At 38.2% G+C, this 124363-nt stretch overlaps 9 protein-coding genes across 17 annotated transcripts; 6 read left to right on the top strand and 3 right to left on the bottom strand.

Annotated features, from left to right (window-relative positions):
* Nucleotides 1-26669: 26669 nt before the first annotated feature.
* Nucleotides 26670-31472, top strand: nalf2 (NALCN channel auxiliary factor 2). Of its 2 annotated transcripts, none has more exons than XM_079475455.1 (3): nt 26670-28516; nt 28771-28942; nt 29333-31472. In XM_079475455.1, the coding sequence occupies exons 1-3, from the start codon at nt 27791-27793 to the stop codon at nt 29638-29640; spliced, it is 1206 nt and encodes a 401-aa protein (XP_079331581.1). In that variant the 5' UTR covers nt 26670-27790; the 3' UTR covers nt 29641-31472. The 2 variants fall into 2 exon arrangements, with proteins under 2 accessions (XP_079331581.1, XP_079331582.1); XM_079475456.1 differs by having other exon boundaries at nt 28771-28962; nt 29333-30583.
* Nucleotides 31473-34258: 2786 nt separating this feature from the next.
* eda (ectodysplasin A) lies at nt 34259-72453 on the top strand. 4 transcript variants are annotated; one of them, XM_079473578.1, is made up of 8 exons: nt 34259-34743; nt 60978-61038; nt 68625-68660; nt 68866-69051; nt 69209-69243; nt 69884-69935; nt 70250-70380; nt 70523-72453. In XM_079473578.1, exons 1-8 carry the CDS (start codon nt 34426-34428, stop codon nt 70781-70783), a joined length of 1080 nt encoding a protein of 359 aa, XP_079329704.1. In that variant the 5' UTR covers nt 34259-34425; the 3' UTR covers nt 70784-72453. The 4 variants fall into 4 exon arrangements, with proteins under 4 accessions (XP_079329704.1, XP_079329706.1, XP_079329705.1 ...); XM_079473580.1 differs by having other exon boundaries at nt 34275-34743; nt 70259-70374; nt 70523-72447; XM_079473579.1 differs by having other exon boundaries at nt 34307-34743; nt 70259-70380.
* Nucleotides 72454-74943: 2490 nt separating this feature from the next.
* Nucleotides 74944-77300, top strand: wnt11f2 (wnt 11, family member 2; the record flags this gene model as incomplete). The annotated part of the gene is made up of 5 exons (XM_079476084.1): nt 74944-75023; nt 75736-75971; nt 76146-76423; nt 76528-76820; nt 77126-77300. 5 exons carry the CDS (start codon nt 74944-74946, stop codon nt 77298-77300), a joined length of 1062 nt encoding a protein of 353 aa, XP_079332210.1.
* A 5097-nt stretch (nt 77301-82397) lies between these two features.
* On the top strand, nt 82398-86309 carry igbp1 (immunoglobulin (CD79A) binding protein 1). Of its 2 annotated transcripts, none has more exons than XM_079448508.1 (6): nt 82398-82743; nt 83917-84228; nt 84371-84566; nt 84645-84721; nt 84851-84960; nt 85068-86309. In XM_079448508.1, exons 1-6 carry the CDS (start codon nt 82529-82531, stop codon nt 85214-85216), a joined length of 1059 nt encoding a protein of 352 aa, XP_079304634.1. In that variant the 5' UTR covers nt 82398-82528; the 3' UTR covers nt 85217-86309. The 2 variants fall into 2 exon arrangements, with proteins under 2 accessions (XP_079304634.1, XP_079304635.1); XM_079448509.1 differs by having other exon boundaries at nt 82486-83751; nt 83803-84228; nt 85068-86035.
* Nucleotides 86145-89316, top strand: LOC306889490 (uncharacterized protein). 2 transcript variants are annotated; one of them, XM_079448485.1, is made up of 4 exons: nt 86145-86432; nt 86531-88037; nt 88130-88249; nt 88613-89316. In XM_079448485.1, exons 1-4 carry the CDS (start codon nt 86404-86406, stop codon nt 88808-88810), a joined length of 1854 nt encoding a protein of 617 aa, XP_079304611.1. In that variant the 5' UTR covers nt 86145-86403; the 3' UTR covers nt 88811-89316. The 2 variants fall into 2 exon arrangements, with proteins under 2 accessions (XP_079304611.1, XP_079304610.1); XM_079448484.1 differs by having other exon boundaries at nt 86145-88037.
* Nucleotides 89317-90891: 1575 nt separating this feature from the next.
* On the bottom strand, nt 90892-93284 carry LOC306902568 (uncharacterized protein; the record flags this gene model as incomplete). Its single annotated transcript, XM_079471224.1, has 9 exons — nt 90892-91224; nt 91435-91579; nt 91693-91752; nt 91833-91886; nt 92021-92097; nt 92301-92376; nt 92522-92686; nt 92962-93064; nt 93215-93284. 9 exons carry the CDS (start codon nt 93282-93284, stop codon nt 91132-91134), a joined length of 843 nt encoding a protein of 280 aa, XP_079327350.1. The 3' UTR covers nt 90892-91131.
* Nucleotides 93285-94242: 958 nt separating this feature from the next.
* Nucleotides 94243-108379, bottom strand: taf1 (TAF1 RNA polymerase II, TATA box binding protein (TBP)-associated factor). 2 transcript variants are annotated; one of them, XM_079488011.1, is made up of 40 exons: nt 108264-108379; nt 107414-107528; nt 107205-107328; nt 106992-107108; nt 106782-106907; nt 106386-106624; nt 106038-106259; nt 105664-105948; nt 105293-105479; nt 105005-105112; nt 104724-104891; nt 104316-104443; nt 104119-104226; nt 103846-104019; nt 103555-103728; nt 103074-103178; nt 102744-102944; nt 102433-102574; nt 101841-101971; nt 101670-101750; nt 101256-101405; nt 101055-101174; nt 100796-100971; nt 100482-100708; nt 100184-100391; nt 99927-100092; nt 99595-99806; nt 98663-98771; nt 98455-98553; nt 98192-98369; nt 98038-98105; nt 97843-97965; nt 97635-97727; nt 97458-97542; nt 97307-97374; nt 97109-97225; nt 95648-95746; nt 95366-95570; nt 95128-95278; nt 94243-94986 (listed from the first exon to the last, which is right to left on the bottom strand). In XM_079488011.1, exons 2-40 carry the CDS (start codon nt 107525-107527, stop codon nt 94749-94751), a joined length of 5826 nt encoding a protein of 1941 aa, XP_079344137.1. In that variant the 5' UTR covers nt 107528; nt 108264-108379; the 3' UTR covers nt 94243-94748. The 2 variants fall into 2 exon arrangements, with proteins under 2 accessions (XP_079344137.1, XP_079344136.1); XM_079488010.1 differs by having other exon boundaries at nt 108031-108325.
* A 593-nt stretch (nt 108380-108972) lies between these two features.
* On the bottom strand, nt 108973-111402 carry rhogc (ras homolog gene family, member Gc). Its single transcript, XM_079474747.1, has 2 exons — nt 111065-111402; nt 108973-110729 (listed from the first exon to the last, which is right to left on the bottom strand). Exon 2 carries the CDS (start codon nt 110704-110706, stop codon nt 110131-110133), a length of 576 nt encoding a protein of 191 aa, XP_079330873.1. The 5' UTR covers nt 110707-110729; nt 111065-111402; the 3' UTR covers nt 108973-110130.
* Nucleotides 111403-112358: 956 nt separating this feature from the next.
* Nucleotides 112359-121004, top strand: micu2 (mitochondrial calcium uptake 2). Of its 2 annotated transcripts, none has more exons than XM_079487109.1 (12): nt 112359-112667; nt 113483-113624; nt 113777-113808; nt 114017-114092; nt 114256-114303; nt 115076-115158; nt 115849-115902; nt 116097-116191; nt 116620-116791; nt 118999-119107; nt 119619-119776; nt 120027-121004. In XM_079487109.1, exons 1-12 carry the CDS (start codon nt 112473-112475, stop codon nt 120126-120128), a joined length of 1266 nt encoding a protein of 421 aa, XP_079343235.1. In that variant the 5' UTR covers nt 112359-112472; the 3' UTR covers nt 120129-121004. The 2 variants fall into 2 exon arrangements, with proteins under 2 accessions (XP_079343235.1, XP_079343234.1); XM_079487108.1 differs by having other exon boundaries at nt 112409-112667; nt 113453-113624; nt 120027-120946.
* Nucleotides 121005-124363: the final 3359 nt, after the last annotated feature.

Raw genomic sequence — 124363 nt, 5'->3', positions numbered from 1 at the left:
TGTAGGAACATTTTCTATATAAATGTCTTTGTTCTGTCGAACACAAAAGAAGAAATTTTGAGGAATGTAGGAAAGCAAACAGTTGGTGCACTTTTGAATACCATTGTAATTTTTTACTATAGTAGTCTATGTTAGCCAAGAACCAGAACAACTAGAGTATGTTGATAGAATTTGTATTTTTTATTTCTTAAAGTGATTTTTGTGTCTTTACAATGGCCATGCGTCTACACAAATGCCAAATATGTTTCGCAGAAGAACGTCATACGTGTTTGGAAAAACACGAGAGTTGTCATTTTTAGTGAAATAGTTGAAAGTTTAACAGAAGTAACAGTGAAAATGTCCAATCTTTTTACCAACAGTTGTTATGCTAACCATTTTGTATATAAATGTTCCATTCAAGTGTGACTTGTCAACAACATCTAGTGCGCAGCAAAAAAAGTTTCATGCAACTAACATTTTCAAAATAAATGTTACAATGTAGTAAATATTTATCCAGAATTCAGTGTCTGATTAAAACAGATATGTTGTTACTTTTTAAATGTATGTTATCATTTAGTTGGTCTGATTGGAATGTGTAAATGTGTTTTATTGTTTTCTTAGGCTGTCTCTGTAGATATCTTCTTTCCAGTAGAGAAATAACAGAATAGATGAATGTGTGTTTCATGCTTAATGAGAGTACATGATGAAATGCTCTTCATTGATCATTATAAATCTATTAGTTCTGCCTTCTAAAAGCTCTCTGAAGCGCAGACTGACTGCTCTGAGCATGAATAAACAAATGAGTGCATATAAGAGCGCACACACGCTATACAGAACGGGAAACTGCTATCAACACACAATTATCCAGAATTCCTTTGTAATTTAATATACAGTATGTCTTCCTTTCTCCGTTCATCTCTCTCCAACAGCCAATCAAGTAAATCCTTTTCAAACCAATCTCTATGTGTATTTGTGTAATTTTGGTTGCTGCTCACAGACATTAGGGTTGAACTGACGTAACTGTGTCTGTTTGATAACATCCCAATACACTGGCAGCGAGATGTCCGATCATCAGTCCCAATTGTCTCCCATTTTTCTCTCGCACTGTTCTGCATGTGTCTGTGGTTTTGCCTGCAGCTCTAATCTGTGATAGATAAGATATTATCATGAAAGAATCTGATGTTAGGAATGGGTGTTTGTGTTTGAGAGATACGGAAAGAGCCATCTGAATGACATCATCCTCTCTTTCCACAACTGTGATGTTTTATGCGTGTGCTGCGCAACGGTTTAAGTTCACACTAGAGGGCTTTCACTGTGTAAAATAATATATTTCGGTGTGTATTTTCGTGTTTGTGTGAATGTTTTAATGAGTATGTCTGTGAGTGTGTGTGCACATGAGTACATGTGTGAGTCTTCTGTAACTTGAGCTCCAACGACTGTCCTGTTTCTTTAGCACCTGTCATTCATTTCTGACCTCACCATACCGGCCGTGAACTCTTCAAATGGTTTTTGTGAGTGTGTTGCGTGAGTGTGTGCGTGCGTGCACATTCGAGCGATGCGAGATGACAGTGGCCAAATCTCCCATATCCATAAAAACGTTAACATCACTCACTCAACATGTACCCTCACATATACAGTCATGTTTTGAAAACATTGCTCATCAAAAGATTTGGTGATGTTAAAAATATGCCCTTTCAGCAAAACAATATTTTTAATGTCCGTAATAATATTGAGAATTTAAACATTTAAATACAAAAATAGTTAATGGCATATTTAGGAATGTCCAGACTTTTTGACCACGCAGACATTGGCAGCACTGAATATCTAAACAGTGAACTTTAAAATTTGGATAATGCATTTCTATTTAATAGACCTGCCAAGATTTTTTGGAGTGCTTTAAATGGTATTGTGTCTGAGATTTCGGCTCTAACAAGACTGAAATACAATACAAGCCAATTATGTTCACAAGCTTAAAGGTGCCAAGCAAGCAAAGGACCCTGTCGTTCATTAACCCCACTGTGTTCATAGTGTGTGTGTGTGTGTGTGTGCGCGCACGCCTGTATGTATTCATTAGTGTGTGCAGTTAAGCGTATCTAAGTGGCACAGTGTGTAAGTAAATGAAGTCTAACAGCCCCTCAGCTGAGGATTTACGGGTGTTTGTGTGACCATATATTTTTTTGGAGAAAGGTTGGATAAAGTTGTTCACCTTTATCTCCTCCTCTTTTGTCGTTGTTATTTTGCCTATGAGATGCACATGAACCCTGCAACCAAGGTCAAACGCTGCAACACTTTTAAGTCATATATAAGGTTTTTAAATGTGAATTCAAATACAAGAAACTTGTGCCTGTGTCTATTTCTCTTGTTCTTCAGAAATGAAGGGACAGATGTCAGTGATTGATCCCGCCCCCTCCCACTGCCCCGCCTCTTCCCCTCCCTATCAAAGGCCTGGGAGTGCCAGAGTACACATCAATCATTCTGAGTGACAGGTAGGAGTGTGTGTGACATTGTGGGAACATGTATCGTGTGTGTTAGTGTGTGTTCAAACACAAGAATTCCTCTGTCCAGATAAAGACACTTTATCTACTGCTGTCTGCCTGGTCAGACATTATTTACTACTGCCCATCCCAGGACACACTCCCTCCTTTTTAAGAGGACAAAATGGCTGTTCTCTTTCTTTTTTAAGTACTGTCCATTTCTCTTTCTTTATCACCTGTGTATCTATCAATCTTGCTATTTCATGTCGCTAAAGACTACATTTAAATGTACGTTTGTAATGGATTAATACTTTATGTAATAAAACTGATCACACTTATATTTGTCATTTGTGACAAACATATTGAAATCAGGAGTACTTTTACTACTGGCAAAATAAAGTAAAAAAGAAGCGCTCCTGAAAGTTTCATAAATGTTAATAGTCTGATGTATGCTTTGATTTACTTTCATGTGAACCTTGGTCAAAAATTTGATATAGAAGTTCTTAAAGAAATGACTATAACAACTGTACCAGTCAAATATTTTACACTAAAGAAATTGACTAATTCCAAATTTAACCTTTTAAACATGTCAATCACTTACCGAATTGGAAATGTCAAATGTATATATAAAAATATAAATGTATAATGTAATTGTTTATGTTATTAAGTTTGTCACCAAATAAAAATGCTAAAAAGTAGGATTTCTTATTTATACTGGAAATTTTGGCAACTTTAATGATAAAAAAGTTTAGAGCTGTTATAATCTGTTATTTAAAACTAGAATATTTCTATATTATTTAAAAGTTCCTCTAACAGAAGAATGGCTCATAAACATCTAATGAGTAAGAATCACTTTGAAGTCTTTGAATTAAGTGCCCAGCAACCGCTGGAAGAGGTTAACAAACTTGCTTCAGGCAACCGCTGCTGTTAACACTCAACTTTAATCCATGCCAGTTAGCAAAGCGGCGGTATGAAAATGCCATTTCTCATAGATGTGCTTAAAATGCTTTGTTGTCAATTTCGGCTTTATAGCTTTCATCTTCCCACTTGTGATATGCTGGTTTCTGTGCTTGACCCTGTGAGGGCGAAGCTGAGGTCATAAGGTGGGTATTTATATCCATCCAATCAATGGTAACGGAAGGTTAAAAGAAAGCAGCAATCTGATTGGTTTCCTTCCTGTGAACGAGCCAAATTTATATCAGAATGATTCATTATAATGCGTTCAGCACAGAATGAAGAGTCACAAGTGTTATATAGGTTCATGTGATATTTTCAGACTATTGTATTATTTGTAAAGTAGATATTTGTTCCACAAAGGGAGGGTTTCAAGTACACGCACATGTAGAGTTTTATTCTTGTTGTAGCTTCGATGGTTAACATAGTGCTGTCTAAACCTTCCCTGGCTCACGTGTTTCTTCTCATCCTTCCTCAAGGAGTTTATTATCCTTTCCTTTGTGATTTTGTAACATAATTATTAAATCAGCATAATGAATGCGGGGCGGCGCATGTGGGAGGATGAAGTTATTAAATTATTAAACTCATAATATACTTCTGTTGAGGTCAAACACACAGTGTCATGCCTCACCAGTCACCAAGGACAGAGACGGGGGGAGGAGGGAGGATGTGGAAAGGTGGATCGCTGAAATAGAAGGAGGACACCAGAGAAAAGGGAGTGAGAGGGAATGTTATGGAACCGGTCATGACCTTCGATATCTCACTGAACATCACTATGACAACTACAGTTTGATACGGCCTGTTTAATTAATCACAGTCTCTCTCTCTCTTTTTTTCGTCCTCTGTCTGGACAGATGTGTTCCTATTGTGTGCAGTAACTCATCTGATTTCTGTACACGTTAATTTAACCATTAGTCAAAGTACATTGAAAGGGTATTTTAAAGGTGTCTGGATGGCACAACATTTGCAGTTATTTTTAGCAAATGCATCCTTGTGTGGGGGTAATATTTCAGAATTCAGAATTTTTGTTTTACTTTTTGTAATGCTTAAAATGATAGTTCACCCAAAACCGAATATTCGGTCATGAATTACTCACCCTCAAGTTTTTCGTTGAACACAGAGAAATATATGTGGAAGAATATTAACAACGGAGATTTCTGGGGCACCATTGACTACCATAGTAGAAATTATTATTGTAATGTCTGTTGAAAACAAAATGAGATATTTTGAAGAATTTAAGAAACCGAACTGTTCTGGGGCACCTTTGACAACCATTTTAATGCTAGTTAATGGTGCCCCAGAAATCTCAGTTTCTTACATTCTTTCAAATATCTTTCTTTGTGTTCAGCAGAACAGAGGAATTTATACAGGTTTGGAACCACTTGAGGTTGCGTTATTTATGATGGAATTATCTCTTTTAACCAAAATGCTAATTAATATGGAATAGGTGGTTGAAATGTAATCAAATAAAAGTCTAAAACTGACATTTCACTGGACATTTACACCCTTAAACATTCTGTGGTGGGTTGTTTCAGCCCGAAATGCTGGGATCTTTTAAACCAACATTGAGTCAAATATAACCCATTTATGACCTTTTTTGACCCAACAAATAACCCAGAATTTTTAATAGTGTAACAAGTTGGTCTGTGGTACCACTTCTTTAGTATTCTTACATACTCGTAACAAGTATGTGTTTATCACCATAAAGTATGCAATTTGATGCTAGGTTGATTAGAATTCAACCTCTGACTGGCTCACTGTGTGTATGAGAAAGAAGACAGAGTGACACGAACAGAGATAGTAAGCCTAATGATGTGGCAGCACTAAGCTGTTTCTCTCATTACACTGACTGACATTTGAATGCTAATCTGGAATTAGCTGTTATAGAGTGTATATAGAGTGAGTGATGACTTGATCAAAACTTCATCTGTGTGCGCCTGACAAAGAAAAATAAGAAGGTATTGTTGTGTTCTTTTAATTGAAGACAATTGTTTTCTTTTGTTCATTTAGTCATCAAAAGTTTGGTTTTACGTTATTTGTTTATGTATTTATTAGTATGCTTTTTATTTAATTTTAAAATGCTTTTTTTCAAATGTCACACGGTCTATGAAAACCAGGCTAAAGTATAACGAGCATCAAAGTTTGAATCACAAAAATGACTTAAGCTGTGTTTTCACAGGCAGGGTCACAAATACATGGAGATCTGGAGTGAATAGCCCACACACAACAGAAAAAATGCACAATATTACTAAAACCAACAAACCAAAAGAGGAAAAGTAAAACATCTTGACGACATTATTCTGACTTCTTAAGTGTGTGTGGGTGTTTAATTGTGTCTGTAAAGTATGTGGGTTTCTATAAGGGCCGGTTTGGGTTGGTGTTATTAAGGTCTCGCAGAGGAAGGACAATGTCCAGACATCCAAATATAGCCTTGAAGGTCATCGAAAAGGTCAGCATGCCTGAAACAAGACAAGGAAAAAAACTCTTGTGTATGTTTGTTCAGATGTGGACATTTGTGTGTGGTTGAGTGTGTATATATTTGAGCATACAGTTACAGTAGTCTCATATGATGGGGTTTAATCATACCCACTCTTGAGTGTTTACCACTAATTGAGTGCAGCAGCTTCTGGCTCCTCAGATTCTCCGCTGTGCTGAGCTGTCACTTGGTCGCTCAGTGGAAACGTATGACCCCCATTATCCCATTATGTCATTATATCATTATGAACTGATTTGATATCAGAACACAAATGCACGTTGAGAAAAAACATACCGAGGTCATCTCGCAGCTGAACTTCAAAAATATCTCGTAACTTCAATCTGCTTCTTGCTCCGACCCGGCTGAGTGTGTGTGTGTATGTTTGCACGTGTGGGAATAATTAAGTTAATTTCAAGTGTCTGAAAATATATTAGTCGAATGTGTAATTTTAGTTTTCCTTGTAATGTCATTTACGTGGTTAACTCCAAATATTCCAGATGTGTGTGTGTAGACAGGCAAGTGACAGGTTTACTCTGTTTACAGCTATCTTTATCAAAACACATTCCTCTTTTTCAAGCACACACACATACCCTGCTGTGTCAAAGACAACAGCTCTATACAAACTGCACCTGTCTGACTCATCTTACTCAGAGTAGGGTCTCACCTGTCCATGACCTGACCACTAAATCAGCCACACACACACACTTATCGCACTAAATCAACATACCTTCATGTAACACACACACAACTTCATGTATATTATCCCGAAAAGAAACTGACCCGTAATATGAGTTTAAACGCCGCAGACCTTCTTGCCTCACCTCGAGTTCCCACACAAACACGCACACGTGGTACTTTGGAATGAGCGCATTCTGACAGGTGTCCATAAACATGGACTATTTGTGGCTTTGTAGCATATGAGAAATGTTTCTTCTGTACTCTCAGGGAGTTTTGCCACTGTTGGCTGTTACTAAGGATGAAGGACTTTGTGAGATGATTTTAGACTATTGCTACACTCTATGTATAATGTAATAATGCTGGGTTATTTGGGTCAAAAAGGACTTATCCAACAGTTGGGTTGGAAACTAACCTATGCTGGGTTGTTTTAACTCATTGTTGGGTCAAATAGAAACCATTTTAAATTAACCTCAATTTAATCTGTCCTTCTGAGATCATGTATAACCATATTTAATTACTTATTCATTCAACTTTGACGACATATTATGCAAATTTGGACATACACGGTTTCAGAAGGACAGCGATGATATGTACATTTCTTGACACATTTAAAATACGAAATTTCCATGATTTAAAATGGATTGTTGTGATTGAATGTTGTAAAAACATCCTTTCTCCATTTTTGGGGTATTATTGGTTCTGGTTTGCACATTTTAATTCACAGAAATTCTACAAAGCATGTTGTCTCTCAAAACCATGTTTTTTATCAAATCTATAACGCATGTTTATTTACTTCTTTAAAAAATTCTGATGTCTATCAAAAGGAGTTAAGTAAACACTTCATACCTTATAATGTCCCAAACAAACTTCACATACTTGAAAAACAACTCCAGGTTAACAATCAAACAAATAGTCATTTTAAATAGCCCAACAATGACATCAAGATACTTATTCTGACAACCAAACAACTTTATTGAACTATTCTGTCAATACACCTTCTTAAAAAAAGGCCTCGACATGACGTTTTCTGACAACTGACTTTATTATCACGCACAAACCCCCGACAAAGCATCCATCAATTAAACAGGCACAACCCCCCCACCCGTCCTCTGGTCCCACCCCCCCACTGAGATATCCCAGCGTGCTCTCTGAGAAACATTCTTTCTTTTCTTTCCTTATGTTATCAATGTTCTCTTCTTCTATTTGTTCCTTAAGCTTTTGCAAACGCCGGGTTCCCTTTTTCAGAAGGGGCGGCACGCTAACTTGCCGTTACACGCTTTATGAGAGGCTTCTGATTCAACACAGAGAGCTCAATCCCAGTGAGACAGACTGACTCTGTCTTCGGTTTATTGAGACATCGAGGAAGCAGTGACAGCGATTAGAACGCGTGTTATGGGACGGTATTTCATAACCCCCACACTGAACAGAGACGGTTTGTTCTCCTTTCCGGCTCCTCTCAGCTCTCGAGCACATATTCAGCTGTCATTCGTAAGCGGTGCTCTCTCATCTCTTTATTTATCTACATCAGTGTCTGTCGTGAGACATTATTTTCAGATTATTATCATAACAGTCGCATTACTCGTATGATTTATATGTGCATTATTTAATACATTAAACGTTTCTCTCAAGAAACTTTAATGATCTTATCTCAGTCTTTTTTCTTCGGGGAGTTAATTTAATGTTGCCAAGTCACACGTAACTACACACTCGCATGCACACACAAAGAGGAACGCACGGAGATGACTCTCTTCCAAATCTTTGACTAGTAGGATTATAATATAAACCTGGCAGCAGATGAGAGAACGATCCGTTTGTATGTGTATGTGTGTGTGTTTAGGGGTGAGGATGGGGTGGAGGAGCGATATCAGTAAGGAGGAGACCCAACATCTCTCAGAATAATTCTCGTCTCGAGAGGAGAGGAGAAACAGAGTGATATACACTTCGCAGGTCTGGGGTCAGTGTGTGAGTTTAGACTCACTCTCATCACTGGAATGATAAACCAGCTGCAATATTCAATTTGTTCTGGAGGAGGAGGAGAGGGAGGGGTAAAGCAAGAGATGAGAGTAGAACTTTGATGATCTATTTGCAGTAAATCAATGTGGGAAGCATTTCATTATTATGCATTTCATCTGTTGCATGAACACACACAAACACATTGGTGTGCATTTTTAAATAATGATCTTAATCTTAGTTATGCAGTACACTACAGGCAGAAACTGTCATGATTCTGCTGCATCATGTCATGTTTCTCTTGGTTTAGTGGCAGGATCATGACATAACCTCATGTTAAATGTGGAGAGAGACAATTATTGTTCTTATGGCCTTCCATACTCTCTCCGGTCTCGTCATTGTTCCCATCCTCTTGTTACCTCGTTATTGATTAATGCCTACACCTGTTTCCCTCTTGATTTGCTCCCTTATTTAATGCCCTTGTGTCTTCTGTCTTGTGCTGGCTCATTGTGGTTTGTGTGGTGAGTTCCTGTGTTGTGTTAGTTTAGTTATTTGTAGTTTATTCAAGTCTTGTTTATGTATAGTTAGTTTTAGTCCAGTTCTGTCTTGTCATAATATTCCCATTTTATGTTACCCCCACGTGGGTCTTTGTTTTATTATTTATTAAATATATACTAACCCCTTACCCGCTGTCTGCACCTGGGTCCTCTCTCCGTGTCTCACCACTCGAGAATCATGACAGAAACATACACCATTCAAAATAAAATGATAAATCACAAACCTGAACTATTTCTTAGGAATGCACCAATATCAGTATCGGGCCTGATACTAAGCTCATGTACTCATACTTGTAAAAATGCACCGATACCAAAGACGATACCTCATGTGACTCAACTGACTGAAATTGTGCTTTGAAAGTTTGTGACAAGCACATATTTATTTTTTCATAATGGTGGAATTTTTTATAATGATGAAGCTATTCTATTTGTATTAGTCTCACTGTGTTGTGATTGGAAAATGTTCACCTCACCAAGAAATAAATACAGGTTCATGCATCAGTATCTGTGAGCACAAGAAGAAATATCAATACTCGAACTCTGTATTTAATAAATGGTATCGGTGCATCCCTACTATTTCTAAACACTTAATTTCTAATAACCAAAACACTCATAAGTGACAGAAGTTTATATTTATGCATTTGGCAGACACTTTTAATTAAAGCAACGTTAATACACTTTTTTTATTTGTGTATGTTCCATGGTATTCAAACACACATGTTGGTATAACACAATGTCAGTTGAGCTTCAGAAATATTGAGCTTTCTTATTTATCAAAGCATAAAGAAATACTATCTAACCATCACCACATGTACATCTATTACATGTAACGTAATGTGCTGTTTAATTTAATTCAGACCAGTATCAGTTCAAATGAGCTTTGATTTATAACTCCGCATGAGAGGGAGAGACGGAGAGAGACAGAAGGAGAAAGAGATAAAAAAGATCATTTTTACTTCTAAATCTTTAATCATGTAATTAAACAATCTCTCTCACACGGACATTTAAGAACATTTGCGAGGATGAGCTCATGATGTAAAACAACAATAACGGTCCAAGTTCTGCTGTTTTTTTGCTTCTCTCTCTCTCTCACACACACCTCCTCTCTGGCTCTTTGTTATTTAGGTTGGACGTTTTCTATATTTCAGAATCTCTGATGTAATGTAGGAACCTAAATAACACAATGCGATAGCTAAGATCTTATGCGATGTGTGTGTAACTGTCCCCTGTGTAAAAGTGCGCTAAAGTTTATTAGTACAGATCCCAAGAGCGAAAGCCTGTCTGTGTGTGAAGCGTTTCTGATGAACTAACCCCACACACATACATAAAAGCACGCAATTATGATGCCTAAAAACAAACAAACATGCGCATGCACGAAACTGCATTGCTGTGGTTCTGTGTGCTGTTTGTCTTTTGTGATGATGAGAGAGTTTAACATCTAAGATAAAAAATCTGAAAAAACAAGCAATGGAAAACATGTCTCACGACGGTAATCAGTGAACTGTTTTCCAGATCCTGGAATAAACCTGAACTCTCGAGCTTTTCCATAACAGACATAGGGGAAAAACGTTTTTAGTTTTCCACCTTTATTGTCATTTCTTTACATCATTCTTCTTTCTGTGCCGGAGTTAGCACATATGCTTACTATTGAGTGGCACATTGGTTGCATATGGGGTTTTCATTTTCACACAGGTTTTTGATCCCTCTCTTTTCCTCCACTTTCTCTCTTCTTTTGCGTCTATTATTGTCTTATTATTAAAGGCTTATGTTCAGTAGGATCCCAGCAGCAGTGCATCCCATCAGTCATCTATGATGTAGCACTGGGCAGACAGTAGTGGTTCTGCACAGCAAGTGGATTAGCGGTTGGTCTTGGTGATGCAATCTCCTTTATGTTCAATTGCAGGAACTGGAGTTTTCAGATTTGAAAAAGTATGCAAATAAAATGTATCATAAAAAAAGTTAATGCACAACAAATGGATTTTACATATCTGACTTCCAATTCACACGACCTCAGTTTGTGGTCACTGCGGTTACCATGCAGTAAATGAAGACTTACATTTCAGTCCTTTCCTGATCTTATAAACTCAGAAGGCTGAAATACAGCATATGAGTCTCTCATGTTCCTGTGTATTAAAAATGGCCAGTGTGTTCGAACATTTCATTTATTTCACATAAGAAATAACGTAATTGTATTGTTGGTTGGATGTCATTTTTAAATGATGAATACTGTGATGTCAAAGTTGAAAAGCTGTTTTTAGACTTTGTATTGTATAACCTAGTGACAAAAGGGTGAATAGTAATTTCACTATTGATTTATGACAAAAAATAAAAACCACCAAAGACTGCAGTGATATGTAGATGTATAAATAACTGAATGTGTAAATTAAGCCCATCATATTTATATATCTTAATATAATGTATTTAATATTACTATTCACTCTCAAAAAAAAGCTGCTTCAAAAAATTATTTGATGCCATAGAACAGTGGTTCTCAAACTTTTTTTGTCATTCCCCACTTTAGACAAGGGGGAATTTTCAAGCCCCACCTGCCCCCATCGCCCCAACACAATGTTAATGAAATGCGCAACAAGCTTAACATGTTCCAATTTATTGAACTAAAAAGTAGTATCAGAGTAACAAGTTGTATCTAAAATACAAATATACATAAAATAACAGAAAGTTCTAAAATAAAGAAAATAAAAGTGAAGCTGTGTCATAATAACTTTCATGAAATAAAAAAAATAGAGAAAATAAAAGTGCTAATTTCAAAAATAGAAAAGATATAAAAGTGCCATTTTGAAATCTGTAAAAAACCATTTAAATATGGCCACGAAAGTTTGTTCCGTTACAATTAATATGCCGATGTCATGTTATTTTGGCACTTCGGTTCCAGGTTATATTTTTCTCGGGGTCTCATATCTAATGTTCTTTTAATATAGACTCCATGTAGACTAGTAATGATTACCCCTTAATGTTTCCATGGCGACGCGTCATATTTGTCACGTGACACACCGCAGCCACACCTTATGACAGATCGCCTTAATTTCCTTTTTTATTTCAAAATATTCACAAACTTGCTTACGACGTCATCAACTATATTATATTCCGATTCTCAAAAATGTGTAAGTGAGTGTGTTTGGTCATTTATAAATAATCTTGATCTATACGTGAGACGGGTGCCACCATGTTTCTTTACGACGCAGTTCAGAGAGTTTTGTCTGTCATCAGTTTCTCCCGAAATACATGCAAGAAAGTGGCCGGTGAACTCTGAGAACTTTAACTCTTGTAAACTTTATAGTTACTTCCACTATGTTTGTCCGATGTGAATAACACACGTTGTCAAATTATATTTGAATAGATTGTTATTGCTGCTTCCACAGACGTGAGTGTGTATCTTACAAACTCCAAATGTATTGTTCTACTTGTGCTTATGTGTATTTAAATGGCTGAAACCTAAAATAAACATTATTAGGTTGAAAACACTGCATAGTTGTGATATATATGACAGCGCTGAGCTCGTCCGTCTCTGGCTCAGCGCAAACCAACGCGCGAAAGCACAATTTGAATCTGGCAGTCACTGAACATTCTAAATCTCATATCAGGGACCGTATTCTCAGGGGCACGGAAATAATATCCCATATATGGGACCAAACCGGATACCGCTCAAAAAGTTAATTTTCTGTAGTGAGGTAGGCGGGACGAGAGCCGGGATTCGAGGCCGGTGCGTGAATGATAACGAGCGTCAGCTGTACGTGCACCGTACTATTGGTACTAAAGTTCCATGAAGGGAAGGAAGGAAGGAAGGAAGGAAGGAAGGAAGGAAGGAAGGAAGGAAGGAAGGAAGGAAGGAAGGAAGGAAGGAAGGAAGGAAGGAAGGAAGGAAGGAAGGAAGGAAGGAAGGAAGGAAGGAAGGAAGGAAGGAAGGAAGGAACCGGCGAACAGGCGAACATTTAACATCTTTAATCTAATCAAATCAAATCAAATCAAATAAACAAGGCCGTAAAAGACAAAACACAACCTCCGGGCCCGGTCCTCTCTCACTGACGGTCCGGTCGCTCGTCCACTTATGCTTCACAATCTCCTCCGTGATACCAGACCGGTGCGCGTACAGCTGACGCTCGTAATCATTCACGCACCGGCCTCGAATCCCGGCTCTCGCCCCGCCTACCTCACTACAATTTCATTTGTAACCATGAATACAAAATTCCGAAAGATTTGATCTCACGTTTCCATTTAAGGCATAAAAAGGGACATTTCCTCCCGTTTGGCGCACCCCACAGTTTGAGAAACGCTGATCTAAGGGCATCTCTCCAAATCGTACAGTTAAAGAGCAGAAATTATAAGACAGGCTAAGTCATCCAACAGTAACTACTCAAAGAATTTCCTTATAAGCTAACAGGACTCATCGGCCTGCGAAGTGAAACTCGCACACATCTGGAGTCGAAATGCGTTTTAATCCAAATAGATCATATTTAGCTGAAAAACAGACATGTTTTTCTGTCTGAACCATGACTGTTGTTGGCAGACTGATTAAATTCTCATGCAGTTCAGGTTCCCCTTCTGTTTACTTTAAAAACATATTTATATATATACATAATTCATGGAACTCCAAATCTGTTGGCTAAAGAGAGCTTTCAGTATCCAGTATATGCAATATACACTTAAACTAACTTGATCAGTGATAGCTTCTCATTCAATTTCCAGAATCCCTTTCATTTCAGTTATGATATTACTAGGCAGCAAGACAGAGAAGTTAAGTAAGAAGAATAAAGCAAGACAAAATATTTCTTTTTCAATTATTCCTCTTGAAGAAAGGTATTATATTGTTTATATTTTAGATTTTGTTACAAAGCTGGTAAATATAAAGCTGCTCTGTTAAATTGTGACAGCTGAAAGCTTACAAATGAGAATTGTCTATTATTTTTGAATGCCTTTACCTGCAAGCTGAAGATGACCTATGGCAACCCTCTTTAACATATGTATGTGCAGCATTACCAGTATATGATTTCATTTGATCATTTGTTTGACATCTGTTTATGAATTTCAGGCCACGTTCACACAGGCAGACTGATGTTTATTTCTAGAGGCAGTTCATTGCATGTGATTTTTAATTGCCCTTGTAGTGGTTTAGATTAAACAGTCTTAAGACAAAACAAACCCTCGTGATCTGTCAGAGATAAGACGTTCAATGGAATTTGCTGTGTTACTAAACGTTGACTATCACATGTCTACTGCAATTGACTTAAACAGACGAGGGATGGGGCAGAGATAAGACACTGATGAGATAATGCAAGGACGTGATGAGGCAGCTTTTCTACCACACTCTACTTTACTGAAATTTAGCATTGTGTTGTTGTGCAGTTGTTTTGCATCATTGTTTAATTCTACTGCAGCAACATTTAATTTCAGTTGCTGTGAAGTGGTGTAAGGTAGAGTGCTTTATACTTGAATCATAGTCTGACTGAAATTCTTTAGACATTTAACATAAATGCTGCAAGTTCTCTTTTGTCTTGTTGATAACAAACTTGTTTTTTACAAAATTTTATAAGGTTTTCTCAATTGTGTATATAGATTTGTATGTGTACATGTCTGGTTGTCTTTAATTTCTCTCTTTCGTATTACTTTCAGGCCTGTTTTCACAAATAAGGCTTAACTTGAGCCAGGACTATGCCATAGTTGAATTAGGATATTTAAGTCTCTTATATGAAAAGATAAAACATTACCCAACATTACCCATGAATGAAATACTGCCCTGCATTTCTTGTTCTCACTCATTATTGTGCTTCCCTCAGAAATTAGTTGCGGATGCTGTTTCATGATGTCGTTCATATCAAAAACACAATTCCTAAAAACTTTTCTGCACTCAAATTGCACTGGTATACCAGTTTGAGTATGTCAAATTTTTTTTGCTAAAACATTAAAGAGCAAATAATGTGATACATTTGTGTAATTAAACAGTTAAACTGTTTTCTGATTACTCTCTTCTCATCTTTCAGCCTTACTGAAAACCGTGTCACCAAATGTCTGTTCGTGTGCAGTGTATCAATATGAGATTTGTTTTATATTGGTATGGTATGACCACTAGGTCATGCTTTCTGAGGAATTGTTTAGCAAAGGTAACATCAGCAAGGCAAATACATTTAAATTTCTGATTGCACAAACGATTGATTTCAGGGTTGCAGGAGAAGAAAGGAATGGATAGATTTTTAAGACTTACGTGGCAGTGATACAAGAGTAGCGTGCAATCTGAACGTCTCATATAGCTACACACACAAACACATGGATTTCTAAAGGCACTCTCTTTATTGTTGCTCTCAGAACCTGCTGATGAAATTATATTTCAGATTATATTTTATGAAATAGATCATTTGGAAAGAAAACACATTTCTGGACTTTTCATTTATCTGGTGGTTTTGGTTGGTTCTTTCATCAAAAGCGCAACATACTGCACACACTTCAATTCTTCATTAACCAGAAAGCATCTATGTTTGTGTGTAAGCATGTGTGTGTGTAAATTTCTTCCTCTGTTCAAATTAAGAGGATACAGCTGCTCCTTTAGATTTCGCAAACATCCCAAAACCAATCTTTCTATTGCGCCTTCTGCTGAAGAGTGTGAATTACAAACAGCTGCATGCGGAACGGCAAGATATTTTGTGTGTGTGTTGCCTGACCCCTTCATTTCCTGTGTCTGTATAAAAGTTCCTGCCGATTGTTCCTTGGGGTTGGAATCAGAGACACAACCAGCGGCCAACCACTTCCGGCAAAGACTCGCACACCCATCTCCTGTCTCTTTACAGCAGCTTCAAATGAGAGAGAGAGATTGTTTGTTTGTGTGTTGGTCTTGTTAAAAATAACTGATAAGAACAAGATGTCATCTGTTTATTTCAATATGTTGCACAGTTGAGTAAACAGTGAACAGAACGAAACACATAAAAGGTCTTCAATCAGCTAACTACATTATATCCCAGACAATATTGCTTTTGTAGCCACAGATTGTTCTCCTTCATTGTGCTTTGTGTATGCATGTGGGTGTCGCCCAGTCGTTCTTGAACTTGATGACTGTTTGCTTTGGAAATTGAATGATATTTCTCACAGCATACCCGTTCTCACTTGCATACATGAGCTGCTGTCTTGCTGTCACCAACTGTCTTTCTCCCCTGGCTCTTTTCCATCTAGCAGGGACTTGACAGCGCTGGGAATCGAGGGCCAGTTCTTGGAGTGTGGGTTTGTAACAGGGCTCAGCCCAGACTAGTTTTGGCTCCCGATGCTTTTGGCTTTGGTTTTCTGGCTGATCCGTCCTAACAAGTTTGGCTGTATTCTCTGCTGAGATGCTTGGCTGTTGCATTAGTGCTGAATTAAGTCAAGACTAGTGCATTGCTGTACCTATACATTGAAACCTTCGGGATGTTTTAAACTTCTTGCCAGGACTTAACTTACTGTAACAGTCATTTTTATTTCAACTTGTGCTAGCTCCTTTAAGCCGTAACACAAGAAATTACTTGGATCTTATTTACTTTTAATGTAATTCGTTTTCTCCCAGCCAGTTTAATGACTGGTTGCGATGTGTTATAGGGAGAAAATAAAGCAAAATGACTGACTGTCGCTGTAAGTCTGTTCATAACTTGCAGACTTCACATGTGGTGATGTTGTACATTAAATACACCAATATTAACTTCCAAAGTAATCGTCTTCTGTAAAATGTTATGAAAGTAAATAGCAAAAAAAATCCTTTTCTGGATAAACAAAACTAGACATAAGTAGCACGGTATATTTCTAGCAATTGCCAACAATACATTGTGTAGGTCATAATCATCGATTTTACTTTTATGCCAAAGATCATTAGGATATTTACTTACATGAAGATATTTTCTAAACGTCCTACGGTATATCAAAAGTTTTTTTTTTGTGAGTGGATGCAGTTAACAAAAATGGCCAGAAACACGCTTTCGAACTACGCTGCCCACTCAAGTTTGGTATCTATGTAAAGCTTAGATTTTCCACTGTCCGGTTCAATTACTCTCCACAATGTAATTCCAGTGGTTAAAACAAACCTGTTTCTTCTTAGCAATGGCCTGCTACAGCCCCTCTGATTAACAACTCTAAAGACGATTTTCTCAATATTTTGATCTTTATGCACCCTCAGATTACAGATTTTCAAATAGTTGCATCTCAGACAAATATTCTCCTATCTTAATAAACCATACATTAATGGAAAGCTTATTTAATTCAGCTTTATAATAATGTATACATCTAAATTAAATAAAATTGACGCCTTATGACTGGTTTTGTGGTCCAGGGTAAAGTTCAATGTTTTTCCTGTATTTCTTGCAAATTTGCAGTCTCTTAATGTAATTTAACGGTTTTTGACTGTATTTCAAAAATACATGAATTTATATAAAATATATAATAACCTAGAATTTTTTGGAGTGTACTATCAAACAATCCAATATTTACACTTTCTGCGGTTTTTTCTATTGGTTTAAAGATTAATAGACTAACCTGTAGTACTTAACAATATATTACAATTCCTTAAAGGAGGCTGCATGACTAAAACCCAGTATGAATGCCTAGAAAACTAATGCAACCCCCTTCAACAACGTTTTGTCATGCTAAATAAACGGTTAAAGAAGGGTAAGAAAGGGCTTTCGGAGGTCTTTTATGTCAGTGGGGTTGCTACTGGTAATGCTCCACCCTCTAATGCTCCACTATAGGCCAAATCTTTAATAGCACAGTAAGGGCTGATTCTGTACATGCTGAGAACACGAGATGAATCAGCATTGCTTGCAACGTCTAAGGACTAATAAATACTGACAAAGATGAAGAGAAGATTTGAGAGGGAGGAATAAGTGTCCTCCACAGGCAGGATGTTTGTTTTCCAAGTGTGTGCTTTTATATGTGGCCTTCCTCTCTTGTTGTCCGTGGTTGATTAAGAGAAGAAGAGATTTTATGACAGAAAGCGTTCTGTTTTGCAGGAAGAGGCTTCGTTTTCACAAACCGCACAGAGACCACTGAAGTTCAGTTCTATAAACATGCCTAAAATCAGCCGAGAATTAGGATCGCTGTTTGTTCTGGATCGCGAATACACAGTGCCGGCAATGAGAACGAGAAAATGAGTTCCCTTTTGTAATCTACATTTTACCGTAAAAGTACGAGATTGCTTCTGCTGTGATTTATCATGAAAACATCCGCATGCGTCAACAACCTCAAAATAGGGAAAACGCGCCTGTGAAAATATCAAGGACATGACAGTGTAATATATCAATCATCTCACAGCGCTTTGTAGCTCTGTATAATTTGGAAGGTCTACATTTTTAAAACAAGCTCATTCTGGAGGATTTATGCCCCGATGAACAGGTCAGAGGGCTTTATTTAACTGTATGAAACACCATCTGCTTTGAGCATTCTGGTTTCATTGCGTCACATCACGTTGCAGTGCAGACAAAAGTGTGTGTTGCTGTTATTAGAGATCTGCTGTGGGCCCGACTTAACTTCAACCAAAAAGCCTCACCCTTCTCTGAAGAACACTGTCATCTTCTCTTGCCTTGTCACAGCCATCAGCGGCAGCAGAAGCCAAAACACTTTGATGAATAAATTGGATGTTTTGACCAGAATATGGGATTTTGGCTGCACTGCTACCCAAGTAAGCGACTGCTTCCTGAATTCTCCTCTAATTCCATCTTTGACTTTTCAGTTATAGCTACACAATTTGAAGATGTGTGTATTAAGGAGAGAGAGAGTTAACAGAGCAGAGGTCTGACAGAATGAGATGTGCTCTCACATGCTCAAACCTTAAAGGGAGACAGAGAGATGCAAAAGAATGCGTGTCAGATATATGTCAGAATATGTCAGAAATAGACGGAAAGATTTCCTGAGCTAACACTCACGGCTGGTGTGAAGTGCTTTAATATTGGATTTGTCACAATGTACATACACTGTACTGTGTGTGTGTGTGTGTGTGTGTGTGCGTGCGTGCGTGCGCGCATGCGTGTGTGTGAAAAATCAACAGAAAGAGTCTTGAATGTATGGAATGATTTGCATGCGGATTCAGGTTGTAATGTTTATCTAAACATGCTTTTTCCAGGGTAGGAAAACCTCAGAATTTAACAATTGGCCCAGTATCAGTTCATAAACTGGAATTTAGTTGGTATTGAATTTAAATCACAAGCAGAGGAATTTACTGAATTACAATTTAAAAGTCAGTGGGGAGACATTTCTCTAAAATATGACTATTGGATTTTACAACAGTTTTCAGATATTAAAATAAATAAATATTCATATAAGTATGGGTACCAAATAAGTGTATAATATAAAATGTAGCATTCTGAAAGATAAATTATATTTGAAATACATAAATGTATAGGAGTGGATTTCAAATGAGATTATTAATATTATCATATGTTCTTAAACCCCCCTTATAATAACATGTTTCTAGGTTCACTGTAAAACTTAACTGTAATTTTGCAGCAGGTTTGCAAGTTACTTACTGTAGATTTAATTTAAAATGTAGTTCTAAACATAAACTTATCCAGTTCTTAAATGTTTTTCATAAAACAAGACAAAATATCTTAGGTGTTATGTAAATTTAGCGTAATTTAAGAAGTTTTAAATATTTTTACCAGAAAACAAAACAAAAATGCTTCAGTAGAAAGTCATTTTTGCATTTGTCTCTTCTTGTTCATTTTGAATCTGAACAGATTGTATTCAGTTCAAGTGTTTAAACTTCGATTAAAGTTTAACTCAAATTAAAAACAGTAGTAATAGGAAAATATTAAGGAGTAATCAAATCTGCAGTTACTGGAAAGCCTGCTGCAAAATTACAGCAAAGTTTTACAGTACTGAAAAAAATTATTATTACAGACAAACTGAATAATTTACTCCCTTAAATTATAAATATTTTCCTAAAAAATACAGTTCTTCTTTCAACCTGAATTTAAACTAAATTAAAATATTTCAATTATTTTGGTGTTTTAAATTGACTAGAATAAGAACATTATAGACAGGCTCCCTGTCTTTAAGACACAACCTTTTTTTACAAACCGTTGTCATGTTGTTATGGTGAGGCATCATGTGGTTTACAATCTTTCTTAGATTTTCACAATGTTGTGTCTCTTAGCTTGGTCCTGCCATTAAATTCTGTAGACCAAACTGTTGTCTTACTAACCCACTCTTTTACCGACACGTTTCATAGAACAATGTCTTTTTGTATTCCCAATCCGCTCCCACTTTTGATATATTTTCTCTCTCTCTGACTCAACGGAAAATATTATTGTAAGAATCACAACCTAGAGTTTTAAAAACAACAAAATTTTCCATTGAACAAAATTGCTGCATACTCCAGTGCGGTTTTACTCAAACGTTTAAATGAGGACATACAGACTTTGTTTTCCTATTAAACAAACTATTCTAATTACTATTGACTGACATTAACCCCGTAACATGCGTTTTTAAAGTGAAAAAAACAAAAACAACAAATTGCATCGTAGGATGTGCTCGAGACGAGGCATCTGTCATGGCATATCCCTCTATAGTTTGTTGCTGATGGGACTTTTTTCTGAAGGAAAATAAACTGACAGTTTATCACCATAGATTATGGTTAATGATAATAGACAAGTAAATGATGACTTAAATGTGTTTTTGTGGCAAACTCGCGTTTGGTTTACATAAAGTTAGTGTAATTGGACAAACAGCAAAAGTCACAATCAAGCTTCGTGCACACTGACACATTTTGAGAATCCTTAAATATTCGTTTTAATCTTGATGGTACTTAGAACAGTGTGGAACATTACGTATAAATAACAATAAAAGACGACAAATGTATAAATACAACATAGTTATTCCATAATTAAAGGAGAATTTTGGGATTTTTAGATGGATCTACAGAAATGCAATATACAAAATATAATGTCTTTGTACACCGCTTGCTGTGCGGACACGCATCTACTTTATACAATGTGGGCTCCGTGGATTGGTTGCAATGCTGAGACTCACCACTAATGGCCGCAAAAAATCCCACATTACGACTTTAATACAAAATGTTGCAAAATTGCTGATATATCAAAAGTGTGAGTTTTATAAATCCCTAAATTTCTTGCAAGAATCTTTCTGTTTAATCTTTCTTGCCCGGTACCGGAACATTTTATTAGCATTAGTGATTAAATGTCGTTAGAAGACAAAGTGGTGTAAAACTAGACTGAACATGTCATGAACAAAGCTGAGCATTATGACTTATTGTCTTTATGAAGTAATATCAGTATACCCTATAAAAAAAGGTGCACAAGCCAGATTTCATTTGTTATTTGCCTTCAGTTGAGTTGTGTAATTGTTTATGATTAGCTCAACTGTGAAACCATCAATAAAAGAGTCAAATACAAATTGAACTTTAATATTTATTGACCAATGGGCAATTCCGAAGCATTTTACAACCTAGTGCTTCACGGGTAAACTGGGTGAAAGCCTGCACCTGCCTCCCCAAGACTGCACTATAAGACCCTAAAATTAAGGTCATGGGAACCGGTTACAACTGCCTCCATGATCCACATTTCAAGGCATTATTCCAGCAGCCTGAGAGCAGGAAGCCCTCCTGAAATCAGCTGAACGTCCAATTGTTCACAAAATAAATAAGTACAGGTGGTAGAGGTGCGTTGAATGTTCACAACAATGGAAACAATCAAAGATGAAGAAGAGGGGATGGCCGAACAGGAAGGGCCAGTGGAAGACTATGAAGAACAGGTGATTTATGTTTAAGAAAGGTCTAATGTATTTTTGAACTTAAAGCTTAAAGACTGCAATATATGAGACAATCATGTGTTAGAGACCATTCTTTCACATTAACTTATTTTGTATTAATCCCAATGCATTTACCATTAGAACCACTAAGTCCATTAGAATTTCTGTGATTGCACTTTTATTGTTTTTAGGTACCTTGTAAGTTAATATATATAAGTGTTAAGGTATGGATAATGCCTCCATCAGCTTTGTGTCCTGTTAAGCCACGACACAAATATTAAAGACAAATTAGCTGTGAGTGTTAAAGAGTGAGTGTGTGTCTACATCTGTACAAATAGAAGGTGTTAAAAGTTGTCTTAGCAGGACAGCAACCGCTTACGATGAATCAGTCAACACTGAGGGGTCAAAGGATAAAGGGGTGAGTGCATTTGTGCTCTCCCTGGCTTGCACTGAGAGGACCTTAGGTTGAGACAGAGCTGTGATTTCTTTAAAAAAAACATATATACACATTCATTTATTCACGTATTCAGACCATTGTCAGACCATGGCATGTCATGACGGCACTATTTTGTATTATTCATTAAATGCATTCAATCCGAAAACCAAATATATTACTAATATGAAATTATTTCACATTATAGTTCAAAATAGTCACCAGTCAGGGGCTTGTGTGCTCATGTGATCAGCACAATCATTAACACAGTTATCAAGGGATGAGTCACATGACATTTACCTCTCAGATGTCATAAAAAACTTTCCTGTCCTCACGACAGCATTCAGGTTGTATACTCGAGATCAAAGAAAATTTTATTTTTCTAGGTGTTTTGCAGAGAGACTCAAATTGTAATATTCTTGGAGCTGTTTCATAAAGTTTTGGTTAAATACAGTGCACATAATTCACCTCATTGACACTAATGTGACTTGGCAGAGAAGACAATGTTTCTGTCACCAGGGAAGGTGTACAAGGCCGTGGACCACACATTCAGATACACGGTCATACGCACAGAATGAAATATACTTGTGAGTCAGTGTTTGTATAGCTGAGCGGATACTGGCAAACATCAGCTCATAGCAGCACTCCTTGAGAGAATGTTTGTGAGGAGAGGGAACCACAGTAACCGCTGTTGTTCATTCATACACACACACACACACATGTTGGGGCGACTTTTTTATAGTTTGTGGTCAAAATTGTCCCCTGTGGTTGGATAAATTTGATAGAAACTTACTTTGCTTTTCTTGCTTTCGGGACCTACTACTTTCTGAAATTATTCAAGTTACACAAAGAAATAATGCAGGCATAAGTGTCAAAAATCCACAGATTTGTGTCAGGGTTTAATTTGTGTTGGTGTAGTAATCGAAATTTTGTTGTATTTAGAAATAATAGAAGAAACACTTTTCTAAGTACAAAAATGTGAGGCTAAATCCTCTAATACATGTATGGTTAATTTAAGACAAAAGAAATGAAGATGACTGGTATCAGACTCGAGGGAGAACAGTGACAGCCCATCATTCAACTCCATCTGTGATTCATTGTGTGGGGTCTTATGGTTTGAGCGTGTGGGGCTGCTACTGGTCCTGCTGACTTGTCTTCTTGGATAATATAACTCTCTGTGACAACAGATGGTCGAATTCTTATCAATTAAAACATTGTGGCCAAGTCAGAAAGACTACAATAGACGTCTGTCTGTCGTAAAAGTCATTAAGATTAAATTAACACAATAAAAACATAATTGCACATAAAGTGAATGCATTATGTTTATAACAGTTCAATACATAAAAAGTGCCTTCTGTCACATTTATTGTTCCATGCTAGACATTTTTTAATGGGGCAGGTTAAACAGAGGTCTGGTTTCATTAAAGCTAAACTTGTATCAACATTTAGACTCACCAAAGTGACTATATATATATTCACTTCAATAAAGTCTTGAACGCAATTTCAAATATTTTGTTCTGGTAAATCTATTTCTGTATATGTGATGAAACTCGTATCTTACCAAAATGTGCCACATCCAAAAACAGCGAGGACCCCAGCATACAACCAGACATGTAAAAATAATACATTTATAACATTGTACAAATGCCTTCCTAATATTACAAATTTTCATTAAAACTGTCAAGAAAATGGTTGCAGTACAATGACTGCAAAAGGATCAGGAACTAAAATATAAGCAGCTCAAGATTCTTCCTTTTTAGTATATTTAAAAATATGGACCTCTTCGAATGACGTAAATAAGGCTTCCTGTTTCAGTTTCTTTAGTATTACATAGAATTTTGAACAACATACAACCAACCTATTCATAACCGATTTAAAGCGTTAAACACATATCTTTAAGATAAAAAAATACTAATAATAAATTAATTTTTAAACAAGACGTGCTTTTGGACGAGTGGACCAGTGCTTCTTCTAAAGTGGTCTGTATTGCCTTCATTTCACAACAGATATTCAAGCAAACAGACTTTTGCCTGGGAAATAAATCTAACACAAATTGTTTTGCATTCAACAAAGAGACAAACACACATTGATCTTGGTAATTATTGAATGTTAAATCAGAAAAGAAAGTCACAGTAAATACAAAAAGTCTGTTTAACTGGAACAAATAACAGAAAGATTTGCCTTCAGCAATGTTGAAAATGTACTTTTATTTTACCCCAAAATTCTACATATTCTTCAATAAAAAATAAGTTTAAAATACTTCTTAACATTACTTGCTAACACAGATTTTCCAGTTTATAGATTAAATAATAAAAATCAGATGTTTTACATTTATTAAATGTAGTAGAGTATGCAGTAGGTGTTAATCATGGCCCTCACTAAATTCACAGGACCCTGGACAATTTTTTTATTGGGGGCCTACTCTCCCCTGGGCCCAATGTGTAGGCTAACTATAAAGGACCTTAGTGGGCCCCCTCATCACAGGGCCCAAGACAATGTTGCCGGGTGCCTCCCCCTGACGACAGACCAGCTGTTAACTGAAAACCTGTTAACAGAGCAGGTTAAGATCAATTCAGACTAGAAGGGACCTAAATACTTTTATAAGAGAGTGTTTAACTAAAGTGCTGTGACTAGCGTCTGTTTTTGGAACAGATTTGTGGTTTCTATGGCTCCTTGTAAAGCAGTGGGTTGTATTTCTAAGAATTCTGTAACCCAAAATCAATCGGCACATTTCATTACCCACACATTCCAGAGATGTGTGCAAACGTAGATTATGCTGCCCTCTTCTGTTACTATATCAAACTGCAGCCTTTTTATCACTTCTTCAGAAGTACTGTAGGCCTATAGGAAAATGTACACCATCACAAACTTTTAAACATTCACTTTTTGAGAATAACACAAAGACACAGAGGGAGTTGTGTGTTTCTGATAAAAGTGGTATTCTGTAAACCTTCGCTACTTTACCCTCTATCTATCCAAGGTCAGATGTCAAGGATCACGATGAGTAACTCATGGGTGCAGGGGTGATCTTACATACGCTACAACTCCTAATCCAAGGCACTTAAACAGTTCAGGATGATCATTCTCCTCCTTCAAAATCACTATAGCGGGTTGAGGGGTTTTATTTGATATATATAATTCAGTAGACCTCAGTTTCTCCTAAAAATGTGCGGGCATAAATTGGTGTATGTGGTTGTGTATAGCTAAAAATCCCTGTGTCTGTTTGTAAGTAAATGCATTCATGTTTGCAATTCATTGATCCTTATCATGTCTTTGAAGTTTGACTTATGCCCTCTCAACTGTGACCCCATGTTGTGTACAAAGCTGCGTAGAGGTTGGGTAATTCATTCACAAAATGAACATGACTCATCTGAACACAAACAGAAGCCAGAGCTATGATTTCAGATGTCTTTACTGAGAATTTTAAATATAGTTTGAATTGTTTTCAGCCAAAAAAATAAACTCTTGATAGCCACATATAGCGATTTATAACGTATATCTTTATTTAGTTAAAATTGATATATATATATATATATATATATATATATATATATATATAGATAGATAGATAGATAGATAGATAGATAGATAGATAGATAGATAGATTAGATAGATAGATAGATAGATAGATAGATAGATAGATAGATAGATAGATAGATAGATAGATAGATAGATAGATAGATAGATAGATAGATAGATAGATAGATAGATAGATAGATAGATAGATAGATAGATAGATAGATAGATAGATAGATAGATAGATAGATAGATAGATAGATAGATAGATAGATAGATAGATAGATAGATAGATAGATAGATAGATAGATAGATAGATAGATAGATAGATAGATAGATAGATAGATAGATAGATAGATAGATAGATCGATAGATCGATATTAGAGAACAGATATCCATATATAATTCATATAATTATACTATTATCGGTACTATGGATATATTATAAACCTTTTATTTACCTCTATAAAAAGTTACATGTCAAGTGAATTTTCATGCTTATTCAAAAGCCCTCAAAACACATCTGAGGAGAATAGTAACTCTTTTATATGCCCTGCAGGAGTGCAAACTAGCTTGAGTTAATTTAAAACCAGTAAAAGATATGGACAGATCCCAACACGGAAACAAACCTAGTCCCCAAAGGTTTATTTTCGTGCAGGATCACTAACCCAAATGATAAGCAATGTAGTTTTAGGTCGACGGTGCCATCTAGCGGCAGGATAAAATGTCTGATAACTTGTGTCAGCATAGCCTGTTGATCTAGACATATAATTGACTGTATAGCTGTATATGTAGATCTATTTACCTAAATCAAGTATAATATATTTTGCATCTTCTGGGGTGAACACAAGTCATATGTACAGACAGACAATTTCCAAAGGGATAGTTCACTCAAAAATGAAAATGGTCATCATTTATTTACCCAAACTCTCAAAAATGAAAATTGTCGTCATTTATTTATTCACCCAAACTCGATTTGACACTTTCTTCTGTGAGACACAAGATAATATACATATTTTTTTTAATGTGCTTTTGTGTCCATACAATAGAACACAATGAGGTTGGTTGCTAAAAATATTTTCTTTTGTGGTCTGCATGAAAACCACACAGGCTTGAAATGACATATGGGTCATAATGATACAAATATTTTCATTTTGGGTATCTCTACCCTTACTCTAATTTTACCAAAGCAAATCAAGAAAAATCCGAATCAGAAATACCAATAAAAAAAGAGTTGAAAAAATATCGATTATTTTACTAAATTAATACTGTAAAATAAAATCGACCTCTCTCTTAATTTCATTTTATTTGTGGATTTGGGTTTAGACTGACTATAGAAAAAATGAAATTCGAATGGTAGGATATGGCATACCGGTTTTTACCAAAACAAAAAACAACAGTTATGTGATGGATTCTGTTTGTTTTTTACGGGGATGTTCTGTGATATTGTCTTAAACTGTGCGTACCAAGTGCTGTGGCGATGCTCTAAAGAGCTATGCACGCGGTAACTATGTGCCCGACAGAGGAAACGGCACGGGGCGATTCCTCGAGGGCGAGTGATGTTGTTGAATGGTGAGCGCATAGGTGAATGAAGCTTCAATGGAGGAGGCAAGGATGCGCGCGACGGCGCACGCGCCACACCCCCGCCTTCAATTAAAACATCTCAGGGTTCGTTTGAGTGCGAGCGAAGATGGCGACAGAGTGAATGAGACCACGGGAAGATGACGAGCCCCCTACGGACAAACAGATACCGCACTTCAACCCGCTGCCTCCGGGATGCACGCGAATGAGTGAGATTCGATAGCGTACGATGTGTTGTCAAGGCGATGCGGGGTAGCTGATAGGGGAGTCTCGCGGCATGTGCTTTATCATGCACTGTCTCCGTTATTCAGACGCAGGTGTCTTCGGCGCAGATTAATCTTGAACATCAGGTGAAAGAAATGCTTCGGGCCATCATGTAACAGTCGCGGCGGGCAACGTCACGGGGGAAATATTGCGGAGGAGACCCGCCCGTGTGAGCTCGCGCCTTTGTCTCCCCCTCTAAAATATGGTCACGGGCGCCCGGCGGTGTGGAAGGAAACCTGACGCCGAGGGAGAAACCTGCTGCCCGACCGAACCGGTCGACAAACCGTGCACGGAGCCCGAGAAGGTGCAGAGATGGCGCATGAGCCTCGCGTCGCTGCTCTTTTTCACGGCGCTCTTGTCCGATCACCTTTGGCTCTGCGCGGGAGGCAAGCCGCGTTCGCGAGACCGGACTCACCGGCGAACGTGGAGCAACGCTAGTCACGAAGCCCAGACGGGCCTGCGCGATGAGGACTACGGGGTTCTCTTGGGCAACCTAACGGAAAACACACCGGAGTGCGTGGACGCTGACGCGCGTCGCCGCGAGCCCCTGGAGTCCGCGTGCTCTACGCTTTACCGGCAGAAAAACAGCTCGGTGAGCTCCTCCTATTCTGTGCCGGTGCCCACGGTGTCGCCGCACGCGGTTTTAGAGTACTTCCGGAACTTAAGCTTGTCGTTTTGCGACGTTTTAACGATAGCGGACCTGCTTGAGAACATGGCCAGTCCGAAAGGACTCAACTGCAGCCTGGCCAATGTCATTCGTGACCTGTTCAGCGGCGGACCGGAGGACGGGGACGTTTGTAGTGCTTGTGTTCACGAGTACGTCCTGCTCGACCAACATGCTCAGGAAAAATATGAAGACTTTGACAACCTTACGCGCAAATACATGGCGGATGACTACTCGGTGCGCGCGGAAACTTACATGTGCCAGGTGAGGGACAGTGCGCTCTACCACACCAACTTCCGGTAGAGCGTTGCATTACTTGTATAGCTTGAACGCACTTCAAGTCGCATTAAATAAAGTGTCAACGTGCAAAATGCGTAAATGTTAGATGTAGTATAGCATAATGCAATGTAAGTCGCATTGGATATAAGCCTCTGCCAAATGCATAAAATGTAATGTAGTACTAATAGTAACATCCCCAATCTTATGTCATTAAGTGCTTGTTTTTGTGTATGTTGCAGGCAGTCTATAAAGCCTGGCTTTGTGCGGAATTTTTTCCGGTTCCCCAGCGGCAGTGCGAAAGGTGGCTACCATGCAAACACTACTGTGGTGAGGTCACAGCCAGCTGCCCCTTCATCCTACCTGACAATGACCGTCTGCTGTATGCCGGCCTGCCCAGCTTTCTCTGCGCAGGTAAACATCAGTCGACACAGGTAACACAGCACAGGGTATTAGACATTTAGCAGACAACAATCGATATGTGACTTTTGTGGGGGTTGACTTTGAACCTGCATTTTTTACACCAGTTCTTACCACAGTAGCACTCATTACTCCGGTAACTGTACAGGTTGATTTGACTTTCTTTAGATGGGAAGCACAGCAAATGCTTCCTCCCGTTTCATCTACTGGTCTATTTGCAGTTGCATATATCTTTTGTAATAATTTATCATAATTGATATCTTCTTCATTTCTTATTGAGAAAAACAAAATAGCAGACTAAACGCAACAAGAGTTTCGTGCTTAATTTTTATTCTGAACATAACAGGCCCTGGAATAGTAGTAATATATTTTTCTCTTCATCAGGGTTACAAGAGGAGTACTTCACCAGGCAGGGTCCAGAGTGCTGTGATGTCAGATGGAGCGGGTGTGACACGGCCGTAGGGGCTGCGTGCGCCCTGTCACGCCTCCCAGGCTCGTTTTCTTTGCATAGGAGGTTATCTTCAGGAGCAATGTCGTATACAAATCGTCTCCACGGCAGTAAATTAAAACTGTGTGTGCTTGTTCTCTTCTTATTACACACTGTCATCTCCATAACAACTTTGCAGCATTGCAACACTGGCTCCTTGGAGAACATGGTACCTTTTGAAGACGTTCCTGTCAGAGAGGAGTAAAAAACTGTAATGGCTCCCTCTTTGTTGGAAGACGCACATGATGTAAACGTGTTTTTCGTCTGCCGTACATGAGATGACTTGTGCCAAATGCCTGGAAACGCGGAAAGTCTCACCACTGCCGGAGTTTGTCAGTGCTTGTCTTTGAGAGTTAGAACATCTGGCCTGATCAGAGCACGTGTGTGTGTGTCTGTGTGTGCGCACGTCAGTGTGTTTGTTTGTTTGATCAAGAGCGTGTTTTTAACCGTTCCTCGATGGTTCGTTTATTTTATTAGGATTAACCCCATATGTTATATGAGAATGACAATCTTGTTTTGTTTTAGACAACGTTCTTGAGAAAAACAGTGACTGTAGGAAGAATGTATTGGCGACATTGTTACATTTCTCTTGTAATAAAAAACGACAGTTAAGGCATTTTTCATATTAAGTTTCGTTTTTTCCACTGCCCCTGCTCTTTTGTATATTTTCAGTGGTCATGAGAATTTGGTGTTTAGGTTAACCTGTGCGTGCTTATCTGGACACTTAACGCCCTCCTGACTAGATGTGTATGTTTGGAACGGGTTAAATATGGTTGCTAAACTTCATACAGTCTGAATTGAGAGCATTTTCTGCATGCGTTTTAGCCACACCGTGTTCTTTTGTACTTCCTTGGACGTTATTATTTTCTGTTTTATGCTCGTTTGAAGTGTTGATGTGAAGGCTTCCACACACTGCTGTAGCCAACACCTATTAACGCCTCTCGTACTTACTCATGAATTTAATGTCGGTCTCGATGCTTCGAGGCTGTTGAAGGGGCTTTGGTAGTTACCATTTAGCAGATGCTTTTCTTCCAAAACAACTCGTAGCGCTTTAATTGGAAAAATATTGTGGGAAAAACTTCGGAAACGTTACAAATTTGCTCCATGTGCTTTGTTACGGTTCTACAAACTTGCCAATAAACAACATGAAAACAAGTTTAAAGTAATCACTTAAGCAGGGTGGCTTTTGGGCACTTCGAATAATGTTACAGAAGTGCTTTCTTATGAACTGTTTCATACACTTTGTCTTTTTATGTATTAAGCGAATGATTTCATCCAAAGTTGCTTACAGTGCATTAGTTATGATACGTTTTTTTAAATTTGTGTGTTCAATGGGAATCAATTCCATGACCTTGGCATCGATAGTGCTACGGTTTGCCAGAGAACCAGGAACGCCTTTTAATGAAGCATTGTATTACTGAATATCGCATATAATTCTTATAGATACAGTTTCAAGGCCATGAATGCTCTCCTGATTCAGTTTGGGCCTTCAGCAATAACAGAAACACCAAACAATGGGGTCAACAGACTGACTGTGCCTTTGTCATTGTCATCCGACTACAGCTAATATTAGACAATATAAAAGTACATTCAGGTTGTTTCATCTTTAGTCGAAACATCTTCTTAAGATAAGAATGCAAAACCAGAATGCTTGTGTCAACCAACATCAAACGGATTCTATTTTCTGTGTGTGTAAAACTGTCTCTCAAGATTCTCTGTAAGCCAGTTCATTGCTGAATGTCAGCTTGACTTTTTTCATTTGCTGAAAACGTTCTGTCACTCATCTCAGTGTCCTCGATTTTGTGTGTACGCAGTGTGTTGAAGCCTGAGATAAAGCGTGTGAATCACTGAATCTGATCTCATACCACTCACTTCCGTAGGAGAGATGTTTGGCCTTTGTTCAGCGTTTATCTGCTCCGAGATCTGAACTCCCACCTGAGCGCTGACAGTTTCTCTGATGACAGTTCTCCATGTATGGACACTACGTCTGTACTGTGGTAACCCAATAAAACATATGTATTGTTTCTTTCTCTGTTCAGTTGTTTACCTATCATTTTGTGAGTACGTTTTTTTGTAAGTGTGTACGTTTGTCTTTCCTGCGGGATTGTACGGTACTGCTGCATTTGGCCAGTAGGAGTCAATGTTTTCTCATAGTGAGAGGTTTGTGCTTTGAATGTTGATCAAACTCATTTCATGTGTGTAAGTAAACACACACACATATATATGTATGTGTGTGAGTCTTAAACTAAAATATAATATTATACCACATTTAGTTTAATATATTGAAATTAAGCGATTATATTTGTATTGTTTATTTTTTGTATCTGTCACAGAATTTCGTACAATCTGCTAAAATTTCAAATTATTTACAAATCATTACCATTTACTCTTGTCACACAGATCTGGAACATTAAGTTTCCAGAAATGTCTCTTTGTGTATAATTACTGTTTTCTTAAACTCTTAGCACTCTGATTCCAGCCTCTCTGGGCTCAGTATGAGCTGGATTCTATGTTAAGTTAATTTGTGTAATTTAATTTAAACTACCCAAGGGCTTCAGACCCATACCTGCATATTCATTGCAGCATTCGTTTTTTATTCAGTACAATTGTGTGTGAGTGTGTGTGTGTGTGTGTGTGTGTGTGTGTGTGCATGTATGTTCTGGGTTTTGTCGAAGTATTGAGAGTGTGAGAGACCTGGACTGCGTGTGTATGTGTGGCGCTGAATTGATTCAGCAGCAGCGTTGCTGTGAATATTTAAGTGATTTAAGATTAAAGAGTCTGGAGAAGAATAAAAGCAGCACAGATTTAATATAAAACCATATTAAAGAGGCTCGGCTTTATGAGGTCACAGAGGATCTGCAGTACACAGAGCACAGCTGTGAGCAGAGTGAGAATCGAGGGAAAAAAGAGACAGAGATGCTGTCAGATATGGAGAGCTAGGTCTGGTAAAGAGAAGGTCTGATGGTAAACCATTAACATTTTCTTCTGAATTACATATTGGGTTCTACAGTATTTACCATGTCAGTTATAATGATCTGAGTTGTTACTATACTGGTCCAGCTATAGTCAATATATAAATTAAAGAATGCTACAAAGTAATCTTTCTAAACTCCTGCTGTTAGAGTAAGTTTCCCTCTTCCCTGCCATGCACTTTCTTCTTTCTTTGCACCTCCATAAACTGATGTGCACTCTGGTTTGCCCCACAGTTCAAAGATATGTTTATAAAGTGAATTGGAGTTACTTAAATTGCCCTTAAGTGGGTAGGTGGAGAATGTCTTTGAGTGTGCGCCGTCATCTGTGATGGACTGACCATCTGTCCAGGGTGTTTCCTGTCTACAGCCTGAGATGTTCAGATAAGTTTCAGCCATCCAGAGCCTGTTTCATCCTGCCATTCAAATGGCTTAAAAAACATTAATGTCTAAATTAAAATGAAAATTGATTTCTTTAAGTATTATTTTTATGTAATACTGAGTTAAAGGGATAGTTCACCAAAAAACATAAATTCTAATTTATTCATGTTGTTCAAAACCAGATTTTCTATCTTTCTGGGAAACACAAAAGATATTTTGTTGTTTGTGTGGAAATCAGGGGGATTATTGTTGTTTGTTTACTAACTTTCTTCAATTTATCTTCTTTTGTGTTTTGCAGAATAAAGTCGGTCAGGTTTGAATGACACAAGGGCGCACTCAAAAAGTTGGTGGACGAACTTAATTAAATTAAATAATTCAAACTTTTCCATGTAGTTTTGATTTAAGGTTTTTAGTTAATGTGACATTAAATATTCATTTAACTTTTAAAAAACCATATTCAGGTAAATCATCTTAACCAGCATTCTGTGTTAACACAACACAAATCATCCATGTAGTCCCAACTTGAATGGATTAAGTTAGATGTCAGAACATGAAAAAATGATGTTGTGTCCAAATAAAATGACAATTGTTTAATTAACTCGAATTAAACTCGAGAAGTGGAAAAAAGTAAATGATGAAAGAATTTTATTTTTGGGTGAACTATCCCCTTACTTATTATTAGCTGAAAACAGCAGTGCCAAAGAAAAGTTCTCATAATTACAGAAATACAAACATGTGTCTGCTGCATGTATGTGTGTTAGTAAGGGAGAAAAAAAGAGAGATAACTACCCAACTATTATTTGTGTTTCACCATTAGTTGTTGCCATAGAAACCTGTGAGTCATCTCCAACAGCGCATAGCAGTAGTCGTGTGCCATAGTAATGAATGTATATCTTGGGGTAAAATTAATATGGAGTGTTCTACTTGACAGTATGATAAATGTGTGTAGTTGACTGCATGTATGTGTAAAATGTTAAGTAAAGCAGTGTGTGCTTACGTGTGTTTGTGTGTGCGTGTGTGTGTGTATCTTATTTGATGTTTTAGCTTGATTGGCAGACACTCTGCTGTTATTCTCAACATATGCCACAATTGCACTCTTTTCTAACACTTTAAAGATGTGGAGCTCCACACACTTTCTTTCTCTCTCTCTATCACTCTCACTGAGTAATGCACAAACATATGGATAGGGAAAGAAAGTCTAGCTTGAACACACTGCTGTCTGCAATACGCATTTGTGAATGTAAAATAATTTTCATCCTCATGATCCACATTACGATTAAAAAACAACGGATACAAATATTTTAGATACTTACAGAGACTACAAAAATGAAGCTTGAACAAACTTGTTGGTAGATTTTTTTCTCAGCGGTTACGAAATTATGAATATTGTGTAACTTGCAGTGGAAGTATTCGTCTTGTGTTACTGTTGCAAAGATTTGTGACGCTTCACGCTCAGGCCACTTTTCCCCCGTAAGATTTTCAATGAGATGACGTCGTATCAACAACCAATCAGGTGCTAGGGGTCGGTCTATGGAGCCGGCCACAGTAGGTTATCAGTCTGGATCTTCGCAGTCCGAGGTCAGGGAGCCAGATGAACCCAAAGACACCAACAGGACACGGAAGTTCGGTATGCAGAAGCAATGCTGACTGACCTGCACGCAACCATGGTACCGAAGCGCGAGCCGGTGAAGTTGGAGGACCGAGAGCGCACGCAGGCTGCGTGTGAGTGCCAAAGTAAATGCAACAACTGCAACATTTTCCTGAGTTTATTCATCCTCTCACTCTCCCTGCATCTCATCACGCTCTTCTGCTACCTGGACCTGCGCTCGGAGCTCAAACGCGAAATATCCCAGAAACACAAAGACGATGTGTCATCTCCGGGTCCACTCCCGCACCATGACGCTAAACCGCCAGTGCTCCGGTCACCGGACACCGACCACCCAACAATAGGCGTTCAGGTAAACAGAGCTATCTGTTGTTCAACAAAAGTGAACAAATACAAAACACAAAGTTCAGTTCAGCTTTCCTCTGTGATGTAGTCTACATTAACATCTGTTGTAGTGTTAGAAAATCTTAGAGGCGCCTCTTTATTGTCTTTCCAGCTCAGACTGTGTATTGTGTTTGTTTGTTTTGTTTGTTTGTTTGTTTGTTAGCGACCTATTGTTGGATCCTCTAAACTGATTGTGTAGTCTCATGTGCAATGATATTAGACTGAAAGATGTGTGTTTGGGATGCATTTCCTCGTTTAAACTTCGTTTGTAAACTAACGGTACTGTTTGGCGTGTTGACAAAATGTTTATGCTCTCCTACTTGTAAGTCGCTTTGGATAAAGCTTCTGCCAAACGAGTAAATGTAAAATGCAAAGAACAATGTTGCTCAATTGAGCATTGGGTTAGCAGTGCAATAGTAATGGGTTGCGGGATAAAATGGGTACCATGAAAGTGCATTTGGATGCTTTGGATACATGCTGTAGACATCTTCGTTCTACAGATTATGCGACATTCTAACGATCTCGTAGCCCACAGTTCACCTATTGCACTGACATACCCCTGGGCATTCTGTAGTTAGGGGCTGGACTGCCTGTAGCGTGGGCTTGGACCAGTTCTGTTCCTTGCGCATCAACTACACTGCGCGTCGGATGTCCGTTCTTCTGTCTTTTCAGTCAATTTGTGCGTCAAAAGCCCGGGACTGAGCGACGCGTTTCTCGTAACTGTGAATCGTTCACCTGCGGGCGACATTTGTTCTGTTTAAACAACATCTGTCCTTTTTACGAGCTCTCTTCATCAGACGCACGTTTACTGTCAGGCAGCACAGGTCGCTGTTAATCTAGCCTTCGCTGCGGTTTGGCCCCGACTAGTGTTTAATTCTTCTGGAGGAGATCCAAGCTCGTCGCAGCATTTCCTGATAGTAACCCCGGGGACGGGATCCAAAAACCACAGCTTAGGGATGCGTTTTATTAGGCAGCACTGGAGGTGCATGTCTAATAAAATGAATGAATCAATCAATCGAAGGTACATCTACCCATTGCCTGTCTAGAAATAAACTAAATGCTGAAAATCACTTCAATCGTGTAGAATCCAAAACACCTGGCTGTATATCTTCCCTGGCAGCACAGATTTCGCCCTGCCTTGTCAAAGTTTTGTGTGCTGGTGGTATTACCAGGCACTGTCAGTAAGTCAGCAGAAGTTGACCTTTTTGCTGTGATTCTGCCAAGTAGGCCATTAGTTTCGTGTTCCTCGATCCACATCCTTACTTCGAGAAAAACATTCCTTTCATCTAGTTTACTGGCATGGCTAGGGTTGTGCCTTACAGAACATAATTAACTTAAATTTAAAAGGAAAATATTTCCTTTTAGATTGTAGTGGTTTGTAATGGTTAGGTTTTGAGTTCATGTTTAGACTATGTCTGTTGACATTACCCTGCTTTTTTCCAGGTCAAACAATGCTGGTACAGAATCATGCCCTACTTGTCATAATTATGGTCACTTGACACTTGGTCACCAAGGTGGTGCATGTTAGCGTTTACAATCAAATTTTAAAGCATGAAAGCCTGATGGTATTTACTAGGTTTGTTTCAGACTGTTTTACAGGTAACAGGTAAAATTCCCTGGAGAAAAAAAAGCATTCTCTGGGCAAATATCAATACGTTTGGAGAGCATGGTAGGGATGGGATGTGAAAGCTTCTTTTTGAATTTTACCTAGTGGGTTGTCTGAACTTTGTACATTTAGCATTGGATCGTGTTCACAGCACCCTAATTGTGTGCATTTCCTGTATAGCAGGGACGATTCTTGGTTTTTAATATAAGGGGGTCTCAACCTCCTTTGAGTATACATATACATGTAGCCACTCTCTTACCACCTCATACTGCATATATTACTAAAGTAAATATTTTTAGACAAGTTATTCTTATGAATATGAATATCACATTAATTGATTGATCTGCAACATATCATTAACAGACATATCGTCATTATTTAGAAAGCATTTGAAAAACGACAAAGAGCTTCTAGCTACACTTTTGTTTACTTGGAAATCAGAACAATGAATAACAACGCCGCACCACTCTGAACATATATTTGCCCGTTGTCTTTTCGGGACTCTCAAAGCTCTCTATAACTAGGTGCAGAAAATAAAACGGCACTTCATCATGAAAGACACATTTCTCTGCGCTAAAATATCATCATGTTCGTTTTCTAAAGTATGTCGTCATTATTGTGATGTGCTTTCGTTTTGCTGGAGGTTATCAACTAGTTCATAGTGTTACGAGGAGCGAACACAGACAAAACGTTTTACGGTGGATGGTAAAGGGTCTTGAATTGCTCCCGCATCGTATTATGTATGCTGGATTTATAACAAAGAATAGCAAAGATGCAGATGTCATGTTAATGCACACACTTTGTACTCTGCTTCTGACGTTCACTCCACTCTGTGCCGCTGTGAACTGAAGATTGCATTGCCTGCCGCCGTTTTCATAATAAGAGTTTGAAAGTGGACTAAAGCGATCTCGAATTCCTGTGCATATAACATAATTACTCAAAATGTTTTAGGGGGCCTAAACTATAACTTTAGGGTGGCTACAGCCCACCTAAAAAGGGCCTAGCAACGCCACTGCTGAATAGCGCATTTGCCTAAAATATTTTCTTGCATGAAAGAACATGCAGATATAGGCCACAATGCAATAGAAGAGAAGACTTACTTTAAAACAGTAAAATATGGTTTATTTGATTTAAGACGTTCCAGAAACTGCACAATAAGCAGTACAAAGATATTCAGACAAATCCTTTTGAAACATTCATGGCTATATAGGTTTTATCATGCAAAGTTTCCAACAGCTAAATTAAAATGCCAAAGGTGAAATGGTTAAACAATACTTGCATAAAAAAAATCGAAGAAACTAGTTTAGTTCTAGCTTTCCTTCGAAATTGCCTTACATTGTATGATACCTAGGGCCATGCTTCCTAAACCTAATGACCTTTATTGGGAGGAACTTATTCTGCCATTTGGGTTAGATGTGAGATGATTTCTTTAATTATACGAATACTGTAGTATTGTTGCAAATCATTTAGAATTTATTAATGTAGCCTCCCTCCTGCCTTTATGTGCATTACACATATGCATGTGTACGGGGGTGTGTCCACACGTGCTTCAGTGTGCACATACACAGTGTACATGTAATTGTGAGTACAACGTTGATACATGTCTTTTGAAGGCGTGTAACCATGACAACTGAGATTGATGGAGCTAGGCGTGAGTGTGGGTAAAATGACATGCAGGCAAACCACAGAAGGAGAGAGAGATTGTATGTGTGCACATGTGTGCAGAACTTGCATCTTATAGACCAATTGTAGATAGCAGACAATAATGCTTTTCTTAGCAAAATGAATATACCCAACACTAGTTCATTGAAATGTTTTTTGTACATGTAAAACGTATTATCGACGCCACCAGTCATGCGGCATTCTTCTCTATATAAATCAGACCTGAATATTAGGGAAGATAAGACCTGTAACAGTGGCATCAGACTTGCCTCTGTTACAGTGTAGATCAGACAATTCCTTTGTTAGAGTTTGTGTGTGTGTGCGAGACCGAGAGTATGGGAAAGAGAAGGGAAAATTTTCCTAATCAACGTCTTCTCTCTCTCTTTCTCTCTCAGGCATTATGGCATGTGGCCAATTCGCAGTGTGAGCTCTCTAATGCACACACACACAATTCCTTATTAAGCTTTGCAGGTATGGGATTCCTCCTCGACAGGATATTACATTAATGGATGGAGTCAGCCACTTTCTAATTACTCTCTATTCAACTATTTACCGCCGTAACTAATACACACATACATTTCTCACATACTCTCAAGCCCTTAGACCGAGTTAGCCTGAGTCCTTTGTTCTTTGAGTTAGCAGTGAGGAGTTAGCAGTAAGGAATTTGCTTGTTGATCAACATCTTAGATCTGATATAGTGTTAGCCATATATCCCAAAGCACAGCTCTGTCTGACTGATTACAAAAGTGTGTGTGTGTGAGTGTGTGTGTGCTAATGAGGGATCTAAGAGCGGGTTAACCTCAGCCAAACAGGTGTTAGAGAGCTGTGCGCTGTAGAAACTGAATGTTTGCATGACTTTAATGGCTTTGCTTTTAACAGCTGGATCTATTTAAGTAGTCCCAGACAACAGCCAACACACAGATGTGTGTGTAAGTTTGGGAACCAAAGCTTTAAAATTGCACATTACAGCGCAATGATGGATGGATGGATGGATAGATGCATTTAGATGTATCAGATGATGGGAGGGTGTTTGGATAAAAATGGATAGATAGAAAGAATGGATGGATACAGGTTGATGGATGGATGGATAGATACACTTAGATGGATAGATACAGATGATGGGAGGATCGATGGATAAAAAAGGGTAGATGGATAAATATGGATGGATGGATGGATGGATACAGGTGAATGGATTGATGGATGCACGTGATAGAGATGGATGGATAGACACAGATAGACAGATGATCCCTCAAAGAGAACAGGAATTGGCTAAATGATAAACCATAGGAAAGACTGGTGGCCAATACACCAGCCAATAAACAAGCTCAAGCTGTGAGTCGTGCAGTTATATTTTTCTGCCATAACTTGTGCCTCTAAATGTATTGGTTGTGACTGTAGTCTGAACAGACTTCTGCATTTTCAGCACGGTTGTCCTTATCCCTGAATAACCCGGTGTGTGCATCTGCTGGACTTTGTGTGTGTGTGTGTGTGTGTGTGTGTAAATGTGTATTTTGTCAGTTTGTGTGTCCATTTCAGTCTGTCTGTAGGAGTCTACGTGTGTATATTTGACAGTGTACTGTGAAGAACGTTTTGTCTTTCTGTTGCAGTGCGTGTCTGTGTGTGCACGTCTGTATCTGTTAATACTGTATTTTGTCTCTCTTGTGGTTTTAACTTTTTGCTGTGGTTTCCATCCTTGTTTTGACATCTGTGTGAATGCGAGAGAGCGCATGTATCTGTGTCTTTACACCGGAATGGAATTCCCTCTGTCCAGTATCAAACATTTTTGTTCGCCCAGGGGTCTGCAGACATTTCAGACAAACATCCTTGTCTGTGACCGAGCTATGACCTGTCATTGTGAACCGAGTAGTCAAAAGGTCACTGAAGAGTGCGAGAGCAGTAGGACAAGGCCTCCTGTGATCAGACTCCCTAGTACAAGGTTTCGAAACTTGACATTCCCGATGAAATAGCTTCTCAGAACAAAGGCAGTTTACATGTTTCAATCTGATTTGTTTTACTATAAAAGTGCTAAATGTGTCTTTTGATTTATTAATGATATTAAGCATGTTTTATTAACTTGAGCATAGCTGGGTAAATATTTGATCATTTGGAGACAGAATGTTCATGGGTGGCGTTGAGGAGAAACCTCAATCCATTTGCTGAAGAAAGAGAAGGAACGACATGAGAAAGAAAGATAAGTGAGGGCTCGACTAAACAGGACAATATATCTCGTGTCTGTGATATGTGAACCTCTGTGGCTTGTTGTTTTTGGAGTCATTACCAGCATATTCTTGATGGTCCTTTGAGAATCATATGAAATATTGCTCTCAATAATGTAATCCATATGTAATAACATGGTCTTAATCGAAACCTGCAATAATCTGTGTGTGTAGACATGCACATCTGTATGGTGTGTGTGTGTGTGTGTGTGTGTGTGTGTGTGTGTGTGCGTGACTACGTACACCCTCTGTAGATCATAAGGCTGCAGGAGTGATGATGGAGACATCTGTAGACCTCTTTCACATGCACACAAACAAACAAAAGTCTTACTGTGATCATCCCCATTCATTACTAAAGCCCTGTTCACACCAATAACTAGTTATTCCACACCACAACAATACAGAAAACAATACAGAAGAATGATATCATCGAGAGAACTCTCAGAGCATTATTTCCCGCTGATGAACAATAAAACATTGACATTGAGCAAACCAAGATGCATGCCTTGTAGTCCACTGGTGTGGATGCTAATATCGCTTTCTTTACAGTTATGATTCTTGGTGTGAATGGGCCTGTGATGCTATGGATTTTCTCCATGCGTTCTTCAGCAAGAAACCTTTTAACGAGAAGCTCACAACTTTCAGAGTTCACATGTGGCATGAGTACTTTAAACAAAGTTTGAAGAACATCTCAAAATCAAAGGCATCTAAACAACATCACTATAAAACGACAAAAATATACTGAAATGGACAGGCAGTTTGTTTTCATGAAATCTAGATTACTGTAAATCTAATGGTTGACCCCTTACTTGAAAAGCATATGGCACATTTTGAAAGGGGCCTCACTTGTATGATCATGAATCTGTTTTGTTGAACTATACGCTGTTTTACATATGGTGATATTTGAGCGAGTTTGACAGTAATGATATGAAGCCGAATATAGATGGAATGCCCTTTTAAGATTGTATCACTGATTTATTGCAGTTTATACAACGGCTCATGTTCTTCTGACTAGGCCGATGCCCTGCATCATATATCTAACAAGACTCCGGAAATTATTCCGAACTTGGCTATGTAAGGATGTGTCTGTGTTGTATACATATGGAAGGCATATGAAATGATCTGTTAGTAAAAGAGAGGCTGGTATTAAAGTGTGCTAAATGGCCTCGTGATTTATCAGTGGAGAAATCAAAAACCAACATTTAAACACTGACAGGGATATAGTAAACAACAGTAATTTGATTAACCTGGTCAGGTCAGTAGTTCAGATATTTACTTGTTCCCTGTCAATGTTTTATGATGAACCTTTTGTTAGGGCCCCCTTCTTAAAATGCATATACATTCTTACGCATAAAGAAACACTTAAACTATGTTTAATAAATAGTACATAGTAAAAAACAGCTTAAGTAAAACGCTTAATTCAATTAAGTTAAATCAAATTAGCTTTAGGAAGTTATTTTGACTGACTTTGTACAACTCAGTTTTTTTAAAGTCAGGTCAATATAGTAAAGTTCAATTGACTCATAAAGCTAATTTGATTTAACTTAAATTTTTAGGCAGCTGAAATTGGTGACTTTACAATGTGATTTATAACATATTGCTTCAAAACTTAAATAGTTGGCTGCACTTGTTAGATGTACAGTATAACCCTGAAAAGAAACGTTTCAACTCAAACTAAAAGATATGAACACAACAATGTTCAGTCGACTTTTACAAACATTTGTACTTTTTATCTGACATTTTTTTGTATGCCCCAGGGGCCCTCCAGAAGGTTGCAGAGGTCCCCATAAAATAATAAAAAAGGAAAAAGACAAAGCAAAACCTGTTTTTACCTGTATACATACTTGTATTTTTAATATAGCATATAACATTTACACTTTTAATGTGTTATTCATTTTTTTAGGTTGATTGTTTTACAAATGTCATCAAATAATAAAATGTTTTATAGCAATAATGATAAAACTATTAAGATATGAACTTTATAAGTGCTGAAAATTTAAACATGCGCAGATGGAAGCAATTGCTTATGCCTTTGAGATCACACATCATTTACTATGCATTTATAAATACCATTTGTCCACATTGACTTAAAGTGCACTCAAGGTGCGGGCGGGCACGGTGAACAGGGCTAAGCAAAAATACATCAAAATGTATTCAAAATAAAATGCCAAATACCTTAATTTTAAGTGTATCAAAATAATCTACAAAATACAGCGGCCACACCATGCATCAACATTTGACATTTATGAATTTGACAGACGCTTTCATCCGAAGCAACTTAAATTACATTATTCTATACATTTGTTGTATCGGAGTAGGTGCAATCCCTGGGATCAAACCCATGACCTTGGTGTTGCTAGGGCCATGATCTAACCACTGAGCTACAGGAAAGCTATCAAACTGTATTTTTGCACTTTTAAAAATACTACAAAATACCTTTACAAGGAAGCATGAAATGTCTTCACACACCCTCCATCAATTGGCCTATTGGATCAATCGCTTTACCATTACACAGATTCTGTGGATTAAGTCAATGTCTGATAGCAACAGCTTTTCTCTGCCCAAGTCATGCAATAAATCTGACACATGCAACCATTTAACAGATGAAATATTCACAAATGCCTGGCTGTGATCTCAGCCTTAATGTTACCAATAGTTTAATGTTTTACAGTTTGCAAATGACTTGTAAGTGTATCCTAATTTAGTGACATGGTGTTTGGTAACAAAGGGCCTTCTGTGCATCAGCAACACTGACAAACAAGTCATTCATAAGAAGACAACTGATGGCACCTGTATTCGTAGCAACTAGTTTCTCATTAATGAATCATTCTTTGGTGACAGACTTTGGTGAGGAAGGCGTGGGACGTAAGGCGGGACGTGAGGCGTGGATGATAGTTGGAATCAGCTGTGCGCCACCGGCCCCGCCTCACGGCTCTCGTCCCGCCTTCCTCACCACACAGATAATAGTAGTCTTTGTGGTCCGAGTTAGCGACAGTATTTTCGGGGGGGGGGGCTTAGCGATAGGTTAATTGCAGCACACTTTGCAGCATTGAGCATTGTAGCCAATTGCGCGCAATTGATGGACAGCTATAGCGAGGACGCTATACTCTTACCACAATTTAAATAAACGTTTTAGCTCATCATGCTCCTGCTCCCTTTCCGCATTAAGGATTATTTGGCCTTGGTGGCAGTTTAGCCTTTAGTGGCTTTGGTATAATAATAAAAATGTAAGAGAAACTATTATTAAAATCACATGAACAATATAGGCCATTTTAACAAATTTAGCATAAATCAAAACACGTTTCATAAATCACTAATCAAATATAGAACAGGCCTACTATTAGCTAGTCTCACGTAGCCAGAACTTCATACTAAAGGTCTTGAACTTATCGCTGCTTTCTTTGGACAAGGTCCGTCTTAGAGACCATATGACTGACAGGTAAAGCAACCAATAACGTTTCTTTTGTGCCGCGTCATGTTTAGAGGTGTGGAAATTTCCCCGCAGTAACAGACCAGTGTACATTCTCGAACGTGTCAAAAGTTAACAGCAAAAAAAGTTTATGCCGTGAACATATCATATTAAGAATTAACCATTTAGTCAATCTTTATGAATTCTTAAAGCAACCGTTGTAAACACGACAGTGTACTTCTTAGATCAGACGGCTTCGTGTTACAGGCACTTCTCCTGGAAATCCTGTGAAATTCAACCAATCAGATGATGACTTCCATCGTGCTGAAGTTTTTCCAGAAAAGTGTGCCTTATGCATCAGACGTTTACCCCACGGTGTGTGGGCTGTGTGTTTGTGGGTTGTGACGTCTGAGGCAGGTTAATCAGCTAACAATATTTTGGTGGATTCACCCTTGTCTCTTCCGAAACTCTGCCATATTGAGTGACTACAAATGTTTAATGATCCGTCAACCAGGAATTCCTAATAATTCCCGATGTAGGTTTTGTCTACATTGTGTAGATGTAACGTGGGTGCGGTTCAGGTCGCGTCATCAAACGGGTAGGTTCGGAATTAGATTAGTGCTCACTCTGACTCGAGGTGTATTTTGAATCAACGGTCCGTTCCATTAAAATCAAATAAACGGCCTTTGCATTGCTAGTAGCATGTTACCGCAGCTGAGTTTAAATGAAGAAGCAAATCATTCTCGCAATTATGAGAACACCTCATCTATGGCAATCAAACGTGAATTTCGAGAATTCTCACCTTCTTTCTTTCTTTCTTTCTTTCTCTCTCTCTCCTTTCTTCTTTCCATCTATCTAAGAGCTGTATGTTTGAATGCCCTTCAAGCTTTATGTTTGAATGCCCTTCAAGCTGTTGAGCAGATGTCTCTCTCTCTTTCACTCTCCTTGCCTCTCTATCTCTTGCTCTCTCGGTTTCATGTGGTTTGTGGTTTGTCCTAAATTGGAATTGTTTAAAAGCCACAACACAGAGCCCTTTACACCAGGCAAAGTAGAATTGGGGGGAACAAAGCCAGTGAGTGAGAGAATAAATCAAGGGAGCAGGTGGAGAAGAGTATGTGCCAAATTGCAGACAGGTGCGGCCCAGCCTCGACACCGAGCATTCAACCGAATCGCCATACACGTTCTGTCGCCCAACGTAAATCCTTTTTGACCACCTGACAAGCCCACAGTGACATCTTCCACCTATTAAGGTCAGGGGTCAGGACAGCCTGTGTCCCTGTGTGATTGGAGGAAGAACGGTTGTTATTGGTTGATTTTGGGGCTACACTTTCTAACTGTTTGGCGTCTGTGATTGGTTCATGTAGTGATGCCTTGTGGCATTTTTCTTTCAAGTCGGATGTCTTGAAAATATATATAATATATAAACCTTTAAAGCTTTACGGAGGTTTTATCCTCCAGGTCTCCCTTGTCCCACTATGTCTCAAGAGAAAAGAATGTTTTCTTTTTTTAAGGTGTTTTAATGAAGCCATTAAAGTCTGGCATTAAGACTAAATCTATTGTAAAGGTGGAGCAGAAACTCCAGCATTGAACAAGATGTTGAACACGTTCCAGGCACATGTGTGCGCACGTATGCTCGTATGTATGTGATTGTATCGGCACGATTCTCTTTAAAGGCACTAAATCACAAAGTCTTTCATCATTTATTTACGTTTATGTCATGTCGAACCTGTATTACACAAAAGAAGATATTTTGAAGAATGTTGAAAACCAAACAACATGGAGCCCTATTGACTTCTATTGTACGAACACAAACCACTGAAACATCCCTCAAAATATATTCTGTTGCGAGTCATACACAGGTTCATCATGAGGGGGAATACGATTTTTTATTTTTGGCTGAACTATCCCCTTATTGTTTGTTCTGAAAGCCAGACTGATGATGGCGTGAATCTGTAATCAAGATGAAGCTGATTTTTGTGTGGGAGTCTTTGGACCTGAAGCTTATTCTCAGAAAGTGTGTCATTACAACCTTATGACTCTAGCAGAATTCGTGAAATCAGAAATAATACTCATGTGGTTGTGAATTTTAGCAGTTAAGAGATTTCTTCTGTTACGGTTCGGATAATTTTTCTGATTTTGGGTCACGGAAATGTTAAAATTTTTCGGATCGGCTAATGTACATGCTCCTCATAGTTTATTACTATATATTATAATAATAATAACTATAATAACTTGTTTTAGCAATAAATAAAATGCTCAAAATAGGGGCACATTTATTAATTTAATTTGGTCAGTATGACGTGCGTTAATGTGATCTTAATTTCTGTATTGCACATGTCACTGACGTTTACCAGTTTTTCCCATAAAAAAATAACCATCAGGGAACGTTATTTTTTGGTTGCAAAAAACCCCATCAGGAAACTTCATTTTCTGGTTGCCAAAAACAATAAATAACCATCAGAAAACGTTATTTTCTGGTTTGAAAAAGAACCAAAAAGTAACCATCAGGGAACGCCCCCCAAAAAATAACCAACAGGGAAACAAAAAGTAACGTTGGGGGAACGTTCTGTGTTTGCTGGGGAATCGCGTCATTTGCGCTTTGAATTAAAAGAACATTGCTGCTTATGCAGCAGTTTAAGTTAAGATATACGCGAGATAGCACTTTAATGTTGTACTTGAGCAGATAATGGAGAGAGAGAGTGTGTGCTAAAACTATATGATTTACAGGTAATCCGTGGGTCACATGCATTCCCAATTGTAGAGCGCAATCTCCTAATCGGTTCCACTTATCACTAATCGGTTTCACCATTAATATTAATGAATTATTGACCCTTGAACCTCATGGTAAAATTTTTATGGTAAATAGTGATAAAACGTTTTATGTGTTATAGTGACAGGCGTAATCAAAGGCATCACTTAAAACGATGAAATAAGTGCAAACGGTTTGTTTCCATTATTGTCAGCACTACTGCATTACGACCATTTCTCAGGATTTTATGTTACTTATGAATTCATTTTAAGACCTCATCTATGTGTGTGTGTATACTGGGATTTCAGTGTTACAGAAAGGTTAATTTTGCAGTTCTGGTGACTCATGCAACTAACCCGACCAAGGATGAATATGGAGAAAAAGAAACAAAGAGAAAATAATGAGAGAAGAATAGAGACAAACAAAAATAGGCGAATGTTTGTCTGATGAGCCAAAACTTTTGTTTGAAGCTTTCATGGTTTGCATACAACACACACGCTCAGACGTGTAATCTTTGAAAAATATGCGCGGGGCTCTGTGATCTCTCGCTAACATGTTTCCCGTCTTAAGTTCTGGGTAAATATTTGTGATGTATGCGCCGAGTCCGTGTGTGCACGGTCCAAGCCGCAAGATTTGTTACCGATGACTCTGTCTCATGTAGTTTGCTGGAACAGTTGGGGTGGAAGTGAGTGTGGCTGTAGTTAAGTGCTTAGAGAGGGCAAAGTTGAAATCCGATGAATCTGGATCCCAATCTGTTGCATGTGGATTCATTTATGTGTAGCGCAAGTTCAGGGTCGGTTGACAGCACTGTTGTTTGTTCTTACAGGGCCAGTGTTGCGTTGTCACTACGTCTTACGTTTGTTGATTTGCGCATGTTTTTTTGTGAACTTTTAAAACTTGTTTTCTAGCGTTTCTGTTACATAAGAAGATGAGGTTTTTTCATTTGCCAAAATTACTTGTAATAGATTTGGAGGCATAAAGCAAGAATGATAAATGACATACTTTTAAGGAAAAGTGTATTTCGATAGTATGTCATAGTATTAGTTTTCTATGGCTAATGAAAAAAAAAAGTTACAATTTTTATTGAAAGCTGCGTATACCATTGGGACAGAATAAAATGTCAACCACAACTGATTCTTCTGTGTATAGCCTACTGCAATATGTAAATAAGTGGGCGTGGTGACCTCACTCCTTCACCTCACATGAGAATACGCATTAATGAGATGCAACATGTGAGTCTTAATGTGATGAAGACGAAAATTTATAAACGCACAGATCAAGAGAACATTGTAAAAAAAATCCCATTAAAACAGCTGGGACGCCGGAAATAACCCATTGTTTTTCTTCCTTTAAAATAAAAAATGTACCTGTTTTTGTTGTAAATTTGCTCTTTTTCTGTAATTTTAAGTTTTTTACCATCTTAAAAAAGAATGCATGGTGACCAGGACAAACAGGTGTGCGATCTGTGATGGGAACATATTTGGGTTTCTATTTATATAACTGTATCTTGGTATAGATATTTATCCAAAAAAACACTGTGAACGGTTTTTGGTAATATTGCCATATATAAAATGTTGTGGTAAAGCCATTACAACTATCAGCAGGATCAGTAAAAATCTGGACCTGCAGAACAAATCCTTTTAGTTAAGCCCTAGTGCATATGTGACAGTTTGGCGTTTGTGCGATTGTGCATTGTGGTGTGTTTCATTTCTAGGTGCACAGAAACAGAGCATGTGCCCAGCCCCAGAGAGGTTTCAGGCTCTGGGTGAAGACTAGCAGATGACAGAATTGACTGCTTTTTGAGCCGTTGCAGATTCTCTCTCTCCACAGCTGTTCGATTTTCTGCAGTCTTCTCTTCATCAGCTGCTATTAATCCCCCCAAACGCTCAAGAGCCTTCAGACAAACGGGAACGCCTCACTTTACAAACCGCTCATGGCACCAGACACACGACCCTTGCAGTTTGTGTATGAGAGAGAGAGGGAATCGAGCCCAGGGTCTGGTTTGAGTTAGCAGGGCAAATAGTTGTATGCGAGCATACAAACTCATGCGCACACTTAGACTCAATTTGGTGCTAGAGGTTTTTACAGTTGTCATTTTGATGCGGTGATGACAGGCCGAAATAGACTGGATGCAAGTTTTATTGGGTGAAATGGGGCAGTGACACACACACACACACACTTGCATGATTTTGCTGTGAAACACTTGCTGTCATCTAGATATTAAACTATTGTAAATAAAAACAAATTGGTAATATTTTGCTAACCTGTGATGGCCATTAGGACAAACTAAACAGTTGCACATTGCTCACATTGCTTATGTTTCACATTTAAAGTCACATCATTGTCAGGCGCTTTTATCCGAAGCAACTTCCAGGGCATGATAAATATACATTTGATCAGTTTTCTGGGAATTTTACCTCTGTGTTGCTACCAACATGTCCTACCAATTGAGCTACAGGAACAGTAAGTGCATTGCTTGTTCACTGCATTACGATGTTCACACTTAAATGGATAGTTCACCCAAAAATGAAAATTCTGGCATCATTTACTCACTCTTTTGTCCGTTCAACCATGTATGACTCTCTTTCTTCTGCCGAACACAAAACAAGATATTTTGAAGAATGTTGGTAACTGAGCACTTGGTACTTGTTGTTCAGTTACCAACATTCTTCAAAAGATCTTCTCTTGTGTTCTGCAGAAGGATGTCATAAAGTTTTGAATAAAACAATGTTTAAGGAAATGATGCCAGAATTTTTTCACTTTCAACTATCACTTTAAATGAGGCCTCACCATGACACTCCTCTGAGAACTGCAGTACTCGCTGTAATGTCATGACTTGATCTGATTGAAGCTTCTGGCACACATTCTAAACTTAAGGGAGGGTGTAACACTTTTTAGATGTTGCTCAAGTTAAGTGGCGGTCCCAGAGGTTACCATTACTAGCTCCATATATATCAGACGTATAGTGGTGGCTTCTTAAAGTTACTTTGTTTAAAATATAAGGTGGAAATCTACATTTCAGCCTTGTGTCAAGCTTGTAATAATTTGTGCAAAGTTTTCCACGTCAAATCGTAAGATGGACACATAAGGGCCTTGTATGACAATCCCATTGTGAACAAATGATAAACCAGTCAATTTTAAATCAATACAGATCATCTGTTAACATTTAAGCAAAAAAAAGCTCAAGATGAACCCAGTATTACCAAGCCCTGTACGAATTACTTGGGGGCCGCTCATATTTCGCGTCTTTTGCATACGTACGTACTCGGATGGATGCGCCACAGTGACTTCTGGGACTTCAGGTGGGTTCGGTACACGCAAGTTTGCAAACGATGTATCCTTAATATCAAGAACACATCCAGGTACTTCCATGCGTTCTCTGTTCTTGTGTTCTTGAGTATTGGAACTGGACTTTGACTGTTAATGATGATGTAGTGCGATATGGGATGCACCGATATGTAAATTCTGGACGATAACCGATCAGTCTTAAACATTGGAAGCTGATAACCGATATATGGCCATTGGCCAATATACAGTATCTTAATATTAAAATAAAATTCCCTAAGACAACAAACAACAAACATTCACTGCAGAAAACAAGGTAACATTAGTTGTCTTTTCCCCCCTGAAAATCATGTACCAAGCCTACTTGACACTATGTAACGATTCTTTAACCTTCAAACCTTTCTGGTATACTTTGTATTTAATATACAAATTATAGATGTTTTTCCAGAGCAACCCTGAAAAATTTTCTTAATAGTCTCATGTCTTACATGTCTCAAGACAGAAAGCATTCAGACAGCACTCTGATTTAAACAAGATGCTTTTGTTTCTATAATTTACACATTCAAAAATACTGTATCTACATCAACAATGTTTTGTTAATAGTATTAAGTGAATGATCATGACAGAAACACAGCACTGTACTGTATTTTAACTTTGGTTAAACTTCTTCAGCCGCAAGCTGCTCCGAGGAAATTATTTGTGATTTATCGGCTATAATATACCGGCCTAAATTGTATTTATATGGTCGATAATTTATTGTGCATCCCTACTAAAGAATGCATATTGAGAAACGGCTAATTTCCATTCACCCTAAAACCGCCCCTTGCCATTGGTGAACATATCATAGAGCAAAATCCATTTTCAGTCCTTGATCACTTGAAAAGATGATTCCTGAAATATGTTTCAGAAGAAAAAATGTGCATTGGAACTAGCAGAAATCTTGAGTCTACTGACAAGAATAAAATTAAGTTGGACCTGGACAGTCGAATTCTTAAGTCTGTTTTTAGATTCAAGTCTTTGGCCAAACATATATTTTGCTTATGGGATCAGTACAGGCTCAAGGCTGGCTGTTTTTTTTCTGTTTACTTATTTATAGAGGGGATCATAACAATTCAATGCAGTGTGTGCAATGTCTTTGTTATAGTGAACTTTGAGGAACTTTGATACAGCGACAAACCATCTGTGTTGCGTTTTCTGCTGTGTCTGTGTAATGTGAGGGATTGTATATTTAGTTCCAACAATATCAGTGGAAGTCAGCTTCCGTCTTGTAGTGTTTGTGTAAATTTGAGTAACAGAAACAGCGGTTCTGTTAGTTTGTTGATGCAGTTAACATCTGTGACTACATCTTTAAAACAGATCTTTCCTCTTTAGTTCTTTCTCTCTTTCTCTCTTTTCCACTATCTTTCCAGGGCAATTTCACGCAAATATCAACCTTAAGATGAAAAAATCTAATTTTTACCAAAGGTTGTCCACAAACTGATAGATCAGATGTCCATATTTAATAAATAATATTCCATATTTAAGGCATTTTTGTGTTTTGAAGTGAAGTGTAAGGGAATTGTCGCATTCTGGTTTGCACATTTAATTAACAGTAATCCTACAATGTATGTTGTCTGTCAGAAACATGCGGGCTTTCTTGTCACATCCTTAACGCATAATCTTTTCTATCGATAAAAATAGAAACCTTGAGCATAGACTGATATTTTCTGATGTCGAGACTCTTTTATCAGGGGTTTAGTCAAATATGAACAGATGATTTAAAATATATTCCTTGAGAATTTATATTTCAAGTATTGACCAAAACATGTCATCCATAATGCTGGAATTGCCATTTACCTCGCTTGCATCACATTTAGCTTATTCTAAGGACTATAAAGATTTCGTGTGTTATGATCCTTTTTATGGACAGTTCAGCACATTTTCCCCCTGAGTTATGATATCCTGTAAATTCACACTCTTCAGAGTCTATCATCACGTGTCCATGACACATTTATAGCGACTGACTGTGAAATAGATGTTTTATTTTAATTTAATTATTTGCATGTTGGAATGAATGATGATGTAATTAAATTGAGCAACAATAGATGAAAAGACAAGAGGGAAATTAATCCAACACAAACAGCAGTATAAAAGCAGAAACACGTGCTTTGATGATGGGCTTTAACACTTGAAACTGCAGATTCAATTGCAACTGGGTCATTATAGGTTGTCCTTTGTTTTCATTTGTGTTCTTTTATCCAGATTTATCTAGCGGTTAGCTCATAGTTGGGATTTGAAGCGATTTAATAAAATCTTATTAAGGCGACACATCAGAGTATTTCATCCTAATATTAATGCTGTTTATGTTTTAATAATAAACACGTTTTAGACATTTCGATAGGCTGAGGAGAGAGACAAGATAAGAGAGAATAAGAGGAACATAAGAAAGTAGGAACAGGTGCTAGAGGAGAGGAGTTGAGAGGAGGACAGGAGGCTATAGAGCTGCTGAGAGGGGATGATGAGAATAAAAGGGAAGGTGACATGAGGAAATGTAACACGGACAAGTGAAGAAAAGAGAAGGTTCTGTTGATGAAGAGGCCAGTTAGAGTTTATCACGCTGTGCATCTCGTGTGTCTGTGTGTGTGTATGCACATCTCATCCAGAGTTTGTCCCAGATGGGCTGCAGCTGTACGAGCACACAATCCCACATCCAGCTGGTCCGTGTGGTGTGTGTGTGTCACACTAGTCTCTAACTGGAGAACCTCACCACTTATGAGGTGAGAACATGTTGAGACCAATGTCACATGAGGTCTGTTTACCCCTGTGTGTGTGCTTTAAAACCATCACGCCATTTTACATACCATCACATTTACAGCATTAAACATATTCCTCAGACATACTTCAGCCATATGATGATCTACAATGGAGTAGTAAATGTTTGTTCACAGGCATGCATTACTTTATACAGTAGGTTGTCTTCAAACATAAGTCAGGCCACGTTTCAATCAGGCCAGTCACTATTGTATCAAAGACACACAATGGAGATGTGCGTTTTAGAAAATATAACCATTGCCAGAGAACATTTGATTTCTGATGTACTCTTTAGCCAAAGCAAGCAGAGCTTTAATCAGATTGCCACGGTAACAGGATCCCTCCACCGAGAGAGTGACATCATTAAATGATGTGAAGGTCTCTCACTTTCATTCGCAATCTTTACAGAAACTGTCCTGCTATTCTTGCATACCATTCTCAAACTCTACTAGAGTGCTACTTTAGCAAGTGTGTATTGCTTTGATGTTTGTAGATCTTTAACATCATCTTAATTCTTTTAAGAAACTGCTTTTACTGTTAAAAACTCAGCCTTCTTCACAATAACATGCAGATTGTTTAGGACGGGGGTTCCCAAACTTTGCAGCCCACGACCCTCAAAATAACAGTGCCAGTGACTTGAGCCCCCTACTATCCTCGGAGGTGGTAAATCAACAGCAAGAAACGTTGCACGCAACTGCACACATGCACTTATTAGGTCTATCCAAACACGTGCATGATGGCAACACAAAAGAACACAGTCGAACGTATTATTTTATAGAAATTTACTCATTACTTTACTTGTTGTTAAACATAAACCATGAACTATTACTACAAATTTCATCAAACTGATTTGAGTGCTGATGGATGTCCTTTTTATGCAAATGCCAGTCCCTTTTTGTACCTGGGGTCTATGGCTTTTCTGACTGTGGCACTTCTCCACCCTCCTCCGCTGACCTCCCTGCGTTGTCTTTGGTCGATATTAACCAACGTTTCATTTCGACAAATAAAAATATCCTAAATTTATAGCCTGAAAAATAATCTGCGTTCACATATGGGGATGTTTAACGTGGTGCTGTAAATTGATTTACCTAATGTGGTTGCTGATGTCTTTAATGTGACGTAATCACCTCAGGGGTCAAGATTGAGGGGAAGTTCATTCGAAAGGCTGATAGCTTTTTGTTAGCATGGTTTTATTTTTGACTTCATCAATTGATCAATTGACTGATCAACATTTTGCTTCATTCACTTGAATGAATTTCCAATAATAAAAAATGATTTCTGGGAATCCTCTTGCGATCCGGCCCAAGCGACCCCTTCTTTGGAAACCCCTGGTTTAGGGTACAGTCAGGTACATTAGGATATTTATGTGACATGTTCCTTCTTGCTATGTATACATTGTCGACACCAATTCTCGCTATTAACAAACCATTAACCACACCTTTTCCCTCAATAAATTCCTAATCTGGTGCTTATTAATAGTTAGTAGGGTAGTTGTTAGGTTTAGGTATTGGGTAGGATTAGGGATGTAGAGTATGATCATGCAGGATATGTGCTTTATAAGTACTAATAAACAAAACAAATTGGTCCCTATACTAAACGTGTTACCACTTTTTTCTATTTACATTTGTTTTTTTAATTCAGCAGCTCGGGTGGAGACTAACAGTTCATCTACCAGAGAGCAACAGAATGGATGAAAGATTTTGCAAGTGTTTAGATGGTTATGGCTCTTTGTTCAATATGTAGAGTTCTTTAGGGCACTTAAGCCACACTGAAAAATGTATGAATGTCTTCTGCATAATGTATGAATATGTCCATTATAAAACATTAAAAGAAATAGAGCAAACGTTTTTTTAAGCTCCAATCCGTAACTTGTTTTTTTTAAAATAAACATTTCGTTTGGAGCAAATACATACCAAGATTTGCAACAGGAAGCTGTAATACTGATTTATAATTTGTAGGAATTTGACAAGTTGAAGCTTTAAATATGCTAAATGTTTGACACATTTTGAAATCAGCAGTATTCAAAATGAAGACCAAAAGCATTTTGACACTTTCTGGTAATTTAACTTTGTTTAACAAGTAGTCATGTTGAAATACACCTACGTTTACTCTGCTAAGACACCTGTGTGAAATTGAGGGTGACTGATTTTATACATCCACTTAAACATGTGACCAGTTGATTAAAAGTAGTTTTTGGGACCATCTGTGCTTTGTTTTGAAAACTGAAACATCCTTGATCTGCAGAATTTTGGCCGTCCTTAGAGGGAAAGTAGGAAGAACTCGGAATTTATGAGGGTAAAATTTTTTTTTTATTATTTTTATTATTAAACTCTTGGCTTAAATAGCTGCAAATTATTATCCAATAATGGTGATGTTTGGTTCCGCTTTTTCTCGAGTGTAATTTATGATGGACTGGTCGTTGAGGCGGTCCCCCAGAGACGTGAGGATTAAGTGCCTTGCACAAGAGTACAGTGGTGATGAAGCTGGTTGTGTTCTCAGAAAATCTTGATTTCCTGGAATATATCATCACATTTTTCAGATAGCAGTCCAAGCCTTTAACCACTTAACTACCACTGCCCTGTTCAAACTTGAGTCAGATTCCGCATATAAACTGGATGAATGCAAAAGAGTCACCTGACTGATCCTTATCCTATTGCACATCTCAGTATTTTTACATGTGCTTTTCCAGACAAGTTCTCTTATGGACAACAAAATGTCTTCGTAATCAGTCTATTAGATTACATTCCGATGCAATTTCACACGTTATAGTTATTGAGTGTGTTCGGTGTGTCTGAGTGTGTTTATATCTCTAGAGTATATCACAGTTGGAGGTTAATTGTATGATGTCAGCTTCATTGGTCTAGGGGGGCTGCAGTCATTCACTACAATGACAACAGCTGGGCCAATCTGTTAAAAAAAATGTGATTTGGTCATACGCCAAAGTATGGTTACACTGATGAGATGTTATTTACCCACCTCTAGTACATTCTCTTTGTAGATCTTGCCCATCAGGGTTTCATTTAAGTTATTGGACAATGAACAATATGTGGCAAACTTGTGACACTGATAAGTACACACTGTTCCGCTAAGGGCGCCACCACACTAGGGCTTTTGATGCTGACCTGTTTGATGTCAAAAGAATTCAGAGTTGATTGGTGTGAAAAACATTACCGGTCTTGGGTACGCAATTAGCAAACGCTATTGGAATCTGTCTAAAAAGATAGTCTGACTCTGGGTTATGGCTCATGTGAACTATGATACCAACACTATCTTTTGGGAATTCGTAACCTTTTTGCAAGGTGGATAATTCATGAGTTCGTACGGCCTTGATAATAAACTTTTGTACGATTTGCTTTCACGTCAGTGACGGTGTAGTGTAGGGGCTTCACAGTATAACTTTTTTCTAATATCTCTGCATATTTGTAAGATTGTCATCACACTGAATTCATATGAATTCCAGCTCATAAAATAGTTACAAATTGAGATCAGGTTGCGTTTCCAAATGATGTGATTATAACAGACAATTAGCCTTTCTGATCTTTAGATTTTCCTGGTAGAGGTTCTGCAACTTGTTAACTCATTAGGTCTCACTTCAGTGCAGATGTGCGTCTTTTGCTTTGTATTATAATCTGTAAAGGGCAAATGAATTTGGAAATATCAGTAGGTGAAAGAAAACTTTGTGAACTCAGAACTGCTGTGAGTTTACTTTAAAGCGAGACTCAAATAGGGTGCATTTTTGCACCATTTATGACATCACAAAGCACCATGCGTCTATATGCACAGTTTTAGATCACACAAGCTATTTGGAGATTCTGTCCAATCACAGTCTCAATAACTGCAGGAACAACAAAGCTTTGACATGGCCGACTACTAAAAACAATAAGTCTTAAAAGCGCTTTATCTTCCAGTCACCTAATGTAGTTGAGTTTCTCATTGCTGCACATTTCTCAGTAAATTGCTTTCGGAGAGCAGATTACATTAATTGCATCTCTTGCGATCTTTCCAAGGAGTTATTACCTACAGCCGTACCTACCCATGGTGTTTCCTGCGTCTATGACCCACAATGTGATACTGATCCAACTAAAACAATGTGAAAATAGATCTACAGGAGCGTGGAATTGAACTCCACTTCAGAAAAATCAGTCAGTACAGACACAATGCATACTCTTTCAGAATCCCACAAGGAAAAGCACAGTCACATTGCGAGACACATTTAAGAGTAAGCGTATAGTTTACATTTTATATTTTAAAACAGGGCGTTCTTCACAGTCTAGACCTTGTAACTTGAATCTCACCTGTCTCTGTCTTAAAAGACGCAGACACTCAGACATGCACACTACAACGAAACACAGCATTTCTTTCAAACTGTACACAGAGAGATCCCAGTAAAAATGAGTCACAGATGAGATTGCCTTGTTTCTTCTAGACTGCAATTCAATAGACATCAAATTAAGTTTTTTTTTATTCGGAAAAACAATCCAGTCTTGTCGAATGCTCTAGACTAGAGTTTCAAAAGATGCAAGCATTGTCTAAATTCTGGTTCGATTTCCAAGATGCCAAATTCTGCAATCAAAAGTTATCTTTCATCCAAAAGATGTAATGATCTGGGCTATTCTTTACACAGTTGCATTCTACATACTCTTAGTGTATGCCAAAACTATTTTCCATATACTGTGTATTTTCCTAGTTATTATTTGAAAAACAGAACAAAAAGTAATTTTATGAGAAACATCTAGGGAACATTTGGAGAAGCATCTGAGAAAAAGTTGATAGCTTGTTGAAATTAGGCATGACTTTAATCTTTCTTTCTTTGTGTGTGTCTAATTATGACAAACTAACTTGTGTTTCAGGGTTATAAAAGATGTGTAAGCACTGTAAGATTTATTTAAACACATACAGAGCTCCAAACTCACCAGAAGTGAAAGGTTACGAGACGGAGCGAAATTAGTCTTTCTGCAGACCACCCACAATCTGATTGGTCAAAGGTTTCATCAAGCAAAAATTGCGTCTTTTTTCTCAATCAGCAAGAATGCGTGTGTACATTTCTTCATGCTTGTAGTAACATTCACATTCTCATGTTTTACGTGCGATTAGTTTGTCAGTTGTCACAAAGGGAAAAATACACTCACACCCTCAAACACACGTACACATATGTTGCTCTGGAACAGGATTTATAGTAGGGCTATGCTCTGTATTAGGTTTAATTCATTTCTGTTTGAAATGTATGACATTGCGTGTTAAAGAAGTTGTGTGTGTGGTCTGAACTAACAGTAGCATCTACTCCACTCGTATTTATTTTGACATTTTCCATTCTTTCTGCCGTCAGCCCAAGAAAAACGGCTGTTTTAATCAGACTGACCACACACACATACTCGCAACACAAACAAAGTCAAACATAACACTTCACAAGAAAAAGTGTGTATGTTTTACAGCAACCTTCTGTTCACAATTCAAACAACACTCATGGCAATCATTTTAAAATTTACTTGACCTCCACATAACAAGGCATACAAATTTAATATTTAGGATCTTTATTGTTGTGTGTACTTTAGTACGATCATATTCTTATTTAGTTTTTTCCTTTTAAGAACATGGCGTAGAATGTCAACAACCAAATAATAGTTCAGGAATAGTTCACTCTTATGCCATTTTAAACCTTTATGACTTAATTCTGTAGAACACACAAAAAATATATTTTGAGGAAAGTTGGTAACCAAATAACATCGGCCCCCAATAACTTCCATTGTATGGATTCAAAACCACTGAGAGATTTAAAAAAATCCTCTTTTGTGTTTCAGATAAGGAGTTGCTTAAAAAAAAGGTTGCTATATAGCACTAAAAGTGGTTCTTGGCTCGTATTAAGTTTTTTTGTGTACAGTTTGAAAGAAATGGCTCGTTCTTCAGCGGTTCTTCACCTCAGTCATCATAAAAAAACGCTGTAGAACCAAGATATGGTTCTATATAGCATTTGGTTCCCCTATGAATACGAGCAATCAACAATAAAATTGTTTTTATTTTTGGATGCCTTTTAACAAGACAAAATATAAAAGACTAAGAACGATATCAAATGACAGATTAAGTTTTGGCATTAAACTCTAGATGACTCAGTCCTAAAGTCTAAACCAATCGGACATAATAACTTTTGTACACGGTGCAGCTGATTGGTTCCTTCCGTATCAGCAGCCAATGAGCTTGCTGCTCTTCGTTTAAATCTTTTTTAAATAGCGATTGTTGTAGCAGTGCAATGCGTTTCAGAAACCCTCCTCCTTCCCCAGCTCCACCTGTATAGATCTGCTACAAGGTGATCACGTAGTCTCATATGTTATATGTGCAGCAGCAGCATGTTGTAAATGTATTGTGTGTTTGTATCATGTGTTTAAACCTTTAATAGAGTCTTGTGCTTTGAGTTTTAACATCAGACAACATGTCAATTTCATTTCCATCAAGTATTTTACCGATATTTAAACTGTCCCTTCTTCCAAAATGGCATTTCCCGTAATTGATCGTCTTTGTCGTAATTGTGAATAAACAGGTGATTGGAATTGTGAAGATCTATTTTCTTACACCTATACGCCCTGAGCGAAATGCTGATTATCTTCTTTGTCGTAATTGTGAATAAACAGGTGACTGGAATTGTGAAGAACTATTTTCTTACACCTATACGCCCTGAGCGAAATGCTGATTATCTTCTTTGTCGTAATTGTGAATAAACAAGGTGACTGGAATTGTGAAGAACTATTTTCTTACACATAAACACTCTGAGCCAGAACATCCTGTCCAAAGGGCTGGTACATCCTTTGGCAAGAGGACAGGCCTACTACAGTGTCACATTTTAAACACGCTGTGAATTAGTTGGAGTTTGACACAGCAAGGTGTTTACAGGTCTCAAAGTGTCATCTTACCGGTAAACACAAACACACAATCTTCTGTTCACACTCAACACTCTTAACAAAAATGCTACAGACGCTTCTAGTTGAACTTCATGATTTATTGGCTCATCTGATCACATTCATTTTACCACAACGCTCTAAACACCAGACCCCCCCCCCCCCACCACTGCATGACCCTGCTAAACCCTACCGTGTGAGTGTGTGTGTCAGAATTCAAACCCTTCTTTCTCCAATAATCCACTGCTTATTTACAATCACAAAAGAATAAAGAGCACCAATGAGGATGACAATGCCAGTCTAGGCCTAGTAACATGACTCTTGTGTGAAACAAAGCAGAGATAGGTTTGCTACTGCTGTACTCTCTCTCTCTGGCTGACCCCATTTACACCTGGCTGGTAGGTATTAAGATACTAAAATTGTAGGGGTTGTGAAATGTTTTGCGGTCATATCACTGATCCGCATTCAGAGGCAGTCAAAATCGTATGCAACCACAATACATTTGTAATGTAAGTGCTAATCCATTGCAATGCTGTTTCAACCACACCAAAGGACCTGAACCTCCTATTTGACTAGCATTCAAATACTGTGAACCGCAAGCTATGTGCATCCTTAAACTACAATAACAATCCATTGTAATTATTTGGAAAAGCGTGAACATGTGCATGTCATTCACAAGACTTTGCAAAATATCCTTAGTATGTCAGATATGAGTGAGCAGTAACAGTTACTTATGACATCTTATCTCCAATAAAACTGATTTTCTGTTTCTCAGCATTTTCGCAGCAAGACTTCAACATGCTACCATACCAATACCATCACTGGATCTGTATGTTGCTAATACTCTTTAAAGTATCCTTGTAAATACCATGGTACTAAATGACAACCATTTGAATATACTATGTTGCAATAGAATTACCATTAAATAAATGTGTTTCTTAATATGTGTGTCCTGTCCTGGTAAACCATGTAGTATTGGGACCATTTTTAGTCTCAATGAGAAAAACAGCTCATAAGGTAAATGAGGTTTATTTGAAAATGTAAAAATGACAGAAGGTTTTAGGGGTAGGTTGAGGGCTACGGTGGAATATACTGTTTTCACAGTATTAAAATCATCATGTCTATGGAAAGTTCCCATAAAACATGGAAACACAACTTGCATGTTTGTGTATTCCTTTAGGCTTACAGCAGCATTGCTCTGTTCTCAATATTTTCTTTGTGTTTGTGTGTGTTTGACATGACTTCAGATTCCTGAGTTCCTTTCTGAGGTTTATAATTCATTAAATTCAAGCAGGATTTTGTGTGCTTGTTCACTCCAATGGAATGTCATACAGTTGTAAATCCACAGGGTTTCGGTCTACACAATCTCACAGTCTTTCATTACGTTCAGAGCGTTGTCTTTCAACAGAGGTGTAGTTTGTGTGTAGTTTCAGTTTACATGGTGACATTTACTTTATGAAAAATTGTTTCATTGATCATCTCTTGGCTTAAATGCAACCTGGAGTGCAAATGTGAAATCCTTTGAAATGGCTCCATGAAGTCATTTTTTTTTCTTCTGCATTATATTTTAAAAAATTCTCATCTTTTCACTCTCACAGAGCAGATGGAGGGATCGTACGCAAGAGCTGGAAACGGTCATTCATCGCACCAAGCGTTCAGGTAAGAAAAAACCTTTGTGTGTGTGGTTGGTATCCATGCGATTTGGAGCTTATATTAAGTCAGTGTGTGTGTTGATACGTGTGTGTATACATGTGTGAGTATAAGGTCTGTGAGATTGCCAGCATTGTTCTTTGATGTGGTTTAGAGTTCAGAACAAGATGCATTTCCTTCATTTGATCATGCTCTCTCTCTCTCTCTCTCTCTCTCGTTCTCGTTCATTCCTTCCATCTTACTCATTACTGGGTGATGCTGCGCTCACCAGTAGTTTATATGTGAAATCCCTCTCTTTTTTCCATTGTAGTAGCTTATAACAAACCGATATTGCGCCTCTCTCGCTCGTTCTCGTGCGGCTTTGGTTACCTACTCCGCTTTCCCTGGCTGTGATTGGCTCCAGTTGGCAGAGGTTTGATTGGCAGGTGGTTTTGGCTTTGATTATGGCTGTGTAGTAACTGGCCCCGATTGGAGGTTCTACTGTTTCAGGTTTTGCACCTGTGTGTGTGATGTGCCAAACTAAATACTGATACAACATAGATAACGTACATGCACGGTACACAAACATCATTGCACATATTCAATCTCGCATATTCACATGGTTTCGATTAGCGCTGCTGAAGCCTATATGTCGCAGAGTATCAGATGACTGATATTCTGCAGATATACATGTGTTTTATAAGTCAACATTATCACATGTTATGGCAGTCTAGTATCATCCTGAAAGGGTTTGTTTTTGCAATGTGGAACATCGAACTATTCAATATTCTTCATTTTGCAAGTCTGTCTTCCAAATAAACAGACGTAAAATCCTGTTTTAAGTAGATGTAATATTATGCGAGAAGTTTTTTGCTGCTTAAAATTGTTACGATCAAATCAATCAACAATCAATTGGCTTTACTAACTCTTTAAAGCGTTTAATGTTACACATTACTTATCAAAGATTAAGCAATAAATTTTTTTAAAATAAGTGAAATCAACTCTGGCCAACCTATTGCCACAATGTAAAATAGTCAATTCCACTTAAATTTTAAGTCCGCTTTTGCAGTTATTTATCGTAGTCTTTATTCCAAATCCTTGGAAGTCCAAATTCAGTTTTTAGGAAATGTAAAAAGATTTACTTTCAAAAAAAGCACTTTTAAAAAAAAGGTTAGATATTTGCAAAACCAAATGATAAACATTAAGGGTGACTTATAATAATGATTTATGGCAAAAAAATCACGAAATATGGAGGTATGAGGCAAGGTTATTTTAGTTTACCAAAATTAAACATTGGAAAATTTCTGTTCATTGAATTCAAATAAAATATTGATCTAAAAATTATTAGAAAAATGTAACTAAAGGAACAATTCTAATGTTACCTCGAAAATAAACTGAAATAAGTTTAAAGCACTAAAATGATAATAAAAATGAATAATTTATATTATTATTATATTGCCACATATATATGTCAATTAAATAAATAACATATTACATTTCATAATTCTTTACTTAACGTTTGTTTAAAATGTTTGTATTCTAAATTCATTTGGAACACTGCATAACAAAAAATGTCCAGTTAATGTCATTTCTACAGTCCCTTAAATTCCCTATTTGGATGCCTGTTTGTCATTAAAAATTTAAGCACACAATGATTGAGTTTATTTCATATAAATAATTTAGATCAAATTATTGTGATCGGCATGTTGAGTGGTTATGATATGGACATCTAAATGGGATAAAGCCTGAATTTATTTCTGTGCCTTGTCAATGGCAAACAAACACAAGCTGTTTCACTTTTCTTCAAAAAAGAGCTTCGTGTAATTACTAACAACTGTATTTGCTGAAACCTCACCCGCTTCTGTTGGAGCTCTGTCACTAACCTTTTAAGAATAGAAGGGAGTTGACAGACTTTGATATTTGTCTCTGATTTCCTGTCATGCACAGCTTTAATGATTAAAAATATCCACATTTATCAAACAAACACAGACTGTTCCCCATTAAAGATCTCCGTGACCCAATCACCATGAGGTACAAATCACAGTTTGCATTATACAGCTTGCATTTGATCCGTTCCACTGCCAAGACCAAGAGAGTTCGGCCCACCAACTAATCGATGAGATCAAACAGGTTGGATGTTATCAGAGGCTCAGCAGGGAGTTGAGTCAGTAAGGCTGTTAATGTTCTCCCTCTGGGAGACGTGGTCGCGTGCAACGGTTCTCTCCGATTCTCCGGCAACTATATGCAAATAATTCTAAGGAATAAAAGCTTGGCTAATGGGATGTGGCCTAAGAGAACGTTTGGCAGGAACCGACACCATTAATGCCGCAAGTGCTGTAAATGTCTACACGCACAGATAAGTTTGTTGAAACACATCCGGACATGTATACTGCGAGCACCAGAAGGAAGATCTGTTACAGAGATCTGACAATGCATTAGGAACAGACCTGTTTAATGGAGGTCCAAATCCCTCCAGTTAGAGAAAACAAGTTCATATTAATTGGATATGAAATCCGGCCAAATCAAATTTGTATCCAAGTTCATGAGCTTAGCCATATCCCCATAAAGTGTCTTGGAAACCCTCACCCCACCCCCTATTTCAGCACTGGACAGTTGCATGGATTTACGCTGTTCTGTTTTGTACTGTGGCCGGTATAACAGGTAGATATGCATTCAATTAGCAGGTTAGGGTGCTTGTCTTTTCTAATAGTAACTATTTTGTACAATTAACATTGTACATATTCATACAAAATCACCACCTTGTACAAATGTTTTCCAGGAACATCGTGTATGGAAAAACATATTTCTGATTGATTGGTCCCATTGAAGTTGCGACTAGGCATTGATCCCGGAGGTGTGCCTTGATGGATCTGCTCATGATCTAGAACTCAAACATCAAAATCAATTCCTCAAATGAAACATGGAATCTCGTCTTTCCACAGACATCAGATCCTTTTGAAGATTCTGTTTGAAGATTTCTTTTTCAATTTGGTTCTCTGTATGCATGTGGGATGCAGAGCTTTTGTGTCATTCACTCTTAAACACACGCGCACACACAAGTAGAGTGACGCATTCAGGTGTGTTACAGATGGATGCCGGAAACAATGCCTGTAATATGCTGAGCAATAAATCTCTGTTTGACTCCGATCCAGACAACGGTGTGGTAATGTTTCAAGCCTTCATAAATCCCTAACATGCTGTTATGTAGAATGAATACACAGCACTCTGGAATGCTTGATTCTGATTGGCTAGTCGTGAAATTCCAAGGTGTTTTTTCCCTGATGTTCCAATCAAGAAATACAGTACATAGGGTCCCTTGTGTACTGCGAGTCACAAACCTCACGGGAGGTTTGGGTTTTTTACAAATATTTCAAATTAACATTTCCAGTTGAAAAATGTACTAATATGGCAAGTAGCCTTGAAATGGGGGGATAATGTACAGCCAGCTGAATGTTATCGCTGAATATACCCTGACAGGGTGAATGAGTCCCAATGTGAAGCATGGTTAAAACTATGGATTTCATTTATTATTGTGAAATCATTTTGAACGTACACACACATTATAACTCACAATGTTATAGTTTAAATGGAATGAATGTGTTACTCCATCTAGTGTTAAATTGTGTGTGCAGTCCAAAGTACGTCCAAATAGACTTTTGTTATTTCGGGGATGAGTTAATTTCTCTACATGAAGCTGCACCTGTTGTGGAAATACATGGTGATTTTGTTTTGGAGAAAAACATGTCTTGAACTATATAAACAACGTTAGACAGATGTGAATAGTGATAGATTAAATCCTGTGCTATCTTGTATTATGCCTTTATAAAGTTACTGACCAAAGCCATTTTTGAGTTGAACACATTGCATGAGTGTTCATTTTAGACCCTGTGTGGTCCTGTTAAACCCTACCAGTGTTGGAACCAAATTCATGACCTTGTTGGGTTTTTTAACCCTATGAGGAAAACCGATTATAAATCATCAAACAAAATGATGTCTATTTAAAAACGTAAAAATGCTGAGAGGTTTGTGTGAGGGTTGGGTTGAGGAGATTCAGCATTCATATAATTATGTCCAGGGTTCTAAATTAACTTTTTTGATCACCAGCCAATGTGGCTGGTAACTTTCTAAAGTTACCAGCCAATCAGAATTTCCACTAGCCAATTTTTTTCGGGTGAAAATATGAGTAACACTGAATGCATTTGATCATTTTATTAACAATTTTGGCATGAAAAATACATATAAAGTACAATACATACAACAAAATATACACAGAAAGTGCATACATTTCAAGTTTGGGATTTATCTACAGTATCTATCTTTATATCGATCTACAGTATCTATCTTTCTATCTGTCTTTATATCTGTCTTTATATCTATCTACAGTATCTATCTTTATATCTTTCTATCTATCTTTCTGTCTTTATATCTGTCTATATCTATCTACAGTATCTATCTTTCTATCTATCTTTCTATCTATCTTTCTATCTGTCTTTATATCTGTCTTTATATCTATCTACAGTATCTATCTTTATATCTTTCTATCTATCTTTCTGTCTTTATATCTGTCTATATCTATCTACAGTATCTATCTTTATATCTTTCTATCTATCTTTCTATCTGTCTTTATATCTGTCTTTATATCTATCTACAGTATCTATCTTTATATCTTTCTATCTGTCTTTATATCTGTCTATATCTATCTACAGTATCTATCTTTATATCTTTCTATCTATCTTTCTATCTGTCTTTATATCTGTCTTTATATATATCTGCAGTTTTAATCCTTAGGCTCTCCTGATGACTTCGGGCACTCTCATGGTCCTTTACTGCCTCGACTTTAAAATTAGTAGTTCCTACCACGAAATTGTTCGTTTAGTTTTTTTCTTTCGCGTACATGCGGCAATCCTGACAAAACATGACGACATTTTCGTGATCAAACACAAGCCATTCACGACCCGTCAGCCATTTGGCATTAAATTTTCTTTTCTTCGTTTCTCTGTTGATATCCTCATCCCCTGCCTCGTTCCTCTTCTCGCCCCCAGAAGTCTGTCCCAACCACCGCCTCATTTAGTTTAGCTAATCTTAACTTTATACTTTACTTTGCTAGCTAGCTAGCTAGCTATCTAGCTAAACTCCGTCTTATTTCAGTCTGCTCCCTGCTCTGGCTCCGTTCGTTTCCATGGTTTCTCGCGCTGGTTTCACTACAAACTGCGCGCAGCCAATGGGCGTATGAAACGTCACCACGTAGCATTACGAAACAGTGTTCTTGGGAAATCTAGGAAGTACTGTCAGGTGGATAAATGCATAGGATAAATGACCGAGAACAGAGCCTTATGTATCATGCATGTAATGCCTCATGCATCACCGGCCAAACTGGCTAGTAAGTTTTTATTAACACCCACCAAAAATAAATTTTTACCCGCATTTGGCGGGTTGGCGGGTGTTAATTTAGAACCCTGATTATGTCCCCCTAAAACATGAAGACCCAACATGTGTGTGTGAACATCGGGTTGGCTGAACATAGAATAATGCTAAATGCAAATACTAATTTAAAACTATATGAATTCAATAAACCATATTCATATAAATTCCCACACTCACAGGCCATTCTGTCTTTTCCTACTTCTCAGATTCACGGGTCAAAACATTTACACATGGACTTACACAAACTCCAACACTTTGTTGCCTTTGGCTTCACAAACATGCACTTGTGAATGTACAGATGGTGGTCGGTTCATATGTGAGTGCAGCTGGATGTTTGGTGTGAAATATGGTTCCAATAATGGCTGTCTTTGATGCTAATTTGTTCCATTCATTAAAGACTTTTAACACTCGTTCTTTTTTTCCCATTTAAAACAAACACAGGCATACCACTGTCAAGTAACTCCTTCAAGATTCTTTTAACATACATGGTTTTCATGTAGGCAAACACGCACATGCAGAGAGTTAAAAGTAGTTATTTAAGCAGTTAAAAGCACTCATTATTGTGCTTATCACGTTCTCAGGGTTCGAGTTTTTGACGTGTTGTTTATCAGCGTGAATATATGTAAAAATCTACAATCTAGAATCTTGGTGTAAATATGAATGGAAAATTTGGCTTGTGATCCAAGTGCTCAAGGTTTACCAGCAGAGGGAGTTTATTGAACCAGTGGTGCAGATTTATCAGAAACTTCACAATGTCTTCAAAATATCTTTTTTTGTGTTCTGCAGAAGAAAGAAAGTTTAGCAAGAGGATAAATAAAGGGTGCCTGAATTTTCATTTTTTGGTGAATTATCCCTTTAAATCTGTAATTTAATGTAGAGATAACATTAATTTAAATGATATTTATTTGAATATGACCCACACCACACACATACTGTTAATACACACACACACACAATCGATCAGGTTCTGCTGCAAAGAAATCACAAGGACATGTGTATGAACATCTATTTTGTATATCAAACAAACTTTAATTTACAACCTGCCCTCAGTGGGCAACAATAGTGCTGTGTAAACTGCAGCAGCCACAAAATGCAAAGATGTTTTTGAATCTGGCACTTTCTTTAACAATCATCAAAATCAGCTATAATAAACATTACAATCAGTAATCTCAGAGATAACATGCTGTTATGCGTGACATATCCCTCTACCACCAACATGCACTGCTTAACCCCGTTAAACTGGATTGCAGGTGGTATGTAAACAATACAAAGAGTTTTTTAGGGAATTTTTCTTTGATTTTTGTATGTAGATGACATGGACCTCTGCATACTCAGACTGAAGACAGGTGGAGGTTATGTTTTCTGCTTGCAGTTGTGTATGTTTTTAGTTATGCTTGTTTGATTTTATGTTTACACATGTTGTTATGTAAATCAGCTTGTGGGATTTCCACCCAACATAAACCTCTCTCTCTCTCTCGCTCCCTCTTTTTACTTTGTTGCTTTTCATGTTATGAGAAAAATGGAGGATTATACGAAAAGATTAAAAACAGCAAGTTGTTTTTTTTACTTTCGAAATTCTACGCTTTGAGAGAGAAATATCGTGTTAGAAGCCCTACAGACAACACAAAAGCAGCAAGTCATTTACATTTACAAAAGTTGTTTTGTTGTGAAAAAACCCCTTGGAATATTGGCCAACGCAAGCACTGAATGACCTCGGGCCTTAGGAACATAGATCTGTCTCCTGAAAATGATTGTGAATGGGTTTCCTAAGCGTGTGATAGGCTGGTTTTTAATCCACAAAACAGCTGATTTTGTCCAGCATGTTTATCACAGATTTGCTCAATTTGTTACACATGCACATAAACAAATAAGCTTTTAGTGGACATGTTTTGACTCAAATCAACCAGTTGTGTTACAGTCAGCTTGTTTTTAAACAGAAAACCTATTAAAGATTTATACACATGTCCTTTCATACTGCATAAACACGCGTGTATAGATGCCAGCCAGGTGCAATTTTCATTTCAGTTAGGATTGGGTTTATTATTCTGAACAAACGAAGTTGACAGACTGTCTCTTTACAATTATTATCTTCTTTTCATTCTGGAACTCCAATTCAAAAACATGTTCCTGCATTGTGACAGACTAGCTGTTGAGAGTGTGCAATGATTCATTTCTAATTACTTTTCTTTCAGAAGCTAATGGAAAAAAGAAAGGAGATCGGAAAAAGGGTAATTTCATATTTTTATTCACACTTATTCGTTATTTATGCTAATAAATATTAAGTGACACTTTGCAGTGAAGTTTCTCAGTTTCCTAATATACTTAAGCTGATTGGTTTGCATATGTTTCAAAGTCTTATATACTCTCAAACATGGCAAATAATGTTCATGTAAAATCAAATATAATTTTGTATTTTTATGTAAAAAAAATTAGGCAAGAAAGGGCCACCTGGCGCTCCTGGACCTCCAGGTCCACCTGGTCCACAAGGCCCCCCTGGAATACCAGGAATACCGGGGATCCCAGGCACTAACGCAATGGGTCCCTCTGGCCCACCGGGCCCTCCTGGACCAGCCGGGCCTCCCGGACCACAAGGTCCACCTGGACCACAGGGACATTCAGGTTAACATTCAGATTTCACAGTCATGTTTTATCACCTTGGAGGCTTTTCCTACAATTAAAGTTAATTCAAGTAAAGTTTGGATGACACGCATGCGGTCAATGGCAGTAACTTATCAGAAATTTAATTCCGATATTCTGTTTTGCTGTGTATCAACAGGTGGTGCAGATAGAGGCAAACACAAAGACACACAGGTATCGATCTTCTTCATCGCACTTAACATTTCTGTTCGCAACATTTCATGTGCAATCTCAAAAGAATCAAGCAGCTTGTGTCGTGAAGTAATTGACCAATATGACCAATACCAATATTGACCATATGAGTTTTTTAATGGCAGATACTGATACCGATATTAATAAATCAATGTGGCTGGTTGCTCAATAAGATGCCGATATAACACAAATGTAATTGCGTTGCTTTTGTGTTATGCATAAATGAGACATACAGAAAACTGGTGAAACTAAATTAACAATTATTTTTTATTATGAGGTTAGTACGAATCAGCTTAATATGGCTAAATATGAATTAATAACCTATATCCAAATTACAATATTTGTATCTCATCCACATCACATAAACCTTTTTACTGCGGTCATTTTACTATGTGCCAAATGCTGGTTTTATATAAAAAAACTTTGGCAATTTGTAAAAATGTGTCCGATGCCAATAATACAAAATCCAAATATCAACCTAACATATCGGCCACTGAAACATATCGATCTATCACTAGTGTCAAGTACAGATGTTTGTGTAAATCTGTGTGCGTGTGTATTAATACAGCATGTAAATCGATTTTGAATATGTGGCTTTAAACATACTGTTTTATTTCTTTAGCCAGCTGTGGTGCATCTTCAGGGTCAAGAGACCACTATCCAAGTGAAAGAAGGTAAGAGTTAAATAATGATCCCTCGCATAGACTGCCACACATTTAAGAATACATATTGATATTGTGTTTGTGCAGATATTACTATTCTATAATAAAAACATTTGCTAAAATCATTACAGTTATTAAAATGAAAATGTTATAATAATAACTCCAATAGCTGGATTGTTTGGGGGTTTATTGATAGAAAATATAATTCATCTGGAATCATTAGCTTATTTTGTGTAATAGCAAAATAGTAAGATGTGCATGTGTCTATTTGTGTGTCACTGGTGCCATAACAGATGATTGAGTATTTACTGGTGTCTGTTTGTGAGATTTGTCAGAAGGTGTGTTGAAGAATTGGAGAATGATTTCAATTCACCAGAGAGTGTTTAAAATGCACTCCCGCTCTGGAGAGTTGGAGGTCCTACTTGACGGAACATACTTTATATATAGTCAGGTAGAAGTGAGTACAGTCCCTGGACTAACTCTACTCCTCATACACAAACATTTACATATCAATGGTATTTTCAATATTAACAAGATCAGACAATAACTACTATTATTTCACTTGCATTTTTGTGCCTTTCTCTCTTTCTGTGCCCCAGGTATATTACCTGAATTTTACAGACATAGCAAGTTATGAGGTGATGGTAGATAAGACTCCATTCCTGCGCTGCACAAGAAGCATTGAGACCGGCCAGCGCAAGTTCAACACCTGTTACACTGCTGGTGTTTGTTTATTGCGAGCCCGGCAGAGGATCTCCATCCGCATGGTGTACGAAGACACCTCCATCTCAATGAGCAACCACACCACCTTCCTTGGCAGCATCCGCCTAGGGGACGCCCCAGCTACAGGACATACCTGAGCCAATCACCTTCCAGATCGACCATGTCAAACACAGATCTCATGAGATCTGAATGAGCAATGAACTCATCTGAGCCCAGGCCCATGGACATGGCCCAGTCTAGAGCCAGACAGTTTATGAACTAATGGGCTCTTCTTCATTTCTACCTTCTCAATGGCCTCATCAAAAGCATTGACCACTGACTAAAAGATCGAACTCTCTCATAGCACTGAAGCCCATCGCCAATCCTCAAACATTATAGACTCATCATTCAACCCAGGCAAGGAATCAAATCAAATAGACATGGATCTACAAATCATACGTTTGGATGTGTGCGTAACATCAATTCCGAGGACACAAAACAGCACCTTCAATAAATATGTTGTTGTCTGGCGCACAGTTTTTCTGTGTTTTACCAACCTGCTATAAAAATATCTATTTTCATGTTTTTCAAGATTATTTACACACACACACACACACACACAGTCAGGATAACCTTTGTCAATACGAAGTGATGAACTAACAATGTTATGTTTTTAGGTTTTTTTTCAATCTATAACCGATTATTATGCCATAACTGAGTGTGTTTAGTGTATGTAATGGCAATAGTTCAGGCACGGGCAAACTTCATGCTTTCACATCCCATTAACCAAGCTGCGTCACCCCGATTGCAAAATACCATATAAGCCCTGCAGGGGTCACTATTGCTCCTGTATATTAAATGTAGCACTGAGAAGTTTGTATTGTCCAGAATAGCATACTATCTTACTACTCTTAGTATTGTTGCAGTATGTATATTGTGCACCGTATGCAGTTATTTTTATGCATAGAGTATTGTTCAATCCTAATATATTTGCTTAAATTAGCAATATGCAGTAGAGCATACTAAGTGAAATCCTGTGTTCCACAATGCAAAATTGTCAATTGGACAGAAAACCTGAAAATAATATCAACCTAGAATTAAAAACACCAATTTATTTACGTGTTGTAATGTGTGCCATTTAAATAGTGGAAGGTATATGGTAGTACACAGTAAGCTGGTATTTCATTCTGAACATAGTATTTTTCTTTCCCTCTTATATACACATACAAGCAAACAAGTCAATCAATCCTGCAGGCTTCAAGACATTTCAGCACCTGCCTGACAGCTCAGGATTGTGGGACTGAATGGGTTATAGAGACGGACAGAATAATGTAAGCGTAGTTAGGGGGATTCAAATCCCGGATCTTCACAGTGGGAACAACTGCTTTGTGTGTTCAAGGGTGTTTGAATAAGAAGAACTGGGAATTATCTGGAACTTTGTGAAGAGTGCTGTAATCTACCCCCGGGTTCTCACTGCGTCCCCCTTTCCCAACAGGGAAATGTGACACAACTGGCAGGGTTACAACAGGAGAAGGTCTGAATATGATTGTGTTCATGTATACATCAGATCTGATCGACAACTTGTTTTAGTTTTTGGTGTGTTTGTTTTAGATATGAGCCTTTTTATGTCATTGATTTGTATACTGTGTGTATTCATGCTTTACTGAAGATAATGTATATTTGTAAACTATACATGGAGTGTATATATGTACATAAGATCTTTTTGTACAATTGTTGTCACATTAAACTGTTATTGAAAAAAATGTTCTTTTCATAACTGGTGTGTGATGCCACCTAGTGTCAATAAAAATCGTGTTCGTTTTAATTCATTCATAGCAGTCAAGTGAGATGTTTGTAATCTAGTCCAGTTTAGCCCAACCAGAAGTTATGTTGTCCTTAAGTTTTTTTTATGTTAATAATGTAAACAAATGAGTTACACTAAAAACTACAATATACGTCAGGATAGTTGCTGTTCCATATTGTCTATACAACAGAAAGTCATTTCAGACTGTGTGTGTATTCAATGTGTATGCAGTCTACAGGGTGACGTAATGGCTAATAACGCTTCCGAATGCCATTCTTTAAAAAACATGAAGTTTCATCACCTCTGTTTCCACATTCTTCTGTCTTACAGTCTGTCTACATACACACATGCAAAGACAGGATACACTCTTGGTGCTTGGCTTTTGTCTAAAATCTCAGGACAATTAACTCAAAGAGCGAGAAATAAAGAGCCAGTCCAGCCCCTGACAACTTCAAACAGGTGAACTCCTATCACAGAATGGTTTCAAGGTGAGATTTACGTCATTGTGAAATTCACACCTCGGGACATGGGACTAATGTCAGTGTCAGTCCATTCTGTTGTTGTTCTAAATATAACATGCATTACAAGGTAAACTTTTTATCAGTATATGTGTTCCCTGGAATCAAACTTATGACCTTTGCATTGCTATTGTAATGTGATACTGTTGTGCTACAAGAACTTGGGGAGAATACCTTCCTTAAATCATGTAACATTTTAACTTAATGTAATGGCTATGAAATTAACTTTCTTTGGGTTGCAATCAATTATTATTTTAATCTAGAATAGAAAAATGAATAGTATTAAAAAGAAAAATACTTTTGTGAAGTGTAGCTGTGATAGTGTTATATTGTCAACAGGTCAACTAAAGGTCAAATTAAATAGAAAGCTTATAGTCTGCCCCTTACAGACTTTCTTACATCATAGAGAAAACATTGCAAACTGGAATACACGTTATTTTTTGTAGTGTAATCTTGTAAATGCACATAACAATGCAAAAAAAATCTTTACGTACTTGTTTGTAGTCCTTTACAAAAATGAAAAAAAAACGAATAATTATATCAAACCACCACTAGACTGCTCTTTATTTTCCTTTTTTGCTTGGTTATTTATTGATAATAGTGAAATCGCTTATTTACAGCACACAATGCTCGTATACCTGTTGATTACACCAACCGGCAGGATTTGTTGATCGGATTAGGAGCCCGAGGGCATTTTATTATTCTAGATCCGTTTAAGAAAAGAAACTGGTTTGTTTGATCTTAATCCTCACTAATTCACGGACATCAATTAAAATTCCAGTTTGCAGTTTCGACCACGGATGGACCATTGGAAGATCAATAACCAATCGATTCATGCCCCGACACTTTCAGCAGACTGTATTCAAAGACGAGTTGAATCAAAGAGAGGCTTTTCTCGCCTTTCCGTTGATTGACAGCTTTTCCCGCACGTAGGCCTAAATGTGAGGGTTATGTTATTTCTGATTGTCTCAGATGAGTACGGCTGCTCTGGAACCTGTGAACTTTCACACCTATATGATGATCAGACTAGAGCGATTAGCACCAGCAGGACTGTCTCAGTGGCATTGTTCGCATTAAATGTAACATTCCGCCACTAGGGCAATTCATCGGAATTGAATAAACAACCGAGGATTACGATTAAAAACAGATTTGTTGTAGCACGACAGCACAGAGAATTGTAATTTCGATAAAAAATGGAACTGAAAAGAAGGGCTCGTCCGGGATTTGAACCCGGGACCTCTCGCACCCTAAGCGAGAATCATACCCCTAGACCAACGAGCCGACAACGTTAGTCAAAGAAAATTGTATGTATAGCCGTGTGTTTTTCAATGTATAGCCGTAAAACCCCTTTAATAGACTAGAATAGTGACTAATTGACATATGCTCTCGGCTGCCTGTGACCCTTGCTGTTTTAAGATGTTTGCTCTTGTAGGGCTTGAGAAACGAGAAATCCGGCTTATCTGTGGGCAAAATCCGATTTTAATGTTAATGAACGGGTTGTTGATCCCGTTTGGACAGAAATCTTCAAAAGGCTAAAGCCCCGTTGTTTCCTTTGGGAAGGCGCACACCCCGAACATTTTAGATTGAATTACTTAACGTACAGAAAACGTAGAAAACGTACAGTGGCTAAAGGATTTTACCACTTGCCTTTATAAGACCATTCAAGAGAACCAACAAACTCTGATAGTTATTTGCAAACTAAAACTCGCCTGTCATCATTTGTGTTAGGCTAGCTGACATGATGATATTGCATGATTATCTGTATGCTGAAATGACTGTGTTACCTGCGTAAACTTGTAAAGTGGCCGAAATATCCTCTCAGCGCGCTGCTTGAGCCTCGAATCTCGTCACCGCCCACACATTAGGGGCGGGTCGAGCCCTATGGCTGCGCTATGAAAGAGAGAGAGCGCTTCACTTCAGACTCAATCCCACTTCAGTGTTCACCCTGAAAGAGATAAATAAGGACTTCCTCAGGATTTCAGACAACAGAAGAGCGATGACAGAATACAGGAGTTTTCTTCTGTTTACAGTAACGTCATTGAATGCGATATATTCGTGCGCAGGAATTTCATGGCTGTAAGTAGCCCTATACTTATTTTTTTAGCAGCTGCATGTCATATTATAGGAGCAAGGGACCAGTTGACCCATAAACTTGGTTTTGTAAAATGTCGTATTTTGTAGTTATGATAGTAAATTTGTTTTTGGCAATTGTATTAACATAGTTTTACTATATACCGTGGTTGTTATGGTGAGACTAGTTCATTTGTGGCTACTATGGTTTAACTACTACGGTAAATCAAATCACCATGGTTACTTTAATTAAATCATGGTTTATTTATTCCAAGGGAATGGGGATATCGAAGCTGAAGAGAAAGACTTAACGTTACATTTTAGTGAGCCACATTGATTTAAAGGTCCAGTGTGTATTTCGGAATGATCTATTGATAGAAATGCAATATGATATACATAGCTATGTCTTCAAATGTGTATAATGAGCTTACATAATGAAGCGTTGTGCGTTTATTACCTTAGAATGAGCTATTTCTATCTACATACACCGCGGGTCCCCTTGCATGTAATTCGCCATGTTCTGTCAGCCGTTGTGGTGTTTCGAAAGGGAGGGGGGGGAGCGCGGCGGACCGTGTCGCTATATATTACTGACTGGATCTTTAAACACGAATGTCATTAGGCCTGTTAGCGTCACTTTGGCATACAAGCCGAAAGTAACGCTTATATTTGACCTTCATAGATTGTTTAAAATGTTCATGTGAATGGCTGGTTGTTGCAGCGGTTTAACGGTGAACGGGAGCTCTGTCGGGTGGAATCAGACGCATCACTGTAGACTCCTGGACGGGCTCGTGCCAGATCAGATGCAGCTCTGCAAACGGAACCTCGAGCTCATGCACAGCATCGTGCACGCGGCGAAACTCACCAAAAGCGCGTGTAAGAGCACCTTCAGCGACATGCGTTGGAACTGCTCTTCCATCTATAACGCGCCTCATTTCACTCCGGATCTTGCTAAAGGTAATTTCAGATATTTTGGACATGCATACGTTTTCCTTATTCCTGTCAGTTGTTTGTTGAATGCTGGGAGTTCTTTAAGAGGAGCAGATGAGGACAATTTCATATAAAAAATAGTCCTAACAGAAACTTCAAGTTATGATGAGCTGTCATTTTAACAAAGTTGTGTCTACGCAGGGACCCGTGAGACAGCATATGTATTCTCTCTGGCCGCAGCAGTGGTCAGTCACTCCATTGCACGCTCATGTGCATCCGGAGAACTTCCAAGTTGTTCCTGTGCACCTGCACCTTCAGAGCAGGCGGCCCCGGACTTCCGTTGGGGTGGCTGTGGAGATAACGTTCGCTACGGTCTGCAGATGGGCTCTGCTTTCTCAGACGCGCCCATGAGGAACCGCCGCTCTGGACCACAGGCCTTTAGACTCATGCAGCTTCACAACAATGGAGTGGGAAGACAGGTAACCTGTAGCCAATCTTTATGCACCCCGCTATTTCTGTCTTTCAGTTCTGTCTATGTAAAAGTTATGATTTTAATGGTCAGTTTGTGCATATTTTTCTGTAGGCACTTCTGGATTCTTTAGAGATGAAGTGCAAATGCCATGGTGTTTCTGGGTCTTGCTCTGTGAAGACCTGCTGGAAGGGCCTTCAGGACATCAACTCCATCTCTGCTGACCTCAAATCAAAATATCTGTCGGCCATCAAGGTCATTCCACGTCAGATAGGCACCCGCCGCCAGCTGGTTCCACGGGAGATGGAAGTGAGGCCAGTCGGAGAGAATGAACTTGTCTACCTGGTCAGCTCGTCTGATTACTGCTCCCAAAACGCCAAGCAGGGATCATTTGGAACCATAGACAGGTGAGAAATACACCATCAAGCAGGATTATTTGGATTCCCACGATGTGACTGTGTGAGAAAGCTCACACTCGATGAGGGATTATCTCTAATCTGACAGATGGGACAAACACACAAAGAAAATAAATAAGAGGCAAATTAATAGAATCGGTTAAACATTATAACACAGACAGACACAAAAACTGATTTTCACAAACCCCACACAAATTCTGATGATCATTTTCTTTTCTCAGAGATAATACTGCATTGTTAGCTATGAATATCTTATGCTTAATTACTCAGATCCCTTCTCTCGTTTCTTTCTGCAGGCAGTGTAATAAGACCGGGATCGGCAGCCATAGCTGTGGGCTGATGTGTTGTGGGCGAGGATACAATGCCTACACAGAGGTGGTGGTGGAACGTTGTCAGTGTAAATATCACTGGTGCTGCTACGTCTCCTGCAAGACTTGCAATCGCACAGTAGAGCGATACGTCTGCAAGTGATGTACCGTGTCCATGGTCACAAGAGAGAAACTGTGGACTGGTCTCTCGAATTTTGTATGATCTTTTAAGAGCCATGAGTGAGTGGATAATCCTCTCTAAATGCTGTATGGATGCCGCATGAGTGAAGAAAGAGGAGCTGGAGTGAAGGAATAAGGAAAGGTGAAGAGTTTTCCATTGTGTGATACATCTGAAAGAGTTAATGAATGGCTATAAAACAAAGAACCCTGCGGTGAGGCCCCGAAGGCACCCTGCAGAAAACCAGAGTGATAAGTAGTGGCAGCTCACTACAAAAACGCATCGGCTCTGGCACAGAGAAAGAAACCGGGGGCAGGGTTGAACTGTTAGTGACTTGCTGGTAAAGTCAGCGACTTTACCGCAATAATACTCAATAGATTTCTGAACTGTTAAATGCTTTGGTCAGAATGCCATATCATTTCTGTCTGGATAAGAAATCTAAATCAAGAAGTTTGGTTTACTACTGCACTCGAAGTGTTCATGACACTATTTTTTTTAGAAAAAATAAATATATCCTCTATTTTTGATCCGTTGCTTTTCTGTTCCATATTCACAATTATGTTACAAAGATTCCTTTCTACACTGTACATTTGCTGTAAAAAAGACATTTGTATTTATTTTATTAAAAAAATATATTTAATGAGAGAGACTGCTATTGTTCTTCCAACTCATCAAGGGTTTAATATCAATATCTGTCCGACTGTGCCTGCAGTCAAAATCGGTTGATCACTCCATCTGTTAAATGTCCAAATCACGGTTTCATGGCGGCTCTGTGTATTTAAATGTGAGCATGCTTTCTCTGATCTTTCATCAACATTCTTTTACATCAAAGACATTTTCAGGATATTAGTGCTATAGAGAGATTAAAAACGCAGATAGTAACCATTCAACTGCAGCTACAGGAGAAAGAGACAGAGAGGTAACCTGTTCTATAGTTCCTTTTGTCCTTTGATTTGCCTGATTTTTATCTCAGCATTGTTACATAAAGACAAAGACACACACAGACTTCTGGGCACTTACAGCGCAGAGTCTCTTTGCTCAATGGCTTACAGTTAAAGTCTATGTATTTTTTATCAAATATACTTGCAGGTGGTTTATGTTGACAGGAATATTGAGCGATGTTTCTGAAATATCAGTAAGCAATTTCCGTTATAATATTCATCACATTGGAGATTTTAATCACAAGGATCCAACTCTGTAGAAGGCATGTGAGACGGTTTTCGATATTCAATAGGCGTGGGATAAGCTTATTAACCATCCTGAAATCAAGTGTTTTTTCCCCTGGAAACACTACGAGGGTTATCTGGGATGACAGCAATGGACCTGTCAGCATTGTTTTGTTTGGAGTAATATAATAATTTCTTCAAGGGATAATGAACATATGTTATCCCGCTTATTACACGGCTACTTGCCACATGAAAAAAACTGGACATGAAATGTTAAATATTTGATTAGCAAATTTTTACAGAATGCAGACCTACTGCAAGGAAAAGCCATTTGCTTTCAGTTTTAAGAAACGACGTTCAAATGTCACGAATAGGCAATTTGGTTTAATCAGTTGTAAATATAAATATGTATTTTAATAACATATGAAATTATGTTTAATAAATAACAAAAAAAACTGTCAAAATGATTTGCAGCATCTGGGTTTGCCGTGTGTTATTAGTTTTGAGAGGTTGTTATCTTGTAATAACGAACCTGCAAATGTCGCGACTGGCCAATCAGAATCAAGCATTCCAATGAGCCGTGAAATAAGGATGAGATTATATTCTCTTTCTATCTGTTGACTGTGCTACCGGTGTGAATCTCTGTGGAATGCAGCCTTCCATTTAACCAACTTCAGAGTATTGTTTACTAAAAGTATAACACCACACACTCACACAATGAGTATTTACACACACAGTCTGAGGAAGAGTTTATTAGTGCTTAGCTGTTTGCCGAGTGACTGTTTGTGGAAACAGATGCAGGACAATGCCATCAATCTCTGCTTAAAGACTCTTTCAAAACTTTCACACACATGCAATTTATTAATTTAGAATATTTTTTATTTTATTTTAAATACCCTTATTATTTTGGCATCAAAACATTATAGGGTTTTTTTCTGGATTCTGTTGACATTGTTGGGACCATTGTAGGAGACATTCTGGAGATAGCAAACCCTACACATCTCTTGATTGATTTTCATTTCTGACCTGTATACGTTTGCAATTTAGTTCTGCTAAACAGCAGTTTTTGGATATGCATTTTAGGGTGAGTGGCACCTGTCAGTTCTGCCCCCCCTGTTGGTGCTGCAATGACAAAGCAAGTGGCACAAAGGGTGCATACTCGGACACACACACACACACATACTAAGAATAGATCTCAAACTGACTCCAAATATGTGAAGAATCAACAGCCTGTGGCAAATATAGAACTTGCAAAACCCTTAAAAGTGGTCATTGTAGGAGTAGAAATGTTAAAATGGTAATTCCTCTGAGGGTCTTTTGAGTTTATTTGAAAGGTTTTCAATATATATTCACTTGGTTGACAGTTGATATATGTTGGATGTTTCGAGGGTGAAGATCAGGGTTAAAGGTTAAGACTGGGTATGGTTTAGTCCTCCACTATGAGAGGAATTTTCTTTTCCTGGCATGAAAGACAAAATAATCTCATTGCATTCAATAAAAGTGAAATGGCTAAAACGGAAGCAGGATCTCACACCTGCTAAATGGCGTTTACCCAGCAGAAACTCAGAAGGACAATCTGAGTGGTTAAGCATTAGATTACGAAAAAGGTTGGATCAGGATCAGCAGATTGAATAAAAAACAGCCCGAGCCTGCAGAGAGATCTTGTCTATCACTGTAACTCATAATGTGACTTTGTTTCTCAACAAATCATCATGCCAGAGGTTCATTGATACAACACCATGGGAATCTAAGTGGTGTGTCTGCGGACCTGTGGGACGCTCAGTGTTTTAAGATAAAGCAGCCCTGCACTGTGTTACTTTATGAAGTTTATTTTCAAAGTTATTTTACTGGAGATAAAATCATCGGGTAATTGGGGTATGTTTCTCTAATCCAGCACAAACTAATGCATACGGTAGGCTGAATAAGACCACACTGAGACAAATGGCTTCTTAATGCTAATGGTGTCACAGACTTGCAATGCAAACCCTTTTAACATGCAAACCGTGTGTCTGTGTGAGAAAAATTCCTCATTCTTTTCTTGCATTGATACAAGATACAACATAATGATGGACAATGCAGAGTGGGAAAGAGTTTAGTGTTTAATTGTCATACAAATAGATGCAACAATTCAAAAAATGTCTGAGAAAAGGCCTCATTTTTCTTGTGTAAAATATAATTTCAGACTTTTGATTCTTTTGGTTTTTATGTTAAACATGACCGCACACATGTTTTTGACAGATTTCAAAAGCTTCTTAGGTCAATACAAAAGATCAATTTGTGTGGTCAATTGTAATTGATGTACACCGGGGGCGAGGCTAGACACCTTTAACTGGGGCACGTGCCCCAGTATAAATTTCAAGTTTACTCAACTCATCTTTATATATGGATAAACGGATCTGTGTGCAACGTAGTAACCTAATTCACGCTTGAAAAAGCATCACAGTCGCACACTATCGTGAAAACACAAACATGTCCTGTAATTTGGTGCAGAAATCCCTCGCTGTGTCTCCTTTCGGAAGGCTGCATCCTCCAGAAGTCTCATACATCATCGAGTGTGTCTCGTTTCATAAAAGCAGGTGGGACACTCCGTATGCAGCATTCTAATGTGACCTTCTTTCATGAAACGTTGGAGGACAAGGCTGCGTCCTTGTGTCCTCCAGAGGTATCACCCTCTAGATATTGTATACGGAGGATTCTCAACTTAGAATTAAACGAGACGTCCTTAGTAGGACAAACTGGCAGAAAAGGAAACAGGAAGTACCACTTTGCTATCACAACACTTTGCACTCGCACAACTGTCCACAGCCTTCCGAAACAAGACACAGCCACGGTGTATCCTTCGTTGCTGGACATAACCCACAATTCTTTGCGTCGGCCAACGTCTGTTTTTTGAATAAACGGCAGCAGCTGCACATTAAATCGAATATGTGGTATTAATATTTTAACAGTTTACAATTTGTCAAACAACTGCAGCAGGCACGCAGAACTATGTGCTAGCCTATTATAAGCTGTAAAGTGTAATGCAGCAGGTGATAGTTTGTTCAAAACATGAACCAACTTTGTTTGGAATTGGCTGTGAAACCAATTTATAATTTTTTTAAAGATAAAATATGCTCTTATTAGTTGGAGCCATAAAATGACTGGTTTCTTGAAATATTGTATTTGTAAATTCTTGAAAAGATGTAATTATTGATTGTTATCATTGTGTAATGTAGAATGAATGCCTATGTGCAAGAAAAAATTATCTCTGTTTTTTCATTATTTCCATACAGTGCATGCAATGTTAATCAAGTTTATGTTAAGTATGTTGAAGATACTTTTTTATGTAGAAATACATAGTTTACCTTCCCCAGTAATGTTGCACTGGAGGAATAGTGGTTGAATCAAGGGAAGTTTGTATAGTGTTGCATACATGTTGCACACAGCAGTTTATGAAGAAGAAGGTGATAGAAAAAATAATGGGGGCCTTTATAGGTAAAATCTTAGCAAAAAAAACCACACTGTTAACATTTTCAGAAGGCACATGAAAGCAAATTTGAAGTTTGTTCACATGATCGCAGGTAGGGTATAAAAGATTGTGAGAGCCAATTTAAACCACATTTTCTTACATTCTGCTTGTTTTTTCATACTGATTCAGTATAAAGTGTATACAGTGTCTTCCAAACGTGCATAAAATGGTCATACCTATCGTAGTGAGTAGGACATAAGATGCCAGTGTTTCTCAACCAGGGGACCTCAACAACCCTTACCAAAATTAAACATGCTTTTAATACAGCAAACGTGTAGTAACAATGTTTTTTGTCAGATGGATTGCTATAACCACAGTTTTTCTAAATACCATAGTAAAACTGTGGCTATTGTGGTAAAATCAAGTTAATAGTTAATATTTTATTGCTTAGAAATTGCAAGTGAAAATAACCAACAGCTAGCGCACTGATCTCTGCTGTCACCTGACGCACAACATCGGAACTGCACACCGAGATCCGACCGGATACAAAGAACAGGAAGAGACGGAAGCCGTCCGGATCATAACAAACGCTTTGAGAAATGGCGGCTGCCGAAGACACTATCCCTGTACAAAACCCCAGTGGCTCAGATGCTCCGAAGCTGTCAGATTTGCTGGACCGGGGCTGGAAGTTGTATGAAGAAGTGGACACTACGAATGAGCCGAGCAGCTCAAACGCGGTGCAGGTAAAAGTGAAGCGTGGCATCATGCAGCTGGAGGAGGCGACCACGATGGTCAATCAGCTGGACATTTTCAGGTAAAAAGGATAAATAAACCCAAGACATCACGTGTTGACACCGCAAGTGTAAACCTTCGATTATAAAACATGAATCGTGTTTGTGTGTAAAGTGTGTTGAGTCAGTTCCTCTGACACAGATCTGCAGTTCATCCTGCAAACGCCCTTAAGCATCAAAGTTTACTGAAAAAAATCACTTTTACAGACGTGTCACACAGTAGTTTTTGAGATTTTTTAAAGAATGTGTTTACTTGCCTATACGTTGGTAATAAAAGTTTGCTAATTCTGGAAAAAAAAACCGTGACGTATCTGTATGTCTTTAATCATCATGGGGTTTTATAATGACGGTGGGTGTCTCTTTCTCTCTGACTTACAAAACATATTTTACCATTAAACTAAACGTTTTGATAATAAAGTGTGATGTAATTTTATTTTTCAATTTTTATTTTATTTTTACAGTTTGACTTTGTTATTGTTTGGAGATATAGCCCTAAATATATTTAAAAAAACCATGTTGAATGGCATGTTTCACCTGAAGTAAAGATATTAAAGTTGCAATTAGATTTTGTGCCATATTGTGTAGTGATGTTTATTTGGGGAATATTTGGGATAGTTCACCCAAAACTGACAGATCTCCTAACAGATCTCATCAACCATTGACTTCCCTACTAAATGGGGTATGATATCTGTTTGGTTACTAGCATTCTTCCAAATATCTTACTTTGTGTTTGCAGAACAACAAAATTTATACAGGTTTGGAACAATCTGAGGGTGAGTAAATGATGACAGAATTGTCCTTATTGGGTGAACTGTCCCTTTAAGTATGTAGACCACTTCGAAATATGTAAACAACGGTGGTCCAGAAGAAGGAAAATAAAATGCAGCAGCATGTTGTGTGCAAATTTAACACAGCAAATAACTTGTTCATGACAACTTATCCAGCATAATGTTGCACGTCGCGCCCCTGGTACAACATACTTGAACACCTCTGTATCGTGTATGTGTCCTTATCGCCTGTTATAATAACTGGTTAATAAAATTTGTGTCATTCAGGAACCATTTTAAAATAAGACAAAGTAGCATGATTTTCAGCAAGACACCTTTTCTTTTTACCGGTTCTTTATTTGAAGTTCAAGATCCTTATGAAACAATAGTCGATGTTAAAACTTAATTTATGTCATTGCTTCCCTGTAGTCGTAATGAGGCTCTGGAGGAAATCAGCACCACTGATCTGAAGTACCTGCTGTTGCCAGCACTGCTGGGAGCTCTTACCATGAAACAGGTGAACGCCAGCAAGCGCCTCGAGCATGTGCAGACAGCCCGCGTCTACTTCATGGACTTCCTCCAGCGGTGCAAGGACTACGACGTGTGCAGTTTCCAGCAGCCCAAAACCAGTGATTGCAACGCAGATACTCCCACTGAGGAGCAGACGAATCATGCACCAATGCCAATGTCACAACCTGACCTTTACACCATGGCAACACAAAGACAGGCCAAAATCGAAAGGTGGGTTGGATTGCTGTGCGTTATTGAGTATTGGGTAAATGTTATGCTTATCATGCATGTGGAAAATAAAATATTTTTGTTGACTAGTTAATGTCTCGCATATTGTATGTGACTGTATTTATTCTAAGTGATTCGTTTCCAGGTTTAAGCACCGTAAGGAGACCGAAGCCAAGCTTGGCGAGATCAGAGGATTGGTTGAATCCGGATCGGCTGATGAAGAGGTGGTGAGAGATTTTTACCTGCTGAACGTGCGCAGGTGGGTAATTGTAGCGCTTGAGGAGATCGAATCCATTGACCAGGAAATAGAGATACTGAAAAAGATGGAGCATTTCAAGCAGGTACTCGATTGACATTTGGCCTTACCATGTATGCATATTTAAAGAGACAATGCTTGTAATAATCTGTTATTTCCATAGAGCGCACCCCAGCCATCCCTACCCAGAAGACCACCAATGAAGCCTTTTATTCTGACTAAGGATGCTGTGCAGGCTAAGTATGTATATATTGTATGATTTATGTTACCTTAAAATTTTACTTCTTAAAGGAGACCTGGATCTTTAAATCCGAAACCTTACTGCACCACTGTTATTTTGTATGCGTGATGTTGTTTTCTGTATCGCAGAGTGTTTGGTGCTGGGTATCCCAGCCTTGCCACCATGTCAGTGGATGAATGGTATGACCAGCATCGGCAGAAGGGTTGTTTACCTGATCAGGGTATACCACGCAGCACTGGTACCTCACAACACTTATTTTGATTAGATTTGAACCTTTTTTATAAATCGCTGATCTTGTTTAAATTAAAAAGCAGTATGACAGTGTGAGAACTATATTATTCACAGTGGATGGTGATGCAGAGGAGGACGAGAGAGCAGAGAGAGAGAGAAAGGAGGAGAATGGTGATGAAGAGGCCCTGCAGAAGGCACGGGACTGGGATGATTGGAAGGACACGCACAGGAGAGGATATGGCAACCGCAAGAACATGGGCTGATCTGACACACACAGATAGATGCACTCATCCCTTCAGTTCCCCCCAAATGAAGCCAATATTCTGTATGATATGGACACGACAAAGAGTGGTCATCTGGATAGGTTTTGATTCTAAACACAGTTTGTGTATTTGATGTTCTTCAAAAATGTCTCTCTTAGTAGTATTTCTTAAACCTTGTAATGAAACCAGAATCTCTTGCAGAATCTTCAGAGATGAAACATGTCAAAAGTAGATCACTTGCATCTCTCTAAAAGTTTACTTTCAAGTGGGTTTTGTTTTAATCGCAACTGTTTCATCTGTAAATAGATCTCAGTACTTTTGGATTATCTACAGAAGTTTTCTTTATACTGTCAGGACTGTTAGTGTCCAAATGTGCCCGCTCCGCAGAACCTTATGTGCTGTTTGGTTTGAAGTTACGTTGTTTAACTATTGGCAGATACTGCAAAGCCTCAATGTCTGTTTCAGTATAGACACTTCCATCAAAGATGAGTAAGATAGAAACAGCGCTGGATCCTAAAACTGCTTTAACAGCTTCAGAATGCCTGAAGAAACTGTGAAAAAAATAGTCTAGACTGCTTTTTACTCTTAAAGTTATTTATTACATTACCTGACAATTATGATTATTTTTGGTTTGAAATCTCTGTATTAAGATCTCAAGTAAACCAGAAGTCATCATTTATCAGCTTTTTTGTCTTTGTGTCTGGATGATACATGCATTGCAGTACGAAAGTCTGAGACACGCCCTTATGAAAAACAAGTATACTTAATTTGTAAGTGTAGTTCATTAAAGGAACTCCAGGTATTAAGACATAAATGGCCTAAAAAATTGTGTCTCGTAATGAAATCGAATATTATAAATTTACATACGATGTTTAAGATACCTGCATCGTCTTTTGCATATTTTGGACTGGGGAGCCATTTTTTCGCTGACGTCAAATGGTTGCCGGACGGTAAGCATCCTCGTTGCTCCCTGCAAGTAGAACACAACTCGGGATAAAAAAACACTGATACGATGCCACATTGTGCTGCTATTGGGTGTAATTTTCAGTCGAAGGGCAACAAGACAACCGACATAAGCCTTCACAGCTTTCCCAGCGACAAGAAAAGGAGAAAACAGTGGGAACATAAATGTGGGCGAACAGATCTTCCAAAAGACCCGCGTCTTTGTTCTCGCCACTTTAGCCCCGATGACTTTGAAGCGTTTAATAGACCACATGTAATGAAAGAGCTTACAGGTTGCCGTGGTTATAAGCGTAGGCTTAAACCGAATGCTGTACCAACAATTTTCCCCCACATGGAGTGTAAACGGCCCAGGTTAACGAGTGACGTCCGCGCCGAGAAACGACAGAGACAAGACATGCTAGATGCTATGCTGCTAGGATGTAAACACGATGATGCCGCCGCCACTGAAGGAGAAAGTTCGAGCTTTTTCAAGGAGGAACCGCACGATTCGTCAGTTTCACTGCTGTCAGTAGGTGTACAGTGTTCTTCAGTTATGGTTGATGCAACAACGCAGACGGATGTTATCGAGTCTCTAAACACTGACCATATGTATGCTGCTGTGCCTGCTGAAGCGGTCCAGGGAGGTCAACCAGTAACTCAGGATGTTCATTGCCAGGATCTGTCCATTTCAGATAATGAATTTAGTGAGGGAGGTCAGCCACAAGATATACAGTCTGATTCAGAATATGATGTAACTTTCTCCGACCCTTCTCAAAGCACACAGGAATGCCAAGCATCAAAAAACAGCCACAACGACAGGTTGTTTGTTGTTTTTGAGAAACAGTTAAAACAATTACTACAACATTGTATGAAGTGTGGCTCTTTGGTTGTCACGGAGGATCTGAGGGAGGTGGAAAGTGAAGGATCACAGCTGACTCTGGAGCTTACATGTACTAATGGTTGTAGTTACAGATGGCAGTCTCAGCCCACTCGCAGCTGTACCAGGGATGTTGGAAACCTGCTATTGGCAGCGTCTGTGTTTTTCAGTGGCATTCAATTTGCTAAATTTGAACGGTTCTGTAAGAATATGAACCTCAAGACAATAAGTGAAGACACATACATAACACTTAGGAAGAAGTATGTGTTCCCAGTTATTGAGAAAACATGGGCCAAAGAACAGAATGCAGTGTTGAGCCGTATGAAGTCAAGAGAGAAAGTTGTCCTTTGTGGAGATGGCCGGTGCGACTCTCCCGAACATTGTGCCAAATACTGCACCTACAGTTTTATGGATGTCGAGAGTAAAAAAATTGCAGCATTCAAAGTGATAAGCTGCACTCAAGTTTCCAGCTCCAATGCCATGGAGATCAGAGGTTTTAAGGAAGCTCTTAGATCCATAGAAGAAAATGGAGTGAAGGTCTCTACTATTTTCACTGACAGGCACCCCCAAATCGTCAAAGAAATGAGGGTCAGTAACCCAGAAAAACACCATGAATTTGACCCCTGGCACGTGGCAAAGGGAATTTCGAAAAAACTGGCCATTGAAGCTAAGAAGAAACAATGTGGAGGCCTTGGAGAGTGGATACCATCCATTGTCAACCATTTATGGTGGAGTGCCCAAAACTGTGGGGGTGACGCTGAGGTTCTGAAGGAGAAGTGGGTGTCAGTAATACACCACATCACCAACCAGCATGACTGGCCGGGCAACAGGCATTTCCACAGATGTGCTCATGAGCCCCTCGATGATCTGAGCAAGAGGACAAAGCATTGGTTGAGTCCAGGATCTGAAGCCCACAAAGCACTGGTTAGGATTGTTAAAAACAAGCGACTTTTAAAAGACCTGGACCACTTGACGAAATGCATCCACAGTACAACACTAGAGGTATGTTTTGTTACAGTGTTACAGAGGTTGCGTCTATAAAAAGTTTTGTAGTATTTCACAAACATTTTAATATATGTCAATATTTATTTCAGGTGTACCATTCCATGTATTTAAAATACCTACCTAAGAGAACTCATTTTGGATATGATGTGATGATCCATGGCTCTATGCTTGCTGCTTTAGATCATAATAACAATGCAAAGAGGGAACAGGTGAGTGTACTATCCAGCCATGATTTTTAGTCTGTCTTCGTTTACAAAAACAACCTGACTAATGACACTCATTTAGTTCTGATACCATATTAAAGCACAGCCATATCTTATTATAACAGATGATTAATGGCTGCATCTGGATTTATTGCAACAAGCCTCTGATCAGTCGATCAAAACAATCTCAGTACCATCTGAATGTAAGCTTTAATGATAAAAGTCACGGAGAACCAAGCTGTGTACAAATGAGTAAACGTAATCTGTGACGCTACACAGTCCTTGAAGTTTATGATTATTCCAAGTTCCCATAAAAATATCATATATTTTTGATGTGTTGTTTAACTTTTCACCTAATGTTTATTACAGAATAACTCACAACAAACAGTTCGTAAAAAGGACTTTTGCTACATGACAGCAATGGTGGCAGATGTTCTCTCCTCGATGAGGAATTTAACGCAGAGCAGGGACATGACACTTCACAGAAAACGCATCATGGCACCTCAAGAATCATTTCCCAGATCGCAGATCATATTTCAGACACAGAAATGTTCACGTTTCAAGTAGCTGCCTCTATAAACGCATTGCATACATACCAGCATTCTACTCTGGTAGTTGATTATTGAGAACTAGACTTATCTGTAACACAACGTTATTGCCTGTGTATGCAGATTACTGCACCTGGATGATCTCCACAAAGCAGCATTTTAGATATCAAGAAACCTTTATTTTAAATTGAATTTGAAGAATGTTTACATTGTTTGTTAATGCCTGTACATAACACACTTTTTTGAAGAAATACTTTTGTAAACCTGAGAAATACAATAGCTTTAAAATCACCAGTTTCTCCTTGCCTGGTCTATTTCTGTATAATCAATTTCTACATCTTTGAATCCTGTATAGATTCGTCTGGTAGATGTTTCTTATTTTGTTAAATGCTCATGATGAAATGACTGCAGATTCCTCTGCCCAGCCCGATATCTGATATGCATCCACCATGTGATCTGACGATACCTAAGAAAATGAAGTTTTGGAACATTTCAGTTATTAAAGAGTTGTATTGCCTTAACCTGAAAAAATTATCGAAGCCTGTAGACAGATTACTTGTCTTCAATTTTAATATTTTAATAGAATTCAAGGTAAGCTTAATATACACATTCCTTTGTTCTCCACTGTTAGAAATGAATCTATCCTTACTCGATAGGGAAAGTACAAACCTAAGGAAACTAGGTTACAAAGGTTTTCATGGAAGGGCATCGGGTATATCGGGAATATTAGGATAGAATAAAAATAGCCAGTAATGTAAAAAAGCTTGTTTCATGACACATTTTATGGAAGTACCCTGTTATGAAATAGCCATTTCGTACAAAATATCACAGATGAATACCAATACAGTTTGTTGTACTTGAGGGTCTATGTTCTGACTTGCCCAGGTGTCACACCTGACCTCTGGTTCCGATTCGGCAGGTCAGCACTCTCCCGGTAGTGGAGACTGACAAGGGCAGCCCGTAACACATCTTGACCAGTGAAGGCAGACTGCCTCAAAGCGGTGTGTGCTGTGATGCACGGGATATCTGCAATCCCATAAAAGCAGAGCATTTTCTTAACAGGGTTCACTGTGTTACGCATTAAGGTGACAAATCTGACGGTTTTTAGTTACATGTGTTAGGTTCGAAACGAAAACGTACCTTGAACAGCTGACGCTACAGCAAACGCGTTTCCCTCTCGGTTTTCTTATGTCTCTTCAATTTTCTGGAATGATTTAAACTCTTATTGTTTTTCTGAAGTGAATATGGTCAGTAATCTATGCATAAAGGATGTAAACTGTCTTTTTGAAAACCCAAACAAATCTTTTGAAACTACTGTTGACTTCCTTATCCTTGTGGCAAAGTTTTACTTTCACAAACAAAGGTTTCTTAAGAAAATTCCTACTTCGATTTCATATGTGAAGTAAATAATCAATTCACTAAGAACAATTGATAATAGAAAATGTACTTCTTTTCAAAAAAATATGATGAGATCTTTCATGTATCATGATTTATATTTCTGCAGTTTATTATTATATATATATATATCAAGCCTGTAGGCAGGGGGGGTTCGGGGCTCACTGCCAAATGTCCAGAATTTAAGTCGTTTTTTTTCATGTAATTATTGTCATCATTGTTTTCAATCAAAAAGCATGCTTGTTAAGATACCAGCAGACAAGCTAATCCAACACAAATTAGTGCATAAAAGGTCACCAAAATGAAGTATTTGAACAAGAGGAGAAAAACTGCAAAAAGGTCCACTTTTTGAAAAAAAATAACCTCCCCTTTCAATAGGCTGGCTAAGGACCTGTATATATATATATATTTATTTTTTTTTCTTTCGAATTTTCTTTCCTTTTTTGTCCTATGTTGGTGTACATGTTGTTAATTATATGCATTTCGGAAATGTTCTAGATTCTAAGGAGTGTATGTTTGCACTTTTGTAAATGGCTTACTACCGCCGATCTTTTTTACAATTGTTTTAATGACCAAGTCATATTTTGTGTATTGTATATAATTTCAGTATACGTTGGGGCAGCGGTAATCTAATAATGCATTCAAGTCTTAATAATATATTATACTTTGTTTTTTGGGTGGAAATAAACCTCTTTTTGTTAGGGTAGTGTTCAAATTTTTGTTTATTTAATAAAACGTTTGATGTAAATAATCGGCATACCAACCAGGGCATGATAAAAATGAAATAAAAACTTTAGCTTTAAATTTAAAGAGAAAATTGCAAACAAACAGGTTTTCACAGGTAGCCTATGTAATAACTCCTTCATTTTAGCTTTTCAGTTTAATATTTAAAAAATCCTGAATTCATTTCATTTCATTAAAAAAATGATATAGCTATAGTCAGTTTTAGTATTGTAGGTTGACATGAGGTCTTGGAAATCCACCACGAGTGTTTCCACGATCAGAAGCGTAGAATTGAGCTGGAGAATAGGACGAGTTCTGCAAAGAGACAGAGGATGATCTGTTACTGGAACATTGTTACTGTTTGCAGAAATGACCTTCTCCAAAGAACTTTGATCATCAACAGTAAGATCCTGAACCTTATTAGAACACACTAAACTGTACTGTAATATCCTGAGTGCTCCAAAGATAACCATGTCAAGAAGATAAAAACTCACGGATACACTCTGAAATTGATATGGTACGTACCACGTCTTCATAAGGATGCGAAGGTGCATGTTGTCTGTAATCATTACGGTGGTCCAGAGAACCACCACTGTTGTCATAGGGGTTTCGGCTGTGTGAATCTCTAGCATACGGGTTATTAATAGTCTGACCATAACTTGCTGAACTGCTACAATCACACAAATACATGAAAAGACAAAATAAAAACACATGTGAAACTTTGAAAAAACTGCATAGTTGTTCCTCAATTTGTGTAACAATGAATTATTGATCATTAACTACCTGTAGGGCCGAGCAGGACCTTCCACAGGAGGATCACGTGTGCCACTGGTCATGTTGTGGCTATCAAAAAACATTTAAGAGCTATTGGATTCTTCATGATCCAAGAAAACCATGGCTTATTGGGGATTATTATTAACTACCTGTAGGGCCGAGAAGGACCTCCCTTTGGTTGATCACGTATCCCACCGGACATACTGTGGAGAAATTCAGAACAACATTAATGAAATATCTGATAGAGTTATCAACTTGAAAAAATTTAAAAATAGACACTACGTACTATGAAAATGTAAACAAATACAGTGTTTTCTAGAAAAGCGTAAAAACTCACCTATTGGCACTGTTGGGAATGGTTATCATGGGAATGTGGTTTTGTGGCACAGGTCTTGTGGTAGGGGCAGGTCGACCCTTTGAAAGCCAGGTAAAAGTTCATATTAAGCAAGTTTTGTTTTCTGCTAATTATTTCTTACCGTGATTTTTGTATAGTACTTCTGTGCTGTGTTTTATTATATTGTTAGTTATGTCCAGTTTGTGCCTACAAGAATTGTTATATTGATTTCAATAATTGACAATCTTTACCCCAAAATCCAGACATTCATACAGTTGCTTACATTATTCAGATCAGAGGCAAATGTAATTCCGGGGAATAGGTTCTGTTCTTTGGGAGAAGCCGTGTTGACTGCGTTACTAAGTGCAAAGACAAAAAAACGTACACAAGATTTTTATTACGGGATGTGTAATTATGTCAGCTGTTTTAATGTCCCTCATGAAGTCAAACTGTGCAAGAGAATCGCACTCTGCTCTCAAAATACTATTGCTAATTTTTACCTACCTTTTGTGGCTCTTGCCTGATGGCAGCATTATCACATAAACAATAATCCCCACAAGTATAGCAAGTGTGATACCGGGCAGAGATGCCACCAGGGCAAAGGTCACTATTGTCCATCTCTGAGAACAGTCTTCGTCGATGTAAAACTCACCTTTTCGGGCATTGCACCTACACAGAAAACAGAAGAGTTGTCAAAAACAAACAAAGACTCAGTGTGAGGCAACAATTCTCAAACCCACAGTGTTTAAGCAGATTTTGACCACGATTTTCCCATTGACACAACAAAATTGTGCGATATTTACAGGTTTATGCGCATGTCTGACACTCAAATCAGAATACGTATGCTACATGGTGGGTTTGTATTTGATATTTTATCTAGATGATCAACCACATTTTGAAAGAGCTGTGGAGATAGATAAGACTAAGAACCTGTATCTACTTACCGACAATATGGTTGTCCTTCAAAACAGTTACAGCTACTGACTTTTGTGTCACAGGACCAAGCGTTCAAACACTGGTCAAAGTCATTTACATTAGAACATTCAGCTGAAAACACACATACAATAAGAGTATTGATCAACACATACAATTACTTGAAATTCTTTTATTAAACAGGTATTACATAATATTTTGACATTTTGATTCCTCACAAAGCAATTGTAGAGATTCATACAAACAAAATACACATAAACTTACGGTTTGGTGTCTGTCCCGTCACATTATGAGTAACAAATACGATGAAACACACATATATCAAGAACTTCATGTTTAAGCTCCAACACATTGACCATTACACACACACACACCTGAATTTCACTGTAGCACTTGCAAATCAGTACTTTGCACTGTATTTTAACTAGTGTATTTATGATATGGTATACACACCCAACCAAGTGCAAAGCTGAGAAAGAGCATGCGTACATCTAGCATAAGAAAAATTCTGTTCTCAAATAATTTTTTATATTATTAGTAAAGTAGTCATGTAATGTAAATGAATGTTAAGAAAACTAGATGTGTTGTAATGATAATGCAGTTAGGAAAATGCTTTATAGTTTATTTTGTCTTCATGACTTTTGAACTACAGATTTACACAGTATGGCAATCTTTAGAGTATAGCTGTTTGACCCTTAAACTACTCAGGGAGTGGAGCTCTATGGAATATATATGTTGTTTAGGGGTTTGTGCTACAGTGTTATGCATGTACGTTTGATACTGTTGCTGCTTTGTTGCTGTTGCTGTATTTTTACTTGAGTGATCTCTAAAATGCATAAATTTATCTATAGATGATTCCAGCAGCAACAACATTATGTCACGTGGGCCAACTTTAAAAGGATAGTTCAGCAAAAATACAAATTCTGTCATCATTTGCTCACCTTTGAGTTGTTCCAAATCTGTATAAATGTCTTTGTTCTGATGAACACAGAAAGATAATTGGAAGAATGCATATAACCAAACAGTTTCTGGCCACCATTTACTACCATAGTAGGAAAATGACTTTTAATACAATTTTTGTTCTGTTGAACACAAAAGAAGGATAGCAAACTGGGGCACTTTAGACTACCATTTAAATGTTTCCTACTTTGCTAGTCAATGGGGTCCAAGAACTGTTTGGTAACAAGCATTCTTGCAAATATCTTTCTCTGTGTTCAACCAAACAAAGAGATTTATACAGATTTGGAACAACTAGAGTGAGTCATTCATGACAGAATTTCATGGTCATTTTTGGGTGAACTATTCCTTTAATTCCAGTAGACCTCCGCAGAGAATCAATTCCTGTTGAGTAGTTTCAAGTTGATATAATACAATGAATATACAATAAAATATTCATATGATTATAAATTAAATATAAATTGTTATTTTCAATTATATCAGAAGTTAACTTAGGGCCAGGTGCGTGTGCGTCCAATGAAACACACTTTTACACTAAGGCAATTATATTAACCGCAAGACTTAGAAAGGGACCTGAATAGAATTGAAATGTACGAGGGTTAAAATTCTTAATAACTTGATTAAAGACACATTAGAATTTAGAAACCCCAGAACGCTTAAGGTTCACAAAAAAACATTTATTTGTGACATTCTTCATCACAGAACCTGTCCCAGTCCCTCACATGGACTCAAGACTTCATATAAAAATAACATGTAAAAAAACAACCATCAGAACAGTACAAAATATACAATTATGTACAACACCATCATGAATAACAGGACAGATTTACAGGAATGAGTGTTAGCTGTCTGAATCCATGTCGCTGTCTCCTCCAACAGATCGGAATTCCTCGCTGTCTTCATCGTCCTCACTAAGCTGGGCCTGTGTGAGTACACTAGGCCCTCTCCTACGCTCATCGTCGTCCTCTTCTTCTTCCTCTTCGCTGATCCCATACCCTTCTTCTCCATCCCGTTCTCCTGTTCCGGGGCTGGATGCCTGTCTTTGCATCTGACTGTCTCCATCATCATAGCTGCCATAGCTACAACACACAGACAATGAGCGTGCATACATTTGACAATTTATCACCATTTTTAAAAAATAACCTAATGTCAATAATCCAGATCCCTGTTGTTTAGCAGACCTCAAATATTATGTGCTTTTTGTATGCACATGAGCTAACCTGACGTTGCTGTCCTCCATGTGTGTCTCTTCATCAGGCCCCTCCCCCTCATATGACATCATACTCTCTTCCTGTTCTAGTCCAATCCGGGTGCTCTCCTGATGACCCAGTTCGACATCACTGTCACTGCCACTTTCTGACAGCTGGATGGCTACAATAGAGGGTAAAGAGTGTTATTTTTATATACACAGCCCAATAAATATCACTCACACATGATGAATATCACAAACACACTTACATGAGAACGGATTGTCACCCTCCTCCTCACTGGCATCATCTTCTGCATCTGACATCAGCAGATCCTGGTAAAGAATGCTGGCCTGTGCCGGCCGGCTGGAGACTTCGTCATACTCCTCTTCATCCCCATGCATATGCCTCTGTGGCCGCATGAGGAGCTCATCGTCGTCATCTTCATCCTCATCGTCCAAATCTCCCTCTTCGGCCTGAAAATACATATAACACTTAATCTCTGACAGTCTAGTGTTACAAAATTGTGTGACGATCTGTGTGTATTTAATACCGGAGCAGGTGTTTTAGGTTTTCCATCATCATCTTCCTCAAATCCTTCAATGTCCACATCAGACTCCTCTTCACCCAATCTTCCTCTGCCATGACGACCCTACATATACAAATTTAATTAAGTTGTGCAGTGTCACAAAGAAAAACAACAGTATTGGAGACTAAAACATGCAAGGTGAATGACAGATTGAATGGATAAGTAAATTCAGGCCTTTGGATATGAATATATTCCTTTCTGATTCCAAAAGAAAGCCAGATAATGACTGAAAACTCTGAGAGAAAGAGATGTTATGCTATATTGTTCTCCCAAAAATGAAATAATTTACTCACCCTTTTGTCATTTTAAACCTTTAGGACTTTCTTCCGCAGAACAGAAAAGAAAATATTTGGAAGAAAGTTTGTAAATGAACAGCACTGGCCCCCATTCACATCTATTGTATGGACACAAAACCAAGGCAAGTGAATGGGGGCCAGTTCTGTTCGGTTACAAACTTTCTTCAAAATATCTTTTGTGTTCTGTGGAAGAAAGAAAGTCACACAGGTTTGAAATGACAAAAGGGTGAGAAAATGATTACAGGGTTTTTTAAATTTTTGGGTAAACTATCACTTTAAAGGCATTCCAGGCTCAAGGCTGCATTTTTTTAAATACAGACTTAAGAAATAGTTCATCTTAAAAGTGATGTGATAATTTACTGTTGTCATTTTAAACCTGTGTGCAAAACACAAAATAAGATATATTGAAAAATGTGGGTCACCATTCACTTCGATTGTATGGACACAAAACGAATACAACGAAGTCAATGGGGACCAACCGTTTTCTGTTACAAAAATATTTCAAAATATCTTCTTATGTGTTCTGCAGAAGAAAGAAACTCATACAAATACCAAGAGGGTGTGTAAATAATGACGGAATTTTAATTTTGAAGGTGAACTATCCTTTCAGGAGACATCACTAAGATGCATCCAGTCCTAAAATACATACATTGAAAGCTGAATGTTAGAAAATCAAGTGAGCAGCAGCATACATATTTTAAGGGGTCAGGCCAGTCAAACGAAAAGGAATGGAGAAATAAAGACATAGAGGGAGTGAGGAGTACCTGCCCCCCTCTTTTCTCAGGGGTGGGAGGGATTAGCGTAGCCACGGCTAACAGACTAGAATCGCCCTGCAAACTCACAGACACACTGCTCTCACACACATCAGGCTAAGACAGACAAGAAGAGAGAGAAAGAGATAGAAAGTAAGAAGGTACAAGCCCCAGACACAGCAAGACAAACAGGCAGCAATAAAAGGAGAAGGGAAAGAAAGGTATAGTGAGGAAATGTTATGCAGCTACACAGTACACATCAGACGTATGCACTAGAGTGAGAGAGACGCATGCATTCTACTCTGTGCTCGAGTATATGCTGACATACTTCATTTCAGCCGCAATAAAATACACTTGCACACAGAGCGAGTATAAACCTGTGGTGTGTACGGTCCGGGGGTCAAGGGGTCTAAGCACTCAAGATCTGCAGCATCCAGAGCGGCTTCTTTAGCAGTAGAGATGTCCTTCTCCAGTTGAGTCAGGTGTTCATCATACTAACACAAGAAAAACAAACAGACACACACATTAATAAAAACCCCAAACGCACACAGAATGACTCTCTGTCTCACACACACCTCTGCTAATGTTTGCTTGCAGACGTTCACGATTTCAAGAGCCGTTTTGGTATAAGGGCTGTCAGGTCCTGGAGGTCAAAAAAACAAAATGAATCCATGAGAAATTAATGCATGAATCTAAACAATTAAAAACGTTATATGCATTTCTCACCATTGTACTTGACACTGTTGGCGTGAATGAGGCTGACGTCGAATTGAAACACTTCTCGGTTCTGATACTTATGCTTTGAGATGTTCTACACACACACAGACACAATCAGGTAGATATTCGCCATTAAACTTCATTCTTCTTTGAAGGTTCTTGATGTTACAGACAAACTTTTCTGACCTTGCGAAGGGAGTCCAAGTCCATAGGGTTGATGATGACCTTATAGTAATCCGGAACAAACTTCTTATTAACAGGATGATGGAAGGGCCAGGACTACAGAGGCAAGAAGAGATGGAGAAAGAGCAAAAACTTTATTTCTGCTACCTCCATATCATCCTATGATACTTTTAAAAGCCTTATATATGGCAGATAACTGAGCATTACTTACATCAGGGACAGCCATCATCTTCTGAGTAACAATGTTGTCAAGAATGAATGAGAAAGCGACCTGGTCGTCATCATCCAAAAGAGGATTAATTGCTTTTTCCAAACGAACCAAACGCTCTTCTTTCTGCAACAGGGAAACAACAATTAGCAGTGAAATTCTTCTCTTAACAAATCTTTTAGTGAAATATATATCTACCTCTTTCAGTTTTTCATCACAGAGATGCAACATCATCTGAGCGACAAGGGTTAAATGATGCTTTACACCTAAAAACACACCAACACACATAGATCATCAGAACATCTTGTCCGAGTAAGCCCCTGTAACTATCTGTTAAATGCGTATAAACTACCGTTGTATGTCGAACTGTTTTTAAAGATGAGCTCAACGCTTTCCCTGAACTCTTCTCGTGATGGGTACATGCGCTTGCGAACATTTTCACGTAATGTCTGGAGGTCCATGGGCCGTGTGATGATCTTGTAATAATCCTTAACCGCCTTGCTGTTCACAGGAGTGTGAAACGGGTACGTCTGCGAGGCAAACACAATCATCAGTGATTGTTAGTGTCTGTGTTCATGTCTAGCATATGTGTGAGATTGTGCAGATGTGTCTTACATTAGGAAGATCCCTCATGTCATTGATGATGCTTTCCAGGACAGAGGAGAGCGTGACCATGGGGTCTGTCCTTCTGCGATGAATGGATTTATGAGGACGCTGAGAAAGACACAGCATAATGAACGATCACGTTGCAAGCAGTTTAACAAGGCTTACAGAGACCTGTAAAGATCTGCAGTATAAAACACGCATTTAAATGCGGTCTTACATTCAGGTAGTCACAGTGTACGGTTGTTCCCACACGTCTTTTCTTTTTGGGAGGAAGCTGCTGCTTAGGAAATTTCAGAACCAGAGATTTTCTCCGCACTTCGTCAGCACTAATAAAAAAAATACACAGATTAACATTCATAACAATGTCACAATATTCATCTTAAACCTAGAACATCCGTGTAGTCTAAACCATAAAAAGCCGGCGCAACACGACAACGGCTTGTTCTTAATGATATTGTCTTTTATCGTGTGGCGCCACGTACAGAGTAGACACAGCATTGTGGTGTGATATTTAAATGTTTTTGTTGAATAACAATAAAGGTAAATGCCTCATATGCTGTTTTATGTTATAAATATTAATAACATAAAATACTATATTATTATTATTATCAGTTTTCTAATTAATTGTCACATCAAAGGACATGTATATGGGTTGTTCAATTGAAATACTTACCAAATAGTCATGAATTTGTGCTTAAAATAGTGATGGCAAGAAATATTAAAATTAATATAGTTTTGTTTTTAGTTTTATTTTAGCATTATGAATATTTTAATATAAATACTGTTTTTATACTGTTAATATATGTTTTTTTACTTTAGCTTTTAAGTTATTGATTTTTTATGTTGCTGTGTTTTATTTTTTATTTATTCTCAGTTAGTGCCTCAACTTGAACTTATTTCAGTTTATTGCTGATGCATTTCTAAGTTTGCTTAGGCCAAAGTTCTTGAATTTATTTTTGATTTCAATAAACAGAAATAGTTTAAAAAACATGTAAACTAGTGTATTAAAAAACACGTTTATTGGTTTTAGTTTTACTAAACTTTAACAACTTTGTAACAACTTTGTAAGGACATTTTTACCCAATTTTGTATAAATAACCAAGATTGTAGTTTAGAAACAAGCCCATAGACATGTTATGTGTGCATTACCTTTCAATGAGCTGCTTTCCAAGCACAATCTTAGTTCCTTCTACTTTAATAAGCTCTTCATTGTCGTTGTGGATCACAGTCTTCTCCAGCTCCTCTTCCTGCTCCTCTGTCATAGCCACGGGGTTAGAGGGTGGGGCATTGGTTTGGTAGTACAACGGGCAAAACTTATTGGTTCTCATGTGGCCAATTGCACCACACGCTCCACATTTCAGCTGGGGATGAAAAATTATAAAATCTTAGAAAAACTATGCTTAAGCAAATATCTGAAATATTCTGTTTCAATCAAAGCAAGAGTGAACATCAGTGGTGAAGATCAGATCATAGTGCTATACCTTCAGGTCTGGTCGTTCTTTGGCCTTCTTGGTCTTTTTCTCAGGTGGACCTTTAAATCTATCTTTCTCTTGGTTTCGTTTGAGGCGTCGCAGTTGCTCCTGAATTCTCCTTCGTTCTTTTCTCATCTCCTCTCTGTGCTGCTCATCAAACAGCGCAAACTTACGGCTGCATACGGGACAAAAACACAATGAAAACACCATTTTGCTGATGAAATTCCCATGATACTGATGCACCCACTACAAAAGCAGACACTTACATGAAGTCTTCATCTTTCGTGTTGCGTATGCGTAAATAAGCGTCGATGACGGCAGGTTTGCGCACAGTCTCGCAACGCACATACTCCTTGCCGTCCTCGTCGCAAAACGTCCGATAAATTTTCAACCTTCGTCCTGTTGCAGAAGAGTTCAAACTGGTGACAGAGGATGCGTCGTCATCTTTGTGAGAGCTTGTGGAGAGGGCGCTCGCTACAACACACAAAAACACATAGAGATATTAAACACAAAGCTATAGATCTAGCGAAAGATAGTCTCTCTCGCTCACACACACAAACGTACAGCCTTTGCGTCGTTCTTTGCGGCCCTTCTCTTTTTCACTATCTTCTCCCATCAGCATCCGCTGCAATTCTTTTCTCTCCTGTTCCTCTCTTTCTCTGCTCAGCTGAGAGCTGGTCTTTTTATTCTGCAGCATATTCTCAATGTTCTTGCCCATCTCTTCAAAATCGCTGTCCTCTGCTGAACTGCTGTCTGTGTCCGTGGACAAAACCTCGGTGGACTCCAGCACCCTAAAACACAAACACTGTGTTAACCAAGATCAAAGCACAAATTGGTGGGAGGTTGCAGAACCTCACTATGTTCGTAGAGGTTCTCACTTGTTCTGCAGGTCAAAGATCCTCTGGCACTCCTCTTTGTAACGTTCTTGATGCTCTGCTACAGAGAACCGAGACCCACGAGCAAATTTGCTCATAGGCCCCTCCCCTGAACGAGCCTGTTCGGTAGACATGGTCCTCACGACGTCTATGACTTCCCAACGAGAAAGTTTCTTTATCTAAATACAAGCATACATATAAGAACAAAACTTTCTAAACAGCCAATTATGTTTATTTGGTTGTTAAATGGTCAGTGTCACACCTCTTCCTCGGGAACCCCAAACTTTCGGAGCAACTGTTTGGCATTTTTGAGTGACAGTCTTCTCAGATCAGCATCAGTCCCTGTTACAGTCTTCTTTACTGGTTGGGGCTCTCGATCATCCTGTGTGTGATAAAATATTTATATTTGTTAGCAAGCTGTTTAATAAGCAGGATCTGTGCTGAATGGTCGTGAGGTATATACCTTCTGTTGTGTTGGTTTATTAGGGACTTTAACATAGGAGAATCCTTCTCCACAGCCGGTGGGGTCAGCGACCCCCGTGACCTCCAGAAGACACTTCCCCTTCATTGCTGCAATGAACGCACGTGTTGTGTTCCAAGGGGCGGTGCGAACCTGAACATACAGAAGACCACAAACAAACATCAGGCTTGAGTATACAATGTTTTTTTAAGTTTAACATTGAATGCTAAATGAATAAATGTAAATGTAAATGAATGCAAATAGCCAAAATGGAATAACTACTGTACACAAATTAGTTCATTTCAGGATTGTTATAGGATCATGAGTGTTAGTCACACACAATATAATATGCATGATATTATATGGAATATCTGTAATGGAAGCAATATCATAATGTACTCAATGTAAAACTCTGACCTCATCATCAATCTTCATCTGGAATTCTTCCTCATTTTCCTCCTCGGGTGCAAAAAATGACTTCTCACCGTACCCAGCATCCTGCAAGAAAGCCATAATGCATCTGTGAGTAAACAGCATATACTATAATAAGGATAAAATTAATGTGTGCATGCATGCATCTTTGTTAACCTTTAGTCTCTGTTCTGCCACCTGCATACTATAGTAGGCACAGCACAGCTCTGGCGAGACCATTGCTCTGATCTCCTCTTCTGTCGGAAGCCGAAAATCAGGCTTTAACACCCACCAGTTAGAGTCCATGCCTGTAAGAACCATCATGACTATTACACAACTTGAAGAATAGACAAGAGGGCCTAGTAATATGACTGGAAAGATTTGGAAAATATAACATGTTCTTCTTGGATTATAAACAACACAACTTTTATTTCTGTGTGAACTATCCCTTTAACTGTTGATCTATAGATAATGTGCCAAGATAAAAGGACTTATTCGTTCTTTTATGCAATGTAATGTATGGCACAATGATGTGTTTGGTGGAACTTCTGTAACACAACTTCCTGTTCCTGCTCTACCTTTCCTGTACCAGAACCTGGCCTTTCTGCATCTGTCACCTCCTGTCTGACAAAACACACACAGATGGTCTGAAAACAATTTATCTGGGTGCTACTGTTCTCTCCTCCGTGTACACTTCCCAGTCCATGAAAAATAAATGTTTTTCACGACTTAAGATCATGTGTGCGTGAGAGACAGGCTGCAATTTCACCTGTGCGTTTAAAGTCAGCACAGAGTTTCAAGCGTTTGCGGATGCTGCTCTCAGAGTGAGAGGGAAATGCCTTCTTTATATCCTCCATACGGATGCGACGAGGACGATCTTTACTCTTCCAGAATAGACGATAGATGAACACCTAGAGAGAAGTGAGAAAATTAGAGAACACTGGGCCTAGTTGATTCTCTTATAACTTGCTTCATAGTCGTGTCGTAATTACAGCACCCAGCCTTAAAACCTTTTACAAACCGATAATTACTCTTAAAATCAAAGTAATACAGGAAGGAAGGAATGGCGGCTGGCATTACCTGGAGAAAGTCTCGAATGTGAGTGTTGGCCCGTTTAGAGTTGGGCCCTGGCACCTCAATAAGAGGACACTCCTGTCCCACAACAAATATGTCCACAAGCTCTCGGATGAAATAGCCCTGTCGCAGTCGGATAATCAGGAAATCCGTCTCAGGCATCTTATGTAGGTAGACGGGAGCTCTGAACAGGTTATTTTCAAAAGCCTGTGACACAAACCAAAAAAATTCAACATTCATTATATATAAATTCATCTGAATTTATTCAAATTGAAAGCTATGATATGATGTAGAGTTTGTTGTGACAGCCAGATATAATATGAAAATGTGCATTACCTGCAGTAGTTGCCCAGGGTGCAAAGATCCGAGAAATGGTGATGTGTGACAGTAAACTGTCTCTCCATATTTACAGTCAGGTGCTCCTGGGTCTTTACCTGGTTTCTACACAGATAAAAAAATTAATGACCACATTCTCATGCCACGAGATCTCATCACACCCCATTGACTACCATAGATGAAAAAGTTTCTTTGTTCTGTTGTACACCAAAGAAGATATTTTGAAGAATGTAGCAAAGCAAACAGTTCTGGGGGACTTTTGAATACCTCATTTTTTTCTTCTAGTCTAGTCAATGGCAGCCAAGAACTGTTTGACAACAAAAATTCTTCCCAAGATCTTTCTGTGTTCATCAGAACATAGAAATGTATATAGAATTGGGACTCGAGGGCGATGACACAAGTTTTATTTTTGGGTAAACTTTCACTTTAACAGCTCAGTACTGATATGTGTAAACGCAGATATGCATTTCTTGCAACTTACTCTTTTATAGTAGTTTTTGATCTTGCTCGCCATGCCAACTTGCATGAGAAGAGGGGGATTTTCCTCACTATATTCAGCCAAAATCAAGTCTCCATCTTTCCCTGTCAAATCCTGCGCAGTGCGCATGAAGAACATGTCCCCTCCGCCTGATGCCTGCCTCTCCTGCTCTCGCATCTGAGAGTGTTAAATACAAGATAAATGCAGGATGAGAATGAATATGATGTTCAACACATTATTTTAGATTATTATACATACTTATTTTTCTCAAGTAAACAGACGACATTAGTGTACCTTAGCCTTTTTCTTGATGTGTTTGAGTAGGGGCTGGACTTGGTGCTGACCGGGCTGAGACAGAGCTCCAAATGAGTACTTCTTTAGGGAAGGTCGATGGAATTGACGTAGCTTCATGGGCCCCATGTGAGTGGGGAAAAATGGCTGTCTCAACTCCACAGACGGAATGGAGTGCTGACAGAAAAATATGAATTTAGACAAAATGCTAGAAGATACAGACTCTTTTCCGTTTTATTACAACACAGGCTTATGTGCATTGTACGTGTCCCCAACCTGGATTATGTTTCCTCCAAAGGTGCCCCTAAGCCCTTGTTGTTTGGGGTAGTAGAACTCATCATTGGATAAATTCCAGGGATCTTTAACCTCTGGCTGGGACATATTCTACAGCAGATAGAAAAAAAGGAGACTTCACATCTGTCCACATCTCTGGCTTGTTGCTTTTCTACATCACCTGTCTCTTTTCATCTCACCTGTTGAGGTTCATCTTTGATGACACCAGTCTTTCCAAGCAGAATGCGACTTTTTTTCAGGGCTGTATCTTTCTTGTTTTCTTTGGAGGGTGAATTAGAGGACCGCTGCTCTTTTTCATCAGGGATTTCTACAAGCATGAACCAATAATAGTTGTAAGGATTCATTTGAGGAGGAGGAATGGGGTGTTCCTCTGGGTTCTGTTAATGGACCTTTACACTTTTCAAGATAAATCATAGAAATACACTATGAAGCTTAAGTGTGGAACTTCTCTGCCACTAGTGTCAGCACATATCTGGAAAAATAATCTATAGTCACAATGTTTCAGGAAATCAGGTAACATATTACGCAATTATAGTTGTATATTAATATTAATTGTTTAAGCAGTTATAAAAGTTTAAACACTATACCCAGTATAATGTTTTCATCATTAGGGTTAAGGGTGAGAATGGGAGGAGAAGGCAGACAGTCCATGTTCTGGTCATCCCAGATTATGTTGTCTTCCCAACGGCCATACACAAGCTCCTCATTATCAATCGGAAATATAGAGAACCAGGGGTTGTCATCCTCATGAGCAACTGTATGAAAATATACAAATACATACAAATAAACACACAATCTCAACTGAGTCTCTGTAGTTATGCATATTAAAGGTTTAAACCTCTCCACAAAAGTTGAATAATGGACGTACTTTGATGATCGTGGATATGCTTGTCTCTCTTGGAGCCTGTTATCGATGGAGTTTTTACTAAAGGGGGAGGGGTTGGTGGCACCAAAAGAGAATTACTGCGACTTAGACCTAGAAAAGACACACATGTCCATTCTATTTAAACAAAGAGCAGAAAACCACCAAGAATATTAACATGTGTATAAATACATGTTTAATTAACAGTGTGACTAACATTGTTTCACAATTATTTGAATGGGTTAATAAGTGGACGCGTGTGTTTTTGACTGCATTATGGCCGAGTTCTCTCACCCTGCTGAGCATTGTATGCATTGGCGTTACGGGTCATACTAGTAGGCAGCCACCCAGCTAAACTGGCACGTTGGGTCTTGGTGCCTTTGTGTTTTACATCCTCTCCATTCCAGATGATGTCATCCTCCCACTGCAGCTGGGTCACCATTAAAAACAACTCATCCTGTACTTTTGAGTCCTCATCCTCCTTCAAACACATAAAAACATGTTAACTACGACTTAATCTGAACTCAATTATATAATTTTAATTCTTATTTTTTATGTTGCATAATGTTATAATGTTGAAATGATATATTTTTAACAACAGGAGTGAACTAAGAGTAAAAGATAAAAATCAAAATAATCTTTTTAGTGCACTTCAGTTCACAGACCTCAGAATGCGTTTCCATATTTGGTTCCTGTTCACTGCCTGGTTCAGATGCTTGTGTATTTGTTGTAGTCTTTGCTACTGAGTCAGTACTGTCCTGCTGTTGGTCATCTTTGAGTTTAAATCCATAATGAAAGCCACTTCCATCCTCTGTGACTCCAAGCATGTCATACCAAAGTTGAGCTGGACCGTAACGCCACTCCGCCACCCTTGGCCTCACCTCAGACACCTTGTCACCTTCACCAGACACCTGCATAAACTTAGACTCCACTGGAGCCATCATGGTGATCTACAGAGTAAAAAACACACACAAAACATGTTTATGCCCTTATTTCTTCCAAACGTGTATTATTTTTCTGCTGTGGATCAGTAAATTACCTCATCATCAGAAAGACATTGCTCTGGTGGGGGAGGACCTGCATATTCGTAGTCCCACCCTGATTTTTTCTTAGCCCCAGCTTCGGGTGGGTTTGATTCGTTGTCACCTGTGGCTGTGTCCGAGTGTGGTTCTCTCTGCTTTCGTTTGCGTTTCCGGCGTGCACTTCGCCACACAGACGGCATGTTTTTACCAGGACCAAACAACCGCAAAAAACGCAAAACCTGGAGTATGAGAGCAAATAAAATCAAAAATAAGAATCAAACGTATGCGTCATGTCAGTGGGTTCAGAAATGTAATAAACTATGTGTTGAACATCACTCTGGAAATATTTTGAGCATTTCAGTCACCCTGCCAGGTCGGAACTCAGGGAAGAGTTGTGTGACTCCTGGAAGAGCTTTAGCAGCATCTTTCTGCATGATGCCTGCAAGTGGGAGGGTGAGACACTTCTGTCCGCCTGACCCTGAACCCAGAGATGGTCGATCACTCTCACTCTCACTGTCTGATGAGCTGCTGAAGTCAACTTTATCACCCACAGAGGATGGAGTGATGATAGAAGGCAGAATGATACCATCACCCTCATCACTCACTGAAGAGAGAAAGTGTAAAAAAAGTTGAGTTATTGTAAAAAGTGACAATTATCAGAATAAAATTAGACTCTGCATAACAATCATAAATAAATATTTTATTACTTCTAATCGGATTCATCAGTAAATCATTGCCATTAACTATATTGTCTTATTTACCACCAGTGATGTCCAGAGTAGGTGTGTCCTCTTTCTTGGCAGGAATTGACAGGCTTGGGGGTGGGGGAGGTGGCATGAGTTTAGAATCAACATCTTCACAATCAGCATCATAGTCATCCTCTTCATCTGCACATCAAAACACACATCATTTAAGTTTTAAGCGTGTCTGTGTATACATCAGTGTTTTTAGCAACATGTATGCTTGTTTACCTGTTCTCCGTAGTGGCTGCAGGTTACCCATTGCCTGTCTGTATCTGCGGGATTCATCCTCTGCAACTTCGCTGATATCCGAGTAATCGACGGCATCGTCTGTGCTCCTTACCCATCCTACACACACACACAAATAGTGCATAAAGTTAAATCGGGTTTCTAAATGTCCAAAAACTCAAGTTAAACTTTTTTTCAAAATAAACTAAAACAGACCCTCTGCGTCAATGTTGCTCTGGTCTCCCTCATGGTCAGCTGTGTCCTCTTCACTGGCTGTGATCTCCGTTATGAGGGAACCCAAACCCAGAGACCCCAGGCCAGCCAGGTGCTTCTTTGACTCCTGAAAAAGGAAAGAAACCGATTAATATATGTACAATATAAGGTTTGTTTTTCCTCTTCAGCCTTATTTTTTCAATTTATCTCACCATGTCAAGCACACTATCGTCCTCCAGCTGTCCATTCTCATTAATGTTGCCAAACAGAAACCCTGTCAGGTGGAAAGGACGGTCCTGATCCTCATCGCTGTCGGAGTCTGACATTCTAATCATGTAAATAAGGTAAAGAGATAAATCCATGAAGCAACCAAAACATGACGATATTACATAATACAGCCACTGTCCGATATGCCAGTAGAAGTACAACGTTAGACATTTATCCAAAGCAACTAGTTGTTTCAGTAAATGACCGTGGAAGCAACTTAGGGAGATACTTTATGAAAAGTGCATTAAGGTATCAGTCTTTACCAAAGCACCCTCAGATATGATAAAACATTGAAATTACATTCACCACATAAGTAAAATTATGTTAAACGTACTAAATGCAAACATATCCAGTAACGTTAGATAAGGAATGTCAACTATACAAATAATACAGCACGGCATTTAAATGCAGAAGCCAATAAAGTATCATTTACTTTCAGTAGTCAGTAATTTACAAGAGAAACGATCGTTTAAACTTTACTTTAAACTAAGCTTCAACATAACTGTCTGCTTTTAATCTCACGCCCACTTTACACAGTGTTATGAATTTTAAAAGCGCGTACCTGATATTAGCCTCTGCAAGGCTTTTTGATCCTCGGGCTCGAGTGAGCGGTTGACCGAATGAACGGCGTCCTTACCCGGACTGTTAGCGGCTAGCGCATAGCGCTCATTCGAATGCACGTGTGCAAATATCGTATGTGTTCAAGAGTCCGATACGTAACTTTAGTCAAATTAGTAGATGGATTATAATTAGTTAAAATGTTTTACAAATGAATGAAACGTTTCTACTGCATACCCGGGTAGATGCCGCTGTTTGTGTTTCTGTTTGTGTACGCGGGTCACCTCCGGTTTGCGGTCTCCCCCTGTAGGTGAATAGATGTTATAGCAGCGTCACACCGACAGCGTTCTCTCTAAATATTTACCAGAATATTCTGTTCAGTAACTTTGCTAAGGTGACAAAATGTTGCTGCATTAACTGAATTGAAATTGAACAAAGTGAATGCAGAACAATATATTTTAGACAAATAAATGTCTTTAGAAACACAAAAGCGTTCAAATACTTTCAAATTATAAATGTTTAATTTGTGGTGTTCTATAATACAATTTATTTCAGTTAGGATATTCAATGGTAAAGTTTTCTATTATATAATTATTGTAGTATCTTTAAAGTTAAATACTACAGTTACTGAAATGCTTTCTTCATGGTACACTTTATAATGCACTTTCTTGTCACAACACGCTGTCCCAAAGTAAATGTCAAACATTCAGGTCTAAACATTAGATCATTACTCTATGAACAATGCCTTACCACAAATACACAAACAGCTGACACTTTTGTTTATCTGTGAAAGCATTGTAAAGAATCGCAGTGAGATGCAGCTGTCGTTTCTTTACCAGACTTGTTCTCTTTCGTTCCGTCCATTTCTCCCCCATTTTATTCTTATGCCCACCAAACGCGCATTTTCTAATATAATATTAAAGAACACGAATCGACCATTCCATTTGACTTTAAAACTGGTTTATTTTGTCATGCAAGTGGAGGTATATATTTAAAAATGAAGACAATTTCAAGAAGTAAAAACAGCTTTAATACAAAAACAAATTGAGCCCATTTTTGGTGTATTATTAGCGTCACAAAAATGGCTGATAAAGCAGCCTTTGGTTGAAAAAAAAACACTGTTTATAATACAAAAGGTACTAGACATTCAATATATAAAATACAAATGTGGACCCAACTGAAGCCTAAACCTCAAGAGAGGTATAGGTCAAAGAGCTAATATCCTCCTTCACCAGTTCTTAATGGGGCACTTCATTTGAGTGTATCAACATTCGTTTAAAATATAACATAATACAAATATTAGTGGAACTTTAGCTTCAGGGTTGTAAATTCTGAGGATTCAGGAAAAAAACCATCCAAATACAGAAAGATCTTTGTTTTTCCTCGAGTGTAGAAACAGCATATATACCTTCATTTGCAACTAAAATAGCCCTCATACCGTATTCCAGCACTAAATGTGTGTGAACTTGCACCAGAGCAGCACCCTTGATGAAATGAGCAGTGGAGTTTTGAGTTGTAAAAGGAGGAGCCAAGCTCGGGCTAAGCCTTTAAAGGCACATTGGGTTTACACAGCACTACTTGATTTAAAAGCCAATAAATCACATAGAGATCATTAACAGCTTACAATAAAGGCATGGCTGGCATAGATGGTTCAATCTGTCTGTACTGGTGTGCTGAAGGAGAATCACGACCACCAGACACAGTTCACGCTTTGGTGCATGGAATATCCTCTGAGCTTTTTCTAAAAATTATTTTGCCGTTTGCATATGCTGGATTTAAGGCATTATACGAAGGCAAAAGTCAAATTTACTCCACTGACTATTTCTGCTGGATTTCAGATTTCAACACTGTAGTGTTCTGCAGTTACATCCTAGGTGATATGTATAAAGTTTAAACACGAATACACAAACAGTATCAGTTTCAAGCTCTCTCATTAACAGTCTGTGCACCTATTGCTATCTGTAGTGTAGAGATAAAGTGGTAGCAACACACTTGCAGAGTCAAATCAACAAGATGATCACATTACTAACTTTCATTCCACCCTTCATAAAAACTCACTGACTTTCTCAGACACACACATACACACACACACACCTCCCTGCAGTTATAAGAGCACACATTTCTTGGTGTGCTTCTTGGCATTTGGGTAGAGAACAGCCCTGACTGCTTCGTTGAAAACATCTCTGACTCCCTCCTGAAGAAGAGCTGAGCACTCCAGATACCGTACGGCACCGATGCTGCGAGCTAGAGCGCTGCCCTGCTGGGGAGTCGTTGGACTCATTCCTTGCTCCTTTAGCTTCTCCAGGGTCTCCTTGTCTGCCCGGAGGTCTCTCTTAGTGCCCACCAACAGCACAGGCACACCCGGACAGTGGTGGCACACCTCTGGGTGCCATTTATGCCTAACGTTGGCGTGAGAAGAAGGACTGGTCACGGAGAAACAAATGATAAACACGTGCGTTTGTGGGTAGGACAGGGTTCGCAGGCGGTCGTACTCCTCCTGACCGGCCGTGTCCCACAGGTTGAGGCTCACGGCACGGCCGTCCACGCAGGTCTGAGTGCTGTAGTTGTCAAACACGGTGGGAATGTATTCATCTGGGAAGGCGTTGGTGGTGTAGGAGATCAACAGGCAGGTCTTTCCTACAGCGCCATCACCGACGACAACACACTTTATGGTCTGCATTTTGCTGTCTAGCACAGGGGTCCCTAAAAGAGAGAGATTTCAAAACCTATTAAATGTCTACAAACCTACAATTAAAGAAAATGAAGTAAAAGGCAAACAGCAGTTCTAAGCCGGCAATTTCATGAATATTAAAGTTTATCCTTGCCGTAATAGATTGCTAGCAATCTGTAATGTATCATGTAAATACGCACACCCCAGAAAGAACCAAAACAATGTAATAAATCTGTTTAGCTAGTACGTTAGCAGCAGCTAGATCCACCGTATTACAGGCAGCCGTTATGGGATACTGTACGGCAGCACCACATAATATTCACACATTTAGCCAAAACAGTAACGTTATTTTTAAAGTAAAACTTACTGTGTCTGGGTGGTCTGAGGAGCTGAATAAGTGTTTGCCTTTAGCAGCTCAAGTTTCCATCATCGTAGCGGCAGAACTCTTTGCTAACCAACTAGCGGATGAGGCTCACATAAATCAGATATTGAACATAGCAAACACATGTAACTACACGTAACGAACGTACACACCAAGAACGCACAAAAACAACCATCCAGACAATGTTCAAATAAACATGAGGTAAAGAAAATAAAACAAAATCGAAATGTGACTCGCACTCCTTTTCTCTCACTGGCTCATTCTTCAGCTACGGGCAAAGGACGACATTCAGGTACACGCCCATGTCGCAAAGGACTGTGGGAAGTGTAGGGTAGTTTCAGCTACATAACACACTCGACGTCCTTCACTTTGATTTAGGGCTTTGAATCCACACTTTAAATCACGTATTTAACGCACCATATCAAATATCACACCACGAGATTATACACTATAGCTCAGTGGTTCTCAAACTTTTTCGTTTTAACCCCACCAAATAAAGACTTATGATCTTTAACGTTTTTTATTTTTCAGTGTGATTGCACAAAATGTATGTGAAATTTATATTTTTTATAAAACGCCACAACAACTGTGGCCCCCTTGGACCCATCCTTGGGGCCCCCAGTTTGAGAACTGCACTAGCTCACCACAGAGACTTACATATTTTGCTCCTTGATGTAAACCACATTATGTCTATGGTGTAAACAGACCGATAAAAAATGTGCAAACTTCACACAGCTATGAATTTTACCTTGAGAGCAATTCCATTATGCTCTGTATCGCGTAATGTAATTCAACTTTACATTTTAAAAAAATGTACAGTTTAGTACAGTTGTAATTATTACTTATATTGTTAAAACAAAAGGCAACCAAATTCATATTTAGACAGACTAAAGTGAACATGTAGGCTATGACAATATGACACAAGTAAACAGTGCATAAGTTATTTCTTATAAGCAGGTGTTTCAGAATGTGGACTCTACCCTACCATCCTTATCATCTAGATATAGAATCAATCCCCCAGACTGTATAGTCTTTTAATGTCCCATATTGCCCACATTACGTAAAATGCTAGAAAACATAAATCAGCAGGTAAAATTCAAGTGAAACTTTAGTAAACCAATAAATGTTTAAGGTAACTTGTTTTTAATGTGTGTCCTACTCTGAATGCAATCTGAATTGCCTTGTCTTGTTTTGTAAAGTTTTACAACTGAGTCTAACAGCTAAATGTCTGTAAAGCCTGGGAGAACCCTTTTCTAAAGAAAACCGAACGGTTCCGGTCAGCCTTGCAGTGCAGATGTAGTGTCAGACTGAGGGAGGCGCTAAATCGCCGCGTTTTTTAACTTCCACTCCAGTATCGACCAAAAGGAGGCAGATAAAAACTTCCCGTAGAACGATGGCGACGTGGGTCAGGTTCGGTTCTAGTTTGCGCAATATTGCAAGAAATGTGTCGTCTAGCAGAAGTATATGGTGTGGCGGTGCTGTTGGAGTTGGTACGCTGGGTTATATGTTAGCAAGCGGATGCGTTCGCTATAAGAATCAACCGCAGCGCAAGTTTTGGCCGCACGTCGTGTACGCGGAGGACGCTAAGGTACTTGTTCAATCGTTGACAACTTTTCAGCCGCTTCCGAAACATGTCTTAATGTTGTCTAATCATTTGAGGACCTTATGGTCCCGCCTGACCCCGCTTATTCTTGATAAAAAAAGGTTGTTAGTTGTATTCATGTAAGATTAGGAGACATCAAAATACGTAAATAAATGCATTTTTATCCCTGTATGTATCCTTGTATGGGGAGTAAAAAGCTGACTGTGTCCTGTATGTCGTCAAAATATATTGTTTATATGCATACATATGGGAAAGTTGTAACATTGTACTACTGTAGGTGGGGCTCTGTCTGTTGCATTGTGCAACAGTAAACAGAAACGCTATGTGTTAGCTAGCTTAAACACTTAATTGATTTATTATATCATTCTTTACGAGTGAATGTTTATGTACACATGTAGAGTAACTCCTTCCAAAACTGGTCAATAACAATTTTATTTTAATGGGCCTGCACCCTATTGACGATTAAGTGATAAAGAGAATAAAATGAGAAACATTTTTTGTAGCCCGGTAATCCTACAATTGTCACTGACTGTGACTAATGTAACAAATACACACACATGACTGTGGTGATGTGCGGTTTTGACAACAATATACAGGGAGATACAGATGATGGTGATGCATATAACGTTAATCTAAGTATGCTTTGGATTTATTAATTTAATCAGATTTTCAGCATTACAAAAACACACCCTTATGATAACAATTCAAGTCTCACTAGTCTAAAACTTTGTTTAGCTCTTGATAATGTTGATTAGTGTTCTGGTGCACAGTTCATGAATACAGGGTGTCACTTTTTCAAGTTCAAGGAAGCAGAGACTCCAATGCCACCTGTGTCAACCAGACGTCTGCGATTTTACCAGTTTGCTTCTATGTTCTATGAACAAGAGCCATATATGACACCCAGAGACTTCCTCTATTCAGTCTTGCTGGCGAAGGTGGACCGTAAGTAATACACACAAACACTCTGTATGTTAGATCTTGTATATGTAACACGTGAAATCTATTCCACACAAACACCACTACAGGCCTCAAAGCTGTTGTTTCCTATTCTGCTAAATATTGTTACCAAAATCCTTGCTCTTTCTGTCTTATAGGCAAACTACAGAAAAAGATCCTGACCAAAGCAGTAAGTGAACTTTTTAAGCCAATGTGAAAGTAGCTTGAATCGGGAAGAGACGAAGGAGCTTTGAATAAGTACTGTCACTACATGAACAAACATATGAACTTGATGGGTTGTTCAAGAATATCTCTGCTAAAGTTGTCTAAAAGACCAGCAAGTATTTTGGTCTTTGTTTTATTACTTGCCCCTCATAATCTGATTGGTCCCTTGACAGGATGTGGAAGAGATGGTGAAGGCGGCCTCTAAGGCTCAAGCCGGAAATAACCTATTCAGAGGCATTGGAGACAAAGGTAAATGTTAAGTAAAGACATTTCTCAGATATGCCATAGAGGCCAAGTGTGTGTGTACTCACTCTCTTTTATTAAAGAAGTGTTGTGATTGAAACCTAATATTGAAAAATGTCATCTGAAAAATCTACGTTAATTCATCTCCTGATCTGAACTCTTATTTCAGGGCTAATATCTTACACGGAATACCTGTTTCTCCTTACAATTCTTACGAGTAAGTATTTACTAACTGTATCTGGTCTTTGCTTTTTAAATGTTTTTTTCAAGTGCAGCTGGAACCAGAATCAACAAATTATTTAAGATTGACTGGATGGTTCTGTACCTTTCTAACTACAAATCAAAAGACCATAAAGTACAGAAGAAGATTTGTACTGATCATGGACAGAAAATAAAATTTTAGTAGAGACAATTTCAGTTTTATTTTGAATGTATAGGGTGTTTCAAAGCAACAACATAAACAAACATTACTGCGCATGCACGCTTTTGTGGCCCAAATTTAACTTCTGGAACACATCCGCAAAGAATATTATTTCTGAAAACCAGCAAAGTAAATTACATTAAAGGAATAGTTCACCTTCAGAATGAAAATTCTGTCACTTAGAGTGTTTTCACACTTGGTCCTCTTCAGGGGTCTGAAAACCGTTGGTCCCTATTGACTTTTGTGTCCATACAATAGAAATCAATGGGGACCAACGGTTTTTGGTTAGCAACATTTTTCAAAATATCTTCTTTTGTGTTTTGCGGAAAAAAGAAAACCACAAAGGTTTAAATTGACAACAGGGTGAGTAAATGATCACACCATTTTAATTTTGAAGGTTAGCTATTCCTTTTCTAATCTGCTGGCTAAGCCACATATTTAGCTTTTTCTACATAGTGTACATAGTGCTTGCTCTGAAAAGTTTGAGTTTGTGATGGTATACTCTAGTTACCATGCCACAATATCAATACATTACAAGTATTTCTAACTGAATGCATTGTGATTCCAGAACCTGAAACAGGATTTCATATTGCTTTCAAAATGCTTGATATTGATGGTAATGAGCAAGTGGACAAGAAGGAGTTTCAGAAGGTATGTCATGTCTTTGACACAGATTGTAGTTAGGGATAGTTCCTTTGGATGGAAAAATATGATGCTAAAATCTGTAAAATATTGCGTGTGTTTTGTGTTAAATAATAAATATGTTAAGAATTGCAGAAATAAAGTTGTCACGCATCTGTATATTTATATTTAGCCATGTTGCGCTTTACAATAGCCGTGAACAAAAAGACACACCTAAACTTCACTATCGCAAGAGTAACGAGCTGTAGCGCAGCACAGCCAATCTTTGACACAGCGCAGACAATCTTGACACAGCGGAATACTACATCATACGTCTAACTCGTTTTCTACAAGTTGACCATGTTAAGCATGAGATGCCAATATGTTCAACAGTGTAAAGAAGCCAGAATGCATGACATAGCATGTTAGCTCCACTTTAAGTGTTGTGAATGGTATGTAATTAATAGGAGTTCATTAAGGTTTATCTGTTTATTGATAATGCTTGTGTCTCTGTTAATGCTGGCATTAGATGACACAGATGTGCAGCAGGTATGTGGGCACGGTTTGTTCATGGTAGAAGCATCAGAAAATGTACAGGAAATATACTGTGCAAAAAACGACCTAAAATGTTTTCATAGCAGATCGTCCATGATCTGGGCCAGTTATATGCATGACTAGATCTTTACTAGCAGTCTAATAACTTCACTCTTTTCTCTGAAGCTCAAGATCATTATTGGACCAAGGAAAGGATTTCTAAAGAAGGATGGATCAGAGGTGAGTGTATGCCTTTAGTGACTACTATATTTCAATGTAATAAAGCAAAATATGTCAAATAATCAGATTGAGCCATTTGTTCTCTTTTCATATCTCCATATAAAAACACTTCATAGTTAAGTAGTGAACTTTGTTACATTAAATGTTTAGTTACTGTCATTGGTGAAATCTCAGCATTTTGTGTTTATGTACAGGTTTTAAACAATGCTGATGAGGTCCATACCACACTACAGGTGGTGTTCTTTGGGAAAAATGGTGACCTAAAACTCCAATACCAGGATTTCTGCAGGTAAAACAAAATTATGTCAATTAAACACAGCGTTGGGTTATTTTAACATTATTGTTGGAAAAAATAAAACATACTTCTGAAGTGGTTATTTTGGTCATAACAGCATATATTTTTGTTAAATACATTGTGGCCTGGTTTCACAGACACGGCTTAGCTTAAACCAGGACAATGCCCAAAAGTTGTTTTAGGATATTTTAGTCACTTTCAGGCCTGGTGGTCAGAGCGTTGGGCTTGTGATCAGAAGGTTGCCGGTTCGAATCTCAGTGCAAGCAGGTCATGACTGAAGTGCCCTTGAGCAAGGCACCTTACCCCTGATTGCTCTGCAGTAATGTGACACTGTAGAAAAAAACTGCTTTAAAGAAACGCATACATTTGTCACCATGCAATATGTATTGCATTTCAAGGATTTTTAAAATTGTTTTCTATAGTTTTATGGAAGACTTGCAGGCAGAGGTACAAGAAATGGAATTCCTACAGTTTTCTAAAGGGATGAAGACCATGAGGAGGGAGGACTTCGCTGAATGGCTGCTTCACTACACCCATGAAGAAGACAATGAGGCTTACTGGGAAAACCTAAGGAAGAGAATTCCGCAGGGACAGGTAACATGTTTTAAACACAAACACTGATTATGCCTTGAATATTGGCCATTTTTGCTGTTTAACGCTGCAGTTCATAACGTTTTTGAAAATTAATAAAAACAGTTATTGGGCAAGTACATTGAAAAAAATTTGCAGAATTATTTCATTTTTCACCCAGATTCTCAAGCTTATAACATTTACATTTAAGCATTTAGCAGATGCTATTATCCAAAGTGACTTACATAGCATTATCCTATACATTTCCTTAAAAGGAACCCAGGGTATAGAGAGATGTATGTCTTATGGTGTTAAGCCCATATGGCTGCTACATTGACGAACTTGCCTCTATGATAGTTAAGCCTTTTTGCAGATGAATTTGATCACTATTTTTTGGAATCTGTTTAGAGCAGTGGTTCTTAACCTTGTTGGAGGTACTGAACCCCACCAGTTTCATATGTGCATTCACCGAACCCTTCTTAATTGGAAAAATAAAATAAGATTTTTTTCAAATTCAAACTTGGGTATATATTTTACTGGTGCACAAAATTAACCGTGCATCAACATCACTGTGTTTTAAAGAACAAAACCATTAAAACATTTTCCATCTCCACGCAGCTTAAGGAAGTGTTCTCTTAGTTTTGCCGGTGCTAGACTAGAATTGCTCAACTTGGCATTGCAAGTTAGCACGCTGACTGGGACTCCATCACGTTCCGTTATACATGTGAATCCATATTGTACATATTCGTCCGACCAAATTCTTTTTTTGCTCGACATAGTTAGTATTCTTTTTTTGCTCGACATAGTTAGTATGAAGGGATTAAAATATTAAGAAAGAAATCACACGACGTACCATCACGACAGTCACAAGTCGACTACTGGGCGCACCAAATTCCCTACAGCACACATAGGCCAAGCGATGTTGCGTGATCATCTGCAGCCAATGATGGCCAATCGGGGCGTGTCATCACGAATCATATGAGTCAGTGTGTGTCTTGACCTCCGCCGAACCCCTGAGACTGACTCACCGAACCCCTGGGGTTCGATTGAATGCAGGTTAAGAACCACTGGATTAGAGGCAGACTTTGAGTGCTGAGGATGATAGTGCGTTTGTAACTTGTTCTTACAAAAGTCCCTTAGAATTTAAACTTGTCATCTTTTCTGGTGAAACGCAGTACCAAAGCACAGCTACATAGAGAAAATAACTCTGCAAAACTTACCAATTTCAGCTGTAACACAAATAAACAAAGTTTAAATGGACTGAGCGTAGAGCATTTTTAGTGATAAACAATAAGTTGTTTATTTTCCACTTCACATACACGGCTTATTAATCAACAAGGTTATTAATTGTGATGCTTTCCTGTAACTCAGTGGTAAGAGCATTGCGGTAACAATGCAAGGTTGTGGGTTCGATCCCAGGGGATTGCAGATACCTATGTATAAATGTATAGGATAATGCAATGTAAGTCGCTTTGGATGAAAGCGTCTCCCAGATGCTTAAATGTAAATGTGATTGTATAACAGTAGATTGTGGCTAAAGAATATTTTAGGGCTGCTAGATTAGGACAAAAAACAATCGCGATTATATCGACCAATATTGAGATTCCGATTATTTATCACGATAACTCATTAACCCATAAAACAACATAGAAAATAGAAGAAATAGCACTGCTAAACCACTGTAAAGGAAAGGAGGCACTGTGGATTTATACTACAAGAAAAGAGAGGATCCTTCCTAAATGGAATGCGGCACAATAATCATTTGCCTCAATTATTTTGTTTTTGTAATTGATGAAGGCCATATTTTGATTAATTGCACAGTCCTGGAATATTGGATATTGTACTGTTAATCTTAAAATCTGAAATCAAGCATTGCTTAATAACTTCTTAATCGATGCCTAATAACAGCTTAAAGGGACATTTTATCCAAAATATTTAACATTTTGTCAACATATACTCCACCATACGTATTTCCAAACCCTCATGACTTTATTTGTGTGGAAATGAAAACTTGGTGTGCAGTTTTTGGTTGTAGTCATTGTCATTCCAGAGTAAATTTCTGTGTCTGACAGTTATTAACATTCTATCAGTCATAATAACATCTTTTGTTTGAAAGAATCAATATCATATGGCAGAATCTTCACATTTTTGGGTGAACTAAGCCTTTAAATGCATATTAATACCCTGTTGTATTAAATGTTTATTTATTTGGGAAACATTTTTAATTTCAGAGCATCACTTTTGATGAATTTAAAGAATTCTGTCTCTTTACCAACCGTCTGGAGGACTTTGCCTTCTCAATCAAAATGATTAATGATGCCAACAAGCCAATAGGAATGGGTAAGACTGGTGAAAATAATGAAAGGGCTTTAAATCTATACACCTTATGTACAGTGATGACCTGGGTATCAGCTGTTCCGGTTTCCTTGATTTCAGTGATTTTTTTTTTATTATACGGCAGCACCATCTACTCCAAGGGACAGCACAAAGTAGTTAAATATATCCCTGTATGTTATTTTGAACCACATTCATGTCATCTTCCCAGCTGAGTTACGATCCTTAAAGGATGCAATGCATTTACACCATCCAGCCACCACAGCATAGAAAAAGAGTGTTGCCATGACTTGACCGTGTTATCCATGTCAACTATTTACAGCATTCTAACAAACTATATTAATGTGTAAACAATATATTACTTATTTACTGAATCAGCTGTTTTGTCATGCTGTTTGAGGTGAAAGTGGGTGTGGCTATATAAGGTGAATGGATGGGGCATTTCACATTCTTAATTCTTTAGCAAGATTCAGTAATTGAAATGCATAATATTCTCCCTCTTTCTGTTGCACCATAGCTCAGTTTAAAAGAGCGGTGATGATAGCAACAGGTCATGAGCTGTCAGACAATGTTTTGGATACAGTGTTTAAGATCTTTGACCTGGATGGAGACAACTGTCTGAGTCATAAAGAGTTCCTTGGTGTGATGAAAGACAGAGTACTTCGTGGGCTAAGGGTGAGAAATAATTCAGCCTTTTACTTGATGATAATTGATTTACATCATTTAACTTTTTTTTTATCGCAATGTATATTAATAATTGCATAAAAGTTGTGTTACAATATTGTAATGGTAAGAAATGAATTAATTCTATGTGTATATGCCATCAGTACAAAAATAAAGAACAGTTCTAGCCAAAGGTTGTCAAAATAGTTAAATTAATCTTATTTCTTAGGGCACTAATAGAAGGCACTTGTGTGTTCCATAGGTTCAACCTCAGAATGATTTTTCTGGGTTCTGGAAGTGTGTAAAAAGAGAGACACTGCAAGGAGCTCAAGAGGCACTTCGGGAAGCTAGTAGCCCAGTCTGACAGAAAGAGGTCTGTCTGGGGTTATATTTGTAACTCCACATTATTTTCAAGAGGAATATTACTCACAATTACCTACAAGCACGAGAGTTTGTTGTCTTGTCAATTTGAAATGCATACATTTTCTTATGTTTACACAGGTCCAAAATATATTGCTTTTAAAGATGATATATTATAACATGATAGTCCAAAATTGTGAATACATTTAATGTAAAAATAGGATATTTGAAATTGTAAAAAGCTATCGCCAAATCTGTGATTTTATTTTCATTAGTCATGAATGACTTTGTGAAATGAAAGTTGAGGCTGGCACACTCCAAAAAGATTACACTATTTTTTTATTTTTTTATTCAGCCTTTCCTTTTCTTGGTGATAGTGGTATGGTGTTTACAACCTTTATTATTCTCTCTTATGTGAACCTTTGCTGTTTATAACTTAATCCTGTGGAAAATCTGCATACAAACAATAGTGCATTATGGCAAAATCCTACAGCACTTTTATACTAGATTTAATGACCTTTGGGTTGTTTTATGAACATGTAAATTGCAAAAGGAACTTACTGAGGCAGCATAATTTATAGGCTGTAAATTGTTAAATGAGCAACTCCATTATCATAAAGCTCATTGAAATATCTTGTTCAGTTGTGAAACTGCATTAGGGTTGACTGTGAAATCGCGATTTCTTGCTTCAAATACTAAGTATCTTTTTGTGTTATTGTTGAGGAAAATTTGTAACTCTTCTTTTTTGACATTCGTTTTATACCACAGAATTTTCATGCTATCTTTCAAATGCTACTGTGCATTAATAAAAGACTAAATGTCATGTCATGGCTATCAGTTCTTTCAACACCAAGTTCTTAACACTTAAATCCCCATTTTTCATCGTACTTGTAGCCACTTTAAACAGTGTTGTATTACGAAATGCAAAGATTATACATTAAAGCACCGTGTCATCGACCAACAAATTTATTTTAAAAAAATGATATAGTTATGTTAGAAATTGACTATTTACAGGTTTTATTAAACTTCCGTCCATCGTACAAAAAACTCGTAGAAGATGTGTCCCGTGACGTCATGACGGCACTCGCGCTCTAGCTCACAATTGGTCCAGGGATGCTGCGCGAAAGCTCTGTCGTCCGAGCAGCCGACGCGCGCTGCCCAAGACTCGCGCATCTCTGAAAGAAAATCTCTTTTTACACTTCATAATAAACGGACTGACACTTACAGCAGCAAATCGCATCCCCCAACTTTGTGCCACACTGAAACAAAGCAAGCGAACTAATGACGTTTTAAACGCTGCACGCGTGATTTGTTTTATTTGTTTATCTTCACGTAGTTTGTCAGTTCCAGGCGATCAATCCAAACATTTTGGAGAGTGCGCTGCGCGTGAGTGTGTGCGCGCACTTGAGCGTGTGCTTTCGCTAAAAACACAGAGACGTCTCAAGTGTCGGTTGCGCGCTAATGAATAGACTTCAGTGAATGGATTTTTATATTTAGAGCTTTAATACACTGCTTCTCCCGACGGGCAATAGTGGACAGCGAAACAGAAACGGACACGCGACGCGAGACCGCGGCATGGCAGTTTTTGACATCTGAAGCGTCAAGAAACGCAAGGACGGCTCGAGATAAAGGCGCTTGTCGGTTTTGATCACCACTTATGGTTTTTTTCGGTGCGTTATCGCGGTGTAAACTCCAGCCGCTGACAAAATGATGACTGGCGGGGCAGTTCAGCAGAACGGGATCTTCTCCGCTCCTCAGCACCTCTTACAGTTACCACACATGGACTCGGACCCCTCCGACTCCCGAAAAAGACCGCTGGAAACACCGACCGAGGCGAGCAGCACCAAGCGCACCAACACTGGAGGTGAGATCGACACTTCACGGTTGTTCAGTCGGTGCGGGCCCGCTGCTTCAAATAAGTCATGTCAAACGAGACGCTAGAGTCTGCTTGTGTGCACCGTAGACTAGTTTTACACTTGCATACATCAATCCCGTTATGTGTTAAAAGTCGGTGCGATTTGTATTTTTCAGGTTTCTTGTTTTTTTAAATAAGAAAAGTGGCTTTAAATCACATCTTTTGGAGGACCAGTGAAATTAAAAGACATTACTTGTTTCCATAGCATATTGATTGTAAATTAATAATACAACGTATATGCGTCCGAGTGCTTCATCATGACCCTGCATGACCCGATAGGGTGCTGTTCAGTGTGGTCGTGGCAACTCATCTGGGAGTCAAGTTAAATTGAGCATAAAATGAATGAAGGGGAGAAAGCACACACGCGGCTTTAGTTTAATCCCTATTCATATGCAGTAACGGACTCAAATGGAGACAAAAATATTTGATCCCTTCTATGGCGCCATGTGTGGCTCTTAATAAATATCCTAAAGGGATTTCTATTCTGATTTAGACCAAAGTTGACATCACATGTAGCTGTTGCCATTCTCTCCAATGCACATATGCAATTGTATCTCGTCTTATATTGTATGGCAAGGTAGGAGTGGATCTGCGAGATCCGATCCATATTAAATTTCTTGATAGTCTGAGTCACTGGTCTTTAAATAATAGTTGAGAAGGTCACGAATTGTTTTCTCAAATTCTCTTATGAACTTTTGAAGACTGGCTCCATGCGCATGTGTATTTGTAAGTTTTGAATAGCACGAGAAAAGTCTCCGTTAAGCGAGTAATGAGTAAAGTGAGTAAAGTTGTGTGTTCAGTTTTGCTGTGACCGCGGTGAAGGGACCAAAATAAACATAATGCTAACAATGAGGAAAAACACCAGTAAAAGACTCAATAACCTAATGATTAACAAGATTGAGAGCTTGATCTACAGTAAAGGCTTTGTTATGAATAGGGTTCCCGGAGTTCAGAAGGCTTTAAACTGACAAGTGTCATTGATTGACTAATAAAACTTGTTTAGTCCTGGTCATTATATGTTTTTTTTAATTAAATTGGTAGATTAATATTTGAGCTTGCTATTGGATAATATGAATGCAATTATGCAATTTATTACAATTACATTGCATTCAAAGTATACATTTTATACTTTTTGTTTTAACTTATACATTTATTTAAGATAAAAAAGGACATCCATAATTACATATGATTGCTTTACATTATGCAATATTTTAAATAGTTTTGTTGCAAAAATATTGTGGTGCTTCCAAATATCAGTTAAATATTCACGTGATTATACAATTATTAAAAAATAAATGATTATATGCGAGGTTGTGGGCATGTTGCCTTCAGAGCCTTATCTACGTATGAATGCCTTGCTTTTGGACTAATATGAATGCAGTTATGCAATTTATTACAATTACATTGCATTAAAAGTATACATTTTATACTTTAATCTATACATTTATTTAAGATTTAAAGGACATTATTTATTACTTATGATTGCTATACATTATACACTATTATTAATATTTTTGTTGTTTGTTCCGTTCATATTTTGGGGCTGCCAAATATCAGTCAAATAAAAGTGTGATTATAAAATGAAAAAATAATTTATGAAATGCAAGATATGCTATTTCATTGTGTTGTGGGCATGTTGCCTTCAGAGCATTAATTATGTATGAAGGCCTATGTCAAACATTTCATTAAGCACAGTTTATAGACCAGTGAGGAAGTTACCTCTTTGTTTACTGGCAGTTTAGCGCATCATTCATGCTATCACTCCACCTATCTGGCTTTGTTAATTAAAACATAATCCTATCAATGGACACCCCTCTTCCCCCCCAACATGACCTTTGACCTGAAGAGAGCGAAGAAGAGGTTGGTCAGTGATTGAGAGCTTTCTTTATGCCCCCCTCTGTAAACAACCATTGATCGCTGATGCTAATTTCACCAGCACGCATGCGGTTACTTTGTGCGTGTGTGCGTGTGGCCTTGTACCAGATCCAATTGAAATGCTATGTTAATGTTGCTAATGGAGGTTTTGGCAGAGCTATTTATGTTGGCGTGTTTTTGTGCTGTTTAGTATTATATCAAAAGGTGTGAGGGGGAGAGAGGGAGTGAAAGCGAGTGAGAGAAGGACACAGGTGCCCTTGCAGTGTATGGTGACGTGAGTTGACTGTGAATTGGGCAGGTGGTGGGGAGAGGAGGGGCGAGAGAGAGAGAGGGCTCATGTATTCTAGAATGTCCAGTGGATGCGTTGAACGTGATCGGTTTGCCTGAACAGAAGCATGTCTGCTTTCTGTACGCTGAATCTGAGAAACCCAGCAGAGCGCATCAGTATA

The sequence above is a fragment of the Barbatula barbatula genome (genome assembly GCF_947034865.1).
Source record: "Barbatula barbatula genome assembly, chromosome: 2".
In the NCBI taxonomy this organism is placed as follows: domain Eukaryota; kingdom Metazoa; phylum Chordata; class Actinopteri; order Cypriniformes; family Nemacheilidae; genus Barbatula; species Barbatula barbatula.
Note: the sequence above shows the minus strand (reverse complement) of the source record. Positions and strands in the feature narration are given on the sequence as shown.

Excerpts from the sequence above, each read along its gene's own strand:
- nalf2 (XM_079475455.1), top strand. The coding sequence starts at position 27,791 with ATGGTCACGGGCGCCCGGCGGTGTGGAAGGAAACCTGACGCCGAGGGA. Across the intron at positions 28,517-28,770 it reads CGGAAACTTACATGTGCCAG|GCAGTCTATAAAGCCTGGCT; the intron begins GTGAGGGACAGT and ends TGTATGTTGCAG. Across the intron at positions 28,943-29,332 it reads GCCCAGCTTTCTCTGCGCAG|GGTTACAAGAGGAGTACTTC; the intron begins GTAAACATCAGT and ends TCTCTTCATCAG.
- eda (XM_079473578.1), top strand. The coding sequence starts at position 34,426 with ATGCTGACTGACCTGCACGCAACCATGGTACCGAAGCGCGAGCCGGTG. Across the intron at positions 34,744-60,977 it reads ACCCAACAATAGGCGTTCAG|AGCAGATGGAGGGATCGTAC; the intron begins GTAAACAGAGCT and ends TCACTCTCACAG. Across the intron at positions 69,936-70,249 it reads CACTATCCAAGTGAAAGAAG|ATTTGTCAGAAGGTGTGTTG; the intron begins GTAAGAGTTAAA and ends TCTGTTTGTGAG.
- igbp1 (XM_079448508.1), top strand. The coding sequence starts at position 82,529 with ATGGCGGCTGCCGAAGACACTATCCCTGTACAAAACCCCAGTGGCTCA. Across the intron at positions 82,744-83,916 it reads AATCAGCTGGACATTTTCAG|TCGTAATGAGGCTCTGGAGG; the intron begins GTAAAAAGGATA and ends GCTTCCCTGTAG. Across the intron at positions 84,961-85,067 it reads GGGTATACCACGCAGCACTG|TGGATGGTGATGCAGAGGAG; the intron begins GTACCTCACAAC and ends TATTATTCACAG.
- LOC306889490 (XM_079448484.1), top strand. The coding sequence starts at position 86,229 with ATGCCACATTGTGCTGCTATTGGGTGTAATTTTCAGTCGAAGGGCAAC. Across the intron at positions 88,038-88,129 it reads TCCACAGTACAACACTAGAG|GTGTACCATTCCATGTATTT; the intron begins GTATGTTTTGTT and ends TATTTATTTCAG. Across the intron at positions 88,250-88,612 it reads ACAATGCAAAGAGGGAACAG|AATAACTCACAACAAACAGT; the intron begins GTGAGTGTACTA and ends TGTTTATTACAG.
- taf1 (XM_079488011.1), bottom strand. The coding sequence starts at position 107,527 with ATGTCAGACTCCGACAGCGATGAGGATCAGGACCGTCCTTTCCACCTG. Across the intron at positions 104,444-104,723 it reads TGATGAAAACATTATACTGG|AAATCCCTGATGAAAAAGAG; the intron begins GTATAGTGTTTA and ends TCATGCTTGTAG. Across the intron at positions 101,406-101,669 it reads AGATGAAGATTGATGATGAG|GTTCGCACCGCCCCTTGGAA; the intron begins GTCAGAGTTTTA and ends CTGTATGTTCAG.
- rhogc (XM_079474747.1), bottom strand. The coding sequence starts at position 110,706 with ATGCAGACCATAAAGTGTGTTGTCGTCGGTGATGGCGCTGTAGGAAAG.
- micu2 (XM_079487108.1), top strand. The coding sequence starts at position 112,473 with ATGGCGACGTGGGTCAGGTTCGGTTCTAGTTTGCGCAATATTGCAAGA. Across the intron at positions 113,625-113,776 it reads CTTGCTGGCGAAGGTGGACC|GCAAACTACAGAAAAAGATC; the intron begins GTAAGTAATACA and ends TCTGTCTTATAG. Across the intron at positions 119,108-119,618 it reads CAACAAGCCAATAGGAATGG|CTCAGTTTAAAAGAGCGGTG; the intron begins GTAAGACTGGTG and ends GTTGCACCATAG.